The following is a 144,179-nucleotide window of genomic DNA, read 5'->3' as shown; positions in this document are numbered from 1 at the left end:
CTATAGCATGTTTTAATATAGCATAAACTAATGCACACAATGATGAACGATTCTAGCTTCTAAATTCATAACCAGAAGCAGAGATGAATACTCTAGTCTACCCTACTCTAGTCTTTGGTTGGCTGGAATTGTGTCAGATTAATAATATTGCCACAGTTTGGGCAAGTAAAGCTTTTAAAGTTTGTTGAGCGCATACAAGAAAGTGTACGAACAAGCAAAAATGAGCTTGAACGCACAAAAGTTAGTATAAGTGCACAAAAACGAGTTTGAATTAAGTTATAAGCATGACAAGTCTATTCAAATTTAACTCAAAATATAGTACAGAGACATTATATATAAATTTGTATTCTGTATTTGTATTCGCTGTGACTTAAGGTCACACAATCTGCAAGCTTTCTGATCTTTTTGTAAGTCGCTCCGGATAAGAGCGTCTGCCAAATGCCTAAATGTAAATGTATTCTAATCTAAGCTTTCTGTACATTGTTGCAATGATTATTTTGAGAATATTTTTTTTCAAAAATAAATTGTAAAAAAAACTTTAAATTAGTGCGCTTTGGAAATTACACTGATAATTCACTAAAAGTATATTTTCCCATAACATTTTTTTGGAAAGTGTACTATAGTACACTTATTTTGTATGTTTAATTAAAAAAAAAGTATGTTTAATTCAAAAAATTGCTAAAAGCATCATGTTAGTCTGGTGGCTCAGTGGTAGGCGTTTCGCCTGCCATGCGGAAGGCCCGGGTTCGATTCCCAGCCAGTGCCCAAACCCCAGCGACTGGATGCAGTGCCGGTCCCAAGCCCGGGTAAAATGGGAGGGTTGCGTCAGGAAGGGCATCTGGTGTAAAACCTGTGCAAAGTTGTAGTGCGGACTGGGTATTCCTCTGTGGCGACCCCTTGCTGGGAGCAGCCAAAAGACCAGCAGCAGCTAAAAGCATCATGTTAGTGTAGTTTTTATATATTAACAGATGGTAAATTTTTTTTGGTTAGTATATTTGCAATGTACTGTAGAAGATTTGAATATCTTAGTAATACAGTATACTAAAGTGTATTGTATTCATGCAACCGCTTGGGTGGTTAAATAAACAGAAATCCTACTTTATCTAGCTCCAAAAATAGAAACAAATGTTTTTGTGGACATTAATTGTGAGCTAAAGTGAGCTAGTAAACTATAACTTGGATATATACTGGATGTAGCTCTGGCCAACAGTTATGTACAGGAAGATTTTTAGGAAATAAAAAAAAGCAACAAACATTAAACTGCTTAGCATTATAGATTGATCATCATTGTTGTTGATCGCTATTGGATTAGATTTGAAAAGTATTATTTAAGTATACAGTGATTAAGTGGAGATTTAGGTTCCTTTATTTCTCGTGTTTCAGGTTCAGGATCCTCTGGTGTAATTATAGGACTGAGTTTGGCCTTCGTGTTTGTCATCTTAGTGATCTTACTGATCCTCCTGCTGCGCTACAAGAAGAAAGGTTTGATAAATAAGCTCCGAACAATAAGCCATTGCTAGACAGATATTTTATATAATACTTCTTTTACATAGAACAATAAGCTACAGTACTCATACACACCATTTATGTCATATAATACTTTTGTTTATTTGGCAACGTGTTAACTTCTGTCATTGCTTTACTCTGCTGAGAAGGTGATGAATATGAGACTCCTTCTGCAGTAATTCAGGACACCAGTCAGCCTGCAGGTCAGTCTGTGTTAACTGTAAAGTTTGTGTCATCAGGTTTTGTTTTTAAAATTAGATAACTTTATTTAAAAAGATAGGGGTAATGTTTACAATAATACTAATTTTAGGACCACAGGTATAGTCTATATACATTGTTGTGGCTTTTGTATCAATTATATTTTATTCTCTTCTGGATGATTCTATAGCTGATCCTATGATACATGACACATTCACTAGAGAAAAGAAACATGGTAAAAATACTGCAGGCAACTAATTTCACATTGTTTTGGATGTTAATGTAAATGCTTTTTTATATAAAGTGATGCAATTGGAAAGACTAAGTGATATGTTATAAAGTTGAAATGAACACAACATATTGTAAAGGTTATACTGTATGCTGCACAGGGTAAAACAAACTACAAAAGGATCATACGCCTCATGTCCATAAATAAATGTTGTCTTAGTCACACAAGCTCTCATCCAAGCAAGTATGAAAATACAAAAGAAAAACTTTACCACTCACTTTAGATTCATCCTGTGAAATGCCAAGCTTTCTTTCAAAAAAATGAATAAAAAAGGCTGGAAAATATGCAAAGCTGCTTCTACATTATTCATGATTTGCTGACTAACACGCATACAGAAGTTTTAGAATATAAAAGGTTTTTTTACATGCCAATCCTTGTAAACAACTTACAATAGCTGTATCTCAGCAACCAGACAGGATTGATCAACTTTAACAAAATGGTCATCACTGCATAACTCAAATCAGTTAAAAACATAAAACTCAAAATATAACTTAATACCTGATCACAGGTCAGGTCAGTTACTTTTCACATAGGGCCAGGCAGGTTTGGGCAGCTTTTTTCCCCTTGAAATTAATCATTTGAAACTGCATTTTGTAGTTACTCAGGGTATTTGGGTAATATGAAAATTTTACAATTACACTAAAGTGACTAAAAATATGTATAGAAAATTTATTTCATGTTTACAAAATGGAGAATACTGCAACCAGTTTAGCAATTAATTCATTACAGTAGACACAATCTATAGGAGTAAACCCCAGAAGTTATGCTTTGGTAAAAGTCACACCTGCAATGTGTTGAGAAAGATCTTAGACAGACAGCTGAAAGACCAATATAGAATACTTACACCAGTTAATCATAAGGTAGTGCAAGGGAGTGAGCGTGTATGGCAGCTAGTGGAAATTATTATTATTAATTTATTAATCTTTTTATATGAAAAAAACATTTATATACAACATAAAATAATGTAAAAGTTTGTTGGGTGATTATTCATACACATAACGAATGCTCTGTCTTTAATATTTATAGACGCAGCTGCCACTGAACCAAGTGATGTGACTTATGCTGACATTCAACTGAAAAATCTAAAGAAGCCAAAGACAAAAGGTGGGACTAAATTCTTTCAATTCATGTGGTTTAAAATGTCCATGGTTTTAGTTTAATTATGCACTTTAAACCTTTTGATCATTTGCCAGTTAATCATCTTAATTAAAGCATAGTATTCAGTAACCGCTCTGAATACTTCATAAATGACTTTTATAGAAGGTAATTAAGGGTAAATGTACCATAATAGAATAGTATTTGTTGCCCACTAGGAAAGAGCAGTGAGAGAGATGACACTGTGTACTCAGAACTGAAGCAGAACACAGATAAAGGTAAGATCAGCTAAGGAGCAAACAGTCTCTCCAGACAACAGTATTGCTTATAGAAACAGATATTTACACTTAATTTAGTGATATGGCAGACATACATGTTGACCTAGATCCCCAATATTTATCATAATAAATGCATTATATAATATGAAAGGAAATGGTTGATAAAGTAATAGTTTTGGGACGACCTGATGAACAGCTAGACTACAGCACAGCAAACTTTACCAGACTGCAAAAAAAGATTTACTGTATGAATAACCAATCCTCCATTTTTTTTAAACTCATTTGTTTTATATGTGGTTAATTTTAAAGCATAGCCCAATACCCAAGCTAGCTGCTTTATAATGTTACATTAGTAATGTCATATCATACTGAAATTATTTATATTATAATACATTTAGGTAGCCAAGTGTCATGATTCGGGTAGTTCTGGCTGTTGTAGTTGCCATGGGCACAAACGGGCAGGCATAGGCGCAGAGGGGTGTTTTTAAACAAGAGTCTTTACTCATGACAAAAAAAAAACATAACATGAACACTGAAGAAACAAAAACAAAGGAACAAACTCAACTATAAAGAGAGGCTCTAAGACATGACACAGGACTGAGACTCTATGACAAAACACAGGTTCACTAACATACAATGCATAGGCTCTATGACTAAACATAGAAAACATACTTGCTAGGCATGGAGCTGACACAGGACAAGACAAGCACGGAGAGACACAGACTAGGGGACTACGGTAATCACGGCAATCAGCTAAGCAAGGCTATTAGCTACACACTCACTTAGCTTAACATGTACTTAGAACCACAGATACTTAGCTATTCTTACCTATAGCTAAACACACTAGGATAACACAAATGGGGGAAACACACTCAACAATGCTTACCTAAATTCTAACACAAAACACAACATTTCACAACACCAAATCAACTCCACACACACAAACTTAACAGACATATATCCATTACCACACTTGAACCTCTTTTATCAAAAAATGAACAGAACATAAATTCACATCTAAATGAAAATACAAAACAAAAATGCTCACTTACATGACAGTGATTATAAACCAACAACGCTCGACCCAGTTTCCCAGACTAACCAGCTATTTATAAAAGATTTAATGACCTGCCTCGGATCAGGTGAGCTCCCGCATCACCTGACCGAGGTGCCTTCTGGGAAACTGAGTCTGCAAACGAAAAACTACAAACAAAACAGTTCCCTCTAGTGGCGAACCCTTACACTAAGTTACCCAGTGACACCTCATGTAGTGTGTATACACAGGGCCAAGGTATGGAGTGTTCTTAAATCACCAACTAACTGCCTAATGTTAATTTCACACATCTGCAAAAATGAGCATAAACTTAAACTAGCAGAAATAATGAGTTAATATATCTTTGTGACATAAGTTCTAAGGTTAGCCTCGATATACTCTACTAAGTGTTCTTTCTTCATCAATTTGTTTTTTTTTTCTGCATCATGCAGTGATTGTAATCATTTAGTTTTAGGAATATAACATTTATTGGGAAACATTTCTTCATGTTATATTTAGAAAGGTTAGACAGGTAGCTGTCATGGGTTTAGGATTGTGTTATAGCCTGGGATTTTTAGAAGTTTGCTGCAAAATTGTGATATAAGCATGAAGAGTAGGAAAACAAAGCTGCGTCTGTAATTCCTTAAACATAGATGCTGCAGCTGGACCGAGTTATGTGACTTATGCTCAAATTGAAAGGGGATAACAAAAGTAAACAAAGAGAAAGCAAAATAGGACTCAGACTTAATTTGTTTAATTTATTTATGGCCACTGTTTTAAAGTTTATTTATCCCTTTTCACCTTTTGATTATTTGCCAGGAATTGATCTTAAAGCATAATGTTGAATAAATGTTCTGAAACATTCTGTAACTAAGGCTAAATGTTTTATGGTTGTGAAGATTTAAGGTGTTTAAAGAATCATAGGTTTTATGTTAACAAATACTAAATGAGTGACTGTTGTCCACTAGGAAAGAGCAGTGAGAGAGATGACACTGTGTACTCAGAAGTGAAGAAGAACACAGATAAAGGTAGGATAATCCCAAAAAAGTATACACAATCTCTCCAGACTACCATATTGCTTACTGTATGCAAACTGAGGTATTTACATTACATTAATTACATTTATACTACATTCAGTAACATGTTAGATGCTTTTATAAAGACAATATCTCACAAAAGAGAGTACACCCTCACATTTTAGCAGCCACTTTATAATATCTTTTCAAGGGACAATACAATAGAAATGAAAACTGGATATACTTTAGCGTAGTCATTGTGCAGCTTGTACTGTATAGCAGTACAGATTTACTGTCCTCTAACAATAACTCAACATTCAGACTTGTATAAATAACTGACAATAAAAAAATGAGTACACCCTAAGTGGACATGTCAAAACTGTGTCAATATTTAGTGTGAGCACCGTTGTGATCTAGCACAGCATTAATCCTCCTGGGCCTGGACTTCACCAGAGCTGCACATGTTGTTGCTGAGATCCTCTTTCACTCCTTCATAATGATATCACAGAGCTGCTGGATGTTAGACAAATGGCGCTTCGACACCTCCCGCTTGAGGACGCCCCACAGGTGCTCAATACGGTTCAGGTCTGGAGACATACTTCCCATTGACAAACACATAAACATGATGAATATCACATGTGACTTTCATGGTTAAAGATGTACAGCTGTTATCACTTAGGGTGTACTCACTTTTGTTGCTGGCTATTTTGACAATAATGGCTGTATGTTGCATAATTTTTAAAGGACATATACTAAAACGTTTGCTAAAATTAGAGGTTTTACTTACAAGGAGTAAGCAACACAGAGACTTACAAATGTGCAAACAGATGAAGGCACAGCAATACAAATCATGCAGGTAATAAGCAAAGGATTAATATCCTGCAAGTCACAACAGGGATGTAAAAACCATAACGGTGCAGCCCGATTGCCAAATGCTTCACAGCCATGCTGATATCCAGCACAACAGCATGACCTTGAGTGTAATATTAATTGAATTAAGTTTTTATAAATTATTAACAGATTATGATTTGTTGTTTATTTAACCAGTTATTTTGCTCAGCCTACACACATGCTTCTGTGACTGGCAGGACTTAATAGTTGCAACTGACGGAGCTGGCGACTGAAAGTTAGTGTAATTAACAGGGGTAGAAACAGTTTTATTTTGTAGCTAAAAGGTGTGGAGAATAAACCATGGAGGTGGTGGGCAGTCATTTTAATCTCGTAAATTTCTTTTATATACTACTAATAATCTATTTATTCTACTTTATAATATTAGCTAGTTTAACTTCCAGGGTTAAGTTCCAGAATCACTTGTTCAACACACCAAATAGTGTGTTTGATTAGCAGTTTCAGAGACTTGAATTAGAAGCTATTTATCTTTATAGCTGGCCTTATATGTACAGTAAATAAAACAACACAAAGGAAATTTGGAATGACTTAGAAGCAATTGTTCAATAGACAAAGTGTTGCTTAAGATGACATAATGTTATTATTGATGTGTTTTCCTGATGAAAGTGCTTATTTGACTGGTTTGGAATGTAGCTGCTCTCTCCTCAGTATGGTGGACCGTACTGACTTACTTTCACTCAACAGTTAGTTTAATTCATTGTTATTAGAAAACCTGCTATCTTAAATCCTCACTTGTGGAATGCTTCTTGTCTAATCAGATTGCTTAATCTGAAATAACTATTGTATAATAGTATTTGAATATTGTTCTACTATTATCATAACTGAATTTTTAGACCAGTGATTGTCTATATGGCTGGACATCGTATCAGGGGATTCAGGTTAAGCCAAATATTTCTCTCATGCCGTCCAGTCGCTGGTTGCAGTACACTTTAGACTAGTGCTATCTTTTGTTTGTTTGTTTGTTTTACTTTTTTTCCTTTTTATCATTATAACTCTTCAAATTAACTATGGTTGAAATGACTATTTTGTTTTAATTTTTACTAATATTGTTAATAATAAAAATGTAAATGATAATTAAAAATTTATTGATTACAACCCAGTATGTGAATGTACTCTAATGTACTTAATTGTACATTAGAATGTACTCTAATGTACTCAATTTGTGCATGATCGCAATGGAAATTGGTGTTAATTAAACATTTTTTTTAATATGGCAGGAATTTTAGTTCACTTTAGTCAACACAAATATTTAAACAGAACTCTACAAAATGTTTTTTTTATAATTTACACCCAATAATATTTATAATTAATAACTAAATAATATAAAATGTCCTTTATGTGTAGGTCAATGAAGAAAGTCTGAAGTCTCCAAACAAGAATTGTTAAAACAACTAATGAACATGGTGAAGACATATTATGGAGATTGTTGTAATTTCAAGAAGCTGAATTTATTTTAAATTATATTTTTCTTATTTTTTTGCAAACAAAGCTGGAGGGCTAGAATTGGGTTTAAGCTGGCAGGGTTGATAAATTTTCACTAGTGTTAATACTGATGTCAATAAAAGGTGCGCACAAACGGAAACACTGTCAGGATTCATTAAAAAAAAATTTAAAGGTAAAGGGCAGGTTATTATTATTTTTTTTAACTTTATATTTAGTTAAATTTTTTTATAATAAATTTTATAATATATAAATTCTTATATATATATATATATATATAAATTCTTATAGATATATATATATATATATATATATATATATACATATATATATATATATATATATATATATATATATATATATCATTTGAGTTTCCATTTTACAAATTACAGTGGAGCCTTGGATTACGCGCATAATTCGTTCCAGAAGTGGGCTCGTATTCCAAAACACTCGTAAACCAAATTTAATTTTTCCATAAGAAATAATGGAAACTTAAATTATTCAGTCTACAGCCCTAAAAAATAAATACAGAATAATAATTAATACAAAATATAAAGAAATATTAAAACAAATTAACCTGCACTTTACCTTTCAAAAAAGTAAAAAAAAATCCTGACAGGTAAGTGTTTCCCTTTGTGCACGCAGGCACTGTGTGTGTGTGTGTGTGTGTGTGTGTGTGTGTGTGTGTGTGAGGCTAGAGTAAGTGGAGACTTGCTTTCAGCCCCTCCTGTCTACCTAAAAAAAAAATACTAAAGAACAAAACTCACGCTCTATATCCCAGCTTACATCTCACATTCGCGTTCACACACATCGGACTGCATTACCCACAATGCATCTCCTGCACTAGACTACACTTCCGTAAACAGCGGTCATAAATCAACGTCTCTCTCCCACTACACTGTTTTTCTGAAATTAGCAATAAACATCGCTAATGACACTTGTATGAGCGCAAACAGAATCACTGCTGTAAAGTAAAACAAACAAATAAATGAACCAGCACCTTACCTCTTAAAAGATTAGCGACAGAGCTAAGTTTCTTTGGAGAGAGCAGAGTGTGTGTCTCTCGCCTTCATTTCTGTGCTCGTGTGTGTTTGTGAAAGTGGCTTCACACACACACCGGCACAGTGTCAAATTACGCTCACGTGCACACACGCCGCGTTGAGGAAGATTTTTAACCACTGTATTGAGAATTTTGTTTTGCTTTACTCGCACACACACGTGTGTTATAAGAAACAGTACACGTGTTGTACACACGCGCTTCCGAACACAAAATAAAATATGTTTTACACACACATGGTCACAGCGTTATAGTAAACAGTACAGCGTGCACAGATGTTCATTGTACCAGTAGGAGAGGAGCACCAAGACCCCAGCAGGGGAGACGATTCTGCAGCGCAAGAGAGAAAAAAAACGTTGGCTCAGTTGTGACCACGTGACGCTCGGCGTCAATACAAAAAGCGCCTGCGTGAAACATGATACTCGGTGCTCGTAAACCAAGACAACGCTCGTTTTTCAAGTCAAAATGTATTAAAAATCTTTGCTCGTCCTGCGGAACCACGTTACTTGTAATCCGAGGTTCCACTGTATGTTTGTAATCCAAGGTTCCACTGTATATCATTTTGAGTAACACACCAGTTTCTGTATCCACCAGTATGTATTAAGTGTTATAGGAACAAAGGAAATATGTCTTTACACATTCTATAAGGAGCTTTGATTAATAATTACCCTCAGCAAAATCTTATGGTATTTTTATTATTGTATCTTTCATAATTGTGTTTTCATGTATTTTTATAAATATTACTTTCCAAACATTGTATTTCATATTTTAGACTATATCATTTGTTTAAATCATTCACTGGGGTGGATTATAAAATGTTCATTGCCATAAAGTATATAAAATATACAAAGAAGTATATAGTATGTATAAGAAATTAAGTATATTGAAGATTATGAATTGTTTTTTAATGTATAAGACCTAAGTTTTTTATTAAACTCTTTTAATGTTTAAATTTAACTTACTTTTTATCATTGCTCAATGTTTTAATTAATTTGTAAGTAATTTAAGCAGTACAATGAATTGTAAGTTTTTTGTGTCTGAAGTTCTCATAAATAAACTATGTTTACTAACTGCTCATTGTCAGACAGACTGAGATTTATTCATCACTGACTGGCTAAATAAAATTTTAAAAATGTCAATTACTTTTGGTTTTTAAAGTTTATGGTCTATTTGGATCAAGTGAACATTTTACACAAAGGGGGAAACAGACAGGAAAGTAATAAGACAAGTGATAATATGATATATAGAAAACATTTTCTGCGTTCTTTGTTTATGCTTCATTTTATAATGTTACAAACACTACAATACACAGAATCATGCCGTCTTCTTCTTATTATTATTCGTATTATTATTATTCATGTTGCCTTCTATGCAGTCAAAAATTTGCCTATGTTGCCAAAGATCATCGGTTACCCTCCAGTTTTGATGTAGGATGTTATGTTTGTGTTTTGTTACTTCTTTTAAAACAGGTTTTTGGAGTCACATGCGTACCCCAAGCGAGATGGCGGCTATCTAGATAGGCTCCTACCCACTCGGTAATAATTATATAATTTATGACGAAGTAGTTGACATTTTGTTTAAAATAATAATTTAAAAACGTTTATGATCCGGATGCTAAGAACTTAATCACGTTTCTAAGTGTATCACGATGACTACAACATCCAAATACTTCAAAGAAGCAAACCGCATGGCGACCAGGCAGACCCCACCTTTAACGGATGCTAAGGCTGCTTCGAGTCCGCCCGAAAAGCAGACTGACGCTAAAGTGAGCCTGGATAAAGTTTATGCTGAAATTACTAAAATGAGCAAGACCCTTTAGGTAGTTGCAGCGGATACAATCACCATTAAAGAGACAATGACGGAGCTAAAAGATACCGTGAACAGGCTGAGGCGGAGGGCCGTATCTCACAAATAGAGGATGTGACAGAGAGGCTGAAGACAGATAAAGATGCTAAAGAAAAGGAGATAAAAGTTTTGTGGGACCGTGTTCAAATACTTGAAAACCATAGTACGAGGAACAATGTAAGGCTCGTGGGGTTGAAAGAGAAGTATGGAACGAACGGCACCTTGGAGAGCTGTGTAAAGAAAGTTCTGGCAGGCCTGGGGATCGATATGGAGGGGGAATTCGAAATTGAGAGAGTTCATCGAATACTGGCCCCCATGCCGAGTGAGGATCAACCGCCGAGACCGCTGCTGATCAGGTTTTTGAGACAATCAGCGCGGGAGAAAGCTCTGCGAGCCGTGCGGGAACTCCGTGGAATCAAGTGGGAGGATGTTAAGTTATCCGTGTTTCCCGACATGACGAAGGAGCTGGCTGAAAAAAGAAAGACTTTTTTGTCTGCCAAGAAATCGCTTCAACAGTTAAACGTGAGATACACGCTTGCTTTCCCTGCTACTCTGAGATTTACTTGGAAAGGTAGAAAACGTAGTTTCACCACCACGGAGGAAGCGGAGCGTTTCATCAGCACTTTACGTGATGATGGGTCATAAACAGGTACGCCGTATAAGACAGTGATATTTTCGGATGATGAGGATTATATAAAAGTCAACCATGGGTGGAAATTAAACACGAGTGGGTTTTGAGCTTTATGGTACGCTGCCGAGCAGCATGCAGCTGGACAGTGTCATTACGAGCTGCATGGGGGGTGCCCCACGGACCAATAAGAGTTATTTTTCTTTGTTGCATGTTATATTTGCAAATTATTTTTTAGTTTTTTAGGCTTTGGCTTAGAGACCAGGGACTGGTCAGAGCTCCCAGGTTCTGTTGTAAGGGAGCATTTTAAGTTACTTTATTTGTTTTCATAACGTTTTTTGCAAATTTTTCATTAAAAAGGTTTCGGTCATGACAAAGTTTACTACTAAAAGTTTGTTACTGGACTTGCTAGGCAGGAAGGTCTATATAGGTATACATACACAACAGTGGGTTCCTTTGGTGCTGGAATTTTATTTTATTTCATTTTATTTCTCCCTTTCTTCTGATATTGATATTTCATAGTGCATTATGGTGGGGAACCATATAATATGTATGTCTTGGAACATAAAAGGCTGTGGGAGTCCTATAAAAAGAGGTAAAGTAATGACTTATTTGAAACATAATAATGTGGATATCGCATTTATTCAGGAAACACACTTTAAAGGAGACGAGGCTTTAAAATTAAAGTACGGGTGGGTTGGACACGTATTTCATAGTTCCTTTTCCAGCAAACGGAATGGGGTCGCCATACTAGTGAAAAAGAATCTAAATTTTGTTATGACTGGTGAGGTCAAAGATAGTGAGGGGAGAATGGTGTGTATACAGGCCACGATAAATGGTACTGCTGTGGTGTTATGTAATATCTACGCTCCAAATATAGGGGATCCTAATTTTTTTTATGAATTAAATAAGAATTTAGGGGAAATGGATGGCCAAATAATACTGGCTGGAGATTTTAACCAAGTTTGGGATACAGTTATAGATAGAAGTATATGTAGGGACCAAACATATCCTAAAGACAGAACAGCAATTCATATGATGAGTGAGGATAATGGATTAGTGGATATTTGGCGTCTTGTGAACCCACGTGAGAGGGAATACACCTTTTATTCTCATTGTCATAAATCCCACTCCAGAATTGATATGTTTTTGATCTCAAACACCATGACAAAGCATGTAACACACTGTAACATAAATGCTATTGCTTTATCAGATCACGCTGCCGTGAAATTAGGCATTGATATTAACTGTGACAAAGAGCGAAAAGGCAGATGGAGATTAAACACCCCACTGCTGTCACACAAGGCCTTTAGTTTGTCGTTAAAAGAAGATTTAAAGTCCTTTTTCGAAATTAATACAGGTAGTACTGATAGAAGGGCAACTAAATGGGAGGCATCTAAGGGAAGATAATTGGTTATGCTTCTAAAAGAAAAAGGGAGGATCGGGTCAGAATACAGGAATTAGACAACAAAATTAAGAATTATGAAAAACAATTATCCCAATGTTTCTCAAATCAACTATATCAAGATATTTGTAAACTCAAATTTGAACTTCAGTAGATTTATAATAAAAAGGTGGAATATGCTCTATTCAGATTGGGAACGACTTTCTATGAGGAAGGGGAGAAAACTGGTAAACTGCTTGCTAGACAGCTGAAGCAAAAAAATACATGTAATTTGATATCAGCTATTAAGCAAGGAAACGGAGTAGTAACATCAGCTAGGAAATAAATGATGTTTTACAGAAGTTTTACAAAGATTTATACACAGCTGATATTAGTCCTAAACAAGAAGAATTTTACAGTTTTTTCTCCAAACTCAAAATGCCTAAATTGTCCCCAGAGGAGGTGAATATGTTAGAGGGCCCAATAACAGAACTTGAAGTCAGAAAAGCTGTATCTATCATGAGGAATGGAAAGTCAGCAGTATATAGATTTACTTGCACCCACTTTAACAGAAGTATATAATGAGGCATATGCTAGTGGATCTCTTTTCTCTTCTTTTAATGACGCTCTAATATCAGTGATTCCTAAGAAAGATAGGGAACCAACGGAACCCTCAAATTTTCGGCCAATAAGTTTGATTAATGTAGACTGCAAGATCCTTAGCAAAATTCTTGCGTTACGGTTAGAAAAGGTATTATCCAACATTATAAACCCTGATCAAGTTGGATTTATGATAAACAGGTCATCAACAGATAACATGAGAAGGTTATTACATCTAATTTGGTTAAATAGAGAAAAAACTGACCCAATTGTTGCCGTCTCACTGGACGCAGAGAAGGCGTTCGATCGGGTTCACTGGGAATTTTTGTTCACGACTTCATCAAATTTTGGGTTCAGGCCTGGTTTCATAAAGTGGGTTCAAACATTATATAAGACACCTAAGGCATGCTTAATAACCAATGGTAAAGTTTCTCCATCTTTCAATCTCACCAGGGGGACAAGACAGGGGTGCCCGCTATCGCCACTGTTGTTTAATATCTCACTAGAACCATTGGCCATAGCTGTCAGGGCTAATGCAAATATTTCAGGCGTACAGGGGGGTGACAAAGAGCACAAATTGTTTTTATATGCTGACGACATTTTGGCCAAGATCAAAGACCCAGATAAGTCCTTACCTCACTTAATGGAAACTGTCCAATCCTACTCCAAGGTGTCTCGATATAAAATTAATTGGACAAAGTCGGAAGCTACGCCTATATCCGGAATATGCAACGCAAATATGGTAACTAAATTTGGCTTTAGATGGATCCCAAGAGGAATAAAATATCTGGGTATTAAAATATGCAGGGAGTTAGAAGAGATTCCTAAGCTAAATTTAGCACCACTTTTACAAAACATTAAAAATAGCTTGGATAAATGGGGGAAAATTCAGCTAACTTTATGGGGGAAAGTAAATATAATTAAGATGGTGGTTTCGCCTCAAATTAATTATGTGCTGATGATGCTCCCACTTACAATACCAGAGCTGATGTTTAACCAATATGATATAATGGTTAAACATTTCCTTTGGAACGGGAGAAGGCCTAGGATAAAGTTTAGCAAACTATTTGCAACCCGTAATAAAGGAGGGTTGGGATTACCAGACCCTCGGCTCTATCAGATATCTTTTGAAATGGCAAAATTGGCCAAGCATTGGAATAATAATACTCAATTAGACTGGGTTATTATTGAAAAAGCCTTGTCACGGCCATACAGTCCTATCGAGCACCTGTCTCAGTGCTTAGAAATAACCATAAATCCTATCATAAAGCACTCAAGAGAGGTCTGGGCGAAGATTCACAAGATGCATAAATTATCACAATGTAAACAATCATACTCTTCTCTATGGTATAATTCTGCTATTTGTATTGGGAAATCACCAGTGGCGGCCGGCCCATAGGGGGCGCTGGGGCACCGCCCTCCCTGATAAGAGGGGCTAAAAATGTAAAATATATTTTTACAAATTAAGTTTTTAAATTCGGTTTACCCACCAGTATGTGCCTACATGCGATATGAATAACATATACAACATTTCCCACCTAGTGACATTCATTCACCAGTGAATTTCCACAGACAGACTTGTATCGTTTCTGTCATGGGGCGCTGAGAAAAAGCGCCCCTGAGTGCAGCCAAATAGCCAGTCATGTACTGTTGCTAGGGTAAATTAATAAATATGCGGCCAATCAGTTTCTCAGAATTTTATGGTCTTGGGGCGCTGAAAATTCTGCCCCAAGCAGCAGAAAATACCGCGAGATTTAAGTTTTTTTTCTTTTGAGGCGGGTCAATAAGAGTAATGATGGCGAACTTAACGAGCAGAGAGCAGTTTCCACCAAATTCGGTGAGATCCTTATTAATATACCCGTTTTAGACTGTTGTGTTAAATTGCATTTTTAAAACTGTTTTTCTTTGTGTGAACCACTTTGAGATGCAACTTTGCTTGAAAGGTGATCCAGCTGATCATACCCTTTGATGTTGATTATTGTATTTGATACTCTCTTAAGCATGCATGGCGTATTATACAATGGAAATTTGTTCATTTACTTTATCTGTGAAACTGGTGATTTTGAGGAGGAGATTAAATCATTACTGTTATTTGTAATCATCGTCTGACTGTTGATTTTAATTCTTATATTGGACTAAGCAAAGAAATATTTTGTCACATCAGCCCCACCAGGAAAAATTTTCACCAGCCGCCACTGGAAATCACCCATATATTGGAAGAAATGGCACATGAATGGCTTGTGTACTGTGATAGACTTGTTTGAACAGGGTGTATTTATGTCTTATAATAATCTTGTACAGAAATATAATTTAAAGGGAAAAGATAACTACTGGAAATATCATTAAATTAGGAATTGTGTTTCCACAAAAATTCAGCACACAGACGGAAACAATATCTTGGACTTTCTAACACTACCCCATCCTCAACAAAAAGCCTCCGTATTTTACAGGATGACCAACCAGGTGCTCAGCAATGACTGCATTAATTTAAAGACGATATGGGAAAAGGACCTTGGGACTGAATTTGGGCTCAGAGAGTGGAAAACAGTTTTGTCAAACACAGGTAAATTTGTATGAAAATATAGGACAATTTACACAGTATAAAAATCATACATAGGTTTTATCTGACACCTCTTAGACTCAACAGAATGAGTTTGACACAATGATGTTTGTTGGAAATGTCAAAAAGATAGAGGTACTTTTATTCATTGTATCTGGCATTGTTCAATTATTCAGCCTTTATGGCACCAAACTTTAAAAATCTTGAGCAAATGGCTTGGAACAACAATACCATTATTACCAAGGTTGTGTCTATTAGGAGACAGGGAGCAGATGCCAATTACTACAAAGGAAGAGTTTGCAGTGATTATGGTGGGGTCTCTGTGACGGCTAGAGTCATTTTGAAGCACTGGAAAACTCCCAAAACTCCAGAGTTAAAAGAATGGGTGAACATCATGACCAGGACAGCTTCGTATGAACGTTTGCATAATAAGAACAAAGCAGGGGCCCCTGTGGGTATTCCAGTTTGGGAAGATTTTTGGTCTTTTGTGACGCTGTCTTTTCATGTAACACAATAATTATGGCTTTTTATTGTTATTATTGCCATTGTAATTCTTCTCTCTTTATTTATTGATACATCTACTTCTGTTAACTTCAGTCACTGTAATATTCTGGCCTTGCAAGCAGTATTGATACATTTGTTGTCATGTACCGAATGAAAACAATAAAAACTTGAATTACAAAAAAAAACAGGTTTTTGCCAAGAACATTATACTATCCACCTTTTGTCTGACAACTAAATGAAGCACAAAGTAATTTTGTACAATACTGAAATATAAATAACACCTTCTGCTATTTTTATATAAAAATAAAACAACTTATTTCATAAACACTTTTATTCAATTCAATTCAATTTTATTTGTATAGCACTTTTAGCAATTTTCATTGCCGCAAAGCAGCTTTACACAGTCAAAAGAATTATTTAAGTTTGTATGAAATGTGAATTTGTATGAATTAAAATGGTCAGTTTGTCCCTGGTGAGCAAGCCGAGGGCGACAGTGGCAAGGAAAAACTCTCTGAGATGGTAATAGGAAGAAACCTTGAGAGGGACCAGACTCAACAGGGAACCCATCCTCATCTGGGTGAAACAGAAAGCAGTAAATGATCTGCATTTATACAGTGTGTAGGGTGGGAGGCAGTTCAGCTATAATAGCTGATGTTAATTGATGTTAATATGGAGTCCAGGTAGTTATTGAAGACCCAGGTAGACTTGTAGGAAGTTCCAGTCCTGAACTATCGAACTGTCAAGTCCCCAGGGAAACAGTTGCCAACACCAGTCAAGACCAGAACCATTTTCTAGGTAGAGAGAATCATCCCCAGACACCAGACGCATCCCAGAGAGACACACGGGGCATCCATGTGACGAGATCTTCAGCCAGAAGCGGGGCACCAGGATGGGTCAGACAGGTCCGGGGGGCAGAGGGAGTCTGGATCACTGGCAGCTCAGGAACGACATGTGTAGCTTGACAGAGAGAGATAAAGAGTGAAAGGGGGAGACGTGAGGAGAGAGGAAAGAGAAAGAGGGGGGGGAGAGAAGAAGAGGAGAGATGGCAGTTAGGTATGGTCACAGTCACACAATGTATAATGTGAATGTATATTAACTGTAGAGTGCAAGCAGAGACTCCGGCAGGACTAACTATGACAGCATAACTAAAAGGGAGAGCCAGAAGGAAACACAAACATGAGGGCTTCCTGACATGTAAAGCAAACAATCACCTCACCGTCAGCAAACCTGAGTGATCAATGAGAGTGAGGAAGACAGCATCCAAACATACCAGTTCACCATAATACTCTACGTCCATGAGTCCCCCAGATCTGCTCCTTTACCTATGGCAAATCTATTTATAAAAATGCTTGGCTAAATAAATAGGTTTTTAGCCTGGACTTAAACACTGAGACTGTGTCTGAGTCCCGAACACTATTTGGAAGACTATTCCATAACTTTGGGGCTTTGTAAGAAAAAGCTCTGCCCCCAGCTGTATTTTTCATAATACGCGGTACTGACAAGCAGCCTGCATCCTTTGATCGAAGTAGGCGTGGCGGATCGTAAGACACTAGCAGTTCGCTCAGGTACTGCGGCGCGAGACCATTTAATGCTTTATATGTCAAGAGTAGTATTTTAAAATCAATGCGAAATTTCACAGGGAGCCAATGGAGTGAAGATAAGATAGGGGTGATGTGCTCATATCTTCTGGTTCTGGTGAGGACTCTCGCTGCTGCATTCTGGACTAGCTGAAGCTTATTTATGCATCTAGCTGAACAACCAGACAGTAAGGCATTACAATAGTCCAACCTAGAGGTGATAAAAGCATGAACTAGTTTTTCTGCATCATTTAGCGACAATAAATTTCTTATATTTCTGAGGTGAAAGAATGCTATCCTGGTAATATTATCTACATGAGCTTCAAATGAAAGGCTGGAATCAATAATCACACCAAGGTCTTTCACTGTTGCATTTGATGGAACAGAAAGGCCATCTAAAGTTACGGTATGATCTAAAATTTTACTCCTAGCTGTATGCGGTCCTATGACTAGTACTTCTGTCTTATCCGGATTTAGCAGAAGTAAGTTAATTAGCATCCAATTTCTTATGTCCTGCACACATTGCTTAACTTTAGTAAGCTGTTTTACTCATCAGGTTTTGCTGAGACATATAACTGTGTATCGTCAGCATAACAATGAAAACTAATACCATACTTACGGATTATGTTCCCCAGAGGAAGCATGTAAATCAAAATGTCATCAAAACAACAACTGATGACAAATTAGTTGTACTTAACTCACAACAACCTCACGGTTTTTTTTTTTTAATCCAGTGTATGCATATACAATACCAGTCAAAAGTTTGTACAGACTTTTTAATTAAAAGCAATGCTGAAGGCATCCAAATTAATTCAATTCAATTCAATTTTATTTGTATAGCACAACAATTGCTATTGTCACAAAGCAGCTTTTCAAAAGATTATGTAAATTTGTATGAAATGTGAAAAATATGTATGAATCAAAAAGATTGCCTGATGAGCAAGCCAAAGATGATGGTGGCAAGAAAAAAAATTTCCCTGAAATGGCAAAAGGAAGAAACCTTAAGAGGAACCCATCTTCATTTAGGTGATATCAGATAGCAGGAATTGATCTACAGTCATACTATGTGTTATGCAGTTGGAAGTTTAATATAACAGTTGATGTCTTTAAGTCAAATTGGAGTCCAGTTTATTATTGGAGGCTCAGGTAGATGGTAGGAAATTCCTGGCCTGAACTATTGAGCAACTGCAGTCACAAGAGAACCGCTGTCAGCATCAGAGGAGACCAGTACTGTCTACATGGTAAAGTGGAACCATCCCTAGTCACCACACGCATCCCAAACAGACCACACGGGCATCCATGCGACGACAACTCCAACCAGAAGCAGGGCACCAGGACGAGTAAGACAGGTTGGCAAAACTAACTATGACTGTATGCCTTATGAGCGACCTGAGATATGAGCGACTCTTTCAGCCGCTGAGTCATTTGGCCACGCCTAATCACGCAGACAGTTTCAGACCCAATTTTTCCAGCAGTTCTTTAGGTGTTGATTCATTTTCTATAACAGCAGCTCTGATAATTTGCCAAACAAAGCACAGGCTGTTGTCACACTTTATCATTTTTTTTTATAACGTTTGTATTAGATGGACATTTATAGTTAACAAAACCATGTTATTTAATCATCAGTTTCCTAAGGGTTGGTGTGGTTATATTTTCTGCAAGGAGATGATATTGAACATATATGAAGTCTGTAGATTGTCGCCTTGCACCTCCAGGGTTGGTGTTTGATTCCTGGTCAGGTTCAAATTTACATGTTCTCCCTGTGCTTGGTGGGTTTCCTTTGGGTACTCCCGCTTCCTCCCACAGTCCAAAGACGTGTAGGTTAGCTTAATCGGTGTTCCCAAATTGGCCATCGTGTGTGTATGTGTGTGTGCCCTGCAATAAATTGGCACCCTGTCCAGGGTGTACTCTGCCTTGAGCCCTAAGTCTCCTGGGATAGACCAGGCCTCCCACGACCCTGAATACAGGATAAAGCGGTATAGATGATGAATGAGTGAGTGAGTGATATATAGTATACGGCTTTAGAAAAAAATCACACAGTCTAACATTTTGTTGGACCTCATTGCAGGTTTTGTTGTTTCAGCAATATTAACACTTTCTACCACCACATACAGAAACCACAACATCTCTCTCTCTCTCCTTTCTTTTCGTACACACTCTCATATGTGTAAAGTTAATCTTGGGTTCCAATACACACACCTCACCCTAGTTAAGGGTGTCAGGCACATAGGTTATTATATGTATGTAAGTTTATGTTATAAACTTCCTCTAGATTTCTTTTTTTTTTTTATTAATAAAATAAAAAGTTGTCCTTTTTTTATTTTTTTTTTAAAGGTGTCTGAGTTCCTGGTAATGTCACGGCGATGGCCGTTTTACTCTACATGATGATTAGAATCTCAAATTCTTTTCGCTCTCCTGATCCTGACTTTTCATCTTATATCCTGTACTGTGAGCTTTTTGTGGATCAGGGCTTCAGCAAGAAGATTTCACAGAAACAGCTGGTCTTTATTTGGTGTTGATTGACAGGTGTATGCTGATTAATTTTCAACATGAGTTTGAATGTGATTGGTTCATTCAGAGGACAGTCATGGGGCCCATTTGGAGTGTGTATGCAAAATTGGGATTTTTCCCAAAAAAATTCATTGCTTGAATTATGGTGAAAAAGATTATGTCATTATATTTGGTTGTTTCTTTTTTACAAAGCTGCAATTTGCAGACACTTTTTACACACCACTGTAATCTTGTGTGGGACATAAATATATATATATTTATGGTCCGGGAACAGACGTGCAGTGGAATAGAAAAGAGTGGTAAGCAAGTGGGGCGATATGATGCGCCCTGGGGACTTTAAGGGGGAGCCTGAAATTTTGCCCTTTAATCTCAGTGCAAAAAAGAACAGGCCGAGCTCCCGCGGCAAGCAGGAAAAGGCAGGGAAGAGGTTTGCGTTACGGCCCCCGATCCCAGCCGATAAAGCCGCCCTGCCAATGGACGTCAGCGAGGATTCACGCCTGAGGCCGCACCCACAGACAGCTGGGAGGGGCCAGGCCGGCCATCTACAGCGAGAGAAGAACCGTTGAGGGAGCGTGCAGGAGCGCTGCCTCCGCGTGCTCCGTTCTGCCACTTCGCCCACCGCCACCTATCTCCAGCTGCGTGCCCACATGCCAGTAGGCACTGCCCCTGGATCTGCATGTGCACCTTTTCACCTTCTTTCCATCCTCCCTCTTTTAACCCTTTCCTTCCCCATTTATCCTAAATAAAATTATCCTTTTTCTCATTAAGACCTCGCCTCATGTCTATGCTTCATGGTGCCACCCGTGCACATTGGGTCGAACCCATTACTATATATATATATATATATAGTCAATTTGATTGTCCCACAGATCCTGAGAGATGATGGTACCCAGGAACCAGAATGTCTCCAATGCTGCCACTGTGCTGTTTAGGAGTAGGGGAAGTAGTAGTTTGGGTTGGTAGTAGTTGGGATGAAGGTTGTAGTTAGTAATGGTTTTTAGGCCTTTCCACACTGAAGCAGCATTGTTTGCTGAAACCTGTTTTTCCAGCTTTTCAAAGTAGCTCCTCATACGCACTCTGACCTCCCTTGTTACTGTGTTCCTAGCCTGACGGGCTACAAGATCCTGTACTCACTCCTGTAGGCTACTTCTTTGGCCTGACAAAGCTGTTTGACTTTTGCTGTGACTGGGATTTAATTGGGATTTTGTTAATTTGTCTAAATCTATCAAATTGTTGCAGGTGTATTTATTAAATGGTTACAGGTGTATAAAATCAAGCACCTAGGCATGCAGACTGTTTCTACAAACATTTGTAAAAGAATGGGTCGCTCTTAGGAGCTCAGTGAATTCCAGTGTGGACGCTACTAAATATTCCACAGTCACTTGTTAGTGGTATTAGAACGACAGAAACTGTAAATGTAAACTCGCAGAGCATCAGGAGAGACACATAAGTTGCTGACCTTTAAAAGCTACAGACCTCCAAACTTTATTTATCCTTCAGATTAGCTTAGGAACAGTGTGTAGTGGGTTTCCATGGCTGAGCAGATGTATTCAAGCCTTATATCACCAAGTGCAATGCAAAGCATCGGATGCAGTTGTGTAAAGCATGCCACCTCTGGACTCTATAATAATGGAGACGTGTTCTCTGGAGTAAAAAATCACGTTTCTCTGGCTGGCAATATGATGGATGAGTCTGGGTTTGGCGGTTGCCAGGAAAACAATACTTGTCTGACTTCATTGTGCCAAGTGTAAAGTTTGGTGGAGGGGGGATTATGATGTGCGATTGTTTTTCAAGATTTAGGCTTTGTCCCTTAGTTCCAGTGAAAGAACTCTTAATGCTTCAGCATACCAAGAAATTTTGAATAATTTTATGCTCCCAACTTTGTGGGAACAGTTTGAGGATGGCCCCTTTCTGTTCCATCATGACTGCACACAAATGCACAAAGCAAGGTGATAAAGACATGGATGAGCAAGTTTGGTGTGGAGGAACTTAACCTTGTAGTCCTGACCACAACCCGATAGAACACCTTTGGGATGAATTAGTCCGGAGACTGTGAGCCAGGTCTTCTCTTCCAACATCAGTGTCTGACCTTACATTCCCATAAACACACTCCTAAGCCTATAATAGGTTAAAGGGAGCGGGGCCAGCATCATATTAAACTCTATGGATTATGAATTGGCTGTTACTCAAATACTCATGTGAAGGCAGGTGAGCGAATACTTTTGGTAAAATAGTGTATTTCTTACACCACCACTATAATAAACATTATGAGTTGTATAAACATTTTTTGTTGTTGCTTGTAATGAATTGTAATAATAGTCTAAGATATATTTTACACCCACATCACCCCCCCTCTCTCTCACACACACATACACAGACATTGCTTTTTAGAAACAGAGGAAGTATCGAGACTTTAGCACAGACACGTCTCATTCAGTCAGTCATCAGTAGGACAGGATGGAGCTCCGTCCACTCTGTGTGATGCTCTGTGAGTAAATGTTCTCTGTGTGTCTTTGTTACAGTAATTGGAGATGAATTAAGTTTCTAATTAACAGGCTAAGGTCATCATGTTCTATATTACTATTTTATTTTTCTGTAGTTCAGAATACTAAATTTGCATTCTGCCCTTTTGTGGTGTGTTTATATTTAGCTCAATGTGTTTTATTCGTAAAATATTAAATAGTATATAAACAAACCCTATTTACACCACATGCATGCTGGTGTCTCACATTTCTGCAGAACATCAAGGCTGAGGATTTTAACTGTTGTTATGCATTGGTAGGATGAAATCTAGCTTGAAACTTTACAATTAACAAGAGGAAAAATTGCTAGTCAATATTCTGAGATTTTATATTTTATTCTATTTGTTTGATGATATTTTATGTACTGTATCATTTATGATGTGAGGAACTCTGGATGCCATTTGACAGAGATGATCCAGAATATCCATTAAAAAATAGCTTGGTGTTACCATGGTACTATGCTAACATGTTGTTAATTTTTGTGTTGATTCAATTGTTGTAATTCTTGATGCTGATTGGTCAGAAAGTGTTGATTAATGTTCTAGAACAGCAGCTCTAATAATAGCATTAGCTGTAATATAAATATATAGATAGATAAATTGCCATTTGTGGTTCCTCAGTAACATGGCAAGACATTTGCCCCTATATTCTTTATAGGATGTGAGATATATATGCTATTAAAAGAGAACATTTGCTTTTAGGTGCTGTGACATTCGTGACAACTAGTTTGCAGTTTGTGCCTTGTGGTTGTCACACATCATTAATCATGACTATAAATAGTAAAAAGTATGGCATGTTCATTAATAAACATATACTGTACAGTAGGTATATGAGTAGGGTGTTCTTTGAGTGATCAGTTGTCTTGATCTCAAGCTAACTGCAGGCATAATTGCAGAAGTGAAGACTTTTAATAAAGAAAACTAACACAGGAACCAAAATTATCTACACAGTGGTACAAAACTAACTAAGCATTCAAACAGTAATGGGTTCTGTTGCTAGCAGGATGGCTAGTATTTCCCCAGTGTATATGGATAATCCATTTTACCACGGGTGGTGTATGCTATTCCTAGTTCATTGCATATTTTTTTAAAGCCTCAGCGAAAATATGAATGAAGTTTTTATAATGAAATTGTATACAAGTGCTAACTGTTTCTGCACTCATTATGTATTTCTTTCAGTTCTTGTTGTTCAATAATGGTATATCTAATGTTGTTTCTGGAAGTGTCCATGGATATATTTTTGGATTTCTTGGAATATGTTTCTATATTGGAACTGTTGGACCCACATGCAACTTGATTAATCCCATTTCTGTTGCTCTTGAGTAACTGCCCATCCAATTTTTTTTCCGAGCAAGGCTTGTCACCTGTCCTTGGTGGTCCTGTTTGTGTCCCTGAAAGTTAACCCAGTAATAAAGAGACAGTTGCAACCTTTTGAGATCTAATGCCATTTACCCACTTTCTACTAGCTGGGCTGCCCTAAGACTTGTTCTTGCTCCAGTACACAGTCTTAATGCCTGGGACTAAATGAGTTCTAACCTTTTAAGCAGTGTATTGGCTGTAGATCCAAACACAAAGCATCTGTAGTCTTGCACTGACCTGATCAGTCCTGTGTAAATAGTCCTTAGTGCTGACTTCTTAGTTCCCCATTCCTTCCCAACTTCCCAACATTCAAAGCTTCTTACATGTATCAGTGATCTTTAGGTCTTACATTATCATTACATTATCTGAACTGTGAATCTTTACAAATGTTTTCTTGATTATATTTGCTTTTTCCTTATCTTTTACCGCTGTTGTGTCCCCTTGTGTTAGTATTGAATGTTCATGTTCTTTCTTCATCCTATTCATTCTTATTATTATTCCCCATACATCACACTTTCTGGGATTTTTAATTTTCCATACGATAGCTTCAGCCCTCTTATACTCCATAGGATTCTAAACATTGTGTGCTCTTTTAAACATTTTAGAAGCTTTATTTTGGGCTTTAATCATACTTTGCATTCTTTTGCCCACCAGGGTACTATAATTCTTTTTCTTTTTACCTTTTATCTTAGGAATAGAATTCTTAGCAGAATGTAACTTATGGCAAATAGAGTTGTTTAACTTATCGACATGTTGTCCATTGTTCACTTTTCTATTTCTAGATCATTCAATAGCTCATACGCCTTTCACTCAGCTCTTTGAAATAACCATTGACTTAAAATCCCTATATTACAATAGTACATAGTTATAATAGTACATACTAGTTTTCATAGTACAAAGTATTGTTAAGCAGCCTGCACAGGTTTATATTTACATTGTTCCATGCCTTGGACATGTCCCATGTCCAGTGATTTGCATAGAGACTTGTATTTTATGTGAAAGCCCTAATTCCAGAGATAGTTGGTGATGAATGTTGTTCAGTTCATCTGGCGGTGCTATTAATGTAAATGCTGATTGCTGTAAAATGCTGTTGGTCTCTTGGCCAGCCTCGTTGATGTTTATTCATTTATTTTTTATCAGGCCATGTAAGAAGTCTTACACCAACCCTATAATAAGCATCCTTATAAGCAGTATAATTTTCTTTTTGCTGTTGATGCTTTTTTTGTTGCATAAAGAATCTTAATAAGAGTCTAAGATATACAGTACTTTTACACCCGCCTCACCTTTCTCTCTCTCTCTCTCTCTCTCTCTCTTTCTCTCTGGTGCAGGCTTGGAGTTGTAGGAGTGTGTAAAAGCTTACAGCATTGTGTAAAAGCGAATGAAGTTTTAAACTTTTGAAAACATTCTAGTGCTTTTGACCTTTTTTTCTGATGCATAAATACAGTGGAGAAAATTAATATTTGATCCCCTGTAGATTTTGTAAGTTTGCCTACTTACAAAGAAATGAAGCGTCTATAATGTTTACCATAGGTTTATTTTAAACGATAAATACATACAGTAACATCAAAATTCCAGAGACATTACTGTATATACATGTTATAAATTGAGTTGCATTTCAGTGGGTAAAATAAGTTTTTGATTGGTAACACAATAACCTGCCCTGAAATACTTCAAGGTCCCCCTCCTCAACAAGACACGTGTACAGGCCCACCTAAAGTTTGCCAAAAAGAGAAGGAGTTTGTGCTGTGGTCAGATGAGATCAAAATTTAGCTCTTTGGCTGTAACTCCACTAGCCTTTTTTGGACCACCTTCTATAGAGGGACTATTGAGACCATCCTAAGCAGCTGCATCACTGTCTGCTTTGGGAATTGTCATCTCAGATCGCAAGACCACCTCTTTCCTCCATCTAAGACATCTACACCACATGTTGCATCTGCAAAGCCACCAGCATTGTAGCTGATTAGACACACCCCTCACACACACTTCTCACACTTCTGCTATCTGGAAAAAGGTACAGAAGCATTCGGGCACTCGAATCCAGACTCTAACAGCTTCTTTCCACAAGTCATCCGTCTCCTCAACAAAAAGGGACTGGACTAATAAACACACACACAGAAACTCAACTACCTCAAAACATTGAGATTTAACTGAAACACAAATGCTCAGACACACTGATCAACAACCACCTAACAATTGGTAATTGCACAATATTCATTTTTGTTATTTGCACAAAACAATTTTTATCTTTGCTGATACTTACAAGGAATGTTTACTCTTTCTCCTCCCACTACCTCAACTCATTACCACGCAGTATTGAAATGTGTCATGTTGTCGTGTTGTCATGTTGTCACTTTGTCGCTCTTGTTTGCACATTTGCAGCACTTTGTTATCTCTGTTGTATAGACCTTAGATAGTTTTTCTGTTTACTTAAAAATGTCAATCTGTCTTGTGTCAGTTAGTTTTGTTAATTTATGTTGTCAATTTAAGTTGTATGTAGCACCTTGGTCCTGGAGGAACTTTGCTTCATTTCACTGTGTACTAAACAATATATCTACTTAAACTAGAACTTACTTGAACTTAGAGGGAGAAAAATGCTGACTATGACCCTAAGAACACCATCCCTATAGTCGAGCACAGAGGTGGAAACATCATGCTTTGGGACTGTTTCTCTGCTAAAGGTACAGGCAGACTCTGCCGCATTCAGAGCCCAATGGAAGGGGACACATATTGTAAAATTTTGGTTGAGAACTTCCTAAAGATCGGTTATGGATGAGTCTTCCAGCATGACAATAAGCCCAAACATACTGCCAGGGCAACAAAGGAGTGGCTCAAGAATTACATTAAGGTCATGGAGTGGCCGAGCCAGTCTCCAGACCTTAATCCTTTAGAGAATTTATAGAGGTGCTGAAACTTGCCAAGCAACAGGCAAGAACCCCTAAGGATATAGAGAAGATCTGGTAAGAATAGTGGACCAAAATCCCTCCTGAGATCTGTGCAAACCTGATAACCAACTTTACCTCTGTGCTTACCAAAAAGTGTTTCTCCACCAACTACTAAGTCATGTTTTGCTTGCGGGTCAAATATTTTCCTCATTGCAAATCAATTTATAACCTTTGTATTATGTGCTTTTTCTGGATTTTTGGTTGATATTCCATCTCTATTTTTTACAATACCCCTATGACAAAAATGATAAAAAACTTTATTTCTTTGTAAGTGAGCAAATTTACAAAATCTGCAGGGGATCATATAATTATTTCATTATTTTATAATTATTTATCATTAAATTAGCAATGAAATTTATCATTATTACTTGGGATGTGGTCTTCAAATTAGCCACAATGCTTAGTGTGCAGTCTCTAATTAAATAAACAAATAAGTAAATAAAAATTTCAAACATTCCTCTATTTATCCTGGATGAGGATATCGAGCGGAAACTGTGTCAATTCAGTAAAATTGTAAACAGTATGAGAATGGCCTTTCTTAATTGTAAAAACCCCATGCTGAAGCATGTTGTCTCCATTAGGAGACACATGAGGGAAAATCATACATGCATACACCAGCACAGGAAGCATGAGGTGCTTTAAATGCAGGGACACTGCACCCAAAAAGTTAAGCTGCCCACATAGAGCACAGGCCAGGGAGGAAGCGAGGCCCAGCAGGATTAGGGCAGAGAGGCAGGATGGAGCGAGATGCAGGATGGAGCAGCCAGATACTGCAGAGGGCCAGGAAGCTGACCAGCCCATTGCAGATAATATAATGAACAATTATGAACAGACAGGTAATGCAAAACCAGACAGCGAACAGGTGGAAGTAAATCAAGATTGTAAGAAATCACATGACAGAACAAGCAAGAAAAGAATTTAGGGGGAAATGAACAGGTGGAGAGGGCAGAACAGCAGTGAGGAGGGGTTAGATCCATCAGGGAGTTCAAACAATGTAGGGGATTCATCCTTCTTGGGGTGGTTAAAAACTACAGCCGTAGCCAAAAGTATTGAGAATTTAAGATTTTGTTTTATTATATTATAAATTTCAATTATCAGTTTGTCTCTGAAGAGCAAGGGAAAAACTCTCTGAGACAATAAGAAGAAACCTTGAGGAGAAGCAGACTGAACAGGGAACTCATCCTCATTTGTGTAATTTCAGGTATTAGATCAGGTATTGATTTTGAATCATATGTGCTATGAGGCAGAAAGTTTAGTATAAGGTGAAAGATGTTTAAGTTAAAATAAAGTACATTTGTGTAGTTGGAGCCTCAGGTAGCCTAAAGTTTGTGGAAATTTCAGTCTTGAGCTATTGAACGACAGCTGTTACAGGTCATCAGAGAACAGCTGTCTGCATCAGTCAAGTACAAGACCATCTTCATGGTCAAGTGGAACCGCCCACAGTTACCGCACACATCCCAAGTAGACCACATAGGGCCATCAGAAGCAGCAGAGTCTTCCATATGATGAGAATTCCAGCCTAAAGCAGAGCAGCAGGATAAGTCAGACAGATCAGACCTTTATTTTTGTCCAATATCTTGTAGTGATGATAGAAGAGTCAGACAGCTGTATAAAATCATCTTCAGCACATCCCAAAGATTCTCAATGAGGTTAAGATGATGGCCAATCCATGTGTGAAAATGTCTCATGCTCTCTGATCCACTCTTTCACAATTTGAGTCTGATGAGTCCTGGCATTGTTGTCTTGGAATATGCTCGTACCATGAGGGAAGAAAAAATTTATCAAGAAAAAAAAAAAGGAAATAGTAATAGTACATTCAGGGAGTCAGCTGACCTCAGTTTCTGGGCAAATAACACTGATGAACCTAGACCTGATCAACAGAAACAAATTAATGATGCTAGTTAAAATAAATCTTTTCTGTAGGTTTTTGGTTAATTAAGAATATACAGTCTGAAATTACTTTAAGACAGACACAGACACACACAAGTAGCTTTTTTTCTTCCACAACTTCAGCTCTGCATGACCCTTTAGTTTAGACTGTTAGACAAACTAAATTTTTATGATAAGGTTTCAGGGTTATATCTTGTAATTGTGATGTGAGACTGTGGCAAGCAGATAGCAAAATAAAAAATAATAAACTATTAATATTATACTACTGTGCTGTTGAATTCTCAATTATATATATATATATATATATTATTTTTAATTTTTATTTTTTTCTTTTATAACAGCAGCTATGCCAATAGCACTGGTTACAGAACAAGGCAAGAGTGTATATAATTGCATTTTTTTTTTTTTTTATCATGGTAAGCACTTTGTCACTGGATTTGTAAAGAAGTGTAGTTTAAAGCAGATTGCTGTTTGCAGTTTCACATTTTTTGCCTCTGTATTTTTACAACTTTATGTGTGAAAGATGCTGTTAAAAGGGAAGGACTACGTTTAGTTGCTGACAACAACTCATTCGTCATGTGTGTCTTGTGGTTTCCTCACAACATAAAACATCACCATAAATGGTAACAAGTATGTCATGTTGTTTATTAATAAAACATTGTAAATGTACATCCTGATGTGTTATAAGAGGAATTAAACACTTCAGGACATGCTCTTATTGGAAAATAATCAACTATAGTATGGTCACAGTAAGGCCAATTCTCACTGGGCCACATCCCCCCATCGCACCCCCCCCCCCCATTGTTGAGTTTAATAGTCTTTTAAATCTTAAGAATTCTAAACTATACTCAATGTATAGATCAGCTTTACACAAAACATTTGTTATAGTTGTTGTAATATAACTAGGTCTTTAAGGATGAGCATTATGACTGGGTTATAATTGGTTTAGGGAAGAACAACCAGTGAACCAGCAACAGGGTCATGGGCTACTCAAGGACCACTGATATGTTTGGGGAGCCGAAGCTGGTTCTTCTGTCCTGATCCCACAGAAGTACTGCTGTAGCACAAATAGTCGCTGGTGTTAAAGTGCATCACGGCTTTATATGTACAGGGATGTGTAGCCATAGACTGGCCAGAGTGACCAACCTGTTCACCACCCGAAGTCTTTATAGTGTGTTAGTGAGCATCAAAACTGGACTATGGAGCACTATAAGAAGGTGGAGAGATCTGATGCATCATATCAACCTTTACACTGAGTAGACAGCTGGGTGTATGTGCATTGCTTACCAGCATAAACAAACAAACAAACAAACAAACAAACAAACAAACCAAAAAGAGCTGTTTGGGTGACACGACACTAGAGCCATAAGCCGTTATTTGTCATGTACAGTACAAATTAAAAGTTTGGATAGACCTGCTAATCCAAGGCTTTGTTAAGGGATTTATTATCTACATTCTATAACAATACTGAGCTAAAAACTATAAAATACACATATAGAATTAGGTAACTAGGTAACAACAACTCTTTATTATAAGACATAAAGGTCCGCTGTTCTGGAATAGTTCTTGCAAGAACAGTATTTTCAAATGTGTTTGCAAAACCCATCAAGCACCATGATGAAACTGGCTCTCATGAAGATCAAAACTAACTTGTGCTTTAGGGCCGGTATGAAGCAGATCATAAGTAACATACACATCTCAGATTATTGCATATTTTGAATGCCTTCAGCATTGTTTTAGGAAAGACCATGGAATTGGATGTTGTGTCCAAACATTTTACTAGAACTGTATGTGACAGTGAAGTTATTTTCTTCACATACCACAGTTTGTTAGGAGGTTTGCAGGTTTATGTGTGATGCAGAACTCCTGGAGAAAAGACTTTCTGATCAGTAGCCCAGACCCTTAACACTCTGAGCTCCAACTGCCCCTACATATAGACCCACCCTCTCAAATAAATAAATAACACTTTTTTATTAAAAAGAGTCTGCAGGTTTAACAGAGGTTTAAAGATTTTTTTAAATAACATCTATAGCGGGAACTCAACAGAGTGTCTGAAAGAGGAAGAAGCTGGAGAGAGAGAGAGAGAAAAAAAGATGTGTGTGTGTTTGGGGGTGTTGTGGTTTCTATATGTGGTGTTAAAATGTCCCAGTTTTGGTCTCACTTATAGCAGCGATGACCAGCATGTAACCCCTCAGTAAACCGGTGTGTGTGTGTGTGTGTGTGTGTGTGTGTTAATTCTTGAACAATACATCCACCACTAATCATCTAACTTTAACACTACTTGAAGGCTTTCTTTCATGGCAAGCATTGACTTTTTTGGTGAGTCATGTTGCATTGGCTTTTCTTTAGGATCAGACCAGACAGGTTTGACTTTGAGCCTTGGGTGACGATCCTGTCACCAGAAAATATAACTGATCTGTGTGTGTGTGTGTGTGTGTGTGTGTGTGTGTGTGTGTGTGTGTGTGTGTGTGTGTGTGTGTGTACCAGAATAAACTGGTGTTTATTGTCATTAGCAACCAGATCTGGATTGCTTGTGTGATAGATCTGCAATATGTTTGTATGAAATATGGGAAATGTGATGTTTTTATTTTCCTGAGATAGATACATAAAAGAAAAAAGATAGTCTTGGAAAAACAGAATGGGTTGCAACACTACACACATAAATTCCACCATTAGTGCACAGTGTGTGTCCTCAGTAAGTGTTGCTCAGCTTTGTGTTTCTTTTGTTGTTCCAAGCCTTATTTACATGTTTCTGTGTAAATTTCTTCAATTCCATTATGGATTATCGGCCTACTTTACCCTTCTGTACTTAGAGCTTTGCTTGGAACTGTAACAAAGATTATTGGTTTTCACATATTGCTTTTGTTTTCACAAAGGATGGAACTTTCTGAGTTTACTTACTTGTGTCTTATCAGTTATCAGCTTTGTCCACTGCAACTTCTCACTATATAGGACATACAGTAGATAGTAAATTCGGGGTGGATGAGGTGATCAAATAGTCCAACAATAAAAATGATACGCCTTCATTGCCTTCATAGCGTCTCAGCTACATTGAGATATTTTATCACTACATACAGAAACCACAACATCTCTCTCTCTCTCTCTCTCTCTCTCTCTCTCTTCCTCTTTTAATCACACTATGTTCAGAAATTTTCTCCACTAAAATCATAGCTTTCCTGACCCCATAAGCTGAAATGCTACATTAAAATAACATTAACAGTGTAACAGATCTGCATGTTAGCAAAATACAGCAATACTCGGCTTTAACCACATCAGTGTCCAGGTTAAATGAATAAACTTGGCTATGTGATAAACTGATTAGTAAAAGAAGGTTATTTTTTCAACAGACAAATACAGAATACAGTTTACTAACCTCTGCCAAGCATGTTATTGGTGAAATAACATGCAGTGTTTAAAATGATGGAGTGGTCGAGCAAATATGACATGTTTTAAACCAGATGTGTGCATGCATGTTGTTTCACAGGACAGACACATCCACTTTAAAGTCAGATAAATAACTTATAATAATGAAAGTAAACTTTCATGACATGAAAATCCGATCTGACCAAAAAATTTTAACAGTGTGTCTTGTAACATGCACAACATTTTAGCAATTTATCATTTACACTCTCTTGTAAGAATATTACATTCCTTTACTTTTTGTCATTGTATCCATTTATGAATTTGAATCCTTCTGAATTACTCACTGAATGACACTAAGTCTCACAAGTCCTTTGAGTCATTTGCATGAGTATGTAACATGACTGCGTTTTCCTATAGTATTCCACTAGAAGGAACCATCTGAGTCCCTCAGATCTGGCTGTTCCATTATGGATCCGACAGATTCACTACATCCCACGATTTAAATGAATCATTCATGACATGTACTGTACACACATATAATTGCTTTTGTTTCTCACTTTAAGAATCAGAATTAACAATGCTATTTAATAACAAATCCACATAGAAATAAGTCTAGACAACAACAAATTTAACAAAATGTAAAATAAGCAAATCACTGTAAAATAATATGAATGCAGTCAAACCTTGGATTGTGAGCATAATTCATTTCATAAATGTGCTTGTAATCCAAAGCACTCATACATTAAAGCGAATAACAGAATCACTGCTCTCTGTCTGGTCACTGAAATCTTCTTCTTTTTGTTCGACTTTAACAAGGAACCTTTCTAATGAGGATATGCTGATATTGGAAAACAACTATGCAACACAATTTTTTTGTTACTGGATAGTTTTTGTTATTTTTTTATTTCTGATGTTGTAAAAGTGTGTAAAATGGCCATTACTCCCTTCAAACTTTGATTTGGTGACATGGATAATGGACTTTCTACTTTTTTACATAAAGGGCAAATATGCATATTTTCATTTACATAAGGTCCAGAAAACAGCCTATGAATCAAGATTTACAAATACTTAAACGTATAAATACTTTTTATGAAAAAGTGAACAAAAATGTTTAGAGGTGAGTACTTTATTATTATTTTGAAATTTGTTGCAGTAATATAAATCACTTTTAACTATCAGTTATTATGTTATACATTATACATGTCTTGGTAGCTAGATGTACAAAAAATTTAAAAACAAAATCTGTACAAACTCTAATATATCTTGTCAGAGATGCTCAAATTTCTCCTCTGAGTGTTCTCCCATGTTCTCCTTAAAATTATCAAGACAAGCATCATGAATATGGACTTTCAGGGATATCCTACATGCCATAGTTCTTAACCAGTTGATTAATGTAGATGATTAAAGACAGATTGTCCTTTGCAATTATTCAGTAACATCCCATGACATTGTGAAAAATACAGAGACATGTTTGCCTCTGTATTTTTCGCAAGTGTGATGCTGTGAAAAGAGAACAACTGCTTTTAGTTGCTATGCCGTAAATGCCAATGACTAATTCGTAGTTTGTTTTGTGGTTGTTACATAACATTATGTTGTAAAAGTATAAAAAATGACATTACTTCTTCTAAACCAGAGTTCTTCACCAGAGCAGAGCTTTAACCAGTTGCATATCATTTCTGGCCCTGTGATTACCAACAAGCCCTAATAACTGTGGAAAAACTATGTTTCCCTTCCTACTGAGCCTTTTGGAGAATTCTGTGCACTCCAAGATCGTCTTTATTTGTGGTGCAATCATGACACCAGTTTGACCATAAAACAGAGTAGGGATGAAGTCTCAAAGGTACTTGAAAGCTGCAGACTCCGTATCAAGAGCTGTGACAAATTGTTTCATATGACCCAATTTAATGTGCAATGGTGGGATTTTCTGGGGTTTTACTAGTGGCTCACACTTGATGATGTGACTCCCCATAGAGAACTCAATCCAATGTGGCCAATGCTTCCTGTCGTAGTGCTCTGCAGTGTGCCTGCTGTCCCCGAAATAAAGATAACAGAGAAAATGTTAAAGCCTTTTTGAAGACCCACCAGGAATGCCACCATTTTGAAGTTACCAATGACCCTGTCAAACTCATCTAACTTGATCTAACAAGGATTCTGGCAGAGATTCTTCTGTTTTCCTCCAACAAATGAGCCGGGGAAGAGAGGGTTACTTATTCCTGTTATGGAGCAGCACAGATTTGAGGATTCTGGGTGAGCTACATATGAAGAGGGCCACTTGTTTGTGTTACAAGCAATTCCAACTGCTTCACAGAAACCAGATACCTTGTGCAGAAGCAGAGCCCATCATGATGAGTAAAGAAGCTTAAAAAATGTGGGTGACACTTCCTCCGACTTCAACTCACACACTTTCACCCAACAAATTCCTGTCCTTCTGTACTGTAATCTTCAATGCCTTCCTCCTCTTCTGATCTGCTGCTATTTTCCGTGAAGGACTGAGTTCTCTTTGCAAAGTGGGTACAGGGAGCTCAGGGCAATGTTGAAACTGGGGCAAAGGATGATGGATGGACCTTCTACCCAGATCACAAAAACAAAGTTTAAAGATAAAAAATAAGGTCTTTCCCATTTACTTTAGGTGTCAGCAAAATAAAAATGGAAAATAACAATTTCTGGCCAAGAAAGTGAAAAAATAAATATTTTGCAACATAAGAATAATCAACTATGGAATGGTCACAGTAAATCCAGCTTACATGTCATTGTTTTCTTACAACAGCAATACATGTGATGTACTTCATCAGTGATTTCTTCTGTTTCTCTCCCTACTTGTAGTGCTGATGGGACTCATCCACTGCGTACTCACAGGTGATTCTTCTAATCTTTTTTTTCCCTTCTTTTAATAAAAACTATTCAATTAATAGATAATTAACACAAGTGAGCCAAATTAGTAAACTCATATGTAATAATATATGTATTCTTAATTCAAGTTTATTTCTTACCTAAATTGAATCAACATTAAATGTTAATTAATAAATCAGAGTAACACATATAGATTTAGTGAAAACTTAGCCCAAGAGCTTTTATTATAAAAACACAAATACACACAGACACACACACACACACATGCATATAAAGCTCACACTGCTTTATTTTCCTTCTTCACTACTGATACTGAAAGCGTGAGTATCATTAGATATCAAGACCCAATCAATGTGTTGTTTGTTTTCCTCTAAAAGACGAACTGAAGTGAGTGATAAAGATTATAATGTAATAGGAATTTTAGCCCTATATCTTCCTGGCAAAACTGCTTCCATATTCTTTGTGTCGTATTCTTTCACATCCTTTATCTCATGAGTATGACTCCCTTCAAGTCATTCTGTAGCGTCTCTATTGGGTTCGGGTCTGGGCTCTGACTTCACTCCATCCAAAAGGTGGATTTTGCTTTTTGAAACCATTTTGTTACACACTTGCTCCAGTGTTTTGGGTCACTGTTCTGTTGCGTCACTCAACTTCTACAGAGTTTCAGCTGACCTACAGACATTCTCACATTATCCTAAAGAACTGTTTGATATGCTTGGAAATTCCTCTTCCCCTAAGTGACTGCAAGCTGGCCAGGCCCTGGTGCAGTAAAGCAGGCCCAAATCATGATGATCATACTTTACAGTTGGGATGATGTTTTCATGATGACATGCAGTGCCCTTTTTATGCCAGATGTAGTGCGACATGTTCTTTTCAAATGGTTCAATATTACCGCTGTGGAGGATCAATTAATTTTTTCTCAAAATCGTTTTAGTTTTGTAATGTTCTTATTAGTAAGCAGCGGCCTCCTTTGAGGTGTCCTGCCACGGGCACCCTATTTCAGCGCATAACAAGTGTTACAAAAAAATTGAGCTTGCTCTTTTGCCATTTTGTAAACCAATCGGAGGGATTGTGATCAGTGTTTCTACTGTCGATTCATATCGCCTTTTAAACCAACGCATGAACATGCAATAATCCTGGACAACTCAATCCAGCTACACTAATCATCAACAACAGGTGTGCTCGAAGAACCAACTTAGCCAGATCGTAATTAACATGATGATCTCATCTTAGATGTGTTGATTCATTTTGAAGAACGGACCCCTGGATAGTGACTCCACAGGTTAGTAACTAAACAGACTAGGAGACTAGACAGACTAGGAGCAAAGCAAGTTAGTATTTCAATGTTTAGTAGTTAAATGTACTGCATGTTTAGTTACTAGTCTAGCTACTACTAGTTACTAGCCTTGAGCAAGGCCCTTAACCCTCAACTGCTCAGATGTATAATGAGGAAAAAAAAGTGAGTCCCTCTAGATAAGAGCGTCTGCCAAATGCCTTAATGTAAATGTAAATGTAGTCTAAGAGAGGAAACACAAAAGAGGCTAAACACACATGAGGTTACACATACAAAAGGCTAATCCTCTTAGAGACTAATCCTACAGTACTAGAGGCTAACCATGCTAGGAGACACAGAGACAAGGAAACAAACTAACAACACAGACTCAATTAACACAAATGTAACCTTAACTTTAATAGCTCCATAAAACAAAGGCGAACTAATAACTGAACGAAACAAGAAAAAATAAACACCCACTTGACATAACCAATGCTCGACCCAGTTTCCCAAAACAAAGAACTATTTATAACGAAACTAATAAGCGCTCTCATCACCTGACCGAGGTGCATTCTGGGAAACTGAGTCTACAAACAAAAAACTACACAAACAAAGGCATTGGGCGCACAGTGCCCTCTAGGGGTGATCCCTTACAGTAATAAACTACATAATGTTGATAAATAGAAAATCATATTAGGTAGGGACATACTCTTGGTCTAATCCTCGGTCAGTCTTCCTTTTAAAAACTAAATATAAACATGACTATTTTAATGGACTGTGCTTTAATAATATTAATACAACAGTATAAAAATATGTAGCTTATTGTTTGGCTGAAATCAGGATCATCACAAAGACAGTAAACATGTTTTACACTTTGTAGAGATGATTAATAAGTAAAGATTGTGTTACTCCTGAACTGCAAAAAACAATAAATAAATTTGCAGGATATTTTAGGCCCATCTGAATGCACCTAGAGAGAAGGTGTGTTCAAATCGGCCCAAAGTGCCGTGCAAAGTGTACTGAACTGTATTCAGTCATGTTAAGTGTAATTCCAAACTGCAGGGAAAGAAACTGCTCAGTTCAAAGGGAACAACAGAACAACACGTCTTCACCGGAAAAGGGAATGAAAAAATTCCCATTAGTCAGTGCGTCTCACTGGAGCATGACAAAAATGGAGCTTGAAAAAGGATTTCTATATTTATTATCATTATTATCGAGGATGACATCATCTTCGAAGGACACAATAATTTCAAAACCTTATATTCTATAGGCTAGTAATCTGTAAAATAAAAAAAAATCTTCGTACTTCTTGTAAACTACTCAAATACTTTATTTATAAGCTATACATGTTTCAATAGTATATTTTTTGTATTGGCAAGGGAGGAAGTGATGTTCGGTGGTCTAAATGGTGTAAATTTGAATTGGGAGAACCCTGGGAAGTACACTTTGGAATGAAACGCAGCTAAAAAGCACTCTGAGCCACATACTCACATCCCCTACTGTACGTTCCCATAGCGGGAGCGGCCCTCCGAGATCCCTGATTGGGTGACTGATGCTAGCCAGGTTACATAACTAATGTACAGGTTTAAAGTTAGACAATTGTGTGTAAATTAGGTGTAAAGATTTAATTAGTCTAGACAGCAAAAAGAAAAAGGGGAGCAGAAAAGGCCACATCAAAGAAGAAGAAACTTATTACAGGGAAAATGCAGGTAAAAGCTCCAGACGTACAGAGTCCAGACACGACTGTCTCAGCAGCTGAGCACTGAATAATACACACGACTCTAACAGTGAGGGCTGTGATCTTCAAGATTATTTCAGTTAATTCTATAATAAAGCATGTTTAAAATTTCAGTGTTGTTCCTGAATGAATGGTTTGGTAATTTAAAAGTCCTCTAACCAGTGGCGGCTGGTGAAAATTTTTCCTGGTGGGGCTGATGTGACAAAATATTTCTTTGCTTAGTCCAATATAAGAATTAAAATCAGACGATGATTACAATTAACAGTAATGATTTAATCTCCTCCTCAAAATCACCAGTTTCACAGATAAAGTAAATGAACAAATTTCCATTGTATAATACGCCATGCATGCTTAAGAGAGTATCAAATACAATAATCAACATCAAAGGGTATGATCAGCTGGATCACCTTTCAAGCAAAGTTGCATCTCAAAGTGGTTCACACAAAGAAAAACAGTTTTAAAAATGCAATTTAACACAACAGTCTAAAACGGGTATATTAATAAAGATCTCACCGAATTTGGTGGAAACTGCTCTTCGCTCGTTAAGTTCGCCATCATTACTCTGATTGACCGCGCCTCTCTCTGATTGGCCCGCGCCTCAAAAGAAAAAAAAAACTTAAATCTCGCGGTATTTTCTGCGGCTTGGGGCAGAATTTCCAGCGCCCCAAGACCATAAAATTCTGAGAACCTGATTGGCCGCATATTTATTAATTTACCCTAGCAACAGCTACATGACTGGCTATTTGGCTGCACTCAGGGGCGCTTTTTCTCAGCGCCCCATGACAGAAACGATACAAGTCTGTCTGTGGAAATTCACTGGTGAATGAATGTCACTAGGTGGGAAATGTTGTATATGTTATTCATATCGCATGTAGGCACATACTGGTGGGTAAACCGAATTTAAAAACTTAATTTGTAAAAAATATATTTTACATTTTTAGCCCCTCTTATCAGGGAGGGCGGTGCCCCAGCGCCCCCTATGGGCCGGCCGCCACTGCCTCTAACCCTCTGAGTGTGAGAGATATTTACTGTTCCTGCAGTCTCAGAGAAACACTATTCATATAAACCTTCTGTGTGTTCATCAATAGAGGAGGAAATTTCAAAACATTAACATTAAAGGAAATAAAATAACAGTTTAGTCTTAGGCAAGACATATTTGCAGACGTTAAGTACATAAAGTACAAAGACAACTAAACTGAACTCCAAACCGACTACAACAGAAACTAGTTCCAGTGAAGACAGTAAGAGGAGGACACCAGGACACCAACAGATGTGAGACACTGACTGATGAAACAGGAGAGTTTAACAGTTTATACAAATCAGGGCAGTGAACTAGGTGCAGGTGAAAACCAGAATTATTTTTAAAAAAGGAGAAAAATCTCTGTTTTTAAAATACCCGGCTATGTGTGGACATGGTCTAAGTCACAATATAATGTTGGAAATGTCTTCATGTGAAATGAACTATAGTCTTATATTTAAGTAAGCGGGTGGTAGTTAAAGGGGCATTAATTCCTGCCCCCTGTATAGTGTGTCTGTCTGGTGAGAATGGATACAGGGGCTCTTTAAGAGATGTTTGGTGACGTCATTACATGCGCGTGTGGCGCGGTGCACGTGAGAGTGGAAATGGTGTGGGAAGTTAATATGGTGACAGGGTTCACGTGCAGCGCTTTCCAGGTAAATTATCCGGTATAATCCATTCATAAAGTAAATCAAAATGGTGGAATCGTTTTTGTTTGCAATAATGTGTGTGGGTGCAAGTTTTCGAGGTGCAACTGTTAGTACAGTGTGAGTTAATGTATCAGGTCAGTGCTCTCAGATGTGTATTAGTTTAAAAATGCATCAAATATATTTATTTTTTCTTTAAAATAAGTTTAGAAACATTAATTTTAAAGTAATGTGTTGATAGTCATGTAGCACATGCAATCCATACGAGTCCTCTGATGTGTTCAGTCTATAGGAGCATGATGTATAGATCTTACTGTCAGGGTTGTCAGTATTGTAATGCTAAAGCATTTTATATGTCTTTTTAAAATTTATTTTTATTTTATTATTGCCGCTGCCGTGTTTTCTTTACTGGATGTTTGTTTTTTATATGTATATCTTTTTTACATACTGCTCTTTAATTTAGTTTTATTTAACCGCTTATTCACTCTCCTTCTGCGTAGACATTAATAGCAATATATATTGTTAATTGGATTAAAACAACCCCCAGTTGAATTAGTTGGTTTTCTTCATTCCAGTGGCCACACATTTTGGTGAAACAGGAGTGGAGTCTTCCAAATAATTATGAGATTAAACCTTTTTTTTGTAAAGGTGTTCAGTATAAGCATCAGTAAATGATACAGCATCTTAATGGTGAAGAGGCCGGGAGTTCAGGTGAAGCAGAGAGAGATTCCTGGTGTTGTGAATCAGTCTGAACATGACTCGTATAATGTTGTCATGTCTCTGTTAAAATGTGCAGCCCTTGAAAAAAAAAAAAGGTTAAAAAGTGTTGCTGATGATGGGGTCAGTGAACTGTTTGTCGATCTCATCACCTCGACTCCTACACAGTTTATATAGTCGCAAGTAACTAGAGGGGGGAAGCATCTTGGAGGAACCTTCGACTGGTACCAAAGCAAATAAGTCAGAACATAAAACAGTAGTAATAATTTATCACATTGTTCAGGTGCATGAGCATAGAGATGTTACCTGAGAGGATGTATTAAGGTTGTAACAAGGCAGGGCGATTAGTGAGCTGACTCAAGCAGTGAAAGGTCTCAAAGCACCAGGACAAACACTAGTAGGCCTAAAACTCAACCAGAATTTACTGAGGAGGGGTCAGCAATATGCTTTAGGTTTCAGGTAGCTGGACATGTGGTCAAAGAATTGTACTTAGAAGCTAAGATTTCAGTTGACTCAGCCTGTTTCCCCTTAGTTTTAGGAAAGCAAGACCCATCCCCCTCACTCCTACAAAAAGCCGGGCAATTTTATAGAAGTCATACTGCTCAGAGAATGTTCTGTCCTCTTGTGATCAGTTGATGCAACGCCCTGTAGGTACATGATTTTGGTTGGTGGTGTTTCCACCCAATGCCTGTTGGACACTGGTAGTCATTTGATCTACGGCAGGCAAAGTAGTTGGTGCACTTATGAAAAGATGAATAATTCTTGGTAAAGTGTTGAGGCCTGGCGATGCCCTGCACATTTTCATAACACACTGGACACTTAAACATTTGCAGGCTTAGAGAATGTGTGGGAGAAATCGGGTTGGCCATGAGAAAATGTTAAACATTCAGTTATTAATGTTTAATCAAAAATAGGTTTGGCCTTAAATAATAAGTGTATACAGAAATCACTGAACACAAACATTATCACATTGTTTCACTTCTTGATTAAAAAACAATATTCCGTGGATTGTATTGTATGTATGACATTTGTACAGAATGTAAAGTAAGTTTGTTGTCATTTTTCCAGTTTAATTTTAATAAATTCATTAAGCTGTACACATTTGTAAAAGGTTAAACATGTTGATCAACAAGAGACACCTGTGTGTACTGTACGATTTTATAACTGGTGGTTGGACTTTTTTTTTTTTAATAAAGAAACTAGATTTCAAAATAAAACATTTATTTATTACAAAGCAATTTTGTAACTGACTTTAGTTGTTACCAACCTGCATATCTACATATCTTCATTTCAGAGATCCAACCCACTAACCCTTCCCTCCATCTATACCTGTATGTGTAGAGTAAGATGAAGTACAGTATATAAAAAAGTATTAAACACTCTTTAGTGTAGATGGCACTGTTTGTCAGAGAACCCCAGGCCTTAAATCCCGAAGCATTATTATGTTTTAATAAATATACTGTATATGAGTCAGGATTGTGCAATATAGAGTGACATTTTTTCAGCAGAATATATTCTTCAATATAAAGAACTAAATTTTATTTAATTTTAACTAACTATACACACATGAGTAAGGAAAAAAATTAAAAGGATCATATCGGCAAGAAATAGAACAGATTTATAAGATTAGTGTAAACATAATAATAATAATAATAATAATAATAATAATAATAAATATAGTTGTAAGCAGCGATGAGCGGGCCCAAGCACCCTGCGCCATCGCCACCCGGGCGCACCACACAACTTGCACACATCACACACTACAGTATACAGGGCTGATGTCAGTTTAGGCCCTAAATATTTGTTTTGTGTGTGTGTGTGAGAGAGAGACATGTGAGGGTTAGTGTGTGTGTGTGTGACGAGTAAATGTGTTTGTGCATTGTTGTACATTTTGCACTGAACATGTCACTGAATATAAGTCACTCAATATAAGCCCAGACAGTAAGTTATTAACCACTTTTTAGCATAAGTTTAAGGTATTATCACGGCTGACCTGTTTGAGATATAAAAAAAATCTCTCTGCAATTTTGCATCTTTAATGTCTTTAGATCACATCGGCTCGGTTTGGTGTCGATCATTTAAATTCCCTAGGAGGAGTATATCAAAATCCATCTGGTGCATTTTTCGAACGACCCAAAATAACTGACTTCCTGTTGAGTTGAGCCCAGGGCATGCAATGAGCTCTAAATGTGTACCGAGTTTTGTGTGCACATGTGCAAGTGTCTATGAGCTATGGAGCAAAATCATGTGCCATGCGACTCTCAGGCATCCTAATGGCAGTGGATTCCAACCTGTCTGCCAATTTCCATGGGTTTTTGAGCATGTTAAGAACCCCACAAAGCCCAACATGGGTGGAAAAAAAATTCTTAGGAAAACAAGAGGGTCCTGCACACCCTATCGTGCTTGGGCCCTAATTATAGTATAAGAAGAAGAATGCGGTTAACTGTTGTTGGTCTTTTGGCTGCTCCCAGCAAAGGGTCGCCACAAAGGAATATCCAGTCCGCACAACAACTTGGCACAGGTTTTACGCCAGATGGCCTTCCTGACGCAACCCTCCTATTTTACCCGGGCTTGGGACCAGCACTGCATCCAGTGGCTGGGGTTTGGGCACAGAGATTAAATTACAGAATATTAAATAATAATTATGCTTTAAAAAAAAACATTTTATTATAAAATGATAAAGCTTTTAGACTTGCTTACTCCTTAAACTGCAAGCGAGTATGTGATAGTGTCTGATAAAAGACTGCACAAGTAAATAGTCAGATAGTCGAAAACGAACTAAAAGTGGTTTCCTTGCATTCGTTGGGTTTTGAACGCTAAGAAAAAGCTGCATGCAACGTTTTTTTGACGCCGTATAAACACGCGGCAGGACAAACGCACGTCACCAAGCCCGTGTGAACACTCTCATTGACTCCTATGTGTAGAAAACACTCTGCGCTTGATCCGCGCTCACCAGACGCTACAAACGCAAGAAAAACGCTCGATTTTAACGCCCGTGTAAACAAGGCCTAATAAACATTAGTATTTTACAGAATGTGTAGTCGGGTCAGGGGTTTATCCTCTCTATGACCATCTACAATAGGGGGAAAAAGAAGTGTGATGTTATTATAATATGACTGTTGTTTCATTATTATATCCTATGGGCTAATTTGTTCTGGTCAGCCTCCAATGTAGTCAGCTAGCTTAGCTGTTGTGGCTATCTGGTGCTTAACATGGTTTCTGTGTTGGTTTGCTTACACACATGTGGGCACAGATTAAAATGACATGGTGGAAACGAGTGTTTATATTGGAGTGTGTTTAATGGAATAAATGAGGTTTAATTGACTATTACTTTAATAAATGGAGTTTATACTCAGTTTCCACACACACTCCATCAGCTTTAGCATTGCTAAAAACTTAGCATTTACATCTTGAATGTTGAGTAGAAACCTACAGCACCTGATTCACACTCTGACCTTCAGACACTTTATAAGCAAGACACATTTCTCACACATATCTCAAAATTTCCTTTCCTGGGTGTGATTTTCCCCTTGTTTCCTCGTCTTCCTTGTGTGATGGCTCTCTCGCGTGTCATGTCTCTCTGTGTGTATGAAGGCTTTCTGATGTGTGTGTGATGTCTCATCTGTGTGACAGATTTCTCATTTGTGTCTTCTCTCTTACGTGTGTGACGGCTTTTAAGTTGTCTTGAATGACTGACTAAGGTATAATAAACAGTCAATTAAAATGAAAAATAGAAACATCTTTAAATGCAAGTTGGCGGCAAAACAAAAAGCGGGAACAGAGAGACGGAGATCTCTTTCTGCCATATTAATGATCTTCTAATGTACCAATATTAGGATTATGGTCAAATTTGTTATATTAGCACTTAGCATGGTTTCCGTACTATTTTGCTTATAGATGTAAATACTGTATGTTATTGTACTCAAATAACAAAGATACAATGCAGCCCAGTGTCAAACCAGGCGATTTGTGTAGTAAAGACTACTTCACATTCTGATACTGTATTTAATTTCTAACAGAAAAACCTAAAGCTGTGATCACATCAAGCCGTACTGGAGATGTACTGTCAGGAAACTCAGTGACTCTGACCTGTACACTAACGCCACAGTCTACTGGATGGACGTTTTACTGGACCACACACACACAGAGCACTGAGAGTGAAACACCCTCCTCCTCCTCCGACCACACCATCAGCTCAGTTAGTGTCTCTGATGGAGGTCAGTACAAGTGTAGAGCTAGAAGAGGAGACACAGAAGACTACACAGACTACAGTGATCCACTCTCACTAAGTGTTATTGGTGAGTAAGAGACTTACTGTTAAGTGATTCTGTACAAAACTGAACATGTGAGTCATGTCACAACATAGTAACATTTACACACACTGTACACACTCTTAGCTCGCTCACTCACTTACTCTCTCATTCATCCTCTATACCACTTTATCCTGTATTCAGGGTCGCGGGGGCCTGGAGTCTATCTCAGGAGACTTGGGGCCCAATGCGGGGTACACCCTGGACTGGGTGCCAATTTATCGCAGGGCACACACACATTCACACATACACATACACTCGTTCACACACTACGGGCAATTTGGGGACGCCAATTTAGCCTAATCTACATGTCTTTGGACCGTGGGAGAAAACCCACCAAGCACGGGGAGAACATGCAAACTCCAGAGACGGGAATCAAACCCAGACCCTGGAGGTGCAAGGCGACAGTGCTAACCGGTACACCACCAAGCCCAGACGCTCTTAGCTAATTCTTAGCTAAAGTGTGTTGTTCCCCTGCTGACACTCAGTGTTCATAAAGATACAGAGTTCTGTGAAGGATAAACATATGGATAAAAAAGTCTGTAAATAAAACAGTAATGTTCTGTAAAAACATGACATTTAAATATTGTACTTAATTTAAAGTCAAATTTGGGGAAACTTCACTGAACAAATGACCTAAACACAACTGTAGGAGAGATTTACAGTTACTGTAGGTCCATAAATATTAGGACATTAAACCAAAAGGTTATTTTTCCTGCATGTCACAGCATATTGAAAATTAAAACAAAATCTTTATCATGCCTTTCTAATTTATACAGTGGTGTGAAAAACTATTTGCCCCTTCCTGATTTCTAATTCTTTTGCATGTTTGTCACACAAAATGTTTCTGATCATCAAACACATTTAACTATTAGTCAAAGATAACACAAGTAAACACAAAATGCAGTTTTTAAATGATGGTTTTTATTATTTAGGGAGAAAAAAATCAAAACCTACATGGCCCTGTGTGAAAAAGTAATTGCCCCCTGAACTTAATAACTGGTTGGGCCACCCTTAGCAGCAATAACTGCAATCAAGAGTTTGCGATAACTTGCAACGAGTCTTTTACAGCGCTCTGGAGGAATTTTGGCCCACTCATCTTTGCAGAATTGTTGTAATTCAGCTTTATTTGAGAGTTTTCTAGCATGAACTGCCTTTTTAAGGTCATGCCACAACATCTCAATAGGATTCAGGCCACTCCAAAGTCTTCATTTTGTTTTTCTTCAGCCATTCAGAGGTGGATTTGCTGGTGTGTTTTGGGTCATTGTCCTGCTGCAGCACCCAAGATCGCTTCAGCTTGAGTTGACGAACAGATGGCCGGACATTCTCCTTCAGGATTTTTTGGTAGACAGTAGAATTCATGGTTCCATCTATCACAGCAAGCCTTCCAGGTCCTAAAGCAGCAAAACAACCCCAGACCATCACACTACCACCACCATATTTTACTGTTGGTATGATGTTCTTTTTCTGAAATGCTGTGTTACATTTGCACCAGATGTAACGGGACACGCACCTTCCAAAAAGTTTTGTCTTTTTGTCTTGTCGGTCCACAAGGTATTTTCCCAAAAGTCTTGGCAATCATTAAGAAGTTTTTTAGCAAAATTGAGACGAGCCTTAATGTTCTTTTTGCTTAAAAGTGGTTTGCGCCTTGGAAATCTGCCATGCAGGCCGTTTTTGCCCAGTCTCTTTCTTATGGTGGAGTCGTGAACACTGACCTTAATTGAGGCAAGTGAGGCCTGCAGTTCTTTAGATGTTGTCCTGGGGTCTTTTGTGGCCTCTCGGATTGTCTCTGCGCTCTTGGGGTAATTTTGGTCGGCCGGCCACTCCTGGGAAGGTTCACCCCTGTTCCATGTTTTTGCCATTTGTGGATAATGGCTCTCACTGTGGTTCGCTGGAGTCCCAAAGCTTTAGAAATGGCTTTATAACCTTTACCAGACTGATAGATCTCAATTACTTTTGTTCTCATTTGTTCCTGAATTTCTTTGGATCTTGGAATGATGTCTAGATTTTGAGGTGCTTTTGGTCTACTTCTCTGTGTCAGGTAGCTCATATTTAAGTGATTTCTTGATTGAAACAGGTGTGGCAGTAATCAGGCCTGGGGGTGACTACAGAAATTGAACTCAGGTGTGATAAACCACAGTTAAGTTATTTTTTAACAAGGGGGGCAATCACTTTTTCACACAGGGCCATGTAGATTTGGAGTTTTTTTTCTCCCTTAATAATGTAAACCTTCATTTAAAAACTGCATTTTGTGTTCAATTATGTTATCTTTGACTAATAGTTAATGGTTTTTGATGAGCAGAAACATTTTGTGTGACAAACATGCAAAAGAATAAGAAATCAGGAAGGGGGCAAATAGTTTTTTACACCACTGTAGATGTTTAAGTTTGAATTTAAATCTGAGTGTATTTACACACACCGTGAGGGTGATAACATTACTTCTTGTGCGTTTTCCAAATGAAGGATTAGCTGTTCATCAGTTCTTTATTCTTGGATCAGATTAGTTGTAAAGTGTTTGTAAATTATCTATAAAACTTTCCAATAAGCTTCAGTGCAGGGATTTTGTACCTTTTGTACATAGTTTTTAAAGTTCTTTTTCATGAGCGAGACAAAATGCTGACTGTGAATTGACTGTGAACTGTGAATCAGTGTTTAGTCCATTAAACACACTGATGTAAACAGGAAACTTTGTTGCGTCAAACTTTGTCCAAATATGTATTTATAAGCAAACTCCTACAGAATCTATACTAGGCATTAAATGGTGAGTGTATTAAAGTACATACACTATTTTGTGAAAGGTATCCGCTCGCCTGCCTTCATATGAATGTGTATATGAACTTGACATTAGGGTGTAATATGATGTTGGCCCCGCCCCCTGTGCAGCTATAACAGCTTCTACTCTTGTGTAAAGGCTTTCCACAAGGTTTAGGAGTGTGTGTATGGGAATTTTTGACCATTCTTCCAGAAGAACATTCGTGAGGTCAGACACTGATGTTGGACGAGACGGCCTGGCTCTCAGTCTTCGCTCTAATTAAAGCTAATTCATCACAAAGCTTTTCTACCGGGTTGAGGTCGGGACTCTGTGCAGGCCAGTCACGATCTTCCACACTAGACTCGCTCATCCATGTCTTTATAGACGTTGCTTTGTGCACTGGTGCGCAGTCATGGTGAAACTGGTGTGGGGTTGTTTTTCAGGAGTTGGGCTCGGACCCTTACTTCCAGTGAAAGGAACTCTTAATGCTTTAGCAAGACATTTTGGACAATTTCATGCTCCCAACATTGTGGGTGTGGATAGGGGACGGCCTGTTCCAACATGACTACACACCAGTTCTCAATAGCAGTCGAAGCTGTTATAGCTGCAAAGGGGGCGGGGCCAACATCCTATTAAACCCTTTGGATTAAAAATCGGATGTTACTCAAGTTCATATGCATGTGAAGGCAGACGAGCGAATACTTTTGGCAAAATGTGTATATGAAGAACGAGTATAGTATTTAAAATAAATTTTCCATGTACACTTTTAAAACATTTAGTGACCACATAAACTAATTTAGTTTGAACTGAATAAATATTTAAATTATAGAAATCAGAAAGTGCTCAGTAGCCGTGTTGCCTGTTTTTATTTTTACCCTGTAAAGATATATATATATATAACTAGTGTCCTGCCTTCAGCCAGTATAGAAGTAAACACCTTTATGTATCTCACTGATTCGCTCAGGTCCAAACTGAATTTCACTGCCCTAAAAGGCTGATGAACAGAAGTCAACATGTTATGGAAAAAACAGACATGGAAACAGCAGAATCGCTGAGCAGAGAGTCACTAGAGCTCCTGTCCTGCTGTAAGGAGATACATACATAGACGACTCTGGTACTTCCACACATGACGATCACTGTTCTAACCACAACAGTGAAGCCTCGGGAAAGGGAAAAAGGACGCTGAATCAAGGACATTGATGTTTTAACATATCAAACAAATCTTATGTATTGCAAGTGTTAACATGTTCATTTTTCCCAGCCCTAATACAGCTACAACAAATGTTTGAATTGGACCAATTTTAGACTCACTGCAGTGATATTTTTTAGCCACTGGGGGGCAGTGCAATTCCTGCCTCCGAGCAAACTCCGCCCACAGTGAGCACAGCTGAGCTGGAGATCAAGTGGAACAACACTAGTTTATCTTTGGTGAAATCTGTCACAAAAAGTCTTTTAACAAAATCTAAAGGTGACTTTATAAAGTTTAAAATCCTCGAGTGGAGAGTCTGAGTGTGAATGAGTGAAGAGGACCAGGGTCGAGATTTTATACTGAAACACTGAGTGGAAGAGACTGTAGAGATTAGAGAGGGAGTGTGTAGGAGGAGTTATGAGCTAATAACAGGTGTGTGTGTGTGTGTGTGTACAAACACATGCAGTGATCAGTAAAGATGTACAGAGCAGAATGATTGTTTTCTAGCACAATATTTTTCTTTAACTCTTTAACCTGTTAAAAGTGACATCAAATCACACAGTCAGTTATTTCTATCATGATTGTGTCTCTTCTAGCTTTAGTTTCTTCTTGTGACAGAGTTTAATCATTTACACGTGAACAGATTTACTGTATCCACTGTTACTGTGTTTACAGAAATTTTAATGCAGCTCTAAAATGTTACTCATTTAAATAATAGTTTTGGAAATCAATTCATATATAAACTTTTTTTTTCTTATAGAAAGTCCCAAACCTACAATGAGTATAAAGCCTCATGAACAGGTTTTTAGAGGAGAGAGTGTGACTTTAAATTGTGACATACAGGAAGGAGGAGACCCTGTGTGGACATATGAGTGGTTTAGGATCAATAACCCAGACTCCCCAACACACACACCACAGACGTTTACTGTTGAAGATCATCACAGGGGTAAATACGCCTGCAGAGGGAGGAGAAGCGACTCTCAGCTCTCACAGATCAGTGATGCTGTTACACTCTCTGTATCAGGTCAGTGTGTGTGTGTGTGTGTGTGTGTGTTATTACTTATACATGTAACATTTATCACTAGTTTCTGATTTTGTTCCAGATTTTATTGTGAGATAAACCGAGTCTCATTATTCTGATTGTACAGCTCCTTATTTCTGTTTATTCACTTTTCTGTCTTAAAGTCACCAAATCATCTGATGTGTAAAGAATCAGCACAATTCATTATCTATTCTGATCTGTGTGACACATTTCTCCTCAGCTTTTATTTACACTGTCAGGAAATAACACACACTAATGAGAACCAATTCCTCTTCATCTAATAGTCAAACTGATTTTACTGTCAGGAGTTTACATGATTAAAAACAAACAAACACAAACAAATAAATAAAGTTTCACTGCTCGGTTTTTAATGTATAGAGTTAAATAATTTAATTGAATTAGATAATAAAAACAGACAGCATGATTCAGAATTTAAGATTTAAATGATTAACCATAATTTGAAAAAGTTAATTTAAGGCACAATCATGCAGACTTTACACTTCAGCTCAGTCATTAATGTCATGTTGGAGAAAACATACTGTATATACATTATGTACAAAATAAATGACATCACTGTAACATTTACAATCTGAGTACTAAACAGTTACTACTGAAACTCGACATACAGAACAGCTGATTCATCATGAACATGTTAAACAGGTCATGTGACTTTGCATGATTAACGATGTACAGCTGTTATCACTTAGGGTGTACTTACTTTTGTTGCCAGCTTCTTTGACAGTACTGGCTGTATGTAGAGTTATTTTCAGTAGACAGTAAATCTGTACTGTTATACAAGCTGCACTTTGACTACTTTAATATATATATATATATAGAGAAAAAGTTTAATTTCTATAGTATTGTCCGTTAAGAAGATATACTAAAATGTTTGCTGAAATTAGAGGGATGTTACTCACTTTTGTGGAAATACTGCAACTATTCTGGGCGTCTCTGAGCGTGTTGTAAGAGGGAATGAACACTGACTAAAATTAAACGAATAATGGTTTTAAAAAAGAGAGAAATGACTTTCCACTTTAATAAAGTGCAGTTGAATAGAGACATTACAAACTCTGGGGTTCTAGTGAAGTTGTGTGTGAATGTTATACTCAGGATGGAAGATTCTCACAGAGGGTGTATTTGACTCACACACACACACACACACACACACACACACACACACACACACACACACACACACATTTAAACAGCTCTTGTAAGGAAACAAAATAACGCTGGTAAAGGTGTAATTGTTGATGAGGTAGTGATGAGAAGTTTATCTGTTGGCTATAAATAAGAACCAGAATAAACAGATCACAGATTCACAAATCATTTCATTCACTCATAACTGAGTCTTATTACATTTTCTGCAGCACATGATCAGGGTGTGCAGTGTTTTAGCGGAAAAAAAGATGTAATCGTTAATTGTTTGTTAGATGATTATTTCGAGACCTCTATTGTGATTTTACACTATAAGAAGACGAGCTCTTGACTCTTTTATATATAAACACACATAGATTTAACACAATATTTATAAACATCACACAGAAAAGAAACATAACAGTAAATACAGAGACATTTACACTTTAATCAGGAATTTCATTATGATGACAAGGTGGTACATCTCTCTTCATACTGCTCCTATTGTTTTGTAGTTGAAATATGGACATGCAGCAGTTTTAAGTTGGAACTTCGGATTACGAGTAATGCGGTTTACGAGTGTTCCGCAAGACGAGCAAAATTTTTTTATAAATTTTGATTTGGAAAATGAGCTTTTTCTTGGTTTTACGAGCACCAAGTATGTATCACGCATGCGCTTCTTGTTTTGACGCCGAGTGTCACGTGATCACAACCAAGCCAATGGTTTTTTTCCTCTCTTGCGCTGCGAATGGTGTGTAATCGTCTCCCCTGCTGGGTCTTAGTGCGCATCTCTTACTGGTATAATCAACATGTGCACTGTTTACTACAACACTGTGACCCCGTGTAAATGTAAAACATATTTTATCTTGTGTTCGGAAGCGCGTGTGTACAGCGCGTGTACCGTTTCTCATGACACACATGTGGTCGCGCGAGTAAAGCAAAAGAAATTCTCAATACAGAGGTTAAAAAAACATTTTCTTCCTCAGCTCATCGCTGTGTGTGTGTGATTGTGTGTGTGTGCGAGCGCAACTCGACACCGTGCCGGCCATGCGTGTTTTTGTTTCATACACACACGCATAGCCGGCAGTGTCAAACCACGCTCGCGCGCGCACACAGAAATTAATGCAAGAGTTAAGGGTTCCTCTGACTAAAATTAGACTAAAATGTCCAGACTTTTAGGGCGTTTTCTCACTGAGGTTTAGGAACCGTTTCGGAGCACACTTGTCCGGGGGACCAGTTGATTTTGTCATGCATGCAGTCGTTCCAAACTCGGGAACGAATCCCTGGACCGATTGCAGAGGGGGTCTCGGGAAAGATTCATGAGTTCCCGAGCATGGAGAGCGGGACATAAGTAGACGCTCGTGCTCAAAAGAGAAAGTGACATAGTTACTGTTTGACTCCGTACACAAACAAACGTTTCTGCTAAAGAATCTCTAAAGTAATGGCGAAGTACTGTGTTTGCTCGAAATTTAGACAGATGAAAACATCCAAAGACAATCGGACACTACACATAAAAACTCCGATATTTAAAGAAGTATCCGTAAGTATTTAGACACGCGCGCGTACAGCAGCACTAAGCAATAAACAAACCTTGTCTCGAGCAGCACAGAGTGCGATACTGAAGTGAGGAACAGATAAATACAGTGGCTTGCAAAAATATTCGGCCCCCTTGAACTTTTCCACATTTTGTCACATTACAGCCACAAACATGAATCAATTTCATTGGAATTCCACGTGAAAGACCAATACAAAGTGGTGTACACGTGAGAAGTGGAACAAAAATCATACATGATTGCAAACATTTTTTACAAATAAATAACTGCAAAGTGGGGTGTGTGTAATTATTCAGCCCCCTTTGGTCTGAGTGCAGTCGGTTGCCCATAGACATTGCCTGATGAGTGCTAATGACTAAAAGAGTGCACCTGTGTGTAATCTAATGTCAGTACAAATACAGCTGCTCTGTGACGGCCTCAGAGGTTGTCTAAGAGAATATTGGGAGCAACACCACCATGAAGTCCAAAGAACACACCAGACAGGTCAGGGATAAAGTTATTGAGAAATTTAAAGCAGGCCTAGGCTACAAAAAGATTTCCAAAGCCTTGAACATCCCACGGAGCACTGTTTTAAGCAATCATTCAGAAATGTACAGTAATTAGTATGGCACAACTGTAAACCTACCAAGACAAGGCCGTCCACCTAAACTCACAGGCCGAACAAGGAGAGCGCTGATCAGAAATGCAGCCAGGAGGCCCATGGTGACAGATCTACAGCTCAGGTGGGGGAATCTGTTCATAGGACAACTATTAGGTGTGCACTGCACAAAGTTGGCCTTTATGGAAGAGTGGCAAGAAGAAAGCCATTATTAACAGAAAATCATAAGAAGTCCCGTTTGCAGTTTGCCACAAGCCATGTGGGGGACACAGCAAACATGTGGAAAAAGGTGCTCTGGTCAGATGAGACCAAAATGGAACTTTTTGGCCAAAATGCAAAACTCAATGTGTGGCGGAAAACTAACACTGCACATCACTCTGAACACACCATCCCCACTGTCAAATATGGTGGTGGCAGCATCATGCTCTGGGGGTGCTTCTCTTCAGCAGGGACAGGGAAGCTGGTCAGAGTTGATGGGAAGATGGATGGAGACAAATACAGGGCAATCTTGGAAGAAAACCTCCTGGAGTCTGCAAAAGACTTGAGACTGGGGCGGAGGTTCACCTTCCAGCAGGACAACGACCCTAAACAAAAAGCCAGGGCAACAATGGAATGGTTTAAAACAAAACATATTCATGTGTTAGAATGGCGGAGTCAAAGTCCAGATCTAAATCTAATCGAGAATCTGTGGCAAGATCTGAAAACTGCTGTTCACAAATGCTGTCCATCTAATCTGACTGAGCTGGAGCTGCAAAGAAGAATGGGCAAGGATTTCAGTCATGTGCAAAGCTGAGAGACATTCCCTAAAAGACTGGCAGCTGTAATTGCAGCAAAAGGTGGTTCTACAAAGTATTGACTCAGGGGGCTGAATAATTACGCACACCCCACTTTGCAGTTATTTATTAGTAAAAAAATGTTTGGAATCATGTATGATTTTCGTTCCATTTCTCACGTGTACACCACTTTGTATTGGTCTTTCACGTGAACTTCCAATAAAATTGATTCATGTTTGTGTCTGTAATGTGACAAAATGTGAAAAAGTTCAAGGGGGCCGAATACTTTTGCAAGCCACTGTAATAGGATAAAAACTATAATAATACATTTTATTTATAATGCACTTTATATATGAAGCAAATCTCAAAGTGCTACAAATTAATTAGACACGAAAGCTCTGATAAAAAGATACATTTTAAGACCAGATTTAAACAACATGCTGGGGCGTCCTCAGATACTCCGGGAGAGCATTCCACAGTCTAGGTGCAGCTGAGCAAAAAGCTCGATCTCCCATGGTATGAAGTTTAGTCTTAGGAGTTTTCAAAAGATGTACTGAAAAATATGTACTATCCAGTGTGATAGAGTCGGAACCCCTCTGTCCCATGACACCATCTACCTTCATCATCCGAACCGGACGGCATGGGTCCTGGTCCAGCAGAGAGTCTGCGAGCGAGCAGTAAGTTAATATTAAATAGTAACGTTATTAGCGCTGTTAAAGAGTTTCATATCACAGCGTCTCCTGGTAATTGTCTGTGTATCTTGTGGTGACATTTTAAATGCATATAATAAGATATACAACAAAGTTAACTCCTCATGTCTGCTTACTTTAAGGCCTCAGAAAAATTCCCTGTCCTAAACAGTAGAATGTGATGAACTTAAGTGCTGTGCTTATGTAGCTATTAGAGTTACAGTTACTTGTTCATTTTATGTTTAACCTTTATGTATATACTCCAGCACATCTCAGAGACACTTATGAAAATTGAGATGCTGATGATCCACATAAGCTCCACACACAATTTCAGGTTGTCTAATTGCTCTGTGATAGCTTTGACAAAATTTGAATGTTGAAAGAATTAAGTTTGTACAAGATGTTATGGTTGCAACCGTCAGCTAATTTCTTGCTTTTATACTTTCTTGCAGACAAACACTGGAGGAAACACAGACTGAGACCTCTGACCGTAGTACAAGACCAGCTAACAACAGAAGAAAGAGGAAAAACCTGACGTGCAAGAGCAGGAGACTCTTGTTGCCTGAATGAAATCTCAAATTCTGATGCAGGAGCGCTGAGTACAGATACAGAGGAAGGAACATCAAGAGATCTGTTAAATAAAAAAAATTATTATACTAAAATAAAAAAATATATACATATATTTTAACTGTTTAATTTCATAGTGCCATTGTCTTAATTTTAGTAACACATACTTGGGCCTCCGTGGTAAAGCGCTCGCCCTATCATCCGGAGATCGCTGGTTTGAACCCCGGGTGATGCTGTTTTCCTCTCACAGCCAGAGGCACAGAGAGAGCTGATTGGCCGAGCTCTCTCAGGGGGGAGGGATGAGAGGTACTTGTGCTCCCACATTAATCACGGCTCTACAGCCAATCAGGGGCGTCTGTGAGCTCGCACACGCGGAAGGAGCGGCTAGCGCTTTCCTCCGAGTGTGTTACTCCGCCCCTAACGGTGCGTGAGCGAGCAGTTCGAAAAGATGCGGTCGGCTGACGTCACGCGGTTCGGAGGAAACAGGTGATAGTCTTCGCCCTCCCGGCTGAATGGTAGTAGTATCCTTAATGTGGGACGGGAAGGAATTGGCCACGACTAAATTAGGGAGAAAATTGGGGAAAAAAAAACAAAAAAATAAAATAAAAAAAACACACTCTCTTGCTATGCAAGTACAAGTAAATATAGAAGTACGCTACATTTTAATGTTTACATTTTTCTAATTTATGATAGCTACTTTTCTGTTACAACACTTGCTTGAATTATATTTTAATTGAATAATTTCTAATAGAACATTTTGCACTCTAACCAGTATTTTGTCTCTATTCCAAATCACCCACACATCTTGGATTTTACAGTATACATTTATTTTAAAAAATACAGTATAAACACATTGCACGCAAACCATGTTAAACACAAAACAATGATGCATGGTGAGGTTTTAGGTTCAATAGTTTTAGCACATCAGCAAAGTTTGAAAAGCTACACACAACAAGGTCAGGCAAAAAAAAAGAGTACAAGCATCTCTCTTGTACGAATGTTGTCGTCTTGAGAGGAGAATTTGGCAGCCATTCCTGGTCTCTCCAGGTCACAAGGACATGCTTCCATCATTTACATTTGGGCATTAGGCAGATGCTCTTATCCAGAGCAACTTACATTTTTATCTCATTACACATCTGAGCAGTTGAGGGTTAAAATCCCAACAGTGGCAACTTGGTGGTTCTGGGGTTTGAACCTGGGACCTTCCGAACCATAGTCCAATGCCTTAACCACTAAGCTACCCCTGACTTCATCACACACCAGACCTTTCTTGAACCCAGATGATCCTGGGCAGAACAGAAGTACTTGATAAGATATTTATTATATGTATCTATGCTATTCGTTAAACTTTACAGCATGCATTATATTTATTTGTAGTATTTCTTGTATTTCACTGTACTTAACTGCATTTCTTGCATTTCTTTATTCATTCTTTACATTTGTATGATTAATTCTTGGTGTACATAAACACTATATTTCTGCTATAAAAAAAAGTAAATATTTAAAATAAATAATGATCTTGTGCTATGACAAAAGAAATGAATGTTTAATGAGCACTTTTTTAATTTCACTGTGTAAATCAGAAGAGAATGTAGACAGAAGCTGGTTCCTCACCTTACAGAGTAGAGTTTAAAATCATTCCTCAGTGCCTCGTGCCGTATCTGCGCAGCGCGCGCTCATTTCACCCTCTGATCCGCAGAAAAACAACCTACCTTTCTATCGCCACTGCTGTTTCTGGTTGTGTAAATACGCATGTGTGCCCGGGATCAGAACCGATGTTACAATGTGCACGCAAATCTGCGGGGGGATTAGGGAGGGGGAGAAATCGTGCTCGGGAACGGAGCAATCGTTCCCAGTGAGAAAACGCCCTTAGTTGACGAAAACTTAACTAAACAAAAATAAGATAAGATTGTCTAAATATGATAAAAATTAACACGGATATTTATTACGTGACTAAGACTAAGATTAAAATTGAAAATAGTTGACAAAATTTAGGCAAAGCAAAGTAAAAATAATATTTTTTTAATATTTTTTTTTACAAGTTTCCCAGTATGTCTTCCAATAAAGATTATATGTGTAGTTTTTGCTTTATTTTTCCAAAATAAATTTTACTTCATACACCCATAAAGATAAACTGATATAGAGGGATTAGAGAGTTACATCATCACAATATAGTTATTTTATCACCCTCACTTTAATATTATTGATTCTTTACATTTAATATCTCTATAGATTTTAATTCACATCATTTGAATAACTGAAAATTCATAAACAAAGTGACATTAGTCCTGAGGTGTTTAATGTCGTCACTGAGAGAGTAATAGTGTTTTACTGTAGAGGTGATTTGTCTAGTAAAGACTACTTCACATTCTGATACTGTATTTAATCTCTAACAGAAAAACCTAAACCTGTGATCACATCAAGTCCTGAAGGAGACGTCCTGACAGGAAACTCAGTGACTCTGACCTGTACACTGACACCACAGTCTACTGGATGGAGGTTTTACTGGACCACACCCACACAGAGCACTGAGACTGTAACACACTCCTCCTCCTCCTACCCCTCCTCCTCCGACCACACCATCAGCTCAGTTAGTGTCTCTGATGGAGGTCAGTACAAGTGTAGAGCTGGAAGAGAAGTCACAGACGACTACACAGACTACAGTGAGACACTCTCACTAAGTGTTACTGGTGAGTAAGAGACTATCTGTTAAGTGATTCTGTACAACACTGAACACGTGAGTCGTGTCACAACATAGTAACATTTACACACACTGTACACACTCTTAGCTCGCTCACTCACTCACTCTCTCATTCATCCTCTATACCGCTTTATCATGTATTTAGGGTCACGGGGGCCTGGAGTCTATCTCAGGAGACTTGGGGCCCAATGCAGGGTACACCATGGACAGGGTGCCAATCTATCGCAGGGCGCACACACACACACACACATACACTCACACACTCATTCAAACACTACGGGCAATTTGGGGACGCCAATTAAGTCTAACCTAGATGTTTTTGGACCGTGGGAGGAACTCCACCAAGCACAGGGAGAACATGCAAACTCCATGCGCACAGAGACGGGAATCGAACCCAGACCCTGGAGGTGCAAGGAGACAGTGCTAACCGGTACACCACCAAGCCCAGACGCTCTTAGCTAATTATCAAAAAACATATAAAAAGAGAAATCAGATATTCAGTCACTGCTCACATATCAGTGTGTTTTACCTTTAGTGTGTTGTTCTATGGAGTTAATTATGTGCCAAAATTTAACAAACAAACACAATCTGCTTTGCAAAGAAAAAAACGACTTTCTCACAAATGCAGCGTTTTGCAAACAAACACAATCCGATTTGCAAAGAAAAAAATTCAACTTTCTCACAAATGCACCCTCCATATTTTCTCACAAATGCACCCACCGTATTTTCTCACAAATGCACCCTCCGTATTTTCTCACAAATGCACCCTCCGTATTTTCTCACAAATGCACCCACCGTATTTTCTCACAAATGCATCCATCCGTATTTTCTCACAAATGCACCCAACGTATTTTCTCACACATGCGCCCAACCTATTTTCTCACAAATGCAATGGAGCAACTTCCTCTTCCAAAACAGCAGATGGCGCTATCGGTCAATTTACTCTATTCTCCCGAGACCTCAAACAACGTGTTTATATGGTTTACCCTTATGTCCCAGAGGAATATGAGTGGGGAACAGTTTTGAGGTGTCCATTATATATCCAGACAGCCAGACATATTAACAATCCACTATCTTTAGGATAGAGCCATGTAGGGGGATACAGTTATATCAAACCACAGCTGAATTTTTTTCTTTGCAAATCGGATTGTGTTTGTTTGCAAAACGCTGCATTTGTGAGAAATTCGTTTTTTTCTTTTTGAAATTTTGGCACATAATTAACTCCATAGTTTTTGGACCGTGGGAGGAACTCCACCAAGCACGGGGAGAACATGCAAACTCCATGCACACAGATACACCACCGAGCCCAGACACTCTTAGCTAATTATCAAAAAACATATAAAAATAGAAATCAGATGTTCAGTCACTGCTCACAGATCAGTGTGTTTTACCTGTAGTGTGTTGTTCCCCTGCTGACACTCAGTGTTCATAAAGATACAGAGTTCTGTGAAGGATAAACATATGGATGAAAAAGTCTGTAAATAAAACAGTAATGTGCTGTAAAAACATGACATTTAAATATTGTACTTAATTTAAAGTCAAATTTGGGTAAACTTAACTGAACAAATGACCTAAACACAACTGTAGGAGAGATTTACAGTTACTGTAGGTCCATAAATATTAGGAGATTAAACCAAAAGGTTATTTTTCCTGCATGTCACAGCATATTAATGATTAAAACAAAATCTTTATCATGTATTTCTAATTTGTAGATGTTTAATTTTGAATCTGAGTGTATTTACACACACCGTGAGGGTGATAACATTACTTCTTGTGCGTTTTCCAAATGAAGGATTAGCTGTTCATCAGTTCTTTATTCTTGGATCAGATTAGTTGTAAAGTGTTTGTAAATTATACTATAAAACCTTTCAATAAGCTTCAGTGCAGGGATTTTGTACCTTCACAGTTTTTAAAGTCCTTTTTCATGAGCGAGACAAAATCCTGACTGTGAATTGACTGTGAACTGTGAATCAGTGTTTAGTCCATTAAACACACTGATGTAAACAGTCAACTTTGTTGCGTCAAACTTTGTCCAAATATGTATTTATAAGCAAACTCCTACAGAATCTATACTAGGCATTAAATGGTGAGTGTATTAAAGTACATACACTATATTGTGAAAGGTATTCGCTCGCCTGCCTTCATATAAATGTGTATATCAAGTTCAAGTTCAAGTAGGCTTTATTGTCATTACAACCATATACAGTTAGTACACAGTGAAACGAAACAACGTTCCTCCACGACCAAGGTGCTACATGCAACATAAATTTACAACATAAATTAACATAGACACTAAACTAGCTAACCAAGAGGCCTAGTTAGCTGGCTAGCAGAGACAGAACAGAAAGACCTAACATAAATTACAACATAAATTAACAAAAACTAACTAGCTAAGTATAACTATTTTTATAGACAACATAAAGTGCACGTGCAAATGTGCAAACAAGAGCAACAACAAAGTGACAGTGCGCAACCACGACATAACAGAACATAAAATATGGTGTTGAGGTAGTGGTTAAACATAAACATTCTTTAAAAACAGCAGCAAGAATTGAGGAATTAGTGCAAAAATTAGTCCAGTAATGATCATTGTGCAAAAAGATAAACAGTGAAGCATTTACAGGTTGGTGTGTACGATAATTCGGTGGTGTAGGTCAGTGTGTCTGCACTTGTGTTGATTAGTCAGTCCAGTCCCAATATTTTGAGGTAGTTGAGTTAAGCTGTGTGATAATGTTTGTGTTAGTGTGTGTGTGTGTGTGTGTGTGTGTGTGTTTGTGTTTATCAGTCCAGTCCCTTTTTGTTGAGGAGACGGATGGCTTGTGGAAAAAAGCTGTTGCACAGTCTGGATGTGTGTGCCCGAATGCTTCGGTACCTTTTTCCAGATGGCAGGAGTGTGAAGTGTGTGTGAGAGGGGTGTGTCTGATCAGCCACAATGCTGGTGGCTTTGCGGATGCAGCGTGTGATGTAGATGTCTTCAATAGAGGGACGAGAGTCCCCGATGATCTTCTCTGCTGTCCTCACTATCCGCTGTAGGGTTTTGCGATCCAATATGGCACAATTCCCAAACCAGACAGTGATGCAGCCGCTCAGGATGCTCTCGATAGTTCCTCTATAGAAGGTGGTCAGGATCGGTGGAGGAAGCTGGGCCTTTCTCAGTCTTCTCAGAAAGAAGAGACGCTGTTGGGCTTTTTTGTGTAGGAAGCTGGTGTTGAGGGACCAACTGAGGTCCTTCTCTAGGTGGACACCCAGGAATTTGGTCCTTTCGACGATTCCCACAGAGGAGCCGTTGATGCTCAGCGGAGAATGGTCGCCTCGTGTCCTCCTAAAGTCAACAACCATCTCCTTTGTCTTGTCAACATTTAGAGACAGGTTGTTGTCTTTACACCAGTCCGTTAGCCTCTGCACTTCCTCTCTGTACGCTGACTCGTTGTTCTTGCTAATGAGACCCACCACGGTCGTGTCATCAGTATATGAACTTGACATTAGGGTGTAATAAGATGTTGGCCCCGCCCCCTGTGCAGTTATATCAGCTTCTACTCTTCTGGGAAGGCTTTCCACAAGGTTTAGGAGTGTGTGTATGGGAATTTTTGACCATCCTTCCAGAAGAACATTTGTGAGGTCAGACACTGATGTTGGACGAGACGGCCTGGCTCTCAGTCTTCGCTCTAATTAAAGCTAATTCATCACAAAGCTGTTCTACCGGGTGGAGGTCAGGACTCTGTGCAGGCCAGTCACGTTCTTCCACACCAAACTCGCTCATCCATGTCTTTATGGACGTTGCTTTGTGCACTGGTGCGCAGTCATGGTGAAACTGGTGTGGGGTTGTTCTTCAGGAGTTGGGCTCGGCCCCTTACTTCCAGTGAAAGGAACTCTAAATGCTTTAGCAAGACATTTTGGACAATTTCATGCTTCCAACATTGTGGGTGTGGTTAGGGGACGGCCTGTTCCAACATGACTACACACCAGTTCTCAATAGCAGTCGAAGCTGTTATAGCTGCAAAGGGGGCGGGGCCAACATCCTATTAAACCCTTTGGATTAAAAATCGGATGTTACTCAAGTTCATATGCATGTGAAGGCAGACGAGCGAATACTTTTGGCAAAATAGTGTATATGAAGAATGAGTATAGTATTTCAAATAAATTTTCCATGTACACTTTTAAAACATTTAGTGACCACATAAACTAATTTAGTTTGAACTGAATAAATATTTAAATTATAGAAATCAGAAAGTGCTCAGTAGCCGTGTTGCCTGTTTTTACTTTATCCCTGTAAAGATATATATATATATAACTAGTGTCCTGCCTTCAGCCAGTATAGAAGTAAACACCTTTATGTATCTCACTGATTCGCTCAGGTCCAAACTGAATTTCACTGCCCTAAAAGGCTGATGAACAGAAGTCAACATGTTATGGAAAAAACAGACATGGAAACAGCAGAATCGCTGAGCAGAGAGTCACTAGAGCTCCTGTCCTGCTGTAAGGAGATACATACATAGACGACTCTGGTACTTCCACACATGAACTATAACGATCACTGTTCTAACCACAACAGTGAAGCCTCGGAAAAGGGGAAAAAGGACGCTGAATTAAGCACATTGATGTTTTAACGTATCAAACAAATCTTATGTATTGCAAGTGTTAACATGTTCATTTTTCCCAGCCCTAATACAGCTACAACAAATGTTTGAATTGGACCAATTTTAGACTCACTGTAGTGATATTTTTTAGCCACTGGGGGGCAGTGCAATTCCTGCCTCCCAGCAAACTCCGCCCACAGTGAGCAGGGCTGAGCTGGAGATCAAGTGGAACAACACTAGTTTATCTTTGGTGAAATCTGTCACAAAAAGTCTTTTAACAAAATCTAAAGGTGACTTTATAAAGTTTAAAATCCTCGAGTGGAGAGTCTGAGTGTGAATGAGTGAAGAGGACCAGGGTCGAGATTTTATACTGAAACACTGAGTGTAAGAGACTGTAGAGATTAGAGAGGGAGTGTGTAGGAGGAGTTATGAGCTAATAACAGGTGTGTGTGTGTGTGTGTGTACAAACACATGCAGTGATCAGTAAAGATGTACAGAGCAGAATGATTGTTTTCTAGCACAATATTTTTCTTTAACTCTTTAACCTGTTAAAAGTGACATCAAATCACACAGTCAGTTATTTCTATCATGATTGTGTCTCTTCTAGCTTTAGTTTCTTCTTGTGACAGAGTTTAATCATTTACACGTGAACAGATTTACTGTATCCACTGTTACTGTGTTTACAGAAATTTTAATGCAGCTCTAAAATGTTACTCATTTAAATAATAGTTTTGGAAATCAATTCATATATAAACTTTTTTTTTCTTATAGAAAGTCCCAAACCTACAATGAGTATAAAGCCTCATGAACAGGTTTTTAGAGGAGAGAGTGTGACTTTAAATTGTGACATACAGGAAGGAGGAGACCCTGTGTGGACATATGAGTGGTTTAGGATCAATAACCCAGACTCCCCAACACACACACCACAGACGTTTACTGTTAAAGATCATCACAGGGGTAAATACGCCTGCAGAGGGAGGAGAAGCGACTCTCAGCTCTCACAGATCAGTGATGCTGTTACACTCTCTGTATCAGGTCAGTGTGTGTGTGTGTGTGTGTGTGTGTTATTACTTATACATGTAACATTTATCACTAGTTTCTGATTTTGTTCCAGATTTTATTGTGAGATAAACCGAGTCTCATTATTCTGATTGTACAGCTCCTTATTTCTGTTTATTCACTTTTCTGTCTTAAAGTCACCAAATCATCTGATGTGTAAAGAATCAGCACAATTCATTATCTATTCTGATCTGTGTGACACATTTCTCCTCAGCTTTTATTTACACTGTCAGGAAATAACACACACTAATGAGAACCAATTCCTCTTCATCTAATAGTCAAACTGATTTTACTGTCAGGAGTTTACATGATTAAAAACAAACAAACACAAATAAATAAATAAAGTTTTACTGCTGTGTTTTTAATGTAAAGGGTTAAATTATTGAATTAAATTTAATAATAAAAACACAAATCTAGGCAGTGTGATTTAGAATTTAAGATGTAATTTATCAACCATCAGCGGTCGGTAGAGCAGCAAAAAAAAACTCAAGTAAGAGTATCTGTACTTCAAAATAATATTACTCAAGTACTGAGTAACTGTCTCATCATAATCTTCGATTTTTTTAATAGAAAATATCTCAGCAGTCAGTCAAAATGATAAAATAATGTACAAATTGCGGCATTTCCAAATAATAAAATAAATGAAATAAATGTAATAAAATAAATGAATAAAACTAAATATCTTTACAAAATAGCAAATTAAGGAATAAGAAACACAAATTTCCTAACCTCACTTTTTTCACAACATGAAGCTTTTAAAATAAATACCTACTGCAGGTAAGATATGTATGTGTGAACAGTGTAAACTATTTCCAGGGTAAGATATATACTGTATATTCAGTTCCTCTCCAAATACCATTAGAACATACAGTATGTACAAGACGTCTCACTTTACCATAAACTGTGTGCAGCAGAACAAATGTAAGAAACGTGTTTATATAATTAGCAAATAATTATAAAAAATATATGTTAACATCGCAACATTAAATAAAACAGCTAAACTAACCTCGACATGTTTCCCTCACGGTCTACCACGGCTGCAGAATATATTTCTATCCCGTCTTCACTGAGACGTAACTGATGTCTATGTTGGGCGTCTCTGAGCTCCTGTAGGTGAAAGGGTTCAGTTAGAGTTTCCTCTGAGTCTCTTCACTAACTGGTAAGAGGGAATAAACACTGAGTAAAATATAAAGGTATAATGGGTCACGTCCAACTTCACACAAAAAGAGATTTGATCATTAATTGTTGGTTAATTAGTAATTTTAGTATAAGAAGTCCAGATCTTTTTACCTGAATACGGTTTTATTTTCTATATGAAGACAAATTTAGAGATTTGACACAATGTTTACGAACATCATGTGTAAAGTGAAATTAACAGTAAACACAGAGACCTTTACACTTTAGTTTAATCAGGAATGTAATTATGATGACAAACTGTTACATACAGATTATATAGGAGACGTAAGGAGGTCCAGATGGTCAAGGCACGTCTCTCTCTCTCTCTCTCACATGTGTGTGTGTGTGTGTGTGTGTGTGTGTGTGTGTGTGTAATGTCCCTAATTTCTGTTTCTACAGTTCCATTACTGCGTGAGCGCTCTCTTGTGTGTGCTCAGTATGAAGTACATTTATTAATATGTTTGTTTAAGTGCTGTAACACTACCTTCCACTTTCTCAAAATATTTTTTACTTTATACACCAATTATGATAAATTGATAAAAAGAGAGAGAGAGAGAGAGATTGGAGACTTGGATGATCACATAGCAGTTATTTTCTGACTCTCACTTTAATATTATTGCCACTTTACATTTAATATCACAAAAAAAAAAATATTTACATCATTTGAATAACTGAAGATTCATAAACACTGTGACATTAGTACTGAGAGAGTAATAGTGTTTTACTGTAGAGGTGATTTGTGTAGTAAAGACTACTTCACATTCTGATACTGTATTTAATCTCTAACAGAAAAACCCAAACCTGTGATCACATCAAGCCGTACTGGAGACGTCCTGACAGGAAACTCAGTGACTCTGACCTGTACACTGACACCACAGTCTACTGGATGGAAGTTTTACTGGTATAAAGACAACCAACAGCTTAAGGCGGTGACTGTAACAAACTCCTACACCTTCATCCCAGTTAGTGTCTCTGATAGAGGTTATTACAGGTGCTTTGCTAGAAGAGGAGACCCAGAGTACACCACATACGCCAGTATTCAACTCTGGGTAAATGTTATTGGTGAGTAAGAGACTTTCTCTCATGTGATTCTGTACAACACTGAACATATAAACACCATGTGATCAGCATCACAATACAGTAACATTTCCACAGTTAGACACAGAGAAGTGTTTCCTGTAGATGATTGTATTAAAGTTAAAGAGAGACAGTGTGAGCACGGCTGAGCAGGGCCGGTGTGAGCTGAGCTGGAGATCAAGTGGAACAACACTAGTTTAGATTTAGTGGAAAATGTCACAAAAACCTGTAAAACTCTTTTAATAAGCTGCTGAGAGGCTGTTTAATGGTCTTCATAAAGTTACTGCTTTAGAAACATCACCATGCTCGAGTGGAGAGTCTGAGTGTGAATGAGTGAAGAGGACCAGGGGCGAGATTTTATACTGAAACACTGAGTGGAAGAGACTGTAGAGATTAGAGAGATTAGAGAGGGAGCGTGTGTGTGTGTGTGTGTGAGGAGTTATAGAATCAGCCGGATTGCCCTGCATGCACGCCACACACTCTGTGTAAGGCCCTGCAAATTACGCCAAGCCCCGCCTCTTTCTCCTCTCTCCTCCGACACTGAATATTAATTAAATATTGAATTTGAAATGTTAATTAACTACAAATTAAATTATCAGTGTTAAATTAACACCATACAGTATTTATACAGCTCCAGTTGGACTGAGTTTCACTGAAAGATCTGAAAGTGTTAAATCAACACTGATGATTTTACCATGTGGACATACGAGGCGATATGGATACACATACAACTTTGTCCATCTGTCAACAAGCTTTCATATTCCTGCAATAAAATGTTTTAGGCTGAGCTGTGAGCCATGAATGCACCGCTGTCTTCACTTTATCAGAAGTGGATCTTTATCCTCGTATCGCTGCTTTCATGGACCAAACAGGTGAAAGTCTGATGGAGCCCTCAGGACTATAGGGAGGAAGTTTTTGCAGCGTGTCGACAGTGTGGGGAGATGTGTGTGAGATGTGAGATCACCACACCCTTGGATCGCAGTCATCTAAGTTTAGGCTTCAGCTCGTCACTAAGTGTCTCACTCTAACAAGAGCTGTTAATTGTTGAACATTTTTCTTAATGACGTTCCATTACTGGCTCTTTAGAAAACTGTAAGCAGCAATTATCCAGCTGATGGGTGACTTTTTAACTTTTTTTGGACGGTGATTGAGGATGTTTCTGTTCCATACTCTGCTGTTTACTCTCAGACTCGTTGTGGTGAATCTGTGTCTCATCACCAGTTATGATTCTTTGTAAGAAACTCCTTCCATTTCTGAATGATCGCTTGAACAGTGCTCCGTGGGATGTTCAAGGCTTTGGAAATCTTTTTGTAGCCTAAGCCTGCTTTAAATTTCTCAATAACTTTATTCCTGACCTGTCTGGTGTGTTCTTTGGACTTCATGGTGTTGTTGCTTCCAATATTCTCTTAGACAACCTCTGAGGCCGTCACAGAGCAGCTGTATTTGTACTGACATTAGATTACACACAGGTGCACTCTATTTAGTCATTAGCACTCATCAGGCAATGTCAATGGGCAACTGACTGCACTCAGACCAAAGGGGGCTGAATAATTACACACACCCCACTTTGCAGTTATTTATTTGTGAAAAATGTTTGCAATCATGAATGATTTTCGTTCCACTTCTCACGTGTACACCACTTTGTATTGGTCTTTCACGTGGAATTCCAATAAAATTGATTCATGTTTGTGGCTGTAATGTGACAAAATGTGGAAAAGTTCAAGGGGGCGAATACTTTTGCAAGCCACTGTACATAAAAGAAAGGTTTTGTCTGTACATTGGTCAGAATTCGCTCTTTCGATGATATCTTCATGTTACATACATTGGAAGATCAGAAACCAGTCTCAGAAAATTCATCTGTCTGTCACGCTGTGTTTAATGAATGTAATGAAGTGTTGTCCTGCACCATAAATTAAATCAAAATGTTAGGTGTCAGATGTTATAATCTTTTCTAATGTCGGAGCTTATTTGGATGAATACAGCGCTTTTTCTCACTATGCCAATATGAGGTAAAACACAGGTCGTTAGAGCAAACATATCCACAGCAGTCTGAGGTGAGGGTGTGTAATATACCCAAACTGAGAGTGCAGTGTTGTCCGGTAAAATGTGGAGTAAAAGTGATATGAACCAGATGTCATGCGCCAGATGTAATAATCTACTTAAACTGGGAGTGTATTTGGCTGATGGTCTATACATCAAACAATGAATGTATGTGTGTGTGTGTGTGTGTGTGTGTGTGTGTAGTGTGTGTGTAGTGTGTGTATGTGTGTGTGTGTGTGTGTGTATAGGTGTGTGTGTGAGTCAAACCCCCCATGAAGACAATATGAAGGATGTAAATGTGTGTTGTATAGTAACATGAGTGTTAATGAGTAAGATGTAATTTTTATACTGAAACCACTGAGTGTAAGATGCTGTAAAGTCTGAAATAAAGAGAGAGATTATACTGTCAAAGTGTAGATATACTGTATATTATTTTATATATACTGTATTTTATTTTGATGTGTTATTAAATGATGCTGTTGGGAATTAATTAATTAATTAAAAGGGTATTTTTCTTTCTTACAGAAAGTCCTATACCTGTGGTGAATATAACGCCTGACAAACAGGTGTTCAGAGGAGAGAGTGTGACTTTCAGGTGTGACATACAGACAGGAGGAGACACTGAGTGGACATACAGCTGGTATAGAGACAATAGCCCAGTCAACCCAGACATCAGCTCAGTTACAGACACTCACGGGGGTCAATACACCTGCAGAGGGACGAGGAAAAGTGACTCTCAGCTCTCACAGATCAGTGCTCCTGTTACACTCTCTGTATCAGGTAAGTGTGTGAGTGTGTGAGTGTGTTATAACTGTTTGTTATTACAGATGTTGTTAGTTTTTATTATGGGTTTTTATATATTACAGCTTTTTCATTGCACTCCACTGTAACGGAGTTTCTTTATAATGACTTTATAGTTTCCTTTTGTTTACTTTTTATTTTCACTTTTATATCTTAAAGCATCTAATTGCGTTAATAACTGGTTACTATAGGAATAATCACAATCCTTCCAGTCATCACAACATCCAAGAATTATGGCTAAATGAGGCATTGCTGTATTATATGTGCATTAAATGATGGTTATATTAAATGTGTAAATAAGCAGGTGATTGAGGGAGAATATTAAATAGAGAATGTTAATTAGACCTCCTACTGAGTGCAGATTTCTATTTACTGCACTGTGTTCATATCATTTGAATGTTGTACAGTCATTTGCTTGTTTGCTTGCTGTGAGGTGGTAATACTTCTTAATTTAATGTTAAGATAAAACACAAAATGTAAAACAAAAAAATACCAGACCATTTCTGGAGCCAGATGTGTAGTTGTTCATTTTCCAAAGTAATCTTTAGACTAAACTCCCATGAAGATAAAGTGATGTATAGAGAGAGAGATTAAAGACTTGCTTTATCACACAGCAGATATTTTCTGACTCTCACCGTAATCACAGTGAAGCTTTATATTTAATATCCTTTTATTATTTTCATCACATCTAAATGTAAATTCTACAACAGTTTAAAGTCAGTCATGAGTTGTTTTGCATCATCACAGAGAGAATATTACTGTTTTACTGTAGACGTTATTAGTGCACTAAAGACTACTTCACAATTTATAATTGTATTTCATTTCTAACAGAAAAACCTAAACTTCAGTTCACATCAAGTCTTGGAGACGTCCTGACAGGAAACCCAGTGACTCTGACCTGTACACTGACACCACAGTCTACTGGATGGACGTTTTACTGGGAGAAAAACAGTCAATCTAAGACTGAGACTAATACACACACCTACACCTTCAGCCCAGTTAGTGTCTCTGATAGAGGTCGATACTGGTGCTATGCTAGAAGAGGAAACCCAGTCTACTTCACACACTACAGTAATGCACTCCAGTTAGACGTTACTGGTGAGTAAGAGACTTTCTCTCATGTGATTCTGTACAACACTGAACATATAAACACCATGTGATCAGCATCACAATACAGTAACATTTCCACAGTTAGACACAGAGAAGTGTTTCCTGTAGATGATTGTATTAAAGTTAAAGAGAGACAGTGTGAGCACGGCTGAGCAGGGCCGGTGTGAGCTGAGCTGGAGATCAAGTGGAACAACACTAGTTTAGATTTAGTGGAAAATGTCACAAAAACCTGTAAAACTCTTTTAATAAGCTGCTGAGAGGCTGTTTAATGTTCTTTGTCTTTCGGCTGTTCCCTTTCAGGGGTCGCCACAGCGAATCATCTGCCTCCATCTAACCCTATCCTCTGCATCCTCTTCTCTCACACCAACTAACTTCATGTCCTCTCTCACTGTATCCATAAATCTCCTCTTTAGTCTTCCTCTAGACCTCCTGCCTGGCAGTTCCAACCTCAGCATCCTTCTACCGATATATTCACCATCCCTCCTCTGAACATGTCCAAACCACCTCAATGTGGCCTCTCTGCCAATATCTCTAAAACATCTAACATGGGTTGTCCCTCTGATGAACTCATTCTTGATCCTATCCATCCTTGTCACTCCCAAGGAGAACCTTAACATCTTCATCTCTGCTACCTCCAACTGTGCCTCCTGTCTTTTCTTCAGTGCCCACTGTCTCTAAGCCATAGAGCATCGCTGGTCTCACCACTGTCACCTTTCCTTTCATTCTCGCTGATACTCTTTTATCGCACAACACACCTGACACTTTTCTCCACCCATTCCTGCCTGTACCCGCCACTTCACCTCTTCTTTGAACACTCTCCGTTGCTCTGGACCGTTGACCCCAAGTACTTAAAATCCTGCACCTTCTTTACCTCCGCTCCCTGTAGCCTCACGGTCTCTCTCATTTACACACATGTATTCCATCTTGCTGCGGCTAACCTCTATTCCTCTGCTTTCTAGAGCATACCTCCACCTCTCCAAATTTTTTTACCACTGTCTTACAGCTCTCATACATGTCCTGCACCACTCTAACATACTTCTCTGCCACTCCAGACCTTCTCATACAATACCACAGCTCCTCTCTTGGCACCCTGTCATATGCTTTCTCTAAATCTAAAAAGACACAATGCAACTCTTTATTACCTTCTCTGTACTTCTCCGCCAGCATCCTCAAAGCAAATACTGCATCTGATGTATTCTTTCTAGGCATAAAACCATATTGCTGCTCACAAATGCTCACCTCTGCCCTTAACCTAGCTTTCACTACTCTTTCCCACAGCTTCATTGTCTGGCTCATTAGCTTTATACCTCTATAATTGCCACAGCTTTGCACATCTCCCTTGTTCTTAAAAATTGGCACCAATACACTTCTCTTCCATTTCTCTGGGATCCTCTCACTCTTCAAGATCTTGTTAAACAAACTTGTCAGAAACTCTACTGCCACCTCTCTAAGCACTTCCATACCTCCACAGGTATGTCATCAGGACCAACAGCCTTTCCACTCTTCATCCTCTTCAACGCCCTTCTCACCTCACTTCTACTAATATTTGCTACTTCCTGTTCCACAACAGTCACCTCTTCTACTCTTTGTTCTCTTTTGTTTTCCTCATTCATCAACTCCTTAAAGTACTCCTTCCATCTTCCCATCACCCTCCTGGCATCTGTCAGTACATTTCCATCTCTATCTTTAATCACTCTAACCTGCTGCACATCCTTCCCATCTCTATTTCTCTGCCTTGCCAACCTGTACAGATCCCCCTCTCCCTCCTTACTGTCTAGCCTAGCATACAAGTCCTCATATGCTCTTTGTTTGGCCTTTGCCACCTCTACCTTCACCTTACTCTGCATCTCCCTGTACTCCTGTCTACTCTCTTCAGTCCTCTCAGTGTCCCACTTCTTCTTAGCTAGCCTCTTTCCCTGTATACACTCCTGGACTTCCTCATTCCACCACCAAGTCTCCTTGTCCACTTTCCCCTTACCTGATGATACACCAAGTACCTGTCTCCCTGATCACATTGGCTGTAGTTGTCCAGTCAACTAAAAGCACCTCCTGACCACCCATAGCCTGTCTCAACTCCTCCCTAAAGACTTCACAACATTCTTCCTTTCTCAGCTTCCACCACTTTGTCCTCTTCTTTGCCTTTGTCCTCTTCGCCTTCCTCACCACCAGGGTTATTTTACACACCACCATTCTGTGTTGTCTGACTTAAATCTTAAGCCAAGATGGCGCCGGTGAGGTCGGCTGCCGTCACGACTGCTCCGACCACCTTTTCTTTGTTTTTTTTCTTTAAGTTAGTTTACAGCGTTTTAAAACCGGCAAAATTACCACCATGGGGTACATTAGTTATGATAGAGACACTCTTGTTTCTATTGGTATACAATGTACTCACAATTCGACGTTTTTAACTCCGGATCCGAGCTGGCCGAGTGAGATCCTGAGGGACAACAAAGGACGCGACGCGAAGCGGCGGCCTCGAGGGAAACGAGCCGGCGTCAGGAACAGGCTGAGAGCCCGTGCACACCGCACACCTCTGCCTAGCATCCTGCTCGCCAGCGTCCAGTCACTGGAAAACAAGCTCGATGACCTCAGGGCCAGGATAAAGTTCCAGAGAGACATTCGGGACTGCAATCTCCTCTGCTTCACTGAGACATGGCTGAACCCAGCGGTGCCGGACCACGCCATCCAGCCGGCCGAGTTCTTCTCGGTTCACCGCATGGACAGGACGCGGGACTCGGGGAAGTCAAGGGGAGGCGGCGTGTGTTTAATGGTGAACAGCAGCTGGTGCAACAGCGCGAGCGTTGTTCCTCTCACACGCTCCTGCACACCCAACCTGGAACTACTGTCCATCATGTGTCGTCCTTTTTACCTTCCTCGGGAGTTTACATCGGTCATAATCAGCGCCGTTTATATTCCACCACAAGCGGACACGGACACTGCCTTATGCGAGCTGCATGAGGCACTCACACAGCAACAAACACAACACCGGGACACTGCGCTTATTGTGGCGGGGGATTTTAACAGTGCCAACCTCAAACGCGCAGCGCCGAACTTTTATCAGCACATCACCTGCCCCACCAGGGGCGAAAGGACACTGGACCACTGCTACACAACGGTCAAGGACGGCTACAAGGCACAATCTTGTCCACCGTTTGGTAAATCCGACCACGCCGCCATCTTCCTCATGCCAAAATACAAACAAAGGCTGAAACAGGAAGTTCCGGTTCAAAAGGGGGGTCGCGTGCTGGACGGACCAATCGGTGGCCGCGTTACAGGACGCACTCGATGACGCAGACTGGGACATGTTCAGAAACAGCTCCGATGGTGACGTCAGCGTGTTTACGGAAGCGGTTGTGGGATTCATCGGGAAACTAGCGGACGATACCGTAGAAAAAAAAGACTATTAAAACGTTTCCCAACCAGAAGCCATGGGTGGATAAAACCATCCGCGACGCTCTGAAATCTCGCACCGCTGCCTACAACACGGGACTCGCGTCGGGGGACATGGAACCATATAAGGCTGCGTCATACAGCGTCCGGAAGGCGGTGAAAGAGGCGAAGCAGCGCTACGGGAGGAAACTAGAGTCACAACTCCAACAGAGTGACTCTAGGAGCCTGTGGCAGGGATTAAGAACAATAACGGATTATAAAGCACCAACATCCGGTATGATAAACGCAGACGTGTCTCTGGCAGACGAGCTGAACACTTTCTATGCTCGCTTCGAGGCTGCAGCTAAAGACGCTAGCGATGCTAATGCTAGCGGCGCTCACGGCTGCAGACAGGAAGTCACTGCCAGCACTGGAAGCGCGTTCATCATCTCAGAGCATGACGTGAGGAGAGCCTTCAAGAGAGTGAACACCAGGAAAGCAGCAGGACCAGACGGCATCTCAGGCCGCATTCTCAGAGCCTGCACAGACCAGCTAGCACCTGTGTTCACTGAGATATTCAACATCTCTTTATCTCAGTCGGTGATCCCCACATGCTTCAAAGAGTCCATCATTGTTCCTGTCCCAAAGAAACCTCATCCTGCTTCCCTCAATGACTATCGCCCTGTAGCCCTCACTTCAGTAGTGATGAAGTGCCTTGAACGCCTGGTCAGAGACTTCATCATCTCTTCACTACCAGACACACTAGACCCACTACAGTTCGCTTATCGTACAAACCGTTCCACGGACGATGCAATCTCTCATCTCCTCCATACATCTCTCACTGACCTGGACACTCGGAGGGGGAATTATGTGAAAATGCTCTTCATCGACTACAGTTCTGCATTTAATACCATAATTCCCTCCACACTTACCACCAAGCTGGAGCACCTGGGACTCAGCTCATCAATGTGTCAGTGGATCTCCAATTTTCTGACTGGCAGACCACAGGCAGTAAGGATGGGCGGACATGTCTCAGCCTCCCTCACTCTCAGCACTGGAGCCCCCCAGGGTTGTGTTCTGAGCCCCCTGCTGTACTCTCTGTACACCCACGACTGCGTGGCCACTACCAGCTCCACCACCATCATCAAGTTCGCTGACGACACTGTTGTGGTGGGCCTGATCACGAACAACGATGAGACGGCCTACCTGGAGGAGGTTGGAAATCTGGAGAACTGGTGCCAGAGAAACAATCTCCTCCTGAACGTCAGTAAGACAAAGGAGCTGATAGTGGACTTTAGTACAAAGCAGGTGAGGAACTACCAGACCCCCGTCATCAACAGGAGCCCAGTGGAGAGAGTGGACAGCTTCAGATACCTCGGTGTTCACATCACGCAGGACCTGGCATGGTCCTGTCACATCAACACCGTGGTAAAAAAGGCCCGGCAGCGTCTCTACCACCTCAGACGCTTGAGAGACTTTAGACTGCCCTCCAAGGTGCTCAGGAATTTCTACTCCTGCACCATAGAGAGCATCCTGACGGGAAATATCACGACCTGGTTCGGGAACAGCACCATGCAGGACAGACGAGCTCTACAGAGGGTGGTGCGATCAGCTGAGCGCATCATCCGCATCAAGCTCCCTGACCTGCACTCAATCTACAGCAAGCGGTGCTTGACCAAGGCCAGGAAGATCGTGAAGGACCTCAGTCACCCCAATAACGGACTGTTTACTCTGTTGCGGTCTGGGAAGCGATTCCGCTCCTTGAAGGCCAACACAGAGAGACTGAGGAGAAGCTTCTTCCCGCAGGCGATAAGGTCTCTCAACCACAACCACACCACTATGCAGAACTAACAATCTTTTCATCTTTTTCATAATTGATCAAATCCATCAATCTTCTTACATCCATGAACACTATGGACAATTACATGCTCACCTTCCTTCATATATACACTACATGTCGTACGTTTACATCCTGGACCATTGCACAAAGACACTTTAATAACTTTGCACACCTACCTTCACAACTACACTACATTTTACAGTTTTACGTTTACATCCTGGACCAGTGCACAAAGACACTTTAATAACCTCTGCACAAAGTCACTTTGTTCTATGCATATTTGCACACACAGCACAGTATATTTCAATTTGTACAGTAGATTTCTATTTTTATTTTTAGTTCTATTCTAGCACATTTCTATTTTTATTTTTATTTTTAGTTCTATTTTTCCTAGTTTAATTTAATTTTTTATTTAATTTCTATCGTATTTCTTTTATTAATATTTATTTCTTATTTGTAAACTTTAATTCTCTTCTAGGGTCAATGGCAGCCGTATAATGCATTTCACTACATTTCGTACTGTGTATGTTTGTGTATGTGACAAATAAAAATTTGAATTTGAATTTGAATACACTCTCCCCTACCAACACTTTGCAGTCACTGATCTCTTTCAGGTTACAACATCGACACAAGATGTAGTCGACCTGAGTGCTTCTGCCTCCACTCTTATATGTCACCCTATGTTCCTGTCTCTTCTGGAAGAAAGTATTTACTACTGCCATTTCTATCCTCTTTGCAAAGTCCACCACCATCTGTCCTTCTACATTCCTGTCCTGAAGACCAAACCTGCCCATCACATTTTCATCACCTCTGTTCCCTTCCCCAACATGTCCATTGAAGTCTGCACCAATCACCACTCTTTCACCTCTGGGGATGCTCTGCATCACTTCATCTAACTCACTCCAGAATTTCTCCTTCTCTTTTTACTCACATCCTACCTGTGGGGCATAACCACTAACAACATTGAACATCACCCCTTCAATTTCCAGCTTCAGACTCATCACCCTATCTGATACTATCTTCACCTCTAGAACATTCCTTACAAACTCCTCTTTCAGAATAACTCCTACTCCATTTCTTTTCCTATCCACACCATGGTAAAACAATTTGAACCCTGATCCCAAGCTTCTAGCCTTGCTACCTTTCCACCTGGTCTCCTGGACACACAGTATATCCACCTTCCTTCTCTGCATCATATCAACTAACTCTCTTCCCTTCCCTGTCATAGTCCCAACATTCAAAGTCCCTACTATCACTCCTAAACTCTTGCCTTTCCTCTTCTCTCTCTGCCTACGAACACGCCTTCCTCCTCTCCTTTTTCGACCAACAGTAGCCCAATTTCCACCGGCACCCTGTAGGTCAACAGCACCAGTGGCGGTCGTTGTTAACCCGGGCCACGACCGATCCGGTATGGGAATTATATTCGTGATTCGCATCATTGATTTGGCAAATGTTTTACGTCGGATGCCCTTCCTGACACAACCCTCTGCATTTATCCAGACTTGGGACTGGCACAAGAAGACACTGGATTGCGCCCCCCGTGGTTGCATTACTGATAGGCAGTTTAATGGTCTTCATAAAGTTACTGTTTCAGAAACATCACCATGCTCGAGTGGAGAGTCTGAGTGTGAATGAGTGAAGAGGACCAGGGGCGAGATTTTATACTGAAACACTGAGTGTAAGAGACTGTAGAGATTAGAGAGGGAGTGTGTAGGAGGAGTTATCAGCTGATAACAGGTGTGTGTGTGTGTGTGTGTGTGTGTGTGTGTGTGTGTGTGTGTGTGTGTGTGTGTGAGGAGTTATGGAATCAGCCGGAGTGCCCTGCAGCCGTGCTACACACTCTGTCTGTGTAAGGCCCTGCAAATTACACCAAGCCCCGCCTCTTTCTCATCTCTCATCCGACACCGACTATTAATTAAATATTGAATTTGAAATGTTAATGTGGTAGGAGGAGTTGTGAGCTGATAACAGGTGTGTGTGTGTGTGTGTGTGTGTGTGTGTGTGTGTGTGTGTGTGTGTGCGCCCCCCCATTTCCTGGGTGTTGAGAAGTCTGATGTCTTGTGGAAAGAAACTGATTCTGTGGTCCTGAGTGTTTGATCACCAATTTCCAGATGGCAGAATGATAAAGCGTGTATGTAAACACACACACACCACAATGCTGGAGTGGCTTTGCCGATGCAGTGTGTGTTGTAAATATTAGTGATGGAGACACAGATGAGCCTAGCTGTCCTCACTGTCTGCTGCAGGGTCTGTGGGTTGAGACAGTGCAGTTTCCCAAACCAGGCAGTGATGTGAGGAAGGAGATGAGCTCTCAGCGGCTCAGTAAGTCGTGTCTCTGACACTGTATTTTCTCTACAGTACATAGACAGTGACACTGCTGAGACACTCCTCACTGTCCTCACTGCAAAGTCTTTGTTTTGTGGTTAAGTTGTACTGAATAAATGATGCAAAAAACTAAGTTGCATTATTTAGATGACTGTACTGTATTAGGCGGTGCGGTGGTGTAGAGGTTAGCACTGTCGCCTTGGACCTCCAGGGTCCGGGTTCGGTTCCCAGCCAGGCTCGATTCCCGTCTCTGTGTGCATGGAGTTTGCATGTTCTCCCTGTGCTTGGTGGGTTTCCTCACGTGTGTGTGTGTGTGCGTGGAAGCATATGCATATATATTTTCAGTGATTAGTATTAACTATACACTATAACAGCTAAATAATACACCAGATTTAGATCGGATTAATGAAAATGTTAAAAGTGGCTTGCTTGTATAGTGTGTGTGTGTGTGTGTAGCGAATAACAGGGCTCCCACAGAGAGAGCAATCCAGGGATCACAGTCCAGACACCCTCTTCCAGCATGCATGGCACCATCCTGATAACCTTATCTGGTTTGCTATCTTAAGGGGGACGTCTGTAAAACTAAGAAACTCCACAAGGCCAGATGCTTTGAAGTAGACCCCGAAACTGAGGGTGTAAATCGGCGATCCGGTAAACAAAGAAGACAGTTTTACAGCTCCACCCCAAGCTGGGGAGGAAGAGGCCTCATCACACCTGGACACTCTCTTGACCTCTGGAAGACATGCCTTTCCATGAACAAAGGCATACGGCATGGACACTATTTTAAACATCTTTAAAGTGTGCCAGTAGGGCAAAACGTATTTACATATATTTAATTAGTTCCTTTTATTCCTGTGTACATGTTTGATTAATCTGCATAACGTTCAAGGTGTAATCAGCATTTACAAACCTTTTTATTAGATAAAGGAAGGAATGAGTGGGTAAGATATGTAATGTTTGGTGTCAATCTCAAGCTGGCTTTATTTCAAGAATGTTGGTGAACATGGGTAATTGGTAGCATGAACAGAGCTCATGCAAAATTACTTTTTATAAAGTATTAAAAACTCCAACCGGATGGGTCACACGTGACTGCTGAAACACCTGGCTAATTTATGCACAGAAGGAGGAACCACGTGAGGTGTGGCTAAGCCCTGCAATCACATCCGATTGGATGAATCACCTGTGGGACGACCTGACCCCCAAGGGACAAAAACCCTCAGGAAGTCCACAAGAAAGAAGAAGAGAAGTTATCATCACAACTGCAACCTACAACATCTTCCAAGCAGCTCGGGCTCCTGCCCTTGCGGGCGCTGCGCCGCCGCTGCTGGCGTCATCCGCTCTTCAAGAACTCTCAACGAGACTTCGTGCCAGAACTCCAAAGTCCCGCAACGAAGGAAACCTCAGAAGAAGTTCCAGAGCGCAGCCATCGGTAACCAGGCAACCAACGCCTCACCGAAGGGCTTTCCTGACTGACGTCATCTCTACAACAGCACACCAACCAATCAGCAACGCCGTGATTCCCTTCGTTGGAGGCGAACCCACGGATGAGAACGAAACATAACGCAAGTAAACAAACAATGCTGCATACCTTGCTGAAGTTGGTGCTCGTTTCATAACTAAACCGTAAGATTGAACCCAAGACTCTGCTCTTGTGACTTTCGTTAATCTAGTAACCAGTACTAGAATAACTTCATTCATTTTCACTTGCCAAACTGTTTGTGTGTATGTGTGTGTGTGCGTGCGTTCAAGTAGTGTAGTTTCATGTATCGTAGATTAGTCAAATAAATCCTCGTTTCTTTATAAAGAACTGTTGTCTTGGTCATGTATTTTAAAGTCTAAACATTTGCCCAGATCGTGTTACCTTGCTCATAAATTGCTAAATACTAGATTTTGTGTTATAGCCGTTGGCCATGTGATAACCAGAACTGGTAAGATACACTAAATTGTGCTAAACGCTGGACGGGTAGTCAATATAGTGTACGTTATAAATTTTGATTCAATTAATCAAATTAAATCGAATCGTTAAAGATTCGATACAACTCTGACCCAGAGCTAAAACTTACTTATTAATGATGACGGATGCGTTGGCATTGTGTTCACATTAAAATGTCTATATTTATTGGTGGACAATGCAACCGTCATTCGTTGTCTTGATTATGTAAACCCTACGTATTAATGATGAAGAATGCCGGAAACTATTCATGGTCATTATTATGTTAAAACTCTACCTATATATTATGGTGGAGAATGCCGGCAGCTTTTCATTGTCATTATAACGTTAAAACGCTACATGTGTGTGTGTGTGTGTGTGTGTGAGTATGTGGGTGAAACTCACCTGAAGACAATATGATGGATGTAAATGTGTGTTGTACAGTAACATGAGTGTTAATGAGTAAGATGTAATTTTTATACTGAAACCACTGAGTGTAAGATGCTGTAAAGTCTGAAATAATGAAAGAGATTATACTGTCAATGTGTAGATATACTGTATTTTATTTTACATATACTGTATTTTATTTTGATGTGTTATTAAATGATGCTGTTGGGAATTAATTAATTAATTAAAAGGGTATTTTTCTTTCTCACAGTGAGTCCTAAACCTGTGGTGAATATAACGCCTGACAAACAGGTGTTCAGAGGAGAGAGAGTGACTTTCAGATGTGACATACAGACAGGAGGAGACACTGAGTGGACATACAGCTGGTATAAGAATGATAACACACAGACCCCACACCGCACAACACAGGAGTTTACAGACCATTATTATTACTCCAGTGGTAAATACACCTGCAGAGGGACGAGGAAGAGTGACTCTCAGCTCTCACAGATCAGTGCTCCTGTTACACTCTCTGTATCAGGTGTGTGAGTGTGTTATAACTGTGTTATTACAGATAACAGGGTTTTTATATATTACAGCTTTTTCACTGTAACGGAGTACCCTTAAAATGTTTTTATAGTTTCCTTCTGTTTACTTTTTATTTTCACTTTTATATCTTAAAGCATCTAATTGCGTTAATAACTGGTTACTATAGGAATAATCACAATCCTTCTAGTCATCACAACATCCAAGAATTATGGCTAAATGAGGCATTGCTGTATTATATGTGCATTAAATGATGGTTATATTAAATGTGTAAATAAGCAGGTGATTGAGGGAGAATATTAAATAGAGAATGTTAATTAGACCTCCTACTGAGTGCAGATTTCTATTTACTGCACTGTGTTCATATCATTTGAATGTTGTACAGTCATTTGCTTGTTTGCTTGCTGTGAGGTGGTAATACTTCTTAATTTAATGTTAAGATAAAACACAAAATGTAAAACAAAAAAATACCAGACCATTTCTGGAGCCAGATGTGTAGTTGTTCATTTTCCAAAGTAATCTTTAGACTAAACTCCCATGAAGATAAAGTGATGTATAGAGAGAGAGATTAAAGACTTGCTTTATCACACAGCAGATATTTTCTGACTCTCACCGTAATCACAGTGAAGCTTTATATTTAATATCCTTTTATTATTTTCATCACATCTAAATGTAAATTCTACAACAGTTTAAAGTCAGTCATGAGTTGTTTTGCATCATCACAGAGAGAATATTACTGTTTTACTGTAGACGTTATTAGTGCACTAAAGACTACTTCACAATTTATAATTGTATTTCATTTCTAACAGAAAAACCTAAACTTCAGTTCACATCAAGTCTTAAAGGAAACGTCCTGACAGGAAACTCAGTGACTCTGACCTGTACACTGACACCACAGTCTACTGGATGGACGTTTTACTGGACCACACCCACACAGAGCACTGTGACTCATACACACACCTACACCTTCAGCCCAGTTAGTGTCTCTGATAGAGGTCGATACTGGTGCTATGCTAGAAGAGGATCCCCAGAGTACACCACAGACTACAGTAATGCACTCCAGTTAGTAGTTACTGGTGAGTAAGAGACTTTCTCTCATGTGATTCTGTACAACACTGAACATATAAACACCATGTGATCAGCATCACAATACAGTAACATTTACACAGTTAGACACAGAGAAGTGTTTCCTGTAGATGATTGTATTAAAGTTAAAGAGAGACAGTGTGAGCACGGCTGAGCAGGGCCGGTGTGAGCTGAGCTGGAGATCAAGTGGAACAACACTAGTTTAGATTTAGTGGAAAATGTCACAAAAACCTGTAAAACTCTTTTAATAAGCTGCTGAGAGGCTGTTTAATGGTCTTCATAAAGTTACTGCTTCAGAAACATCACCATGCTCGAGTGGAGAGTCTGAGTGTGAATGAGTGAAGAGGACCAGGGGCGAGATTTTATACTGAAACACTGAGTGGAAGAGACTGTAGAGATTAGAGAGATTAGAGAGGGAGTGTGTGTGTGTGTGTGTGTGTGTGTGTGTGTGTGTGTGTGTGTGTGTGTGTGTGTGTGTGTGTGTGTTGTGATTGGTGTAAAATGTTTCCCGTATAGTGAGCTGGCCAATCAGAGACCACATGCCGTGGCGAATGGTGGGCAGTTAGTAATGTTGTGTTTTCTGTCAGATTAAACATGATTATTAAAGTTATTTAGTGAGAAATGAAGGTTTGTGGGACTGTACATGTTCTTTAGGACTTTAAAGGCAGACTGGACCTTTTTTTCTCAGTTAATTTCATGTAAATGGTTTCTTCATATTTTAATTGTAATTGTCTAATTTAGCTTATTTGCTGAGATATAAAAGTACACTCGGTCATGACACTATGTCTCTGTTAATCTTCTCTCTCCATGCTCTTATTGTTATCTCCATGCTACATGTCTGTTAACATGATGGACAAAGGAAAGTAAATCTCAACTTCTGATCTCAGTGAATTGATCGTGTGTCCAGCTAAAAGCTAAAACTGAAGAAGTGGTTTAGCGTCTCCGAGACAGTAAAAACATTTCATTCTGGAAGTCATTAGTTGGGTAAAGACAACCTGACATCAACTGTGTTTCATTATTACAGAAAAAACTAAACGTGAACTCACGTCAGACCTTAAAGGAGCTGATTCAACTTTAATTAACATTAATTAATGCAGCTCTCCTTATTTCATGTCATATTTTGTTGCCATGGATTTTTTTTCACAGACAAATCGAAGTCAAAGTGGCTTTAATTGTCATTTCACCCACATACAGTAGGATACAGTACATAGTGAAAATAAACAAAGTTCCTCCAGGACCATGGTGCTCCATAAAACACAGAACTACACAACATATAAGATATTATATTACACAGAGAACACGAGTGCTGCAGCCGTAACGCAGATCAATAAATTACTGTACATTTAATCTTTTAATAACCAGATAAAGAATGTAAATAAAAAAAATTACATGGAGACAAAAATAGAGTAGTATCCAGTTAGGGGTGTGTGTGTGTGTGTGTGTTCGTCCCCCCATTTACCACACACACACACCACAATGCTGAAGTGGCTTTGCCGATGCGGTGTGTGTTGTAAATATTAGTGATGGAGACACAGATGAGCCTAGCTGTCCTCACTGTCTGCTGCAGGGTCTGTGGTCTGAGACAGTGCAGTTTCCCAAACCAGGCAGTGATGTGAGGAAGGAGATGAGCTCTCAGCGGCTCAGTAAGTCGTGTCACATGTGTGTCTCTGACGCTGTATTCTCTCTACACAGACAGTGACACTGCTGAGTTGCTCTCGTCCTTCAGCTGCACGCAGAGACACTGTAATGTCTAAGAATTTTGTGGTTGAGTTGTACTGAATAAATGATGCAAAAAACTTATTTGCATTATTTAGATAACACTGTACTGTGTTAAAAAGAAATTATAAACAGGACATTACAAAAAAATTTGTATAAAAAAATATTTAAAAAGTCTTATCATGAAGCTTTTGTGGTTAAATAATATTCTTTATTTGGTATTTTTCAGTGGATTGAAATCAGGTTCAGTGAACCATAATCAACAACTGCACATAAATCGTATTGAAATAATGATTTAAATAGTAACGTGATCAGGCTCATTTAGAATGACTGTTGTAATTTACAAAGAAAAAAAATCAGTTTAATCAGTGGTAAACTGTAGAATGTACAGATTGTTCTTTATATTTTTACTTTGTTACTTACTATTATTCTGTAGTATTGTTTACAGAATTATTCTCTTAATCACATCTACAAGGTTTTTATTCCCTGTAAATCCCACAGGATTGTATTTACTTATTTCATCACAGGTCATGATAACTAACACACTGTAATTCAGGCATGGACAGTGTTTATGTGTGAGGTTTTATAATATGATATAAACATTCTCATTCCCTCTCTGAGCATTAAACACCCCTCATTGTGCTTCCTGACTCCTTATGTAGTAACACTTCCTACAGCTCGTATCCAGATGTTTATACATCAAACAGCTGGTGACTGCTGGAAGCTTTTTGTATAAAACTCAACACTTTAGACTCTCTTTCTCTTAAACCTAACGAGATGTGAATTGTCAGTACAGTGAGATGATTATTTAGTGTTGAGTCTGTATTTAAAATTGTGATCTACATTTACTTCATCAGTAGTGATTGTAGTGTGACAGAGTTTAATCATTTACATGTGAACAGATTTACTGTATCTACACTTTGAATGGTTATGTACATTATTCCATGATTGATAATTTTTGTTTGTGTATATGTGTGTGTGTGTGTGTGTGTGTGTGTGTGTGTGTATACAGAGAGTCCTAAACCTGTGGTGATTATAAAGCCTGATACACAGGTGTACAGAGGAGAGAGAGTGACTCTCAGTTGTACCATACCAAGAGACACTGAGTGGACATACAGCTTGGATAGAGACGGTGGAACAGTCTACTCGTCCCACACAACAAAGGTGTTTACAGTTACAGACTCTGACGGGGGTAAATACACCTGCAGAGGGACGAGGAGAAGAGACTCTCAGCTCTCACAGATCAGTCATCCTGTTACACTCTCTGTATCAGGTGAGTGTGTGTGTGTGTGTGTGTGTGTGTGTGTGTGTGTGTGCGCGTGTGTTATTATTTATAAATGTAAAATATCTATCAGATTTCATAAATGAAAAAAAAGTCTCTATCATGATTGAGCAGCTTCTTATAGTCTGTTTATTTTTAATTTTCATGTTCTTATTTTATTGTAACCAATACATTTGATTTATATCAAATTACTACAGTGTTTTAACTGTTCTGATAAGTATGACAATTTCATCAGATATTATATTTAAATTGTAAAAAAAAAATGTATTTACATCTCGGAGGAACTATTCTTTTATTCTACTTTTTACTATTTTATTTAACTATTCTCCTTAAAACTAAACCTCAGGACACTGGCGGCTCAATTTCACTATATAATGTGGGTCTGTACGTCTCAAAAACACTAAAGACTCAGTTCTTAACTCGCTGTAATAAAACTTTTAGCTTAACCAGGAATATTCTGGAAAAGAAAAATAAATAAATAAAATAAATTCTACTGCTGTGTTTTAAATTGTAATAATATTCACTAAGAGAATAATGTCAAAAAATGTATCATCATTTACCTGCGTATAATAAACCATATAATATTAATAAATAGAAGAATCACAATATGTAGGGACCTGTTGTTGGTCTAATCTTTAATATGTTTCCTTTTGTAGCAAATCAAAGAGAACATGATAATTAGTATAACAGCCCAATAACTATTATTATTACTGCAGTTATTATATTCGCCAAAACTTTGACAGTTACACATGGACATTCCGTGACCCAATCCCTCCTTCTCCTGGGAAGCGTGTGTTATCAGGACAATGGTTGTCCTAAAATTCACATTTAGAATTTTAAGTTTGAATAGACAGCTCTATCTCCTTTATTTTTGTATGAAACTTGTATCAAAATGTAAATACTGGTCTCCAGAGTGTGGAAAAATAACGAAGGGCACTGGTGGCTCAGTGGTACAGTAGTTGTCTTGTCTGTCCTGTGGAAGGTTCGATTCCCACCCGATGTCCAAACCCCAGCCACTGGATGCAGTGCCGGTCCCAAGCCCAGATATAATGGGAGGGTTGCGTCAGGAAGGGCATCCGGAGTAAAACCTTTGACAAGTTTATGTGTGGACCGGATTGCCGGGAGCAGCTGAAAGACCAACAACAACAAGAGTGGGGGAAAAAATAACAGTGTTAAACTTTGGAATTTGAATGGGACGTGTACCAAACCGCTTTTCTCCATTAAAATGCACTGAGTTCTCACTGATGATTTACTCAAATATCTTCATAAAAAGGTTCATATCACACTCCCCAAACTTGACATGAAGTAAGATTTAACCCTTATCTCTCACAAACTGAAAACAGCTACAGTAAGCTGTAGGTGAAGTGGAGCAGTCAAAACCAAGAGAGAGATCAAGTTACATTGTGTGTGTGATTGCACTGATCAGGATGAGAGTTACCATGGCAACTGGGATTTACTATGATATACCAGTAAAGCACTTTAATACCTTAATATAGTTGTGTGTATAGTTGTACAGCCAGGACTAAAAGTTTGCTGCTTCAGTGTTTTAGATCTTTTTGTCAGATGTTACATATACAGTACATATAACTCAGATTGCAAAGCTGAGCTACTTGAGTGCCGCGTTCCTGGAGGGCTGTGATTGGTTGAATGGTGAGGTGGCACCTGATTGGCTAAAGAGTACGAGTGACCCACGTTGGAGCCAGCAAAGTCTCAAAAATACACACACACAAATCCAGGAATATTCACACACGAAAGACAATTTTCACAGGCACAGTCCATGATACACTTGTGAATTTTAAACATTCAATAATTTTGTACATAGTTGTACATCTGTGAATTGTGTTTTGCATTTGTGAAATGTATATTATGAATATATATACAGTGGTGTGAAAAACTATTTGCCCCCTTCCTGATTTCTTATTCTTTTGCATGTTTGTCACACTTTAATGTTTCTGCTCATCAAAAACCGTTAACTATTAGTCAAAGATAACATAATTGAACACAAAATGCAGTTTTTAAATGAAGGTTTACATTATTAAGGGAGAAAAAAAACTCCAAATCTACATGGCCCTGTGTGAAAAAGTGATTGCCCCCCTTGTTAAAAAAAATAACTTAACTGTGGTTTATCACACCTGAGTTCAATTTCTGTAGTCACCCCCAGGCCTGATTACTGCCACAAATGTTTCAATCAAAAAACCACTTACAGTAAATAGGAGCTACCTGACACAGAGAAGTAGACCAAAAGCACCTCAAAAGCTAGACATCATGCCAAGATCCAAAGAAATTCAGGAACAAATGAGAACAAAAGTCATTGAGATCTATCAGTCTGGTAAAGGTTATAAAGCCATTTCTAAAGCTTTGGGACTCCAGCGAACCACAGTGAGAGCCATTATCCGCAAATGGCAAAAACATGGAACAGTGGTGAACCTTCCCAGGAGTGGCCGGCCGACCAAAATTACCCCAAGAACGCAGAGACAACTCATCCGAGAGGCCACAAAAGACCCCAGGACAACATCTAAAGAACTGCAGGCCTCACTTGCCTCAATTAAGATCAGTGTTCACGACTCCACCATAAGAAAGAGACTGGGCAAAAACGGCCAGCATGGCAGATTTCCAAGGCGCAAACCACTTTTACTATAAGCAAAAAGAACATTAAGGCTCATCTCAATTTTGCTAAAAAACATCTAAATGATTGCCAAGACTTTTGGGAAAATACCTTGTGGACAAGACAAAAGTTGAACTTTTTGGAAGGTGCGTGTCCCGTTACATCTGGCGTAAAAGTAACACAGCATTTCAGAAAAAGAACATCATACCAACAGTAAAATATGGTGGTGGTAGTGTGATGGTCTGGGGTTGTTATGCTGCTTCAGGACCTGGAAGGCTTGCTGTGATAGATGGAACCATGAATTCTACTGTCTACCAAAAAATCCTGAAGGAGAATGTCTGGCCATCTGTTCGTCAACTCAAGCTGAAGCGATCTTGGGTGCTGCAGCAGGACAATGACCCAAAACACACCAGCAAATCCACCTCTGAATGGCTGAAGAAAAACAAAATGAAGACTTTGGAGTGACCTAGTCAAAGTCCTGACCTGAATCCTATTGAGATGTTGTGGCATGACCTTAAAAAGGCGGTTCATGCTAGAAAACCCTCAAATAAAGCTGAATTACAACAATTCTGCAAAGATAAGTGGGCCAAAATTGTTCCAGAGCGATGTAAAAGACTCGTTGCAAGTTATCGCAAACGCTTGATTGCAGTTATTGCTGCTAAGGGTGGCCCAACCAGTTATTAGGTTCAGGGGGCAATCACTTTTTCACACAGGGCCATGTAGATTTGGATTTTTTTTCTCCCTAAATAATAAAAACCATCATTTAAAAACTGCGTTTTGTGTTTACTTGTGTTATCTTTGACTAATAGTTAAATGTGTTTGATGATCAGAAACATTTTGTGTGACAAACATGCAAAAGAATAAGAAATCAGGAAGGGGGCAAATAGTTTTTTACACCACTGTATAGTTTTTGCACATTAATAATAACTGTGGCACACCCACTTTTACTGACATACACCCAGAGTCTGTTTTCGGGCTACACTAGTGTTATACATTATAAAATCTAAGATATAAAATAATATGAAACGCCTACATTTAATTAAAATTCTTGTACTGTAATTTTAGTACTGTGATTATGAATTTGTTTAATGTTTCACTTAAATTTATCTGCTACCACGTAAGCTGGTAAAAAAAAAAATAGGAAGGGGGGGCTAATACTTTTTCATGGTACTGTACATAACCCAAAATAATACTTCTTCCTGATACAGTACCATAAAGATGTACTTTAAGGATGTAAAGTGTGGGGGTGCAGTTTTACATCCTCAGAAAAACAGAAACAAAAGCATCGAGAGAGAGAGAGAGAGAGCCTTGAGCTCCAACACACCCAAAGCAACTGGGTGTTGAAATTACTTTGAATTTCAACACAACTTGAAATTATTTTGTAGAATAAATAAGTAAATAAGTAATGAAGCCAACACACAACACTTCACAGTACCTACGGGTTAAACTCAAACATAATTTGAGTCGTGGTATACGCGCCTGTGTCGTAAGAGGAGAAAAACTCCATAGATGTAAAGACTTTATCATTCAGGTCTTTAGCTGACTTCAGTTTATTGCCACATGTTATTGTCTACTTGACTTTACACGATGTTGCTGAGCCGAGACCTGAGCAACTGGAGCAACTCCAGATCATCACACTGACACCAGAGACCTGTACAGTGGACACTACGCATGATGGGTGCTTCGCTTCATGTGCTTCCCTTCTTACCCTGACACGTCCGTGTCTCTGGGCCAATGAGTTCTCTTTTATATGCAGTATAATTATAGTGAAAAGAATTAGAAAACAAATATTTTATTGATAATAAATAAATCACCCTAATTTGAATTTATTATTTATTTAAAAGAAAATGAATCATTCATTAGGAAATAATTATTTTCAACAGAAACATGTGACACCCTCTCTCGTGTGTGTGTGTGTGTGTGTGAATGAGAGAGAGATTTCAATGTCTTGTGTACGTTTAGCTTTTTAGACATAGAATATTCTTCATCAGTCTGTAAAAACAATGTCCATCATTCAGACGTACCTCAGTTTCATTCAGACGTAACCATGACTGAAGGAGAGCCGTGGTATGAATGAAATATTTGCTTTTCTCATGAGATACAAATATCCCCTGTTGAAAAATAAAGAACTTGATACTTGAGACTCTACAATACTTAAGTTATATAAAATAAAAGAGGGGTTGGTAAAGTGACTAAATCCAGGTAAAAACACACATCCATGGCCATTTTCATTTCCCTTTGAATTAAAGCTGAATTCTTGACTTCACTCACATTGCAAGTGTTTCATTTCAAATTCAATGCAGTGGTGGACATGGGGCGAACGGCAAAAAAGAAAGGGGGGGGGGGGCATGTTTGTTCCGAAATTTATGGGCTGGACTGTGGCCAGGTCCATGCATATTGGCATAATATGTAAAGATAAGAGTGTGTGAGCAGACACCTGTAGCTAAACCATGACAGTCATGTGAGTAGCACCAGGATGTTTGTAGATTTAAGCCTAGAGCTCCCGATTCACATCCCCATGTCAGAGCGATTCAGCTTTTCAGCACCTTTCTCTGGACAAAGGTTTTACTGAGTCTGTCTGTTGAGCAGATTTCTAACAGAAGTCTTCGACTGAACACACTCTTCTGTTTGGAAAAAGCTCTGTGCAGTGAACAAGACCAACTAAAATTTCTACAAAATGATCATTTTAAATCAATTAGTAACAAAGTCGAAACAGTGTCTGTGTCCCATAATGAAGTGTTTGTCAATAACATTTTGTAGCGGACACCATCTCTTCCTGATGTTGTCGGCCGCGCCTTAAACTAGATCTACTGTAGCTCCTCACGCCTTCTGTTGTCTGTTTCTGTGTTGTGCGGTTGTGTTCCTCATGCTTTGTCTGACTGTTAGGGAGATGTTTTCTGATCTGTGTATCTGTTTAATTATTTAGTTGCAGTATCGGGATTTCATAGCTACCCTTTATTCTACTCATTTTATTATTTATATTGTGTTCCATATATCTGATTGTTGTGTTTCTCTGCCTATTATATCATCATATTTTCTCCAATACGTACGTTTGGTTACATCAGACCATTGTCTGAGCTCGTTTATAAAACCTTATTAGTTTTAAGCTGTTTTTATGCTTAAATGCCTTGATTCATTACTGGACTACTTTTTGCACTAATTCCTTAATTCTTGCTGCTGTTTTAAGGAATGTTTATGTTTACCCACTACCTCAACACCATATTTTATGTTGTTATGTCGTGGTTGCGCACTGTCCCTTTGTTGTTGCTCTTGTTTGCACATTTGCACGTGCACTTTATGTTGTCTATAAAAATGTTATACTTAGCTAGTTAGTCTTTGTTAATTTATGTTGTAATTTATGTTGTAATTTATGTTAGGTCTCTCTGTCCTGTCTCTGCTAGCCAGCTAACTAGGCCTCTTGGTTAGCTAGTTTAGTGTCAATTTTAATTTATGTTGTAAATTTATGTTGCATGTAGCACCTTGGTCCTGGAGGAACGTTGTTTCGTTTCACTGTGTACTAACTGTATATTGGTTGTAATGACAATAAAGCCTACTTGAACTTGAACTTGAACTTGATTCTGTTCTTTATAGCGTCTGTACAGCTTTGGTTCCACCAGGGGGCGCATTTCCTCTTCCTACTGCCCTTATTTTTGGGGATTGTATCTTGTGCTGTCTGATTTATAATTTTGACAAATTTGTCATTTACTTTTTCTATATCTGATGTTTTATTTATAAATGTCTCTCTGCATCTTAGCTCAGTTATTTCTTTAAACTTCACCCAGTCTGCTTTCTCTAGTATTCTGTTCTCTCTTTTTTTTACGCTCCCACATCTTAATGTGTTTTTATAGGATAGTGGTTTTTGATTCAATACGTCCCATATGCTGATGCTCTATTTCCTTAGAGACCAGAGTGATATCTATTGCACTTCCTGTGTTTTATGTGCTGTTATACCCAGTGCCATTTCCATTGTTTATGTAGATTAGATCTTTATCAGTGATGTATTCCTCTACCTGCTTTCCAGTAGTGTCTGTAACCCTGCTTCCCCTCAGCGTGTTATGTGCATTAAAGTCTCACACCAGACTGTTTCCCCTTGTGTGTTTCCCCCTATTGACTTCAATATACCACTATTTAACTTTTTACAGGGATTATAAAAACTGATGATTGTTAGGCTGAATGTTTCTGTCCATATTTTAACTGTTATTGATCCGTATTCTTTTCTGTTATTGATCACTTTATATCTGACACCTGTTTCTATAAATATGGCTCCTCCTCCACCGATCCCTTTCTCCCTGTCATTTCTTACTCCGGTGTTTCCCTGTAGATTAAAATCCCATTGTGGTTTTAGCCATGTTTCCTGTACACATATAATATTAGATTTATTCGGTGATTCCTCAACAAATGCTTTAAATTCTTGTCCATTGGCTACTAGACTTCTTGCCTTCCACTGCAGTATTATTACTTTATCATTGTGAGTCTGCAGGTCCGCTGTTTAACATTTAATTCAACGTCCCCCAGCTTAATAAATGAAAAGAACGAAGTTGTTTTTGCTCATAATTAATGTGTTTTCTTTAATTGTAGTTCAGTTCACTCGTGGTTCTACTCTCTTCTTCTTAATATCTATACTTTTGCTAGTTTGTTTTCCTGGTCACTGCGTCTGTGTATGTTAGTCCTTGGTTTGAATCTGCTGCAACTGCTTTAGGGGAGGTGTGTGTGCGCGAGACATGAGGGACATCTAATACCGTATTGTGTAGTGTCCCTTTTCAGCGGATTTTTCTTTTAACATGTGCAGACATTTATTTGAGGGGGCGCTGCCCCCTCTTACCTCTGAATAGAGCCGGCCTCGATTACACACACACACACACACACATATATAGATTGGAAGGTTGGTGGTTGGAAGGTGTTACTCTGAATATAAACAAACAAAATACAGCTTTTTTTTCTCAGAGGTAAACGGAAAAGTGAAGTTGTTCAGCTGTTTAGTGTCACTATGTCATAAACAGTGAAACAACGTGGACTCATCGCTGTGCTTGTTGTAACTGAAAAAAACGCTGCAACTGTTTCAAAGTCTTTCCACTTTCTTTGACCGCTGAAATCCGACACGACACCACGTTAGGCTACGTCTTGACTCATTTGCATATCGACGGTCATTAGATGTTGACCGAGGGCTCAGGGGAGGTGTGTGTGTGTGTGTGTGTGTCTGCTTGTACTGTTATAAAAATTCTAAATATAAACAAACAAAATACAGCTTTTTTTTCTCAGAGGTAAACGGGAAAGTGAAGTTGTTCAGCTGTTTAGTGTCACTATGCAGATGTTACACTCAGTGTAGTTACCGAAATCTTTGATTTAGTTCTCATTCAGTGGCCACACATCACTTCCACATTTCCCTCGCTTTTATTACATGAGCATAAGCAGTGAAACAATTCGCAGGTTTATAATACACCGCGGCCAAGTGAACCACGTTCCCGCCGATTAGGCGCGTGGTCCGTTGCCTAGCAACACTGAATGAAACGAGGCATAATCGTGGTGTTTGCTTCGGTTATGACATAGCATAGTTTATTATCTGCTGTGGTAGATCTGATTTATTTAGACACAATAATAAGGCTTTATATCCTCAGGAGGGGTCATTACATTGTTTTAGAGATAATTTCACGGAAGCTTCTAACAGAATGAACAAACTAATGAATTTTCTCAAAACGTTATAAAATTAAGTAAAGGGAAATCTCCTTAATGTCCTTATAAAATATCGCTGATTATCAACGCCAGAATGAATGCCGAATTGTTGGAAAACCTTGGAAAAGGCAGGAAACACCATGACCGGTGCACAGCTGTCAGCAATTTCAGGTAAATAAGAGCAAAATAGCTTCATACTGGGATGTAATGTTAGCATACAGGGTGATTAAGCTCACAGAACTAGCCAAAGTCATGAAAGAAGGGTCCTGGACATTGATCGAGTGTGAAGTATTTTTTTTTTACCCCCCTGCGGTCAAATGCCCGCTGCTCGGCGCTTCTAGTGTTAAAGCAGGACGAATGTACTGTATGGTTTACATGTAGGTCATAAACATTTGAGTTGACCGTCTATTTCCTATATCATTACAGATAGACTATCATATCCGTTTTACTTCTTTAATTTTGGTTCCCGTCAAGTTTTGTTTAATATCATTAACTGATAGAGCTGTAGAGATTTCTGAGATCACTCCTCGCTGCACCCTCTTATGTAAGTGTGATGACTACTTTACTTTCTTCTTTCTGTTGGTTTCTGTCCATTTGCTCACGTTCACTGTCTGTTTCTTCAGTATGTGATAATTCTCCTTGTTGTTTGCACTTTTTCACTTTCCTGTTTGTTTATACTATTTTCCATTTCTCCCATCTTATTTCCTTCTGCCGTCTCCTGTCTATTCACAGTCCAGTTGCCACCAACTGCCTGTAGCTCCATCCCTGGAGACGAGGTGTCATCTGAGCGAGTGTTAAATAGGAGTCAGAGGTGATTAGAGATTGTGAACAGGTGTAGAGAGAGCGGTGACTGAGGCGGTGAAAAGCAATAAGTGGGTGGATTCTGGAGCAGGAGTGCGCAGGTGATCATGGGGGATTGCTAAACGAGGACGTAGCCTGGCGTGTCGTGATGATACAAGATAAAAGTTATATCCAGTCAGTTACTCCTAGCATTATCGTGAATCTTTTATCTTATTGTTCATCTTTTTCTTGTTTTCTTGCTGACACTCAGTGCTCCTGAAGACGAAGAGTCGGGAAAACAGGAGAGTGAAATCATTAGTAGTAAAGATCTACATTTACAGTAACGTGATTAATTTTATTACTGAGTCAGTTTTCCACATTGTGATCTACATTTACTTCATTAGTAGTGATTATTAAAATGTCTCAGTCCACCTCTGACAGCTTCATCATTTACATCTGAACAGATGTTATTACTTTTTATTATTATTATATTACTTTTAATGCAAAATATACCAGAAATAAACTTTCAGTTTATTAATTTTTTTCCTCTGAGTGAATTTACGTTTAATATTTACTCTCTTAAAGGTCACATGTTTCACTCGTCTTTAAATGAGTTTGCATACTGTATGTCCTAGAGGTGTCCAAAGTGTCTCTGTTATTGTTGAGGCTGAAATAATTCAAGAGATTGATTTTCTCTTTCTTTAAGAACGTAAGAAGACTATGTAAAGACTCACCTCGCCTTATTTATCCCTTAAAAACACGTCCAGAGAACAGCAGCGATCAGCATTGACGTAGTGGAGGGTCTTTTATTATGAGGTCACAATAGGAGGGAAATCTGATCAGCTTGAACTAGCATGTCATCATTTTATTATTAATATCCACTATAAGAGAGAGACGTGTATAAAAGAACAGAATGTGTCATGTTTGTACAGCAGGACTGAAGGTGATGGACATCTGAGCGCTGATCAAAGACAAAGACATTCATTTATGTAAATAGACTCATTTACTCACTTAGAGGAAACCACACAGTCTGGAGGAACAGAATAATCACATCATGCAGAAATGTTATTATGGTGTTATTGTCCATTTTTATTAATTATTTCAAATAATTTCTCTTTCTCTCAAAAAAAAAAATAAATGATAAGATACAGACCCTATAATTATTTATCTAAAACCACAGATAACACAGAGATGTTAATAAGAGGTTTTACTCTGTAGAGGTGATTAGTGTAGTCAAGTGTAATTAACATCCTGAACTGTGTTTCATTTCTAACAGAAAAACCTAAACCTGATCTCACATCAGACCCTAAAGGAGAAACACTGACAGGAAAATCAGTGACTCTGACCTGTACACTGAAGCTGCAGTCGGCTGGATGGAAGTTTTACTGGAAGAAAGAGAGACAGAGCAACGAGACTGAAACTGCAGCAATCTCTGACAACTCCTCCTCCTCCTTCCACTACTACTCGCACTATAACATCACGCCTGTTAGTGTCTCTGATGGAGGTCAGTACAGGTGCAGAGCTGGAAGAGGAAACCCAGTCTACTACACACACTACAGTGATGCACTCTGGGTAAATGTTACAGGTGAGTAAGTGACTGCAGAGCACAAATCATGCTACAGTAACAGTTTATTTTTTTAATACACCAAAACTTATATTTACACAGCTACACACAAAGAACAGATAGCCAGGATTATAAACCTACAGAAGAGATAAGAACACCTCTGTACTTATCATAACAGAGCCTGGACATTTCCAAATGTTAAAGGAAAAGTGACATGTTTATAAACTCTATATCAGCAGAATTCATCACAGTGGAGAGCCAGTGATCATATAGTGTAGTGTAGTTAGTTAAGACCACATCTTATTTACATTTCCCTAAAACTGTAATCAGGGCAGACATTAGACATTATGGACAGGGGACACACTGTCCCACAGTGGAGTCTCTCACCACCACACACCCTTAGCTCTGATACCAACACGGTCAGTTTCAAACAGGTGCCTGGACATCAGTCTTGTAGTGACACTGATGACGTCTCTAACAGTCATTTACATCCAGTGTTTTAGTCTCGTCCATCAGAATCTGTTCTGCATACATAAGATCAATTTCATTATAAAACATAAAGGTCAAATCAGTCATTTTAAAACACAGAGGTAAAAATACTTTCATATCAGTCTATAATATTCCTGCTTTTACCTTAAAACAAAACAAGGAGTGATAAAATGGATCAATAAATAATGAGCAGATGAAGAAATGACTACAAAGTATTAAATCAGATCAGATCAGGGGGGATAAATACATTTACTCATCATCTATCAACTCGATCTAAAGGGCGGCTTTAATGAAAGTATCAGTCAGATTGTTTGAAAAATGTAAATACTGTAAAGAGCACATGACTGTCCACTGAAACAACAACAATCATCATGAGCATCATCATTGTCATCATCATCATCACCATTTAAACAGAGACTCACTCACATGTGTAGTTTATTTTATTGTAAACATTTTTTGCCGCTGTATCTATAATTTGTGCTGATGATCAGTGTGTTCAAGTCCAAAGTTGCCTGACTTTTGTTTCAACAAAAATGTCCCTGAAGTTCAGTCATTGGACGAGTTGTCTCTCAGTAGAGACGGTGCTGAGCTTATAGAGTGTTTCCTTTCTCACTGTGGATCACATACAGTTTTTATTGAGGTTTATTTAGCTGAATGCCCTGCAAACACTCTTTTAATCCATTATTCACATCAGTTACAACAAGAGTCCAGGCAGTTACAGTATCATTAGTTAGATTATCTACATTGTTGTGTGATTTAAAACAAAGACTGCATGTAAAATAATCACCAACTATTGTCAGAAACACTGAAACATCTCCACATCTGCTCTCACTGGAAGCCTTTCATTAAGTTTGGGTGGATCGATGCCAAAGTGTTGATGCTTCTGTTCCTGATGTTTCAGTTTTGAGAATCAATCTTCCCATTAAAAAGTAAACATTTATATAATTTTTGGCCACAAAAGAGCGTGAGGAGTTCCAGCAGAAGTGAGGATGAACAGAGAAAATGCAGGCAGACACCCACACGTCTGACAGAAGCTTTACAGAGATGCAGGTGTTGTCCAGATGTCAGTGATAAAACTAGGTCATTTTAAAGGAGATATATTTCACCCATTTTCCACAGATTAATACAGTTTGTGTTAATGATGTGTCTTGTTTGGCTTTGGTTTAAAAACCTCAGTGATGAATCACTACAGTCTCTTACTCGCAGTGTCTAAACATCTAACCCTTAATGCACATAGACGTCCTCAGTCACTTGGGGGAAAAAACGTTACTCCATTACAACTGAGCTGTTTTTACACCTGTGTTATTGGCTCAGTGTGAGATTTACAGTCAGTTACTGGTTGCTCAGTCATTTTCATGTTTACAGTAAATGATGGCGATAACTTTACAAGTATTATTAATATTTATCTCTGTGTGATGAGTGTTACGTTCCCTCGTATATTTGTTGTTTTTGGTATTGTTTTTTTTTTTTCCCTATCTGTTTCTTTGTCTCCTCTCTCTAAAGTGTACTGCAGGTTCAGCACAGTGTTGTCCGGGGTTCGCCAACCCTCCAATGAAACCAGACCTGTCGTTATAAAAGAGGAGGGGCTCCCTTGACTTGCCGTCAGTCGTCCTGCTTTCCGGCCAGCGGGCGGCTGTCCATTTTGTGTTGACTGCGCTATGGTTTTGTGGTGAATCTAAGCCTTGCCGTGTTTAGTCTGTATTCTGTCTTCGGTGGCTATCAGTTAGCCTGATTTTGCTTTAGCTTGTTTAAACCTTCGAACACTCGAGACGTATGAAACACCTGCTACTGAATGACGTTTGTAACGAACCTTAAGCACTGCTTTGCCTTGATTAATCCAGCTTTATTGTTGTTTAAGTCTGGCTGAAATACCCAAGAGAAAGGAGACAGGTAAACTGGTAACTTAGAACTTAGTTTTTTGTTAATAGCAGGTAGGGAGTGACCACCATCTTTGTATTTTTGTTTTATTAGTTAGAGTAGTTTAGTTTGGGCGCCGCATGCGCCGAAGCTTCCGGTTTCTTTTCTACATTTTTTGTTTGGTAGTTAGAGTATTTGGGTTGGGGTTTAGTTATCAGAATTTCTTTTGCTTTTGATAATTTCTTTGTTTTGGTGTCACTCCGTTTTCTCCTTTCCCTTTAATTTCTCTTGTTTCACATTTTTGAAATTGGTTAAAATAAAAGTGCTTTTATCTTTATTCACTTGCCTCACGAATTCCCTTCATGGTTTACCCCTGTGGCAAAAACATCTCACTTAAATGTTACAGATCATCCCCATTAACATCTAACACGTAACAATGAGCTTTTGATTGTTATATGCTGCCAAAGAAACACACACAGCATAAAGTTACATATTTTAAGACACTTAAATGTGCAGGTTGGCGGTAGCTGATGTAGTGTTTTGTGCTGGATTGTGAGCTCCTGATCCGACCTCTAGCCTTCCTTATTGACTGTGGTAACTCCTTTACATTTACAGCATTTGGCAGACAATGATATCCAGAGAGACTTAGATTTTATTCTCATTCTATATCTGAGCAGTTGAGGTTTAAGGGCTTTGTTCTGGAGCCCAACAGTGGTATCTTGGTGGTGCAGGGGTTTGAACCTTAAACCTTCTGATCAGTCCAACACATTAACCACTGAGCCACCCCTGACCACCTACTTCATATTTGTATCTTTGGAAATGGTCAGGTCTGTTCATCAGCTCATGGGGGGGGGGGGTGTCCTCAGGTAGAGGCGGGGTTATTCTAATGAGAGCTCGCTGTAGAAACAGGCTAAAGATCTGAGCGAATCGTTTTCTCACATGATTTGAAGCCACCTACCAAAAAGTGACTACATTGTTTAAATTCTCAGTTTTTGGGCTGGTAATCACTTCAGATACCCGAATATCTATACAGAAGCACTGAAATGTATTGCTAAAGGTGTTTATTTAGTTAAGAAATTTGGTATATATATATATATATTACATGTGATTTATGTGCACTGAATGTAGTTCTAAATACCATCTCCAAATGTTACTTCTGATTTTAATAACAGTGCTGATATTTAATTCGAGTATGACAGCGGTGTACTTTTCTTACAGTGAGTCCTAAAGCTGTGGTGAGGATAAACCTTGATAATCATGTGTTCAGTGGAGAGAAAGTGACCCTCAGGTGTGACATACAGGGAGGAGGAGACAGTGTGTGGACGTACAGCTGGTATAAGAATAACACACTCCACCCAAACACAACACAGGAGTTCAACCTCAGCTCAGTTACAATTGATAACGGGGGTAAATACACCTGCAGAGGGAGGAGAAGCAGTGACTCTCAGAGCTCAGAGATCAGTGACGCTCTTACACTCACTGTATCAGGTCTGTGTGTTTTCTTTTATTTTGACACAATTATATGTGGCAAAATTTGCCAACCTGTATGAATATATAATGTTTTTTTTTTCCTGTATTGTCCATCAGACCCAGCAGAGACAGTAGTGAGTGTGTCTCCACTGAGCTGGCTGACTGAAGGAGACTCAGTGACTCTAAGCTGTGAGGTTAAACACTCCTCTACAGGCTGGACATTCAGCTGGTACACAGATGTTCCCTACAGAGACAGTCAGGGTTCCCTCAGGTACAGGACAGCGCTCCTCTCAGACAGCAGCAGAGGATCTGGAGGCTCCTACACTCTCAGTCCTGTTACTCTAAATCACACAGGAGTTTATATGTGCAGAGCAGAGAGAGGAGAACCAGTCTTTCACACACACTACAGCAAACCACAGCCACTGTGGGTCACTGGTGAGGAAATACATCAACAATAATTGTGTGTGTGTGCAACTTAAACAAAAATACAGTTGTGTTACTACTACAACTACTACTAGTAATAATAATAATCATCACAATCTATAATGAAGGTCTATCTATGAATCTATCAAGAATACATCACCCATGCTTAATCTGTTTTGTTCATAATCATAATAAAATTATATTATAGAGATCTAATATATTGTGCTTGTTACAGTTGAGTCTCCTCCAGTGTCTCTGATCATCAGTCCCAGCAGAACTCAACACTTTACTAATGACTCTCTCTCACTGAGCTGTAAGGACCAGAGAGACTCTACTGGATGGACAGTGAGAGGACACACAAATGAGACACTGTTTAATTGTTCATCAGTTTCAGGATCTACATGTAACATCAGCTCCCTCTCTACATCACACACTGGAGTTTACTGGTGTCAGTCTGAATCTGGAGGACGCAGTAATTCTCTCAACATCACAGTGCACAGTGAGTCTTTAATTGTATTTATTAGTAATACATAACATTTAAAAAATATATTTTAAGGTATGGTATATAAATGAACTGATATTTCCTTCTGCATCACTGCTTTGGTTAACAAAATGGAATAGTATATCTTATGTACAGTATATTTTAATGTTAGTTCATCATCAAACATTTTTTCTTCCTGGAGCGCCAGAGGATCAATAAGATCATTAAGACGACAAGCATGAAGACCAAACTCAGTCCTATAATTACACCAGCGAAATCAAAAGCTGATATTGGGGAAAGAAAGGAACCGAGATAATCATTTAAACACTGCATATTAAACACATCACATTGTTAAAAATCTAATGTATAGAATAGTTTTTATTGATTTTAACATCACAGTGCACAGTGAGTCTTAAATATTCTCATCAGTAAAACATTAATATGCATAAATTAACATTTTACAAAATAACATTATGTTTTTTAACAAACATGGAATGAATTAAGAACTGACCATAAGATATATTTATAATTAGTTCTTAATTTATTCCATGTTTGTTAAGATTATGATGATGTTTGTGTAGCAGGGAGGAAGGTACAAAATACAACATGGTCCATAACAGGGTTTAATTTAACCTTTAATATTTATAATATTCTAAATAAAAATCCACCACAAAGAATAAGTGCTGAAGTACTGAAGGAAACAAATTAATAGGAAATGTAGGTAAAATTATGTAGAGCCTGTAGGTCATATAATTACTACATTTCTTATTAAATTAAAAGGTAATATGGATTCATCAGCCATTTAACAGGTGATTATAACAATACAATGTGACATGAAATATGGCTCCAAACCTGTTCTTCTGTTTCAGTCTCATACTGTAAGTTCTTTCTTGTCATAATTATGAGCATAACTTATTATACATACCAAGTCCCAGGAAAAAAGAAAAGATACTGAATACAGAGCTGGAGTCTACACAGCCAAACTATTTACAGTCATGTCCAAAGTTATTTTTATATTTAATATATTTAATATATTTAATGCACGTGTACAGACGTATTTAATGCACATGTACAGACGTATTTAATGCACGTGTACAGACGTATTTAATGCACGTGTACAGCATATTTAATGCACGTGTACAGACGTATTTAATGCACATGTACAGACGTATTTAATGCACTTGTACAGACGTATTTAAAGTATCATACCTTTTAAATGTGCAAAAGTCTGAAGTCTTTAATGTAGGGAAACCTAGCAAACTCACAGTGTCTTAGCCATGTCTCAGAAACTGGACATGACGCACTAATAAACTACTAAATTATTCATAACTCAAATCACCCAAAGTGCAGTTTAACACCAGATTTGATGTGATGGGTAAGATTTTCGACTTTTATCTATTCTTACACAAATTTCTTGAATATGGCAGTGTGGCCGTACGGTAACGTCACATGATGGAGATCAGTAGAGTCCTGTATGTTAGAACTACACTTGTATTTGAGACTCTGGGTTTTCAGTCTTGTCTTTCTCTTTCCTACAGATGGTGATGTGATCCTGGAGAGTCCTGTCCATCCTGTAACTGAGGGAAATCCTCTGACTTTACGCTGTTTATATCGCAACACAAAGATCTCAGACTCTGGTGCTGTTTTCTATAAAGATGATTCAGTTCTCCAGAAGCAGACTACAGAAGAGATGACCATCAGTAGTGTCTCAATGTCACATGAAGGTTTCTACCACTGCACACACCCAGAGAGAGGAGAGTCACCGAAAAGCTGGGTTTCAGTCAAAGGTAAGGAAACCACGGCTTCTTACTTGTGTTAGATTTTTTTACAATACAGATCATCCTAGTCCATGTTTACTGGCCTGTTCTGTAAAACAACTTTCATGTTCTTTTTTTTTTGTGTTTAATAAAGTTAAAGTCTGAGTTTATGCCTTTGTATCATTTCTATTTTAAGAGTTACATGATTTAGTAGGATTCCTAAAAAGAAGTCAGAATTTATAAAATATCATGTGGAAAACAAATTCACAGAGGTGATAATTAAACTTCTTTAAATATGTATTTACTACACATATAATGTGGTTTTCTACATTTGTCTGGTAAACACACAGTATGTTAGACAGAGCCGGTCCTGACTGCCCAGTGACCTGACCTGTGAGCCATGAGAACCATTTCCATTTCCCACAGATTCCTACCAGCCCATTTCCTTTTACATATAACAATACTTTTATTCCTTTTTTTAGTTTATACATTTTAAAACACTATACTGAATATTTACTGGCGTTTCTTTGGAGAAATGTGCATCTGTGTTGCCTCATATATCAGAACTTTCAGCTAATTTAAGTTCAACTGGACCTGTATACATACTGCATAGTGTTAATTTAACACTGGGTGTTAGTTTATCAAGGCTAATTCTGTTGTGTAGTTAATGAACAATTTTAATTCAGTATTTAATTCCATTATGCATTAATCCACAGACAGGCAGATTATAGAGAATAGTCTAATTAGTGCATCATCTTAACCAGTTGCGGCTGGTGCAAAAATATTTTTGGGGGGGCGCAAACAAAATAAAAATTTGACTTTTAATAATCGCCTGTAAATAGCCATAAGAAGTGCTGAAAAAATTTACGTGCCTACATAGACACTCATTTGTCCGGCGCCCTGCGTACACAAACACAAATGAACGTAATACAGTTTTTAGCACCAGCACATATGGCCTCTCCATATCCATCATTCTGGCAGTGAAATGTTACAGAGCTCGAAGTAAGAACTCAGTGTTCTTCATTAACCATAAAATTAAACCCCAACATTTAATAAAAGTCTCATCTGAAGTGCTCATATTATTTTACAGCTGAACCTAATGAGGACAAAAGACCAGACACAGTGATAGAGGCCGAAGCATCTTCCTGAGTCTTTCAGGCTTGCTGTAATTTATATATATACTGTATATATAATATATATATATATATATACAGTATATATATAAATTTATATATATATATATATATATATATATATATATATATATATAATATTTTTTTTATAAGTTAGCTTTTTAAAAACAACAGTCCCAAGCGTAACATAAGACATTTGTGCATGTGCTCAGTCACATAGGCTACGTTTACACTGCAGGTCTCGATGCCCAATTCTGTTCCCTTTCAAAGGCTACACTCGATGCTGCGTGAAAACGCTATGAGAACATCTTGTCATCTTGTCATGTTGCCGGTTGTGAAGCATGTGTGTACCAAACACGCCAAATTTTTGGCTTTTATAACCTCGGTCAGGTGACGTCATCTGATAGGACGCACCTGCAGGTTATAAATAGGAGCCGGAACCGGAAACATTCCTCAGATTCTTGTCTTCACCTAGTTGTGAGCGTGTGTGTCTAACCAGCAAAAATAAGTGTTTAACTCACCGATAATGACAGAGTTTAAACGAGATGTCCCTCCGTGTGTATGTCCATATCAGAGGGCGATCTCTACACTTTACTGCTTCGATTAAGTGCTACGCGCGCGCCTCGCATTCCGAGCCGCCGCGCATTCCTGGGGCTTAAACTCGTGCATCCGGCAGAGCAGTGAGAGACGGATTTAAAACTCCTTTCTTTCGCGTTCTCATCGGATCAGGAAATCCCTCTTTCCGCTCTCAAGCGCGAGCTGCGCTTCTTGTGAATGGGCAAGGATAAACATCCTCTCTTGCTTCCGCGGAGATGGTAATAGCCTCTAAGCACTTAAAAATAAATAAATAAAAACATAGACGGCAAGTTCTGTCGGGTGGCCGGGGGCGGAGCCTCAACGACGCTCTCTCCCCTTTTCTTAGCAATCTCCATATGAGTTAACCCTTTCATGGAGTAAGCTGTATTCATCCCGTGTTTTCCTGCCATCAACTTATTTATTTTTTTTAATTATATGATGAGACCCAGATAGAAGAGACGCTTCCAGGCTATCTCTCTTCTGGGACATCATCCTTCCTGAAAAGCTATTACTTCCTTTCAAGCTGTGTAGACTTTTTATCTTCCCTGGAGGGGAAAGCTTTTCAGGCAGCAGGAGACTTGAGTACTGGCAGGGCTCTGCAAGGTAAGGCGTATTGGATTTACGCCGGGCCACAGACTTGTCTCTTCGTGCAACAAAGCAGACGGCTTGTGCTATCGGCCGTTTTATGGCTGCTATGGTCTCCGCGGAGAGGCACTTGTGGTTGAATCTCAGGGGCATTAAGGAGAAGGATTGTGTATTCCTCCTCGATGCCCCATCTCGCCTCCCGGCCTACTTGGCGATGTCGTTAACTCGGTTGCCACTAGGTTCATGAGGCGAAGTTTATAACAAGCCTTCGGGAAATTCCTTCCCCGCCTTGCTCAAGAGTCGGGACTGTCGGCCACCCAGTCTCGACCGGGTCTGACTGTTGCGAGGCATGAAACACACAAGGAAAGTGTTTTTGAGCTGGGCACCCCCTCGCAAGATTGGGTTGCGTCACGCAATCCGCCTCAAAAGAGGTCAGACTGGCATATTGTCTTCACAAAGAAGCCCTAAGGTTCATGTTCCCAGGACCGTGGGGGGTGGCCCCCCAATAAGGAGAGGCACGCAGAATTCCTTTTAAAGAATGAAGTGTTCTCCCTGGCACCCCCAGGAGGTTGGTGTTCTTGCTCTGCCACCACTGGTGTTTCGGGCAGCTCCAGTCTCCAATAAAATGTTAGTTCTTCGGGTTTTTCCTGCCGTGTTCCAGGATGCCGGACATCTAACATCCCCCCCGTTTAACCAAGCCGCTGAGCTTTGCAACTTTCTGAGAAACTGGCAGCGTGGAAGCTACTGCCAAGTATATCTCCTTGGGTACTAAGCACTGTACAGAGAAACTACAGGATTCAGTTCTCACATCACCCTCCGCGTTTCAATGGCATGGTATCCACTTCCATGAAACCGGAAAGTGCAAGAGCAACGGGGGGCTGCGTCCAATTTTTTAGATTTTGCGGGCTTTACCGCTTTCTAAAAATAAATCAATGGAAATATTGCCACAACACAGGAGGTTCCTGAGGTTCGCTTTCGGGGGGCGAAGCATACCAGTATCGGGTCCTTCCATTTGGTCTAGCTTTTTCACCCGCACATACACAAAATACATGGATGTAGTTCTGGCTCTTACGACTCCAGAGCATCCGTATTGAATTACATGACTGGCTGGCTCAGTCTCAGTAGCTAGCGCTTCGACATCAGCATGTCGTTCTAGCTAATCTTTGTTTCCTAGGATTGAGATCCAATGCCATGAAAGCATGCTCTTTCCTGTTTAAAGGACAACATTTTTTTGTGTCACATGGAATTTGAGCGTAAGCGGGCACAGCTGTCTCCCGCTCGTGTCAAATCCATTCTCAACACCGTCAAGGAAATCAAGCTAGACCAGAAAGTGACCATCACTTTCAGAGATCTTAGCTCTCATGGCAGCTGTGTCCACGGTGACACCTTTGGACCTTCTGCACATGAGAGCATTTCAGTTGTGGCTAAGAACCAGGGGATTTTACTCTAGGGCCAATCCCCAATAAGGGCTACGCGCCAGGTGCTTCGTACCCCTCCTATGTGGTTCAGACCCTGGTTTCTGACTCTGGGTCCCACTCTAAGTTCGTCTTGTCGTCGCAGATGCTAATGACAGACGCTTCCCTCATGGGCTGGGGTGCGGTCTTAAATGACCGTCCAGCCCAAGGGAGCTAAAGAGGCCATCTTTTTGCGCGGCACATCAATTGCCTCAAAATCATGGCTCTATTTCAGGCCCTAAAGCACTTCCTCCAGCAGTTGAGACTACCATGTCCTAGTGCGGGTGGACAACACTATGGCATCATATATTAATTGCCAGGGCGGACTCTGCTCGCGCCACTAAATAGCTAGCGCACCAGATTCCTGTCCCTCAGGGCGATTTACATTCTGGGAAAATTTCATGTAGCGGAGATGGACCTCTTTGCCTCGCAAGATCAGCAAATGTCCCCTTTACTACTCTCTGACTCTAAGTCAAGCTGGTCTTCCAGCCAGCATAATTAGGACTATTCTAAGTACTAGGACTGCCTCCCCTCAAATAGAATGTATTTGAAAGTTTGTGCATGACGGAGCAGGTAGACCCAGTCCACTGCCGAATTGTTTCAGTGCTGGAGTTTCTGCAGAAAAAAAAAATAAAAATTTGTCCTCTGGCTTGTGCCCCTTGTTGAACCACTAGAGTCAGCGCCTCAGGTTTCTGACCCTTAAGATGGTTTTTCTAAATGGTGTTACCTCTCTAAGAGGATCGGACATCCCTATTGTTTTTGAAGCCTTCTGTCCTCCGCCTTTACAGCTTCGGAGCAGGAGAGACTTCACTTACTGTGTCCAGTACGTGCTCTTCAGATTTACATCCACCGCATTAGCCAGTGGCGTAAGTCAGAGCAGCTTTTACATGTTTTGAAGCCGTAAGCTGCGTGAGAGATGCTATTGCCCTCTCCTATGAGGCGTGTGGGTTCACTTCGCCTCTAGGAATCAGGGTTCATTCAACCAGGGGAATAGCCTCATCAATTGCACTAGCAAGAGCTATTCCTTTGCAGCAAGTCTGTGATGTGGAGGGTTGGTCCTCTCCGCACACATTTGCCAATATGCATCCTATTGTTTTGAAGCCTTCTGTCCTCCGCCTTTACAGCTTCGGAGCAGGAGAGACTTCACTTACTTCAGATTTACGTCCACCGCATCAGCCAGTGGCATAAGTCAGAGCAGCTTTTACATGTTTTGAAGCCTCAAGCGGCGTGAGAGATGCTATTGCCCTCTCCTATGAGGCACGTGGGCTCACTTCGCCTCTAGGAATCAGGGCTCATTCAACCAGGGAAAACGCCTCATCAATTGCACTAGCAAGAGGTATTCCCTTGCAGCAAGTCTGTGACGCGGAGGGTTGGTCCTCTCCGCACACATTTTCCAATATGCATCCTATTGTTTTGAAGCCTTCTGTCCTCCGCCTTTACAGCTTCGGAGCAGGAACACTTACTTTATCCAGTACATGCTCTTCAGATCGGAGCACTTACTTTATCCAGTACATGCTCTTCAGATTTACGTCCACCGCATCAGCTAGTGGCGTAAGTCAGAGCAGCTTTTACATGGTCTGGGGCCGCAACGGGGGGTGGCCCCCACTTCACTGGGCTATTGCCCTCTCCTATGAGGTGCGTGGGCTCACTTCGCCTCTAGGAATCAGGGCTCATTCAACAAGGGGGATCGCCTCATCTATTGCACTAGCAAGAGGTATTCCCCTGCAGCAAGTGTGTGACACGGAGGGTTGTCCTCTCCGCACACATTAATTACATTTATAGTTTGGATGTTCATGCTACTCCGGGCCCATGGGTCCTCGAGTCAGCTACCCAGAAATAGTTCTGAGACCTTCTCGGCCTTGTGCGCACACGCTACACAACCTTGGAGTCCAGACACTTGCAGTGCGGCGGCGTTGGTACTCTCGTCCCCATAGCGTTTTCACGCAGTATCGAGTGTAGCCTTTGAAAGGGAACGTCTCGGGTTACTTTGCTGTAACCCTGTTTCCTGAAAAAGCGGGAACGAGATGCTGCGTCCCAATGCCGCACTGCCTATGTGACCGGACGTCCGTTCAGACAAATCAATCTGAGGAATGTTTCCGGTTCACTCCTATTTATAACCTGCAGGTGCGTCCTATCAGATGACGTCACCTGACTGAGGTTATAAAAGCCAAAAATTTGGCGTGTTTGGTACACACATGCTTCACAACCGGCAACATGACAAGATGTTCCCATAGCGTTTTCACGCAGCATCTCGTTCCTGCCTATTTAGGAAACAGGGTTACAGCAAAGTAACCCGAGAGGATTTGTTGCCTATATCTGATTTTTTTGACCGTCTGTTTACACGTTCTTTCAACTATGACTCATTTCCGATACACGTGTTTACTCTTGCCATACCATCTGAAATATTGCGCATACTTAAAGGGAGGTTCTTGCGCTCCACACTAGCCAAGATAGACAAAGGTGAAGTATGCTTGACGCTCTGCGATATATGCAAAGTTCGCAAACGTCTCCTTGGTTTTAAAACGGAGGAGAATGAAAAAACTGCATAATTGCAGCCTGCGCATATGCTTCATTCACTAAATACTGATTTTTTTAATGTTATTTAACCCAAATCAATTTTAAATGGGAGCGGGAGCGGGGGCGGGGGGGGCGTGCTTTTCCCTTTCCATGTCACCTGCGATGTTATAATTCCACACGCGCTTCCATGTACAGAACACAATGACTCAGGAAATCCGATCTGTCTGTTTACACGACAATCACATTAGCACATATCTAATTTATATCTGATTTATTTCCACATATGAAGGAGGCCTGAAACCGATCTCGAAATATCGGAATGCATGCATTTTTTTTCCTGTTTACATGGACTTAGAACATATCCGATATGTGTCACATACGAGCAAAAAATCGGAATTGAGTCACATTTACCTGACAGTGTAAACGTAGCCTAAGTGTAGTTTTGGTCATGTGGCGTCTGTAAGGTGGTTTGTTATTTTGCATTCCTGATATTTTTGTATTTGTATTACAGTGGAACCTTGGATTGTCAGTAACTTGGTCTCCGAACGTTTTTTGCAAGACAGGCAACATTTTCGTTAACTTAACAAGCGAGCAAGGTCTTGATATACAAGTGGTATGCATGCGCTTTGTCTGCCGAGCATACCATACTATATATAAATTAAACTTTAATGTATTTGAGTAGTCAATGGGCTGCTTGTATAGCAGTACAGATTTACTGAAAATAACCTGAATAACCTGAGTCCCCTGAAAATAACTCTACCTGAAGCCATTACTGTCTTAGATGGCATCAAAAGTAAGTACACCCTAAGTGATAACAGCTGTACATCTTTAACCATGCAAAGTCACATGACCTGTTCATGTGTTTGTCAGTGGTCAAGTATGTCTCCAGACCTGAACCCTATTGAGCACCTGTGGGGCGTCCTCAAGCAAAAGGTGGTGACGCACCATGTGTCTAACATCTAACAGCTCTGTGATATCTTCATAGATGAGAGGAAGAGAATACCAGCAACAACATGTGTAGCTCTGGTGAATTCCAGGCCCAGGAGGATTAAAGCTGTGCTATATAACAATTCTGCTCACACAAAATATTGACACTTTGGACACAGTTTTGACATGTTTATTTGGGGTGTACTTATTTTTGTTGCCAGTTATTTGTACAATAAAGTCTGCATGTTGAGTGATTGTTAGATAACAGTAAATCTTTACTGCTATACAAGCTACTCTAAAGTATATCTAATTTTCATTTATATAGTATTGTCCCTTGAGAACATATAATACAGTGGTTGCTAAAATGTGAGGGGTGTACTAACTTTTGTAAGATACTGTATAATTTTACCCATACTGTTTTTCCCCCTCCAGTTCTCTCACATGAAAAAGCCCCACAGTCGGTACTGAAGCTCCTCAGCAGTGTGGTAGCGGCCTCTCCGTATGTGCTGGTGACCATCATTCTGGCAGTGAAATGTTACAGAGCTCGAAGTAAGAACTCACAGTGGTCTTTATTAACCATAAAATTAAACCCTAACATTTAATAAGAGTCTCATCTGAAGTGTTCATATTATTTTACAGCTGAACCTACTGAGGACAAAAGACCAGACACAGTGATTGAGGCCGAAGCATCATCCTGAGTCTTTCAGTCACGCTGTTTGTTGTTTTTTTAAATAAATTAGCTTTTTAAAAACAACAGTCCCAAGTGTAACATACAACATTTGTGCATGTGCTCAGTCACTAAGTGTAGTTTTGGTCATGTGGCGTCTGTAAGGTGGTTTGTTATTTTGCACGCGTGTTTATTATTACATTGTGACCTTGTGGGCGTAAAGCAAAAGCAAGTGTCATTCGAGAGGTTCCTTGTTAAAGATCCACAGTTTATCTGTCAGAAAGCAGTGATTCCATGTGTGTGTGCTCACAAGTGTTATTAGATAAGTCCCTTGTTAAAGAAGTTACCCGACAGGGCAACGTTTCCGTTGGTGTGTGTGTGTGTGTGTGTGTGTGTGTAAGACAAGTGAAGGTAGGGGGGAGGGAGGGAGTTGTTCTATACGGTAGCCCCCTCCCTCCTCTTGTCTTATTTCAGCTACACACACATGCACGCACAAACACATACACTAACAGAAACAGCTCTGTCAGGATTATTTTTAAAGGTAAAGTGCAGGGTAGTTTGTTTTATTTTTACTTTATATTTTGCATTAATTATTTTTACATACATTTTTTGGGTTGTGGAACGACTCATTGGAGTTTCCATTATTTCTTATGGGGGAAATTTGCTTGGATATATGAGAATTTTGATATACAAGCACACTTCTAGAACAAATTATGCTCGCAATCCAAGGTTTACTGTACTGTATGCATTTATTGCATTTATAAGATTTACTTTGTGTCATAGATTTAGCTTGTGTTTTAGCTTTGACATTTACTTAGTTTGATTATTTATTTTAACTATAGTCAGTATTTATTAAATTTATCATTTGGATAAATATACAGTATGGTTTGATGTTAAGTTATATATTTTATAGAGTAAGGCCTGTTTTGTAATGTTTTATAAAGTAAATATCTAGGTAGATGCATTTTTTTGTTTAAAAAATCTAAGCCTGAAGTTACTTGGTTGTACTATACTTTTAATAAATAAAAGATTAAAAAAGTCAAAGCTTCATCTGTCTTTTTTTCCTTTTAATGCTGATGGAACTCATCCACTGCATACCAACAGGTGATTTTTTTTTTTGGCTGGCATCACATGGCTCATAGTCAACACGTGATAGTCTTCGGCCCTCCCTGACTGGTAATGATAGCATTAATGAGGGAGGGTCTAATCATTTTGAATTGGACATGACTAAAAAGGGAGAAAATCTGGAGAAAAAAAATGTTGTAATAAAACTAGGTCTTGTTCACACTTAATTTAGTGAAAACAGAGTTCTGATTTAAGTTCTACATAAACATGAAACACAAATGATTATTTAAAAAATAATAAAATAAAGTAAAAATGTAGTTGCTCTTTAATTATTTACTTATTATGTAATCTGGTTCAGGCTATTATAATTTTTTTGTTATTTAAAAAGAGTGATAGATGACTGATTACAGTACATTTATAGGAAGTGGGAACATTCACACACTCCCTCATTGTCTATACCGCTTTATCCTGTATACAGTGTAATGGGCAGCCCGGAGCCTATCCCAGAAGACTTGGGGCACGAGGCGGTGTACACCCTGGACAGGGTGCCAGTCCATTACAGAGCACACACACATTCACACACTACAGGCACATCAGTTAGCCTAATCTGCATGTCTTTGGACTGTGGGAGGAAACCAAAGAACCTGGAGGAAAGCCACAAAGCACGGGGAGAACATGCAAACTTCTTCGAACCTCCGATCGAACCCGCAGACTGAGCACATTTAGAGCATGTTATGTTGGTTTAATATGCCCCATCCTTGTTAAGCACATGTTTGTAGGCCCCCAAGTGGCGCAGCAGGAAAGTGCTCACCCGAACATCTGGATGTTGCGTGTTTAAATCACGATTGATGCTGTAGCCTCCCAAGGTGGGAGCTCTGTCAGAGGGGAGGGATGGAAGGCACTTGGAGCTTTCACATCAATTATAGCTCTACACCCAATTATCGCCATCTATGAGCTCATGCAAGTGGATATGTGCTGTCTCCTGATGGTGAAAAATGGTTACGACTAAATTAGGAAGAACATCAGGAAAAAGCCTGAACCCTGCACAAAAAAAACATGTTTGTCAGATTAACAAGAATATGCATACTCTGCATGCTTACAAAAGAAAGAAAGAAAGAAAAGCTACGAGCATGTAGCAGGTGTTAATGTAGGTGTGAATAAACCTTTCAAACTTTGTTTCCACTCCACATCATGCCTGATAACAAAACCACCAACATCCATATCACACGCTTGTGGGTTAGAAAGAAAATGATGAAATAATAAGCAGGCCTGGCACAGCTTAAAAAGGCTGTTCACTTTTTTCCTTTTTCTTTTGAGCATCAGGCAGTTAAAACATTTGCAGTTGCAGGTACTGTAAGGTTTATTATGGCCAGGCAAACAATCCAAAACTTAAAAATAACACTACTCTGAAAACACCACTAACCCTGAAAATCAGCCACAGAATATTATTTCTCATCTACTTTTAGCTGTTTAAAATTAAATTTAACATTAAAACATAAAAATAAAAATAAAAACACTGTATGGGAGAGCAAGCTAACAAAAATTAAGTGACCGTTACACTTCAGTTCAACTGTGACTTTTATTGTAAACACAAGGTGCTGAAAACAAACAGTGTAGAAAAAGTCATTAGAACTGTAACTCTTGCAATAAATGTTAAATGTGAATGTGTTATTCAGATTTAAAGCCCAAAGTTCACAGATTTTTGTGTTTTAGTCTTGAATAAAGGAGAGACAGAGTACTACGGTATAGTACCTATGGGGCCTGGTGCACCTTCTTCAAAATCCTCACAGAGGAGTGACGCTGTTACATTAACTATAGCAGGTTAGTATTAAATGTTGTCTATCCCACTAACAGTTACAGAGGGCTCAGCTCACTGGTGAACTAGTTAATTGCCCCACATGCACAGAAGCTGGATTCCATACATCTAATACATCACATCCAACATCTGCATAAAATACACATGAAACATGCAAACCCAACCAGAAGCTTTTACTTTATTTATCTTACTTATTTTTGTATGCCAAGGGTTAAAACACTAGCTACATGACCTAAAGGTAAAATCATTGTTTATAATAAATGTAATAATTTATAAATAAATAGTTAGTCTAGGTTATGTAATTGAATAGTACTGAGCTCCTAAATGGGTGGGAAAAGATTCACCTAAAAAATTACCTTAATAAAAAAGACCTCTTAGTATAATAATAATAATCATAATAATCATAATAATCATCATCATCAACATCATCATCTCCACCAAGAGGAGTACTTGGATTAAAAAAAAAAAATTAACATAGGGCCAGGTAGGTTTAGACAACCTTTTCCCCTTAATAAATTAAATCATCATTTTAAAACTACAATTTGTATTTGCTCAGTTATCTTTGTGTAATATAATTATTTTTTTGTGATTATCTCAAATATTCAAGTGTGACAAATACACAAAAATATAAAAATTCAGGAAGGGGCAAATATTTTTTCACTACAACGTGCACCATTTTTACAGTGAGGCCAAATGGTGTTTGCAGCTCAGCAGGAAAAAAACATCTTACATAAAAACTATGAACAATTTTATTAAACTGATCTTTCCCTAAATCAAGAGTATTAAAAATATAATGTGCCTAAAACGACAACACAAAAGAAATCTGAGACAAAAGAAATGTCTTTATGGAAAACATCCACAAAAACCCCACAGTGCTTCATGGTCTACCATCTGTATCTGACGGCTCACACTGATCTTTGAACATTCATTGCACAATTTGCAGACTTTTCTCACAATTTGCACACTCCGTGGACAGTAGATATTGTCATGTTCTGCTTCTAAAAGTGTTTTATATATCCTTTTTAAATTTTATTATTTTCTATTTATTTTTCCTGGAATTTGTTGCAGACAGCAAAGAATTGTTATTTTATTTGTAAAATTTGTAATTTTATTGTGGGGGCATGTTTCTTTACTGTGCATATGACAATAAAACCTGAAAATGCATATGAATCCTTGAGTTAATGACCTCATAAAAGCTAACTGGAGACATACCTGGAGTCTTGTTGAGAAAATACGTTTACAAATGATTACATACAGTATGTATATATGATTACAAACCTCTCAAACTTTAAGTTTGCGCAGTACAAGAAGAATACGCTGTGAGCTATGTGAGCTATGTCTCGCCAACAAGAGCTTTTATGATTAAGAATAGTTGTTTTACATAAAGCTGGAAAGGTTTACAATGACTTTAGACATTTACGAGCTTACATTTAGGCAAATAGAGACACGTTGGGACTGTGGCTACTCTACAAAAAAATGGGCGTTCAGTCAAAATGACCCTGAGGGGACCACCAAAGACCTATCAGTGAGCTAAAGAAACAACCCTGAGAAACAGCTAAATATTTAAAGGCATCATTGGAACTGATTAATATCTGTGTTCATGAGTCAACAGTACATAAAACATTAAACAAGTAGGATGTCCATTGCAGGACACCACGAAGGAAGCTGCTGCTCACTTAGAAGCACATTAATGCACACCTGAAGATTATGAAAAAGCACATCGACACTCAACAACGTTATTAGCAAAATTTTTTGTGATTTAACTATTTGGAAAAAACATGCATTAACTATATATAATATATATATACACTCAGCCAAAAAAAAAAAAAAAACGCCCATTTTTCAGGACTGTGTATTTCAACAATAATGTAAAAATCCAAATAACTTTACAGATCTTCATTGTAAAGGGTTTAAACAATGTTTTCCATGTATGTTCAATTAACTATAATCAATTAATTAACATGCACCTGTGGAATGGTCGTTAAGACCTTAACAGCTTACAGAAAGTAGGCATTTAAGGTCACAGTTCTAAAAACGCAGGACACTAAAGAGACTTGTCTACCGACTTTGAAAAACACCCAAAGAAAGATGCCCAGGGTCCCTGCTCATCTGCGTGAACGTGCATTAGGCATGAGGAGGCATGAGGACTGCTGATGTGGCTAGGGCAATAAATCGCCATGTCCACACTGTGAGACGCTTAAGACAGCGCTACAGGGAGACAGGAAGGACAGTTGATCATCCTCGCAGTGGAAGACCACGTGTAACAACACCTGCACAGGATCGGTACATCCGAATATCACACCTGCGTGACAGGTACAGGATGGCCACAACAACTGCCCGAGTCACACCAGGAACACACAATCCCTCCATCAGTGCTCAGACTGTCCGCAATAGGCAGTCCATGAGGAGGAGATGCACTGCAGTACTTCAAGCAGCTGGTGGCCACACCAGATACTGACTAGTACTTTTGATTTTGAGCCTCCCTTCATTCAGGGACACATTGTGAAACATTTTTAGTTTATGTCTTATGGTGTTCATACAAATATTTACACATTAAGTTTACTGGAAGTAAAAACAGTTGAAAGTCAGAGGAATTTCTTTTTTTGCTGAGTATATATTCAATTCAATTCAATTTTAACAATTGGCATTGTCCCAAAGCAGCTTTACACGATCAAAAGAATTATTTAAGTTTGTATGGAATTTGAATGTTTGTATGAATCAAAATGGTCAGTTTGTCCCTGGTGAGCAAGCCGAGGGCAACAGTGGCAAGGAAAAACTCCCTGAGATGGTAATAGGAAGAAACCTTGAGAGGAACCAGACTCAACAGGGAACCCATCCTCATCTGGGTGAAACAGAGAGCAGGAATTGATCTGCATTCATACTGTGTGTTAGTTGGCAGGCAGTTCAGCATAACAGTTGATGTTGATTGATGTTAATATGGAGTCCAGGTAGTTATTGAAAACTCAGGTAGACTTGTATGAAGTTCCAGTCCTGAACTATCAAACTGTTAAGTCCTCAGTGAAACAGCTGCCAACACCAGTCGAGGCCAGAACCGTCTTTTAGGTAGAGAGAACCATCTCCAGACACGAGACGCATCCCAAAGAGACACACGGGGCAACCATGTGACGAGATCTCCAACCAGTAGCGGTTCTATATTCTGTATTCTATATAGAATACTGTATTCTATAGAATACAGATCCACACAGTAGCACACTTGATGTTACAGTCTCTAATAAAGGACAAACAACATGCTTCTGTAAAGCACACAGGGGAAACTATGAGTCAGAATTCAGTGATCCAACCACGATTACAGTGAATGGGACAATCACGATTTCTACTTATTTATTACAGGTTTAAGTTTGGAACTACTATGTAAAAATATAATCCTTTATTAATTTAAGGAAGTATTGTAGCTATGTAATTCCATTACTTATTTAGATAAAGCTGTGATAATGTTATTGTCCAGATTTTCCTTCTTCTTGTAAACATACACAATCACTGATGTTAAAGAGTCTATTAAAGGTGATTACATTTAGCAGACGCTCTTATCCAGAGCGACTTACATTACACATCTGAGCAATTGAGGGTTAAGGGCCTTGCTCAAGGGCCCAACAGTGGCAACTTGGTGGTTGTGGGGTTTGAACCTGGGATCTTCCGAACCGTAGTCCAATGCCTTAACCACTGAGTTACCCCTGACCCCTGATTATACGTGTAAAGGAACAAAGTCATCAGACCCAAAATACACACAGACCAGTGCTGCTGTTACACTGACTGTATCAGGTGAGTGTGTTTTATTTTACATATTGTCTGTCCTAACATCAAAAAGTGTAAAGATGTATTTAGAATAAATTAAAATGTGATAAATCTCTACTGCGATGAGTGAGCAGGTCTTTATAAACAATCCCCAGTAATTATATTATTATTATATTTGGAATATTCAGTTTTATTAAGTTATTTGCTAACTATTATTATTATTATTATTATTATTTATTTTGTTTTTTTTTAACCAGACTATCTGTCTTGTACACCGTTTCTTTCACTCTCGCGGATACTCTTTTGTCACATTACACACATGACACATTTCTCCACCCATTCCAACCTGCCTGTACTTGCCTTTTCACCTCCTTTGAACACTCTCCATTACTCTGGACCGTTGACCCTAAGTACTTAAAGTCTTGCACCCTCTTTACCTCTGCTCTCTGTAGCCTCACCGATCCTCCTGGGTCCCTCTCATTTACACACATGTATTCCGTCTTGCTGCGGCTAACCTTCATTCCGCTACTTTCCAGAGCATACCTCCACCTCTCTAGAATTTTCCTCCACCTGTTCCCTGCTCTCGCTACAAAGCACAATGTCATCTGCAAACATCATAGTCCATGAAGACGCCTGTCTAACCTCATCTGTCATCTTGTATTATCACCAGAGCAAACAAGAAGGGACTCAGAGCTGATCCTTGATGCAGACCCACCTCCACCTTGAACTCTTCTGTCACACCTACAGCACATCTTACCACTGTCTTACAGCTCTCACACATGTCCTGCATCACTCTAACATACTTCTCTGCCACTCCAGACTTCCTCATACAATACCACAGCTCCTTTCTCTGCACCCTGTCATACGCTTTTTCTAAATTTACAAAGACACAATGCAACTCCCTGTTACCTTCTCTGTACTTCTCCACCAGCATCCTCAAAGCAAATACTGCATCCGGTGTACTCTTTCTAGGCATGAAACCTTATTGCTCCTCACAAATGCCCCTGATCACCTGGCTGAGTTGCACTGTGTGTAACGGAGTCCAAAACCAAAATGTGTCTGGGTGTCATTCCTGACATATGTGTGTGTGTGTGTGTGTGTGTGCATGAACATGTGTGTACATGTGTGCATATATTATTGGATAAATTCAAACTTTTACACCTGTGGTATACATAATTAGTTTATAATCTTTTATGAACGTTTTTCTAAACCAACATAATGACTAGCGTAGGACTAAAATTAAATTACTTGTTGACTAAGATAACAGGTCATTTGATTTTAGTCCTACGCTAGTCATTAATACATAGGAAGCACTGATTCTTGACACTCTCAGTTTATTGTTTAGCTACACTTGCTTAAATTTATTCAGTAACTGCTAGGAAAGATGTACAATTACTAGAGGTAGGAACCCACTGCTGTTTTCTAGGGTTTTAAAGGATTAACATTACTAACATCTATCTATTGTAAATTAAATATTTAGGCTTTATCTATTCTGTTCACAATCATTATATATTGCGGATGTTTCAGTTGAATTTCCTCCAGTGTCTCTGATCATCAGTCCCAGCAGAACTCAACACTTTACTGCTGACTTTCTCTCACTGAGCTGTGAGGACCAGAGAGACTCTACGGGATGGACAGTGAGATGATACACACACAGTGAGACTCTGTACAATTGTTTATCAGTTTCAGGATCTACATGTCACATCAGCTTCCTCTCTACATCACACACTGGAGTTTACTGGTGTCAGTCTGAATCTGGAGGACGCAGTGATTCTCTAAACATCACAGTGCACAGTGAGTCTTCAGTATTCTTATCAGTAATACATGTATATACGTACCTGGAACTAACACTAAAAATATAAATTTATATATACAGTACAGGCCAAAAGTTTGGACACACCTTCACTCATTCAATGTGTTTTCTTTATTTTCATGACCATACACATCGGTAGATTCTCACTGAACGCATTAAAACTATGAATGAACACATGTGGAGTTGTGTACTTAACAAAAAAAATAACTGAAAACATGTTTTATATTCTAGTTTCTTTAAAATAGCCACCCTTTGCTCTGATTACTGCACCCTTTGCACAGTCTTTCTCATTCTCTCGATGAGCTTTAAGAGATAGTCACCTGAAATGGTTTCCAACAGTCTTAAAGGAGTTCCCAGAGGTGTTTAGCACTTGTTGGCCCCTTTGCCTTCACTCTGCGGTCCAGCTTACCCCAAACCATCTCGATTGGGTTCAGGTCCGGTGACTGGAGACCTTTTTTTGTAAAGTACATAACTCCACATGTGTTCATTCATAGTTTTGATGCCTTCAGTGAGAATCTACCAATGTAAATGGTCATGAAAATAAAGAAAACACATTGACAGATAGGTGAGAAGGTGTGTCCAAACTTTTGGCCTGTACTGTATATTATATATATATATTAATATATAAATATATATTATATATATATGATTAATAAGTTAATTAATACTTGCCATTGTATCATTCTGCCTGGATTAACATAATTGTACAGTTTCTGGCAGTTGATCTAATCGGTGCTGTGGGTATTGTGGGGTAGGGCCTTTGTGCCTTTGCCTTTGTGTTTGTATTTGTTTGTCTAACGCATCCCACGGGTGCTTGATCGGACTGTAAAATTTGGAGGCTGGCCTTGGGCTCCTTGTGTTTCTATTTGATACACTGTAATGTTTTGTTCAGTAACTCGTTGGGAGAGGGGGGTTGCATAGGGGAGTGTGATTAGGTGTTATTCTTTAATATATTCTGTTATTTTAAAGACTTATAGCTATTAATCCATGATAATGGTGAAGCAAATATTTCTGATGAGGGACTATGAGTTGACTAAGTATAAATATTTATTAGAACTACATAATAAATGTATGTGTGTGTGTGTGACATGTAATGTGTGTATGTTATCTATATATAATTTGATAAAAAATATAAGATAAAGTTATGTTGCTTGTGGTTCTTCTCCTCAAAAACCTTTATACATAAACAAAAAGACGCAACCAATGTACAGTGGCTTGCAAAAGTATTCGCCCCCCTTAAACTTTTCCACATTTTGTCACATTACAGCCACAAACATGAATCAATTTTATTGGAATTCCACGTGAAAGACCAATACAAGGTGGTGTACACGTGAGAAGTGGAACAAAAATCATACATGAATACAAACATTTTTCACAAATAAATAACTGAAAAGTGGCGTGTGCGTAATTATTCAGCCCCCTGAGTCAATACTTTGTAGAACCACCTTTTGCTGCAATTACAGCTGCCAGTCTTTTAGGGAATGTCTCTACCAGCTTTGCACATCTAGAGACTGAAATCCTTGCCCATTCTTCTTTGCAAAACAGCTCCAGCTCAGTCAAATTAGATGGACAGCATTTGTGAACAGCAGTTTTCAGATCTTGCCACAGATTCTCAATTGGATTTAGATCTGGACTTTGACTCCTTTATTCTAACACATGGATATGTTTTGTTTTAAACCATTCCATTGTTGCCCTGGCTTTATGTTTAGGGTCGTTATCCTGCTGGAAGGTGAACCTCCGCCCCAGTCTCAAGTCTTTTGTAGACTCCAGGAAGTTTTCTTTCAAGATTGCCCTGTATTTGGCTCCATCCATCTTCCCATCAACTCTGATTAGCTTCCCTGTCCCTGCTGAAGAGAAGCACCCCCAGAGCATGATGCTGCCACCACCATATTTGACAGTGGGAATGGTGTGTTCAGAGTGATGTGCAGTGTTAGTTTTCCGCCACACATAGCGTTTTGCGTTTGGCCAAAAAGTTCCATTTTGGTCTCATCTGACCAAAGCACCTTCTTCCACATGTTTGCTGTGTCCCCCACATGGCTTCTGGCAAACTGCAAACGGGACTTCTTATGGTTTTCTGTTAATAATGGCTTTCTTCTTGCCACTCTTCCATAAAGGCCAGCTTTGTGCAGTGCACGACTAATAGTTGGCTTATGGACAGATTTCCCCACCTGAGCTGTAGATCTCTGTCACCATGGGCCTCCTGGCTGCATTTCTGATCAGCGCTCTTCTTGTTTGGCCTGTGAATTTAAGTGGACGACCTTGTCTTGGTAGGTTTACAGCTATGCCATACTCCTTCCATTTCTGAATGATCGCTTGAACAGTGCTCCGTGGGATGTTCAAGGCTTTGGAAATCTTTTTGTAGCCTAAGCCTGCTTTAAATTTCTCAATAACTTTATCCCTGACCTGTCTGGTGTGTTCTTTGGACTTCATGGTGTTGTTGCTCCCAGTATTTTCCTAGACAACCTCTGAGGCCATCACAGAGCAGCTGTATTTGTACTGACATTACAGTAGATTACACACAGGTGCACTATTTAGTCATTAGCAATGTCTATGGGCAACTGACTGCACTCAGACCAAAGGGGGCTGAATAATTACGCACACCCCACTTTGCAGTTATTTATTTGTAAAAAAATGTTTGGAATCATGTATGATTTTCGTTCCACTTCTCAAGTGTACACCACTTTGTATTGGTCTTTCACGTGGAACTCCAATGAAATTGATTCATGTTTGTGGCTGTAATGTGACAAAATGTGGAAAAGTTCAAGGGGGACGAATACTTTTGCAAGCCACTGTATATACAGTGGCACATTTTTATTCATGTACTATACAGTACAACACACACCAAAAACATTATTCCACCTCAGCACCCTGTTTTTGGTCTGGGTCAGGCCAGAAAATCTCATCCACATTACAGGCTATAGTGTCCCTAGCCAGGCAGCGGGGGTAAAATCCTCTTGCATGCCTGATCCACCCCTGGCATGCATCTACTGATATGTCTGGACATGCTTCTTCCATGGCCTGGAGAGGGTGAACATGGACATTAGGTTCTCTGTCTTACACTATCCACCGCTCTGCCAAAAATAACTCCTCTATTGGGTTTAGAAAGGGAGAGTATGCAGACAGAAATATGTTAGAAAACCTTGGGTTATTGGTAAACCAGTCATGAACCAGAGCAGTGTGATGGAAGCTGATGTTATCCCAAACAACATCGCAGTGTGGCTGCTCTGGCTGTGCTGGTTCCCTGTAGTCCAGCTGGAACATATGTTGTCTTAGACCATCAAGAAAAGCAATGAGAAGCATGTTATAGGTTATAGGGTCCTAGAATGGCATGGCGGTGGAGTACCCCTCGTTGGCCGATGGCTGCGCACATAGTGAGATTCCCTCCATGTTGACCAGGGACATTTGCAATAGCCTTTTTGAAATTTTTGAAATTTTTGAAAAATAGTATTATGGTTTTGAAATTTTAGTTCAAAATATTTGTAGCGCAGCGACATAATGGGGTTGTTTTTATAGGCCACCAGGTCTTTTAAATGACCCCATATGGTTATTTTGTTCCCCAAAATGACTGAGTTTTGGTTCCGGGATTAAGCTCTCCCGCGCATGTGCAGTTGTGCCACAGGGAAACTCCGATGACCTATCAGGTCACGTGTCCCGGTCTAAAGCCGGAACCGGAAAATGACTCGGGACGGAGAGATGAGACAGCGCGCTGCATTTGGTTTGAGAGAGAGAGAGATTGTTTGGATTTTCTGTGGATTACTTTACCCTGGTTTTATTCAATACCCATCTCTTTCCGTTTTCTCGTGCTCCTGGACTTAACATCTTTAACAGGTGAGACCGAGCCATCTCTCCCGTACATCATTATACACTTACAATAACACGGACTTGGACTTTCATACATACCCCCTCACACACACGCATACATTTCATACTTTGTTTATATTTGTGTATATTGGCTTATGGTGCACCTTTTTTGTTTGTATACTGGACAAAAATAAAAATGCAACAGTTTTGTTTTTGCTCCCATTTTTAATGAGAGGAACTCAAAGATCTGAAACATTTTCTACATAAACAAAATAACCATATCTCTCAAATGTTGTTCACAAATCTGTCAAAATCCGTTACGATGAAGAACTGCTGTGATTCCACTGAACCTTTCAAAGTAGCCTTTTACAGGTGGCCAGTCTAAGGCACACCTGTGCAATAATCATGCTGTCTAATCAGCATTTTGATATGGCACACCTGTGAGGTAGGATGGATTATCTCGGCAAAGGAGAAGTGCTCACTATCACAGATTTTGACAGATTTGTGAACAATATTTGAAAAATATTTCAGTTCATCTCATAAAAAATGGGAGCTAAAACAAAAGTGTTGCGTTTATATTTTTGTTAAGTATATATATATATATATATATATATATATATATATATATATATATATATATATATACACATATATATTTCTCACTTTAATACACTTTGTTTTGGTAATTGTTGTTGTGTCACGTCTTTCCTTGCTCTGTGAAGATTGCCCAACACCGGAAGTGAATAATATTAGCCCGTATATAGACTTAAGACCCCGTTTTTGTGTAATTAGCTCTAAAATAAAACCGTTAAAAGCTTACATAGTGGTGGCCCGTACGGGGAGTCTGTTTGTTTGGGCATTTTTCCGGTGTTTTGTGACTTTGCTGAGAAATATAGATGCTAACATGGCTAGCGCTAAGGATAACACATATGCTAACACTAGTAGTGCCAGAAGGGCCGGCTTTGTATTGCCAATGTTGTACCAGATGATGTTGATGTAGATGCTTTTGTGACGCGATGTTACCCTACTTCTTTGCTTAGTGCATTATATGTATCGGATAGACATGATGATAATATTGTGGGTCATATGTTTAATATTGCTGTTAGTATAAAAACAATGCAGAGTGAACTTAAGCAGTGTACGGGGGATGTAGTGGCTTTGTCAGAGAAAGTGGGCTTGTTAGAGAGGGATTTTAAAGATTCCACTAACAGCAGTATAAACTGGGAAATCAGTTTTCGGCAGGCAGTGGACGCTAAATTAGCAGAGCTGGAGCGCTACTACCTGGATAATCTTATTAAACTGGAGAAAGCGGTTACTGACTGTTCTTTGCGCCACGATGTCATCTGGGAAAAGCAGATGAAGAAACTGCGCCACTCTTACATGCTCACAGTCTACAAGCTACAGGCTTCCAATCCTACATCTACACAAGCGCCACCTCTACATTCACCCAGGATTCCAATCGCTGCAACTCCAGAGAAGGTCTGCAAAGGGGCGAAAGATTTTCGGCAAAAAGTAGGGTGCCCAACACAGCCAGGAGAAGGTGAAGGAAGGAGCCCTAAAGCCTGCTTCAACACCATCCCAGGCCCGACCCTCCAACGCCCAGCCCCTTTCTGCACCCTCTCAGCTCTACTACGTCTTGCCACCAAAAGCAGAACCTCCTCAACCTACCTCAGAGCTGTCAGCTGCTCAACCCAGGGACCTTTCCGAGGCAGTACGAGCACAGCAGGAAGGTCTCCATGTAGCTCTACTAGCCACTGTGGTGGACACGGGAGAGTCCCAGAACCAGGGGGTCTCCTTCGAATGCCACCAGGGGGTGCTACACCATAGAGTCCAGAGAAAGAAAGGAGGAGCACTCCAGCTGGTAGTCCCACCATCGAAGGTCCAGACGTTCCTGCATGACTTTCACCATAAGCCGTCGGGTGGCCACCGGGGGGGTGGGGGGGTTAAAGACACTACTAAGCCTCCTAGACGTCGCCTGGTGGCCCACCATCCACAAGGATGTCTGGTGGTATGTACAAGCATGCGAGGTCTGCCAGAGCGCCCGAAGTGGGGTCAAGGGAACCAGGGGCTGTCGGAGATCGGCCACGCCCTTAGCCCCACATTCCTGTAAACCTGAGGGAAGATCCGGGAGCTACCATCTGCCAGACCTCACCAGGGACCGCTGGAGCAGCCTACCATCCAACAACACACCACAGAACCAGCCACACTTCCAGAACCCATTAACCCAAGGATCACAGCGGAGGAAGAGACAAAACTACCAGAAAATCAGACAGCCAAACATGCCAGCTACCAAAGTTCCCAGCAAAACGAGGCGCCAGAGCTACCGGGCCAGCTGGTTTGGCGACAGGCATCACCTTTTTCCTCTGCCCCTCAAAAGCTTTCAGATAAGCTAGCACCTAGTGGTAGGGTCCAGCAAAACGGACCTAAACAGAAACAAAGGAGTGCATGGTGTTTAAATGCGCTAGAGTGGTCCTTCTCCTCACACGCCGGAGCCTGGTGGCGGGGGGGCGGTGGGGCTGGATCTATGTAGCGCAGCCACATAATGGGGTTGTTTTTATAGGGCACAAATAAAGTGGAAATGATAAAAAATAAAACTACCAGGTCTTTTAAACGACCCCATATGGTAAGTTTGTTCCCCAGAAAGACTGTGTTTTGGTTCCGGGGTTAAGCTCTCGCGCGCATGTGCAGTTGTGCCGCGGGGGAACCCCGATGACCTATCGGGTCACGTGTCCCGGTATAAAGCCGGAACCGGCAAAGGACTCGGGACGGAGAGATGAAACAGCGCGCTGCATTTGGTTTGAGAGAGAGATTGTTTGGATTTTCTGTGGATTACTGTTCCCTGGTTTCAATCAATACCCATCTCTTTCCTTTTTCTCGTGCTCCCGTACACCATTACACACTTGCAATAACACGGACTTGGACTTTCATACATACACTCTCACACACACGCATACATTTCATACTTTGTTTATATTTGTGTATATTGGCTTATGGTGCACCTTGTTTGTTTGTCTGTTTTTTTTCTCACTTTAATACACTTTGGTTTGTTTTGGTAATTGTTGTTGTGTCACGTCTTTCCTTGCTCCATGAAGACGCAACACCGGAAGTGAATAATAATAGCCCGTATATAGATTTAAGACCCCGTAACAGCAGAGCTGGGTAGTAACACAGTAAGTTACATTTAAACAGCTATTTACAAAAAATACAAACCTTTTCCAGCAACATGCTTGGCTGTAAACCCATTTACAAGTGGAGATCTAAAGTTATATTGAACCAATGAATGGAAAAAAGCAGATATCCAACAAAGTTAGGGTTTAATCTATTATTGTCCTTACTTCAGAATGTACAACTTTTTCTAAAAATCTATTTTAAATGTTCCCTCTTTTTAACTAAAATGAGCATTATCATAATATACAGTAACATGAGACAGTATAAATTCTGTTCATGTCTCTCAATTCTGATACTATTCCTTTTACACATGGTTTGCTGATCAAATGACCTATGCCTGTTCTCTGACTCTGTTTAAGCTACCCATGTTTGTTTTAACTGCCTTGATATTGTTACGCTTGTTTTTAAAGTTGTGTAAATGTCTAAAATTGCATCTGCCAGTCTTGAATCAACATCATATTGTGACAGAGATGTATCTATTATGTAACCGCTTTTTTAAACATTCTCTTTTTTACTCTTTAACTTCATATAGATAATACCATAGATATGCATTTGTCATTTTTTATCTTTAATATTTAAATATTTTAAGCAAAACTGAAGAACAAATGCAAAGTCTTTATTATTGTTAGCATGATGCCCGAAATAAGCATAAGTAAATAATAATAATAAACAAACATTAACATCCCTTATGCTTTGTTCGTCTCTTCATTATCAGACATGATTAAAGTTTATTCAGTGTTGACTGGCTGAATGGAAAACTCTAAATGAGGGTCTGTGGGAAAAAAAAATTATAATAATAGTTTTGGGGAAAATCTCTGAAGCAAATGGAATACGATGCACCCGCTTTAGTAACACACCCATGAGTTTTATCACCAAACAACAATGCCAAACAACACACTAATCCCAGCTCAAATAAATGTTTAACAAAAATTATTTACTTCTCCCTTTCATTAAATTCAACACAGTATTTCAATATAATTTATTCACTTCTCCTATTTTACCCAGAGTTTTAATGTAAATCTTAACGTAACAGAAAAGATAAGGAAATTATCTTTAACCCATCTTGAACTTTCACTTCCTTATCTTTTCTTTTCAACACATATTCTCTTTTCATTCCTCTTTTCTTTTCAACATGTCTTCTCTTTTTACTTTTCAACATTTTTTATTTTCAAAAAAACTATTTTCTTCCTTCTTCTCATTCTGTAGTTTTTTTTCTATTAATGCACCTTCTATTTTCTTTGGCTTTACTTTATGACTGCTTTATACCACATCGACATGGATTCGCTCTCATAACGGGTGAGGATCTAATGTCCTTGCACCGAAGGAGCCAATTGAGAGGCCAGCTTTGCCTAGCAACAGGGACTAAGTGTCTGTGAATTTGCCTGACTGCCTATTCGTGGCGTTACAGTTAATTTAAGTTAATTACAATTAAATGAAGAGAATGAGTTTGAGTTTTTTTTTGTTATACATACACTAATCAGCCTTAACATTAAAATGCAAATGTCACGTGGAGACATGGTGTCAGTCGGTTCGCAAAGGCGGATCCAGACGCAGTTGCAGGAACGAGGCGTTGACTAATCGTGAATAAATGTGTGCGTGCGTGCCGAGCCGGGAAATCCACTGGCGCTGGAAACGTGCCATGAGCGTGGAGCTGGGTTGTAGTCGAGGAGAGAGCGCGTTGGGTCGTGAGCCGTGAAATCCGTCAGCGTGGCAAACAAATCAGAATCGAAAGGCGAGGAGAAGAAAAACGAGAATCAAAAAAAAACTTGGCACCGTGAAGGCTATCAAAATAAACGCGAGAAAACTGGTTCGAGATACACAATAATCTAGCAAAGACCAGGGGCCTGATGTATAAACGTTGCGTACGCCCAAAATGGGCATAGAAATATGCGTACGCATTTTTCCACGCACATATCGGGATTTATAAAAAATAAACTTGCCGTAAATAAGTGCGCACCGTAAGGATGCTCTTGACCGTGCGTACGCACTCTTTTAGAAGAGTATGTGTTTTGGCGACACCAACTGGCCCAAATAGCAATAACTATTTAAAATAGTCATCACCCAATTAATCAAATTGCATCAACCTGAATTATCATTATTAGCATTCTTAACCAGGTGCAAATACTTTGAATTAACTTTTTTTCTTTTTTTTAATGAATGGGCTATAAAAAGGTATGTGCGTATATAACATATCATCATAATGGATGCTATAGCACTGTTAGAAGACCTTGCTAATGATGCTCTACGGAGGGAGCGTGTTTTCAGAGACCGTAAAGATTTCCTTGCTCGTGATGATGATTGGCTCATGAGCCGATTTCGATTCCCAAGAGCCATCCTCTTGGAATTGTGTTCTAAATTACGGCCAGTATTGGAAAGACCCTCACAGAGAAACCACGCGCTGTGTGTTCAAGTATTGACCACATTAGGCCACTTGGCCACTGGTACTTTCCAGCGAGAGTTGGCAGACCGATCGGGTATGTCGCAGTCATCCCTGAGCCGTGTCATGCCATATGTATGGAATGCCATAGTGGGGATGGCACCCTGATACATCCGTTTTCCTTACACGCAAGCTGAACAGGCCAACATCAAAATGCAATTTGCAGCAATCGCCGGTTTTCCCAATGTAATCGGTGCTATTGACTGCACTCATGTTGCAATAAAGGCACCATCTGAGAATGAATTTGCTTTCGTTAACCGAAAACATTTTCATTCTTTGAACGTGCAGATCATATGTGATGCGCATATGTCTCTGACAAATGTAGTTGCGAGATGGCCTGGGTCAACTCATGATTCCTACATTTTGTCCAACAGCAGTGTAGGGAACAGACTGCAAACAGGAGCTGTGCGTGATGGATGGCTTCTTGGTAAATCGGCAAAAATGCGCATGTAATTGTAATTGAGTAATGATGCAAATGTGTTTAAAGCATACCTTTTAAAATGTTTTTTCTTTTAGGTATAATTATAATCTCCAATGATAAACAACCCCACACTTATTTTAATATTTTTAATGCTAATTTTCACAACAATGCAAATTTTCAGGAAACAAAACATGTTTCAAAGCATTTAAAAATTAAGTGAAATGTTATATTGAATCAATATTGCCCTGGAAAAAACAAAAAGCTATCTGGAGGCTATCACAAGCATGTACTTTCTAAGTATTTTTATAATATTGTTTCTAATTGTTACCTCTGCCTAGCACTTGAAATGTTATATTAATTGTCCCATTGTATTTACATTCATTGTTTGTTATATTTCCTTTAAAAAAAATTGTAAATGTTTTACCGGAGACGGTGGTTATCCCCTTAGAACGTGGCTGCTAACTCCACTAACTAGACCCCAAACCGAACAAGAACGGCGTTATAACAAGAAGCATTGCCGGACGCGTTCAGTGGTTGAACGCACTATTGGTCTGCTAAAAGGACGCTGGAGGTGCTTGGATACGTCTGGTGGTACAGTATTGTACACCCCTACAAAGGTTTGCCGCATTGTTGTGGCTTGCGCAGTGTTGCACAACATTGCTCAAAAGAAAGGTATACCTGTTCCATCGAATGCCCATCCTGAAGATAATGAACCCGACCCTGGCCCTCCTAATGCAGTGCATAATGCTATGGCAATACAGCGGCATATTAACGTAATAAATGCAATGTAAAAAAGCAAGTGAATTCAAACTGTTTATTTTTTCACAAGTTCTTTAAGTAAACCACTTATTTTTGACAAAATTGTTTTTATTTCTTTCAGTTCGGAACACACCGCATTAACAGCATGAACCATGTGACGTTGGGTCTGCATGACTTCTTCCGTCAGTACACGCCTTGAGTTACCAGCGCTTGGTGGTGGCACAAAGGATGATGATGATGATGATGCACTGGATTGTGCACAGGATGGGGTTTCTTGGGCATTTGATGATGGCGGCACACTGGACGTTGGTGGAGGCACACAAGATGGTGGTGGAGGCACACAGGATGGTGGTGGAGGCACACAGGATGGTGGTGGAGGCACACAGGATGGCGGCGGCGGTGGCACGTAGGATGTAAGCCTACATTCCTTGTCTACTCCACTTGGACCACTCACCGGGCTTGAAGGCATTCCAGGATTAACTTTTCCTTTAATCATTAAAAAAAACGTTTAATTAAAGCTTGTATTGCATATCTGTAAATGTGTGTTTTTGCATATGAATAAACAGGAAAATCGACTGTTTTAATAAACGTATATCTTACAGTAAATACAGCTGCATCTATTGCTAGATTTGTCCTTTGGGTATTTTAGGACTTTCCACTTCCGCGGAATTTGAATGGGTTGATTTAAATTATCCACAATAAAAAAGCAGAATTTTAAACAGACAAAAACTTATATAATGTGTAGATAAATCAATTACTTACCATCGTCACCGCAAATCACATCCGTATCACCTTGGAATTCTGGAAGAACTCCACTTAATCCTGTTTCCCTTATAATCGCGCCCACCCTTTCATCAAAGGCTGAGAGATCAGTGATTCCTTGACCACCACCAGTTGTTACAACACTGCGCCTGTGTGCACATATTCTTTTTTAAACAACAACTTTTAAGTCTGACCATTTTTTTTTTGGTCTCTTGGACTGTGCGAGGCACCGATGTAACAGCATTGACTGCTTCTGTTACTTGCTCCCATTCTACCATCTTTCTTTTATTTGAAATGCCCGCAGAGAGCCCACCAAATAAAACTTTTTTTCGGCCCTCCACCTCAGACAGCAGTACCTCCATCTCGCAGTCGGTGAAGTTTCTTTTTTTTGCTTTTCGTTTCTGTTCTTCCATTTTTAGCCAAACAGATCAATGACAATTATCGGTCGTATTAATATGCAGGGAGATCATACATATTCAAAATAGGCGGTCTTAACCTTCAAATATTGTTATTTCGGGAGGAGATTGGGTTAAGCTATAAGCAAGTGCACCTGCGCACAATATTCAGATAATTGTGATTTATAAAGCGAACCTTGCGCAGGTTCTGGCGTACGTACGGTTTTATAAATCTGAAAACTTTTGTGCGTACGCAAATTCTGCCTTATGTGCGTACGCACACTTTAAGGATGAAATCTACGCAAAGTTTTATACATGAGGCCCCTGGTGCACTGCGCTTCCTAATGAGCTCAGGGAAATCAGCGCTGAATAAGAAACCGGTGTGCAGGCGGAGCGGAACGGGAGCGTGAAAGTGACATGACAGCGTGGGAACGGAAATGTCAAATGACTGGTGTGGTCTTAGATCAGCGCGAAGCGCCAAAAGCGTGACAGCAAAACATTATGCACAGTATTTTGTTGGTTCCTCTTGTGCTGCTGAGGCAGTGACTGTGCCATTACCCCATATGTAAGATATAGAACGGCCTGGAGGTTATTTTAAATGTTCCATTTGCATTGGTAGCTGTTCACTTGACCACTTACGAGGTTCCAAGAGGTGCCTATGCAATTTAGGGAGATGCAAAACACTGGCTATGATCATTAAGGAAAAAAAAAAGATTAGAATTTGATAAAAGGAAAGAAAGGAAGATCTCATGATCCAAAGCATACCACATTATTTGTAAAACATGATGAAGAAAGCCTTATGGCATAACTGTGTATGGCTGCCAATGGAACTGTCTGCTCAGATTCAACCAAATGCTGCAAAACTTATAAAATGCTGCTTTATATTATAAATGAATAATGATTTAAAACATATAGTGAAAGCTCCCCAAGGCAAACAAATTGAATATAATTCACTGGCCAAGTCAGTCACCTGCTATCAGCAACATACTTTTGGCTTGCTAAAAGGCAAGAGTGAAGGCATAAAGACCAGTAAAGCAGCTGCAGGAACGACTTGGCCAGGAAGGAAACTCAGCATTTGGTCATGTCCATACATTCCAGACCTCAGGTAGTCTCTGGCTCTAAAGAAAATGTTTGTAATTACTGGATGGTAGTTTCTTACATTATCTATAAGCCCCTAAACACTGAGACAGATGGTATGAAAATGGCTATAATTTCCGATTGGTTAATTCACAGTACCTCCCTTACGTCTCAAGGATGACTCATTGACATCTCTAACCAACCTAGTGAATTTTATGAGAAATATTGCAGACAAAATAAAACTAAATTGAGTTTTTGTTTCCTGATTTATAAAAGAATTTAACTTGTGCTGTGCTCCACCAGTCACCCAAGGCTTTTTCAAATCTGGAATGCCACTTGGACCTGGAATACCTTACAGAAATATTTAACACTAAACACAATTTTATCCATTGCAAAGATGGAACCAAAGATGGTAATGGAACTTTCTTGCACTTTATTGCACTTTCTTGTAGTACTTACATGCGATAAGGTCTCTCAACCACACCACCACACAGGACTAATACCATCTTTTTAACATCCAAAATTAACTGGACATTCATGGACACTTATTGACACATTCATGCACACTTATTGACACATTCATGCACACTTACACTTACATATTTATATTTTTATTTCTGGATCATTTCACAAGACACTTTAATAAGAACACTTTTTATGCATATTTTTACATCTTTTTTTCTTTATTTACACAAAATTTCTAAATTTAATTTTTTTTCTATATTTTGCTATATTGTGAATTTCCTTATTTGTACAGTATATATTTTTTTTTTATCTTAGTTACATTTATTTTTCTATTGTATTTCTTTTTATTCATATTTATTTTTTATCTATAAGCTTTTATTTTTTAAGGTCACTGGCGGTCGTCTAAGCATTTTACTGCATATAGTACTGTCTATGACTGTGTATGTGACAAATAAAATTTGAATTTGAATTTGAATATATGTTAATAGCTGTTCCTACCATCCATGAGATGTGTTTAGCTAAGTCGCTAATGTCTTTCTACTCGAACATTATTAATAGGACCTCTGGTAACTCTAAGTGGCTCTTTTCAGCCATAAGCCATCTCCTGAAGCGACAATTCTTCACCTGTTTAATTCCTCTGAGGAAAAATTTACTGTTTTAACAACAAAGGTCAACATCATAAGCGCATCACTGCCCTCCAGCTCACACTCCACATTACTCCACATTACTCTGTTTGAGAGACTTTCATTCTATGCCCTCCTCCCTCCTCTCTAACTATTAATTTCCAATCTTCCTTTCCCTCCCAAGACTCTTGTAATGTAGTCACTGCCCAGCTTATAGGACACCTTAAGCTTCCCACTGTTTTTTTGAGAAATTTTAGTTTGGGTTTCAACACACACACAGCACTGCAAGAAGAGAAACTTCACAGACTCCAGGTTACAAACGACCTCCTGATAGTGGCTGATTCTGGATGCCCCTCTATTCATTCTTCTCAATTGAACAGGTACATTTGATATCATAGACCATGATGTCTTACTTGCGGACTCTCTGGGTCTGTCGTGGGCTGGCTCCAATCCTACCTGTCAGACTTATCGGAATTCTTATCTTTGGGAGTTTCAGGTCTATTGCATCCTGTGTCACCAGCGGTGTCCGTCAGGGGTCTGTCTTTGGGCAGATCCTTTTTGTTGTTTCTATGCCTGGCCCTTGATCATGTTATAAGCCAATATGGAGTCTCTTTTCATTGTTACTGTTATTGGATGACAACCAGCCTAAAACTCACACTCTCCTATAACCAACATCACATTATCTAGCAGAGTATTCTTTTTTCTTCTCAGTGATTAATCTTTTCATTCAGTCTGACTATTATCTTATGTTTGATAACTATATCAAACACCTCTGCAATACCTCTTTCATTCACCTCAATAATATAGCAAAGCTATGCCCCACTCTTAGTCTTGCAGGCTTTGCTAAACTTGCCCATGCCTTTATCTCTTATAGGCTGGACTTCATCAGGATCTCTGGCCAGACACTTCTGAAATTAAATTCAAAACAGTGCTGCTATAATCTTGCAGAGAGCATGAAAATAAATTGATTTCATTAACTGTACCTGTTCTGCAATTTTTTCACTGACTAATGGTTTCCTACAGGATTCATTATAAAATTCTGCTGACTCATTAATGTAGCCATAGGACTGCCCCCTTTATCTTAAAGACCTACGTTCTTCACTAAATTCCAACTGCAGTCAGTAAGCCCACAACAATTGGCTACTTCATCCCCCAAGGACTGAACTGTGCTCAGTAGGGGACCGAGCCTTCTGCTCTACTCTTCCTTGTCTGTAGAAAACTGCCAGGTTTCGTAAGGCAGAGTGCATCAAGACTATAATTTGAGCTCATTTTAATAACAATAAGTTCTTTGGGTGCAAGGGATCTAATGTTGAGAAACCCAAACTTTAGAAATAGATTTTGGTTGCTTATTTGGCCTTTTTATGGTTATATCCTTTTGAGACCCGAAAGAAAAAAAGTTTTCATATTTATATTTTTTAATATAACATAAGTCTGTGAGATGTCAGAAACATGTCTCAGACATTTTTTTTCAAAAACTGTCATTTATTTACAGTATTAGTTATAACATGTCCCTTGTAATGGAAACTGGGTCTTGCTTTATCAATAGAAGTACAATGGATTTTAGTTCTATTTAGTAATATATAATATATATTATAAAAGTTATATAATTATTATATAATATAATAATTAATAAAGTTGTAAGCAACAATGAGCGGGGCCAAGCACCCTGCGCCATCACCACCCGGGCAAAGCTATGATATCACTCAATGTGATGTTAATGAATGTGATGTTAATGAATGTGATGTCACTTAATATGATGTTCCACAGAAGGTTCTTAACCACTTTTTGGTATAGGTTTATGTCACAGTTGACCCGTTTGAAATATCAAAAATCAATTTGCATCCTCAATGTCTTTAGATCACATAGACCCGGTTCGGTGTTGATTGCATAATTTTCTAGGAAGAGTGTATTGAATTCCTTTGGGTGCATTTTGGCAAACAAAATAACTGACTTCCTGTTGAGTTGAGCCCATGACATGCAATGTGAATTTTGTTAAGCCCAATGAGCTGTTAACGTGTACCAGGTTTTGCATGGATTCGTGCAAGTGCGTATTAGAAATGCAGCAAAATCTTGTGTGAGATTTTCTGTCATCCTAAAGGCAGCACATTTCAATGTCTGCCAATTTTCATAAGTTTTGAGCACGTTGCCCAAAATGGTGGAAAAAAAATAACTCCTAGGAAAACAAGAGGGCTCTTTACACACTATGATGACATAGTGCTGATGTCATAGTGCTTGGGCCCTAATAGAATACATATGTATATAAAAAATCTACATATCATATACAAAAAGTCTGGTCTTTTGCCAGTTTCCCAGAAGCCTGGTAATCTGATCTGTACTGGATCCAACTGTTTGTGGCAGCCAAATCAAAGCAGCATAGGATGGTGCAGACAGTCCATTTCCTTGTGCGGCTTGACATTGGATATAGGCTGATCATGTGGTCCACTCCACCCATGTTTTTATTAAACAACAACAGGTACTGTATAGATGCAGTAACATGGCGCTTGTCTTTTGTTGACCATCTTGGGCAGATATCCTGAGGCTCTATTCCATGGATGGCAGATGCCAAAGGACCTTTCTTGTTGTCCAGCCATTTTGTTATAGCAATCTTTGATGATAGTTTCCCGACTATCATCTCTGATGCGCCTCTCTCCTGTTGCTGAAGCTCATTGTCACTGGACATGTAAGACTTACAGATCTAAAAAAGATGAAGATTCGATTCTACATAATAGTCCCTGTTGCCAGGAGAGCGTTTTCTTTTAAGCAATCCAGAACTTTGATAGAGATGAAATATCTGTGTAGGTATAGATGGAATCCTCCTGGTAGTGACCATGCCATGCAAACAACAGCATTTCTTCCAATCCCCACCTGCTTGTCTTGAAATGTGTTTTGACCCCTGTAGACCTGTGAGATTTGGTTTCCCAGGCACACAGGACACTGGCCTATAAAAGGAATCATTTGCTCATCTTTGCTTTGAGGGATCTTGATCAATTGAGGCAGCCTTGTTGACTGTTGGTCTCTGTTTAAAAGAGACTTGACCTTCTAAAGAGCATCTTCTTTTTTCTGGTCATCCAGGATGGCAAGGTCATTAAGTGCACTGGCAAAATTTAAAACACCGTCCCTGGTTATCGCATTGGCAGTAATGGGCACTATTATCTTTCCTGCCCAATACGTATGAAGCTTAGGGTATTTAAGACAGGACAAGGGTAAAATGAGAAACACGGGAAAATGGAAAAAAAAAAAAAATTCCCACTGTCACCTACAAAAGACATGGAGTAAAATGTGTATTTTGAAAGGCTTAAAATTAACATGTCCTTATAAAATTGTAATATAATGTAGTTAAAATGTTTACAAATGAAAAAAAAAAAACAATATCATAGGAAAAAATAACTACATGCTGTATTTAAAAATTTGATCACTTAAACCACTAACTGCCATAACATGCGCTTGCTGTAATCGCCGCCAATTTAAAAAGACAGAACATTGTGTGACACCCCCACTTGTGTGACATCAATAGAAAGCCCAGTATGTACTCTTTCCAGTGCATTAGAACACAAACACACTGGATGCATGGTGATTGAAATGAAGACCACAGTATCATGTCACCCACAGAGGACTAAAATGAATTGCTGTGTCTCAGGAGGTTATGATGATTTGATTATTTCGAGATCTTTCAAGAGATCCCCCCCAAAAAATTTCTTTCTCCATTGCCATCACAATTCGGCTTCCTCATCATGGACAATCTGAGCAATATGATTTATACACATTTTTCTCACAACTTACAAATCTCCGTAATTTTCTTTTAGTTTTATGAAGCTGTTTCGAAATAATGACAATTGTTAAAAGTGCTATATAAATAAAATTGAGTTGAATAAAAAAAAATTGTCATTTGGTTTCTATTCTATTCTATTCTATTCTATTCTATTCTATTGAATCTGTGTGGCTTTACCCAATAAGAGATGAGTAAATGCTCTGTTCTTCACATTCTTAGTAAAAATAAATCAGACAAAAAAACAATGACACATATCCACTGCTGCTGGTTTCTGTGGCACATGCCATGGTGTTCACCGCAAACACTTTTAGCTCTCAGTCAGATGACAAAAGTTCAACCTAATGTTAATTTACACTGTAGCCTCTACAGCATCTTTATCTTTAATTGTAACACATAGGTCCAGAAAAAGGGTATTCAAACACAAAAAGCTAAGAAAAGAAATAACTTGAAATGCATTCATATAATCCACATGCAGTTAATAGTATTAACCAGAAACAGAAATCTAATAACATAAAATGTTAAAGTACTGTGCTGTGCTCACCGAGTAATTAAAAATTATTAATAGTAATCAAGATCCAAAAAGTAAATCTTGAGACACATCAGAGATTCTCACTTACTCACTCACTCATCGTCTATAGCAATTTATCCTATAGACAATGGGTCGCGGGAGGCCTGGAGCCCATCCCAGGAGACTTAGGGCACGAGGTGGAGTATACCTTGGACAGGGTGCCAATCCATCGCAGGGCACACACACATACTCAGTGGAGATTCCTCGTTTAAAAATATATGGTACCATTGATTATTTTAAATAATATTATACAACTTCTGCTCTACTAGTCGTGTGAAATTACACAAACCTGCAATGAGACAATAAAGCTATAATATGTTCTGCCAAATTCTGACCATTCTTTAGAACCTTTCACAAATAATTAGTTTAAAAGGGGATTGTTTAATATGCTAAGAAAACATTAGCATTGTTAATGCAAAAAAAATCTTCTGCGGTTTTGCAACAAACAATTGTAACAATCATTTTCATGGTAACATGCTCTTTTGGTTGGTAGTACCACAGTTGGCCACTCTCCATACTGGTTTGAGTTGAGGGTTGATACTGATTACTGACACATTTAGCAAGGCATTGGCTTTAGAATCTGGTCAGTGTTTTTGCCACTTCCATGTCTGGAATGTTTATTTATCTTGTAATGGGTTTGATGCATGGGCATCAATGAGGTGGGGGCTTACAGAAAAAAGATCATTTTATTTAGAGCAAAAAGGAAGGAAAGAGTTTAAGGAGGGACGATGGAAACAAGCTGGCGAATGAAGCTGGCAAGCAGTGGCGGCGGGCAGGGTGGCATTTTGCATGTCCGCCACAAGACTCTGCTCTGTAGACCTCCAGGACCCTGAGCTACACCCACTGCCTTGGTTTTAAAGCGTGGGAAAAGCCCCAGATTCATTAATGATAACAAGTACCTGCTGTGCCCATTCCAATTCAAAGATTCGAAGGTAGTATGTTCGTCCTCTGGTTTATAGTTTGCAAATGTGTATGCATGTGTAATTGCTGTGAGTCTTTTTTTATCTTCTTTAAGCCCTTACTCCTGTAAGGGAGGCATTTCCCTCAGGTTCAGGGGTTCCTCAAAGTGTTCCTTCTAATGCTTGACAATGTCGCCAGGTAAGAGGTAAGAGTTTTAACACCCTTGCTTGCATCACCCGGGCAATGTCTCGCTTACTTCTCCTGAGCTACCAAACAGTTTTCCAGCACCTCTTTTGGTGACCCCAACACCTACTATAGGTCTTGCAGATGGCAGGTCCACACAATCCATCCACTGTGCGTTTTTGGGCTGAGCCTGACTGAGCTCTTTCGGTAAACTGTCCCAGGCAGTCAGTTGCCCTGCTCCAGGAAAGGCAATAGATATTATGTTACTCATTTTTATGGAGTTTTTTTGGGTCATGTTTGTGTGGATTTTTACCCTAGATTTTTTATTTTTTTTTACCTTGGGAGGCCCTACCAGGAGCATTTTACCCCAGACAACATAGCCCTGAGGATTAACAGTCTTAACAGACTCTGCAAACTGTGGCTGGTAGCCACATGCTCTTGTGTTATTTCAATGGTGAAAATACTACATTCTTCCAGTAAAAACAAATGTATAATTTATCTTTTTTAATTATTATCTATTGGTGCAGATGTTTGTTTACATTGAGCAGGTAACTTATTATTATCTTTTTCCAAAAGTAGATTATTAAATCTGGTGGACAATAAACTTCAGGCTGTTATGTACAGTAAGAACTATATAAGTTTAATTAAATTCTGTTCAGCCCATTTTGCGTGATACTGTGGCATAATCTGGCACATAACTGCTCATAACTTCACAACTCAACATTTAGATTTTTCAAATCTGTTTAACTTTAGGTAAATATCCCAAAGTTCATTAAATTCCATACAGATATTTTTGTGTGATAAAATTATGTTGTTAAATATACTGTGGCGTGGGCTGGGCGGCGGCTGACGACCATCATGCATTGCGGCGGGTTTTCAATGTGTCCACCCTGTTGGGGAAGGGTGTTTGGGTAAGTGGCTTCAGCCATGTTGTGCGAGTTAAGTGTGTGTGACCGGTTGAATGTGCTCCAGTTCATGTGTAGGCTGAATTGGATGTAGGTTCTCGTGTGAATGTGCTTCTCATGCTGTACAATGACTGTGTAAATAAAGTACTCCCAGCCATTTGCATTGGGCAGCAAGCAAGCTCACTTGTCTCTCCAAGTTCCTTTGGGCGGTAAAATGCTACAATACTTTTATAGTGGGTAATCTATGCTAGAAAGCCATTTTAGCATGCAACACTAGGCTTTCATTTTGGATATGTGGATATGTTTGCAACTTCAGTTTACATTTAGGCATTTGGCAGAGGCTCTTATCCAGAGCGAATTACATTTTTATCTCATTATACATCTGAGTAGCTGAGGGTTAAGGGCTTGGTCAAGGGCCCAACAGTGGGAACTTGGTGGTTGTGGGGTTTGAACCTGGGATCTTTATAGCCCTAGCTTTTTGCACTGGGACACAGTCATGTTGGAACAGAAAAGGGCCTTCCCTAAACTGTTGCTACAAAATTGGAAGCCTAGCATTGTCCAAGATGTCTTAGTGTGCTAAAGCATTAAGATTGCCTTTACAGTAAGTGGGGATAATGGCCAAATATTTTTGTTACACCTGCGCTTTGGCGGTAAAATTAATTTAAATTAATTCCTAGAAAAGACAAATACATTATTTTTCAACATAATCTCCTTGCTTTTCATACACTTTGTCCATCTGTCAATACTGTACGTTTTTTTGTGTTGCCTCATTAAAACATGTTTAAGACTTTTATTATTTTGGTTATTAAGGTTAATGCCACAAATGCACCGCTGGTTGGTTACCACCTTAAAACCAAGTTTTTTGCAGACTGTCAACAAGACTGATCACAACGTTCTTGGAAATGTATCCTCTGAATTGAATCTGAAGTTAAGAACTTAGCTTTCCAATAATCATCTCACAACAACAAGCACAGTTGATTGTTGAACCTTTTTCCTGATAATGTTAAAATATTGGCCCTTGAGTCACTCACTCACTCACTTATCTTCTATACCGCTTTATCCTGTTGGCCCTTGAGTATCCCAGAAAACTTTAAGCATAATTTTTCTAGCTGATGGTTGACGTTTGAACTTTTTCTTGGCCAAGGATAGAGGGTGTTTCTATTACATACTCTCCTGTTTACTCTCAGGCTCATACTAATGAATCCATGTCTTATCACCAGTAAGGATTACTTTAAAAAGCATTCGACTTTCTTAGAGTATCACTCCAAATCCCGTTTGCAAATATCTAAACACGTTCTCCATACTGCAAACAAACCATTCAATAAATAATGGGATGCCATATATAATATAATTTTAGGTGTATATCATTTTAAGGATTTCATGCTTTGCTCAGGTTGGCGGGTTGGTTATCTACTTCGTGCATAATGCAAGTTATTTTTCCAACAGTTGTTTACAGATTATTTCACTTATAATTCCCTACATCACAATTCCCGTGGGACAGAACATTAGAGGTTTACATACAATCAGTTAACTGTGCCTTCAAACATTTTAAAGAAATTCTAGAAAATAATGTATTGACTTTAGGAGCTTCTTATAGACAGATTGTCTCCTTGTTTAACATCATAGGAAAATTAAATAAAATTTGCCAAGACCTCAGGAAAAAAAAAAATCAGGACTTCCAAAGATCTTATGTTTAGGAGAAATGTGGTATGGACTGAGGAAACAAAAATTAAACTGTTTGGCCAAGGAAAAAGGAGAGGCTTGAAAGCTGACCAACACCATCCCAACCATAAAGCACAGGGGGACAGCATCATGGTAATAGGGTACTTTGCTCCAAAAGGGAATGGTGGCCCAAAAAGACTTTGGGTTACTTATCGAAATGTCAGGTGTTCAAGCCCCAGCCCTACCAAGCTGTTGACCCTGTTGCCGTCACCCTTCGCTTGCTCATCAGAAACAAATCATTCATCAGTCATTTATTCATCTCATTATTATCTAGACACATTTTTCTCACACATACACACTTCCAAATATTTTCTTTAAAAAAAAATTCTTTCTTCATTTTTGTGAAGCTGCTTTGAGACAATGACTATTGTTAAAAGCGTTATATAAATAAAATTGAATTTAATTAAATTGACCCATTGAACAGGGCTCTTAACCACATCTGCTTCAGGGGTGCTGTATCATGCCTGACTCTGTATTCCAGCTTCATAAATAGTACATGTGAAAAAAAAATACTGTAATGTTACATGTGACAAATAATTATCTTATTAGGATAAAGTCTATATAAACTTCCAACTTCAACTGTATCATGCTTAGAGAATGATTGCAATTAGTGTGTCTCATTTCATGGCTTTTAGGATCAGCTCTAAAAGTAAAACCGATGGTCCTCTTACAAGCTGATGCTTTACAATTTTTTTTAGCTACAAATGTAGAAAACATAGCTGCTCTCTCTCGTTTTGTACTTCCTCTTTCTGGATGTATGGCTTAAGACGTGCACTACATTTGGCTATGTGAAGATATGGTTTTTACACCATTACTGTAATGCACATAATGAGTGGTGAAAATGTGTTGCATTTACTGTATGAATACTAATAATGGTCTAAATCATGGGTTTTCACCTCTCTCTTTCTCTCTCTCTCTCTCTCTTTCTCTCTCGCTCACTTACTTGTTCATTTGTTCGCTCTCTTCCTGACGTCTGATTGGTGTTTGAGAAAAGAGGAAGACTTTAACACAAACACTTCTCATTCATTCAGTCAGTCGTCAGTAGGACAGGATGGAACTCCGTCTGCTCCGTGTGATGCTCTGTAAGTAAATGTTCTCTGTGTGTCTTTATTACAGTGATCAGCCATTAAGTCATGATGTCAGTCACTTGTGCAGAACATCACAGCTGATGATTTCACTTGTTGTTAAGCTTTGGTAATATTGGAACAGTAGAAGTTATTTGTTTAGGATTTAACACTTTATATTTTATTGTACATATTTATTATTTTTATCTTTAATGTCTGTAACATGAAGAAAGTTGCTCTGGTACATGTACTATGAAACACTGTACATAGGCCATAGCATCTGGAAATCAAACAACTCAGTACACTGTCCCAGTCATTGGTGCAAAGCATAAATACAGTGTATGTATTATATATGTATATTCCTCAGTGATGATAACAAGCAAAATCTCCTTGAGATAACAATAGGAAGAAACCTTGAGAGGAACCAGACTCGACAGTGACCTTATCCTCATTTGGGTGATATCAGATAGTAGGGATTGAGGCTGATAGAAAAAGGTGTTTAAGTTAATACAAAGTACATTTTCTCTGTTGGAGCCTCGGGTACAAAACTGTTTGTGGGATTTCCAGTCCTAATCTACTGAGTGATTGTACTCACAAGCCATTAGAAAAGAATTGCCTGCACCAGCCAAGTCTATCACCATTTACATGGTCAAGTGAAACCATCCTTGGTCACCACACTCATCTCTAACAGACCATCTGGGCCATGCTCAGGAGTGAGGCCTCCTTGCAGTGAGAACTCCAACCTGAAGCAGGGCACCAGGATGAGTCAGACAGGTCACAACATTTAGTTCTGTCCATGATCTTGTATTGATGATGGTAGAGTTGGACTGCTGCATAAATAATCTACAGCACATCCCAAAGATTCTCAATGAGGTTAGGGTGGTGGCCAAGCCATGTGTGAAAATGATGCCTCATGCTCCCTGAACCACTCTTTCATAATATTGCCGAGCTTAAACCTAAACAACAGAATCAACCCCAGATTATATCTCTGCCCCAAGACTAGACATGATGGGTGCATCACTTCATCCACCTCATCTTACCCTAATGCACTCTTTCATGCATGATGTTTTTAACAGCAGGATAACATGGATGCTAATTTAAATAAATATTTTCTGCTGATTCATGGTTATTTGAGCATATACAGTCTGAAATTACTTTAAGACAGACACAGAATTGGTAGCACTTTTTAGACGACAAGATTTATGGTTTACAGTCTTTTGTCAGTTCAAGGGTGACAGGAGAGTGTGGCAGACAGATGAGAAAATCAAGTGAATGAGCTTTTAAATAAGACATGGTGATGTTCATGACTCTGCCATGTGTTTATCATCAGATCAGAGAAGATGCTGCTTTAAATAAATCTGTTTGAGATTAATATGGAATATAAAGTGTAATAACTAACCATTAGGGCTATACAAACGTGCTGTTGATTGTTCAGTTCTGATTGCTAAGAAGGTACAGTATGCTTATTTTTTTTCTATAATAACAGCTATGCCAATAGCACCATTTACAGGACAAAGCAAGAGTTCATATAATTAAGAATTTCCATCATATTAAGGCCTTTATGGAGGACTGTAGATTTATAAAGGACTGTAGATTTATAAAGGACTGTAGATTAAGGCAGATTGTTATTTGCTGTTTCTTAGTGACATGACAACATTTTTTGCCTCTGTATTTTTGCAACTTTAAGTGTGAAATATGGTGTTAAAAAGGAAGGACTACTTTTAGTTGCTGACATTAGTGACAACAACTCATTTGTGGTTTCTGCCTTCACACACTTTAAAACATCACTATACATGGAATGTTGTTTTATAAACCCTTGTAATTATTGCTATCCTGGAATAAAACACTTTAGGACATGCTCTTATTAGAACATAATCAACCTTAGTTATTTTAACAGTAAAGCCAATTCTCACTGGGCCACAACACACCAACCTGTTGTTGAATTATTTTCTTACAGAATCAAGCCTTCCCAAGCTTTATTATACTATATCAGTCATCTTTTCTTATTCTCTCCCTACTTTTAGTGCTGATGTGCCTCATTTACTGCATACTGTCAAGTTATTCTATATACATAAACACTTTCTTTTTAATAAATAGTTAAATAAGACAAGTGGCTCAGATTAGTAAAGAGATATGTTATAATAAATATTATAATTATGATTAATAAAGTCTTCTTTAGTTGTTAAGACAAAATATTTTGTCTTAACAACTATTACTAATATACTGTACTACTCTACTAACTACAGTATACTACTGAGTGTATGGATCCGCTTTACACAGAGAACTATCATAAATGCATACACACACAGAAAAAAGTCACCAGTCAGTAATGCATGGCATGTCTCTTGTTCTTCTTTGTCTCTAGCATTTTTACACAATTATGCACTTCTTTAAACAGTTGTTGTAATAGGGCTGGGTCTTTTAAGACTTGGCAATATGATTGGGTCAGAGTGTGTTCCTGATATGCGTTAGTTGATGTTTAGTTTAATAAAAGAGGTTAGTTAGCATCTGTCCACTAACATGCACTATAGGAAAAAAGCACGCTGGCCACCTAGATAAACACTGTTGCAGGCCAAGCATTTAGAGCTGGGTGGCACTTATAACATATTAATAAGCCTTTATTTGTCACACACATTACAAGTCAAAAGTTTGGATACACCTGGTAATTCAATGTTTTGTGTTTAGTGATTTTTCTCCATTCAATCAGTAACAATACTGATTTAAAAACTATGAAATTTCACATATAGAATTATATAAATAAGTAACAACGACAACAGCCAGTTATTATTTTAAGACACAAAGGTCAGATGTGATGACCAATTAACATACAGTACCTCAGATTAGAGCTGTTATAAAGGCTGTACAGAGGAGTTCAAAGGAGATTATTGCATAATGTTGATGCCTTCAGCATTGTAGAAAGAAATAAAACTCAGGAAAGACCATGGAATTAGAAGGTGTGTCCAAACTTTTGACTGGTACCCCAACTTGTCAGGAAGAAAGCATGTTCAGCTATGATACTGTGCAATACTATTGATAATTATTTGACTTATTTAGTAAAAACCCCTCACCCTACTCCATTTGGTGTAAAAAAAAAAAAAATGTTCCTTGTACGTGCAAATGTACTTGGCAATAAAGATTCTGAACTTAGGGAGCAAAGACATTCCAATCATCAGTTTAGCCTCAACCCTCTGAGCTCACACTGCCCTTTATAGATATAGACGCACCCGTTTACAAATAAATAAATACATTAATCAATTAATTAATGAATTACACTTTTAGTGATTTATTTTTGTTTCATTATTTATTTATGTTTACATATCACATATAACTCGCAAAAAAAATATAAAGTGGGAACTAACATGCAGTCTTTATAAAGTCTAT

At 38.9% G+C, this 144,179-nt stretch overlaps 1 protein-coding gene across 1 annotated transcript; it reads left to right on the top strand.

Annotated features, from left to right (window-relative positions):
• Positions 1-54,742: 54,742 nt before the first annotated feature.
• LOC128520501 (Fc receptor-like protein 5) lies at positions 54,743-109,606 on the top strand. The gene is made up of 16 exons (XM_053494757.1): positions 54,743-54,779; positions 57,755-58,048; positions 65,661-65,833; positions 68,555-68,768; positions 69,621-69,887; positions 80,019-80,288; positions 81,103-81,369; positions 82,915-83,022; positions 84,108-84,368; positions 94,709-95,017; positions 98,561-98,830; positions 98,930-99,247; positions 99,471-99,734; positions 101,255-101,503; positions 109,098-109,214; positions 109,305-109,606. Exons 1-16 carry the CDS (start codon positions 54,743-54,745, stop codon positions 109,361-109,363), a joined length of 3,477 nt encoding a protein of 1,158 aa, XP_053350732.1. The 3' UTR covers positions 109,364-109,606.
• The last annotated feature ends 34,573 nt before the right edge of the window (positions 109,607-144,179 follow it).

Source organism: Clarias gariepinus, chromosome 1 (assembly GCF_024256425.1).
Source record: "Clarias gariepinus isolate MV-2021 ecotype Netherlands chromosome 1, CGAR_prim_01v2, whole genome shotgun sequence".
In the NCBI taxonomy this organism is placed as follows: Eukaryota; Metazoa; Chordata; class Actinopteri; order Siluriformes; family Clariidae; genus Clarias; species Clarias gariepinus.
This window is presented reverse-complemented; position numbering and strand designations above follow the sequence as displayed.

Bases quoted from the DNA above. Each gene is read 5' to 3' on its own strand.
- LOC128520501 (XM_053494757.1), top strand. From the start codon at position 54,743: ATGGGTCCTGGTCCAGCAGAGAGTCTGCGAGCGAGCA. The intron at 58,049-65,660 runs GTGAGTAAGAGA...AATCTCTAACAG, and splicing joins ACTCTCACTAAGTGTTACTG to AAAAACCCAAACCTGTGATC. The intron at 69,888-80,018 runs GTGAGTAAGAGA...TCTTTCTCACAG, and splicing joins ACTCCAGTTAGACGTTACTG to TGAGTCCTAAACCTGTGGTG.